This window comes from Sminthopsis crassicaudata, chromosome 3, assembly GCF_048593235.1.
Source record: "Sminthopsis crassicaudata isolate SCR6 chromosome 3, ASM4859323v1, whole genome shotgun sequence".
In the NCBI taxonomy this organism is placed as follows: domain Eukaryota; kingdom Metazoa; phylum Chordata; class Mammalia; order Dasyuromorphia; family Dasyuridae; genus Sminthopsis; species Sminthopsis crassicaudata.
In genome coordinates this window covers 278,808,333-278,925,585 of record NC_133619.1, presented here as the reverse complement: position 1 = coordinate 278,925,585, position 117,253 = coordinate 278,808,333, and the positions used below count along the sequence as shown (strand labels likewise).

Sequence of the window (117,253 nt, the reverse complement as noted above, 5' to 3'; positions counted from 1 at the left end):
TTCTTCCTAAAGAGAGAAAAAGGTGGTGAGAGTGAGGAGCCCACGGTAGCGGCAGCATCTGTGACAGCAGCAGCAGCAGCAGCGGCAGCAGCAGCAACAGCAGCAGCAGCAGGGATCTTTCCCTAGAGGAAAGGAGGCAGCTCTAGAAAACTGAACTGGCAGCAGGGAAAGGAAGCATCCTCACGAGTCACCGCCGCTCTGCTCTTCCACTACAATCTCCAGAGCATCAACGGCAGTCCTCTCGGTCACCACTGTGACCCAGTTTGCCAGCCTCTGCTTGCTCTTCTGTGATCCCCCTCCTCTTCTCCCCCTCCTCTCTCCTTCCTCTGCTGCATCCATCTAGTTTCTCGGAAGAGCAGGGGTGTGGGTGCTCGTGAGGTGCACCTTCTGTACCAGCCCCCCGGATCTGCTCATTCCGACCCTCAGCCCTCTCCGCGGTTATTTTTGGGAGTAGGGGTAGGATTGGAAGAGGTGAACGAGGAAGAGAGAGAGAGAGAGAGAGAGAAAGAGAGAGAGAGAGAGAGAGAGAGAGAGAGAGAGAGAGAGAGAGAGAGAGAGAGAGAGAGAGAGAGAGAGAGAGAGAGAGAGAGAGAGAGAGAGAATAAAGGGGAGGTGGGACATGGAGAGCAAACGCTGCTTCGCTAACCGCTTCGATGACTACCAGGGCAGCCTGCTAGCTGGCCAGTGCAAGGAGGCAGTAGCGCCCTTGGTCACAGCCACCATCGACCGCATCCTGAAGGAGCTGCCTCAGCTTGGGGGCAGTGGGGAGTTCAAGGGGGCGGCGGCCCGGGAGAGCTGCTGCCAAGGGGGTCTGTATAGCGGCGTGGCCGGGGTGGCCTACATGCTGTACCACGTCTCCCAGTGCCCTCTCTTCGCCCCGTCCCGGGAGAGGTATCTCCGTGTGGCCAAGAGGCTCATCGACGCCTGCACCCGCGCCGAGGAGTGGGGGGAGCCCGACGCGGACACTCGCGCTGCCTTCTTGCTGGGGGGGCGCCGGTGTCTACGCGGTGGCAGCTTTAGTTTACCACGCCCTGGGCCGGCCTGACTATGTGCAGCCCCTTGGCAAGTTCCGCGAGCTGTGCTCCATCTGCGCCCCCGTCTCCTTCCTGGAGTGCGGCTCGGACGAGCTGTTCGTGGGTCGCGCCGGCTACCTGTGCGCCGCCCTGGTGCTCAAGCAGAAACTCTCCCTGGAGGTAAGGATGCCTCTTCTCCCGGTGTGTCTCCCCAAACTTCCTCTGCTCCGGGCTCCTTCCCTATTTCTTTTTCCCCTCCCTCCTATTTGCCCCAGAAGCTTATCACAGCAGTGGGCTCTTCCACACTTCATCTCAATCTTTCCCGGTGTCTCCTCTCACAGTTTCTGTCCATTCAGCCCCTCTTTTATCACTTCTCCAATTAACTCCTCACCCCCACTCCACTCACGTCTAGGATTCTTTACCATGAGACTTTGTTAATATTTTATTCCTGTCTATAAGGTGTTTTTTTTTTTTTTTTTGTTGTTTGTTTGTTTGTTTGTTTGTTTGTTTTTTACTTAAAAAAATTAGTTTTAGGCACTTGTCCCAACTATATTTGGTGCCTGGAGGCTGTATGTTGGTTTTCCATTCCAAGTGAAAATGAATCAGAAGAGATTTTCATTAAACAAGTGAGAAAATTAAGATTCTAAGACATTGAAATGGTTTACCCAAGGTCATCTAGCTAGATAGTTAGCAAAGCTGGGGACCCAGGAGGCTATTTTTTTTTTTTTTAACTGAATCTGGTGCTCTTTCCACAGTAGCACCCTGTGGTGGGATTTTCCCATCAAATGTGAACGGGGTTTCCCTTCCTATGAAACTTCATTCAAAATACTACAGATCTACTTCTTTTTGAAATACTAAATAATTAACATTTTTATTTATTTATTTATTTATTTTGTACTGAGGTTGCCAGCTATTGTTTCTATGCAGTCATGTGAGAGTAAGTTGCTTCTTCCGACTCCTTGGAATGAAACCAAAGACAAGAATAACTGCCTTATCGTAGGTTTGGGATTTATTTAACATTTGGTTAGTTTCCAATTCATTTAATGCCTTCAAAAATACTACGTAAGGAATGGAATGTGGCTCTATTAAGGGAAGAATTTTTTTTTCTTTCTATAAAGAACATTCAGCAAACACTATTGAGAACCTACTATGTGTCAGATATCAGGATAGAAACTGGACCTGTGATTTCACTGAAGTAGAGATCTTCTTCTGGAGGAAACTCCTATCAGTTCAGGTCCTATCAATTCCAATTTGTCCTAGAGAACTGGAAAGTTACGTGACTTATTCGGGATCACAAAAATAGTATGTTTCAGAGAAGAAACTTGAATCCAGATCTTCCTGATTCCAAGATCAGTCCTCTTTCTACAAGGGTAAATTATCTCTTAGTTGATGATCATATAAAAGTAAAAACAAAACAAAATAAAACAAACAAACAAAAAAAAAACATTTAAACAGTCTATGCCCTCAAGATATTACACTCTATTGGACAAAAGACAATCATGATTCTATATGGAAATTATTGTGTTTCCTCCTAAAATTTGTGATTTAACCTTAGTTAACATCACAGTTTTTTTTTACAAGTCATGGGATTTTCATAAGTTACTTTTCAGTGCCTTTTTGAATTGGACTGAAATTAGCTGCTCCAATTTTTTTTTTCCTTCTCTCCCTTCTGGTTTCACTCCTGGAAAAATGTAATTATGAGTGGGGGAAAGTGAAAAAAAATCTTGGCTTCTATGGAGTGGAATGTACACTCAAAAGCATCATAGTAATAGTAATAGAATTGTCTGGGGGACATCCCATTTAAAATTTACAAGGGCCAGATACAGCTCTATTGAGCACATAACACTTGAATTTTAGTTGATTTTATTTGGGTGAATGAGGTGTTTGAAGATAAGGAAAAAGTATATATAGAGTCTATTTTAAAAGCTGTAACTGACTTATGCTAAATCCCACAGATTCACACTCTATATTTTCTTAATTTTCAGAAGGTGACAAATCAATTAAAGTGAGTTAGAAGGCTTATTCACTGTAAAAGAGAAAGGCTGTCATGTCTCTGTGATAAAGGCTTCTAATGTAGTAGTCATTAATAGAGAACTTTCTCAAGGGTTATTTTCATAATATTTAATTAGTAGAGCCACAAGTGTATTGATGTATTTTCACATCAGATTTTCCATAGCTTCCTTGATGCTCTAATGTTTTCAAGACATTTTCAAATTTCATTTTTAGTAGTATCCTTTTCACTTCCTCACCCAATTCCATTCTCAGGTTATAGTGGTTTGATTGTTCTTTTCCCCAATCCATTTTACCCACTCATTGTCATTGACCAAAGTATCTACTTCAGAAGTATATGGCAGAATGAGAGGAGCAGACTAAGTCATAGGCAGGAAATCCTGATCAGGACAGTTGTAGCCTCTGGGCCACAATTTGGAAAAGATCACTTATCTACACAGACATTTATTGACACATTATTTCTACTCTATTGCTAAACCATATCTATTATTTTATATTTCAGTTTTGGAAGTCCTTTTCCTTTGTCTTTAGTTTCTAGAAGAAAGAACAACTACCATAAGTAATAATAGTTATGCAATTAAATAATTCTGTCATTTCCAATATCAGCCACAGATGTTAGGTAGATGTTTGGGGGGTAGCTGGGTAGGGGTGAGTGGGATGACACAAAAAAGAAAGAAAGGTCACTCAAGAAAGAGAACAATTTCCTTAGAAATTGAGCTTTGTGGAGAAAGGAGGGAAACCAAAGTTAATTAACTATTACATAAGTCATTATTTACTATGGGAAATTTTGCATCAAGTCCTGTGAATTTTTCTTTCTATCAGAATTTCTCATATTTATCCTTTTATGTTTATTGCTAGAGTCACTACCCTGACCAAGGCTGTCTTATCTCCTGTCTAGATTATTGCAATTATCTTCTATTTGGCCTTTTCCTTTGACTATAGTTTCTACCAGCTTCAATCCACCTGCACACGATAATAAAGTAATTTTAAAATAATGTTCCTCTGCTCAAAAAATAAATTGGTTTCTCCTTCCACTCAATTTTTATTAAACAATGTTTTATATCTCTCACAGCTCTCAGTACTAAATTAAGTTCATATAAATAAGCACTCATCATATTTGATTTGTTGGTATTTATTGTTTTGATTTGTTAAAATAATTTTTCATCTTATTTATTTCTCAAGAAGACTCAGTTTATTTGCTTATCTGCAAATCTTGCTTCAGTGCCTCATCATAGCATTGGAGGTGACCCAGGTGACTTCAAGAACACTTTCTTGAAGTCAGTGCCAGCAGAGAGCAGGCTGTGCCAGGTTCTTTAGAGCTGGAAGTGCTTCAAGTCCAGTCCTGAAGTCAAACAATACTTGCTGTTTGGGGACGACCACTCTAGTTAAGTTTGGAGATCCTCTTCACTAGAAGGTTGGCTGATGATATTTTTCAGGTATAGTAACCCATGAAAAGATATTAAGAAATGGAGGGATTGCCATCAATCTATTGGAGAAAATTGTCATACCCACAAAGTGATTGAGCTGTTAAAGTGCGGAAAGGTCAGTAGTGTAGAGGAAAGTATATGGATTTGGAGCCAGAGATGAGATTGATAATTACTTCCTGTGTAAACTCAAGCCACTCACTTAGCTTTTTTGAACCTCAGTTTCTAATTTGTACAATTTAGGTATTTAACTAGCTCAGAGGCATCAAACATACAGGTGGTGGGTTCATGCATTTTTGTCTGTGGCCAAACAGATTAAAAATGCAAATGGAAAATGTTTAACAAAATAAGTAAAAATATACTAAGACACAAATAACTAAAGTCCATATGTGATCTGCAAAAATCCCTCTCTATGGCGAAAAGCTTCCTGTTTCTATGAGTTTGATACTACTGGACTCTATGATACCCAAGAGCTTTTCCTTAGCTCTAAATCTGTGAATATTAATATCTTTGTAATTCTGAGTACAAGTGGTTTTGCAGAATATTGTGAGTTTATGTTTAATTGATAAAAAAAATAAAAAGGAAAACCAGTTAAAATAAGTGTTTTATCTATTCATTCATATGTACTTCTCAAAACTTATTGCAACAAAAAACAACAAAAAAGCAAGCCACTGGTGCCTGAATTTTACAATTGGGATATTTGGACTGAAAGAGAATAAAATGTAGAAAAAGCTTTTCTAGTCGGATTTCACTATTATACTATACTCATAACTTGGGTACTTTGCATTAAGATACTGGATACTATTTGTAGCCAATGTACACACTAATTCAGCTAGCCAAATCAGATACACACATAGGTGAAATCATTAACCAAGTGGAATTTCTTTTTAGTAGTGGTTTCTACATCCCCTTCCCCCTTTTTTGGTGCTTCTTGCCCTTATCTCTGATATCTCTCATGATGAAGATAATCATTCCCTTTTGGTGAGTGATAATTACAAAATTTATTTCTTTAAGTCTTCAGTATTAAAATATTGTAAACTGGGATTCTGAGAAAGGGCCACTTCTCTGTTAGATGGGAGCCATCAACCTGGAAAATATAGGGAAATGAATGGAGCTTGAAAATATGTAAAATGAACCCAGCCAATCTTCTGATTGAGCTGAGAGGAATTAATTGTCATTGGGCAACTGGAACTTAATGAAAGGTCCAAGAGGTAGTTGTAGGGGTTTAAGACAGAACTGGAATAAGTCTGGAAAGTCCTAAAGGATTTATGTCTGGACTTAACCCAGACTCTGATTGCTTGATGGTGGAGCTCCTGAAAGCAGTGAAATGTAGGGATCTCTATTCCAAGATTCTTTGGTTTTCAGTAGCCAGAGAGCTATAATTAACATGGTAGGAAATACTACAAATATTTCATGCTATATGGATTTATACAGAAGCAAATTTTACTGATCCTACCAGTAGATATATTCCATGATTTTTATTAATTGTAGGGTTTTTGTGAAAAAAAAATATTTTTTTTCACAGTAGCTAGGAAAAAAGCTCTCTATTCCTCATTTACAAAAGACTTTTCTTTTATGAATTTCTTTTAGATAGTCATAATCCAAAAAAGTCATAATACCATACTATACAAATAAAAAATTAGTTAAGTTTCAGTTATTGGATATAGATCAATATAATTTTTTTAAAAGAGGTCAATTCAGGTCAACCCTTAAATTAATTATTTAAAAACTTAAGAGGAGGTTACTGTATTACACTACTTTAAAATCAAATAGAAAAAAAAACTCAACAATTTAATAGCTATGTTCCATAATATATTCAACTGAATTTTATCTTTATGATATAAAGGAATATTGGCTAAAACTCGAAATGCATCAAATGACTCACTTCTAAATAAAGGACATTTGGTAATATTCATTCTTTGTGATTTTTCCCCTCTTATCTTTTCTTAATGGGCCACATCAGCTATTTTAAAACAATCAGGCATAGTTTCTTCTTACCATTTCTTTCATTAAGATATGACTGATGTGGGGTAGCCAGGTGGCTCAGTGGATAGAGCACCAGCCCTGAAGTCAGGAGGATCCTAGTTCAAACCCTGGGCAAATCACTTAACCCTAATTGCCAAAAAACAAAAAAACAAAACAAACCAAAAACAACAACAAAAAAAATATTGCTGATGTGTGTTGGCTAAAACAAAACAAAACAAAAAACAAACAAACAAAAAAAAACCTTTCCTTTGTATTATAATTGTTACATGACATGAAATTTTTTATTACACAAGTTTTGTGGACCAATTGAAGAAATTTGAATTATATCTAGGTTCTGAAAGAAAAACTATTCACATATTGATCATATATATTTTTCACCGTAAATAGCTTTATATCCTAATGACCTGTCAGTATCCTCATTTAAGTTGTTCTGCAGTACTGTGAGTATTAAGTGAACTTTTAAAGTGAAAATGACAGATCTTATTTATTTCTCATTAACTTGGCTAATTTAATTGATGCTACTTAATTTAACAAATTATGCTTACTGTACAGCTGGTTCCAAAGTAATAGCCGATCGATTTCTTCTATGTGGCAGAAATATATTTAAGTAATCTCCAATTTACTTCAATTTCATAAACTGGCATATAAACTTGTCAAAACAAGTATTACTCTCTGTCATTCAGTTTTTCAAAGTAGGCAAATTACAGCATTTATTAATTGGATTCAATTAATGTGTTGATACTTGCTTTATTTGTTCCATAAAGGACAATGCTATTCTCATACATTATTTATGCTCATCATAGCACCATTTATCATTCCCCAATTATTTCTCTTTCCCTATGGATTTAGTTACTAGGGAAACTCATGAAGCTTACAGAATATTTGACCTTGTTGTTTCTTGATAAGCATTATCTTGTAAGAATTGATTTCATCCATATGTAAGTTTAGATTTGTCATGCTAGACAAAGCTGTCTTTTATAAGATCTGAACTTATTTTATTGAATAGATTTAACTCTTTATGGCACAGTTGTATGGCTCTGGCATGTTGAAGTTTGACTTTGCCTTTGATTCCTCAAGGAATCATGTTTTCTCAGATTAGACTGGAAAGTTGTAGGTGCTATGAGAAGATGCCATGCAAATAGATAACAACAAAACAAGCAATAGCTGTAGCACTTTTTTTTTTCAGAGTAATAGTAGTGCTCCTTGAACAGAATGGATCCCACGTGCTCTAGTAGAGTGAAGTGCAGTGTCCATGGTAACCATGCCATCATCAACCTCAAGGCAAGCACTATGGAGAATCATTGAATTCCCACCCACAAAATGGCTTTGCTGGAAATGTTCTGAGCCTGTTTCCTATCAATACTTCTTAGCTAATAACCAGTATGGAGGTAAATGGATAATTTTAATATCCCAAGCAAAGATTTTGTCTATCCTAGTATTCCAAACATCAGTGTGCTTTTTGTTATTAAAATGCCTTCACCCTTTTTTTGTATGTGGCAAAAGAATTACATGCATATTACAAATGCCAAGCTCGTCAGTATAGTTGAGCATGATTCTGATTCTAAACATAAATAAGAACTGACAATTATGTAGCATTTTATGGTTACAAAGTACTGCCCACAAAGATGTGTGTATGTCATCAATTCCAAATATAAGTTCTGTGATGTGGAAAACTCAAGTATTATTGTCTTATACCAGTTTCTCAGGTGAGAAGGAAATGTAGATAAAGGAATTTGCAGTTAGATTAAAAAAATGGATATAGCACTGGGTTTGGAATCAGGAAGACTCATCTTCATGAGTTCAAATATGGCCTCAGACACAGTAATTGTGTGACTCTGGGCAAGTCACTTAATACTGTTTGTATTCCTCATCTGTAAAATGAACTGGAGAAGGAAATGGTAAACTAGTCCAGTATCTTTTCCAAGATAATCCAAACGGTGACACAGAACTATGTGTGACTGAAGAATATATGCCAAATACATATTTTCTAAAAGGAAGCTGAACTAGGTTTTGAACCCACTTTGCTGCTTTTCTGCTTTTTCTATTTTGCTTTTCTATTTGCCCCTTTCATCTGTCCTAGTATCATAGGCATTTCCACCTTACCTATCATCATCTTATTTCCTTGTCTAATCTTTTCAACGCCTGAACGTTAATTCCAAACTGAATACAAACTCTTTAAATCTGATTTATACGTTTAATCACCAAGCAAATAATATTAATAATCATAATGCCTGTTTGTGAAAACTGCTTTTGGTAAAAGAATAGACCTCTTCCACCACTCCTTTTTTTTCTTCTTTACTTTCTTTCCATCCACTCTCTAGTATTCATGGAATGGCATTCAGCCCTGTGTTTTTAATAGAAACAACAATAGTTAAGAGATTGGCATTCATCAGGGCTTAAGAAGCTGAGCTCTTCTTACCTTGCAGGTAGATAAACTGATCTGCCCAAGGAGGTTATGTGTCAGAGCAGAGGAAGAAACTAGACATCATCTCTGACTTAATCCGTTTGAATTACAGCTTTCACTCTCCATGGATCAGAATTGTTTTCCTTTTTAAAGCTGCAGGCACTCTGCAGAATTCACTTAGGTATCGACTCTCTTGTGATTTGGTTTTTGACCCCTTGAAAGTAATTCATCTGACTGATTTTACTATTAATTACAGTTGTATTAGAAAATTCCCATCTTGGGGGGGGGAAACAAAACAAAACAAACAAACAAAAAAAAAAAACAAAAAAACATTTTTTCTTTCCCATCATTCCATTGGTTCAGATGGACTGATTTGAAAGAGATAGTCAGTCTTCACTTAGAATCTCTGCATTTCAGTGAAATGAACATCACATTTGGGGCTATTAGAGGAGTTGGGTTTAAATTCAAGTCTTAGACTTACTGTCTATGTAACCTTGGTCAAATTAATTAAATCATTTGAGCCTTATTTCCCTTATAGCTAAAATGATGGGGTTGGACTAAATGATATCTGAAATCCTTTATATCTTTAAACCTATGATCCCCTGTACTGCAAAAAAGGTGTGGATTGTGTAGGCACAACAAAAATGCATTGATTTAGTTGCCACTGATTCAGAACTTGTGAAGATGAAAGTTTAATACTTGCTGATTTTTACTAAATAAGTTCAAAGTGATTTTCCTCTGTAGGAAGATATGCAGCATCTTGCTAATAATCAAAGGAAATATGCTCTAAATTTAATCGTTTGTTTAAGCCAAGGACTCAGAAAGGAGATTTCTTCAAAAGATTGTTAACTTCTGGGTCCATTAATTAATTTTTATAGGTTAAAAATGTTCCCGGATATTCTTAAGCAGGTATGTCTTATATGAAGTATAATTTTCTATTAATTTATTTTACTTATTAATAAGGTGATTAGTTAAAATTGGTCCATTTAGACATACACATTTAAGTGGCTATAGTATATATATATATATATATATATATATATATATATATATATATATATATATATATATACAAATTTAATGTATAATACACTTAAAAGAAATAAATTATCATGTTTAAAATACTCTATAATTCTGATTCCCATCCCCCAAATCAAAACTGTTTTATATCACTCCTATCTCCCTCTGTTATAGAATAACCCTGATAAGATAAAACTCTTTACATGAATTTTATTGTTGCCTATTTAGCTTTGTTTTATCCTACTGATATAGGCTTCATCCTTAAGTCTCCTAATCATCTGTAAATATGTAATTTCAAATCAGAAAGAGGACTGGGTAGGAGAAAGAATATAGATAGTTCAACATATAACTCACTCCCCTTACTGGAAAAATAAATCCAGATACGTGGCATACCAATTCAAGAACTTCATTTTTCCAAATGAAGGATAATGCATTATTACTAAATGCTATTGTAAGGAATTGTAAAAGAAAAACTAAGTTTCCAGAGATCTCTGCAGAAAAAAAATTGTCTTTATTATGTAAGGAATGGTTTTGCTATTCAAGCAAGGAATTACTTGAGTATTGAGTGATACATGGCTTTAAAAATCAGAAATTAAAAATATTCAAAGGAAATTATTGATTTTTGTCATAAATTATAGCAGAAGAGACTCTGTTGCTAAACTGACACTTTCCTTTCATACTCTTTCCCATATCTATCTCTATATCTATCTATCTATCTATCTATCTATCTATCTATCTATCTATCTATCTATTTACCTATCTATCTATCCATGACTTCTCCATGTAGGGCAGCTAGATGGTGCAAGTGGATAGAGCTCTGGTTTGGAGTCAGGAAGACTAAGTTCAAATATGGCTTAGATACTTATTAGCTATGTGACCAAGGGGAAGTCTTTTTGCCTCAGTTTCCTCATCTGTAAAATGGGAATAAAATTAATAACTATCTTCCAAGATTATTGTGAGAATCAAATGAAATATTTGCAAATCATTTGGTGCAGTGCTTGGCACATAGTAGACGCTGTATAAATGTTAGCTATTTTTATTATGGTCATTCTGTTTCCCCAGAAAATATTTCTATTAAATGCTCTGGGCTGGATCTGACTTGGGCTAGTTGCATGATAATTTGGGTTCAAGAATGGAATTAAATGAAATACTAATAGATCATTTCATTTTTTAAAAAGGAAATTTACTTAGTTACAGTAGGAGAAGGATCCTCAACAAGGCTAGGCATTAAAAATCCTATTGAGCTGATTCAGCTGACTGAAGCTCCCATCATGATCCACCAGCCAAGCATCTGAGCCTCTTTTGGGACCTTGTTCTGCTTTGGACTCATGAAATATGACATCAGCAGTCTGAGCCCTTAATCTTTACCCTGAGCCAATCAATTCTAGAGGAATACCTTAATACCTTTTAAGAAAAATAAGCCTAACCTCAATGGAGGAAGGGATTAAGATATTGCTCTTATAACATTCTAGTCACCCCTCTCCTATCCACACATTTAATTAAGTTTTGTATAGTGTTCTAAGAAAGCATTTATGCAACTCATGAATTATTAATTACATCAATAATATTATTTATGGAGTTTAGCTATAGAAAGGCAATGTGACTTAATGGGCTAGAGAGCAGCACTCAGAGTCCTGGGTCCTTTGACTCATATTGACCATGTGACATCTGGTAAATCATTTAGTGCCGATTTCTGTTATTACTTGCAGAACAATTGCAGAAATACATTGATATAGGGCATTTTCTCACTTTAAGTTCCTTACACTAATGAAATCACAAGTCCAGCCTTTCCTATTCCCTAGGATTTTGGAAAATAAATGTATTATCTACCAATGGTTCACCACCAAAATGTGAGGCATGGTATTTTTTTCCATTAAAGTGGCTACAAGATAAATGCAGCTGGGTCCCAATGGATGTAAACAGTGAATCTCCTAAAATGGTCACAGTATTTGAATTTGTGCTGCATATTTCCATTGGACTGGAACCAGTCACTATATTTTACATAATTATATTTTGAATAGTATAAATTAAAATATCTGAGGCCACTTTAGGGGATTCTTTAATTGGGATTAAATTGGGATCTGGCTGTATTTATATAAGTATAGTCATCCATTTTTTTTTTTTAGATAATGATATTTTGTTAGCTGTGATATTTGAACCAAAATGGGTCTTCCTTTGGTTTTAGATAAGTATCTAGGCAGGCCTCATAGAAATCTAGAGTAAGACATTCAGAATCTTATCATTTTAGTTTTCACTCCTAAAATTATGTTCTAGAAAGTAATAGCGGAGGTAAATATCTGCAAAATTTATCACTATGGAATCAAATTAATAACTACTTGGAAAATGTTTAATAAATAAAACTATTGTACAAGATAGATGATGTTAATTCATGGCTTTAAAGTCAATATGCATTCTGATTCCTTTCTGAGTTTGATACCTATACTCTACAAGATAGTATTTTTTACTTTAAAAATTTGCATGGATCAGTTTGTATCAATCTGCTACATCTCTGCATTTAAAAAAAAATCAATGTTATCTAATCATATTCATATGCCAGGCAAAATTCCAAGGTATTTAACCAATGAAATTCATGTTTTCTTGAAGTTTATGTTTTCAAATTTCCATGCAAATAAGCTCCTACCATATTTGAATGATCCAAGAACATAGATTTGGAATAGGAAGGGACCTTGGAGATCATTTATTCCAATTTCCTCCTTTTATAGAGAAGGAAACTGATGCCCAGAGAAGTTAAAAATCATTGTCAAAGGACATAGCTATTAAATGACAGCCACATGTGACTATAAAAGAGGATTCTGCCCAGTTATGAGTTAACAATAAAAATCCAAATACTTTGAAATATAGTTAGGTTAGCTTGTTTTCCATTCAATCAGCATTAATTGATACTTCCACACATTCATAATGTTTCAGTAGTTGATAGTTATAATGATGTCTGCAGACCTCTAGAATCCTCCCTTGTGAATATTCAATGAAAAATTAAATATTATTCATACTTAGTGCCAATTGCATGTATTTTAGTTCTCAGAAAGATAGCAATATGGTGTCTATTAACCAGAATAATTGAAAATCAGAAAAATGGCACCTTTCAAATATGTTAAAGAAGAAAACTTAGTATATAATTTATCTAAATCTGTCTTGTATAGGACTTGAAGTGTTGGAGCTCATGATGAATAGAGAAGCAAGGAGGAATGTCAAGTAAGAAAAGTTTATGAGAAGGTCAAGATTCTAAGCTTGACTTTGTCATATACTAGTGGATGACATAAAGCAAAACACCTAACTTTTCTGAGTCAAAGTTTCTTCTTTTGTAAAATGGAGATATGCTCTATCTATTTCATAGATTTGTTGTGAGAATCCATTGAAAGCACTATAAAGTATATAAATGCAAAGTATAAGGATTACTCTAGAGTGGTATAATTACCCACTTCTTTTATTCCTCTCTCTTTTCTCTTTCTCTATTCTGATTTAGTCGGGTTAGTGCTGAGGATTGGAGTTACTAACAATGGCCATTTCGGGTAGAAATTAGTCATTAATAAAAATGGCTGTCATTGTTGTTTGTCCTTTTTTCTCAAAGAGGACAGTGATATCAAGGAGGTGATACCATGACATGCAAGTCAATTGGATTTAAGAGAGGGAGGACTGTATAATGTCACTGTTATTTGGTCACTTATAAGACAACTCACTGCAGAAAATTTGCACGATATGGTTGCATTTTTATTATCATCTAAATTCTCAACTCAGATGGGCTCTGGATTCTAGTGCAATCAATACCTTGTATAGTTTTAGGTTGGGTCTGATGTGGGTTTGAGGGACCTCTTCCAGGCTTGAGTTTCTTTTGGAAAATATAGAGCACCTCTGTGTAGGTATCTAGAATAAGTTCTAGATACCTTCAGAAAGTTGTATGATAATCTGAACAGAATCTTCCCTAACATCTTTTGTCTTCCTACCCCATTGAGTATGCCACAATGATTTGACATATGAAGGCATAGAGGTCCAAAAATAAGATATAAATGAAATAGTTCATAATTATACATTTAAATGAGTATAAAAAATTCACTGGAGAAACTTGCCTGAAATACAATTTCTCACAACCTCTTCTTAAAATCCTGGACTTTCTTCCAGATCCAAGTCAAGTTTATAACTCTAAAAGAGTTCCCCTTAGCTGTTAGTGCCTCCCCTTCTAAGGTTACTATGCATTATATTCTATGTTTCTTGTATATATATTTATGTATGCATATATATGCATCTATCTATGTACATGTATATAAGTACATACATGTACGTCTGCATATCTCTTCATTAGAATATAAGTTCTTTGAGAGCAGGGACTGTTTTTGCTTTTTGTTTGTTTACCCAAGGCTTAGAACAGTGCCTAATACATAGTAAGTGTTTAAAAAATGCTTGTTGATTGATGGATTCATGATGACTAGGATGATGGGTTGAAAGATTTCTATTCTATACATACATCATTTCCAGTGTTGCACCTACTATTTTGCTTTAAGGCTTTTCCTTTCTTCCCTTTTCTTTATCCAGCATATAATCCTCTTCTTATTGTACCCTTCCCTGCATAGATCATGTTCACTTTTTTTGGATACATTTCTGGATGCTGTCTCCCTCAAATGTTCCTGGCACTAACTATGGCTCTTTGAAATACTTATACACAATAACCTATTGATTATGGAAATAAATGAGCAAGTTGCAATGTTCATAATTTCATGAAACAAAAAAGAAATTCTCACATTATTCAGGGTTGATGTTAATCATTTGCAAAAGGATAACCCACAATTTAACCATCAGGCTCTTCAGAGCAGATTGACTTCTCTTATAAAAACTCAGCATTCAGGGATCTGCCAGTAGACTCTCTTAGAATTAAGTGCCTTGATTGACAGGAAGATGGGTTAGCTATGAATCTGACCATATATCCATTTACAGCACAGAGATGATTGAAGGCAATTCCTTTCATAGTATAAAGTGGGAAATTTGCCTAATTCTTGACATACTAAAATAATTCAATTGAATGTTTCATATGAAACTTTTGAAATCTTCTGATTGTTAAGTTGAAAGATAGCTTTTAGAAAGTGTCATTTTGGACATGCACAATGTCTAATTTACACATAAAAGATTATTTGCTTAAAATTTCTAAGGTTTTTAATCACCACTCAGCATTGAAATTCTCTTTTCCTGTCTTTCCATTTTCATCTTCTGCTTTTAACCCTCTTTCTGTTAAGGCCTTACATTTAGACATCAGTTACTAGGAGTGATTTTGATGATTATGAAAGCTTTTTTCTCCAAGATTTGTTCTCTGTATTTATTCTTCTAAACACAAGGTCCAGGAACCAAAAACCTAAATACATAAATTCTAATTTGTGGAACATTCAAAAGGACCAGTAATCTTATCAATATAGATATTCCCTCCATTTGTTAAATATTTACTAAGTACTTATAATATACTATTTATTCCTATTCATTGTCAGGAATGAGTCAGGAGACCTGGGTGTGAATTCTGGTACCTACACTTGTCAGTTGTATGACCATGTGCATATTATACATTACATCCCTGAGTCTCACTTTTCTCACAGATAACCATACTTATCCTATTTAATTTACAGGGCTGATTGTGAAGAAAGCATCTTGTAATTCTTTAGATGTTGTAAAGGTCTGAGTTAATAACATCAGATGAAATAATGAATGTGAAAGCACATTGCAGATTATTTAACACTATGCTTATGGGTGTGATGCTTTAGTTACTCTATAGGAGATATATTTGCTTCATTGTTAAATGGGTCAACTGTTAATGTGACTCTGGAACAGCTTGAAGGAAAACCTGTCTCTGAACTGTAATAGATTCAATACAATTTCCAGACAGTAAAATTTATGATTGCCTTTTTATGTGCAGGTGTGGGACTATTGCAGTTCAATTATTCAATAGAATGAATTAAAATTCAATTTCATAAACATTTGCTAAGCACCTATAATGTCCAAGGTGATAAGACACAAAGATAAAAAACAAACAAACAAACAAACAATAAAAACAAAAGCAAGAAAAGATATAGTCTGACCTCTTAACTGGCATGTTGTACTTTGGGATAATGTGTCATGAACAAAAATAAATGTGTTACAAGATACAGTGTGATAGGTCTGAATGTGCTTAGGAAAATTTGAGGAAGTACAGAATTCTTCTAATAAAGGGGACAGATTCAGAAAAGGTTTCAGAGAGGAAGAAGTTTGGATAGAGATTGTGAAAGACCTTCAATGCTAACCTAAGGACTTTGCATTCTATAAAAAAGAGCAGTGGTCCCTAAATTCTTCAAAAATGAGAACTCCCTTTTTAAGGTATATACAATTCCATGAACACTTCCAGGACAGTATTTATACTATTACCATCAGTTGGCTGAGTGTACAATGTGACATAATCTTACTCTGAATAGCCACAGTTAGACACATTGTTAACTCGACTCTAACATAAGGATGTCATTTTGGTCCTCTTTGAAAACAAAAGACAGCTTCCAACCAACCAACTCTGAATCCAATAATGCTTTTAAAACACTTTGTGGTACAGGAGAAAAAGCACTGGTTCTGAAGCCAAAGGACCTGGATTCAAATTCCCCCTTCTAATGCTTACTTCCTGTGGTGGAAAAACACTTAACCTTCATGAACCTCAGGTTCCTCATCTGAATACCAAAGGAGTTGGAATGGATGGTTTCTGACTCCTCTTCTATTTCTAGACTGATGACCTAATTACCCTCACATATCTATGTATTTGAAAAATATCAATACATACATTAGTCACTTTTAAGAGGTCTGTTTGCTGACTTGTCATATAGAATCCAACTGCATGTTTTGTTGAAGCAAAAATCAAAATAACCATAATCATTCCCCTTTCCCTTGCAAGCCTAACACGTGGGAAGCCCACAAACTTAGAAGTGGCATCCCAGCAGAGAGTTTTGAACAGCGGAGTGACATTGTCAGACTTGCAGATTAGGAAGATGACTTTAGTAACTGTGTGGAGGCTGGTTTATCAGGATGCTATGGAAGTAGCTAAAATAAGAAGTGATGGGACTCTATACTAGGGTGATGGGGTGTGAATGGAAAGATAAAACAGATGGGGGAATTGAAAGAATGAAAAAGTTACATACTGAAAAAGTTGTAAAGCTTTTTGGTAGCTATTACTGACTGTACTGTTAAATGTAGGGTTTTGATAAGAAGTAATAATGAATTATCACTGCAAAGAGAATATGTCAACATTGTGAATGAGGATAGAGCTTGGGTCCTTTGATGATGAAGATTCAACTTTGAATTGGTCTGTTGTCTTCTTAAAAGATATTTTTCCAGTGGGTTGTGCTTTTGTTTGCTGGATTTTCAGTTTATCTAGTTGTCCTTAATCTCTTGCATCCTGTTGAATTTGGAGTTTGCATACTTTGTCACATAGCCCATGACAATTTTCAGCTTCCCTCAGGTGCTAAATCTTTCTTTTGAAGTTAAAGGGTTGTTTTTGTTTGTTTGTTTATTTTGTTTTGTTTTGTTTTGGTGTAGAGGCAAAGATGTTTTGGAGGGGAAGAGCTTTCTTTTCCTTTTAACTGCGGTTTATAATCCAATTTCAGTTGTTCAGCATGTCTATGCAAAATTTTGAGGGCAGTTGTCCCATCTAATCAATCAAATGCTGAACTTTCTGGATCTCAGATAATTCTTATGTCTTTTACCTGTGGAAAAAGTGTTATTGGATTAAGGGCTAAAATGAGTTCTGAGTTTGTTTATTTTTAGTTTTGGACTTGCAAGGTGACTTTTAAAATGTCTCAGTCTTTTCAATAAAATTCAAATATTTGTATTTAGTAGATCAATATGAAACTTTGAAAGGGGATAGTAAGTATGACAAGATGTACTTTTTTATACGAATAAAATAATTTATTTCTATCTGATATCTCTTTTTCTGTTTTCAAAAGAAAGCATAAAATAACTTGATTCTCCAATTTTTGAAGAACTTAGAAATATAAGACTGTATATAATACAGCAACTATAAACTAGAATTTAGGGGGGGATTTTTGTTTTTTTATACATCAGGTATTTTGTTGAAGTGTGTATATATGATTTTATATGCTTTTCAAAAATGAAGCAGTTTCTTTAGCCATAAGGCAAAAGTATGGTATTCAACAAGCAATTATGATGAACACCAAAAAAATGAAATAACTCCTCTCTTCAGGGAGTTTATGACAACCACCATAAGAAGTGACTAACACTTGATTTGTAATGAAATTCTATGTGCTTGAATCTTTTGAAGAGAACATTACTAACTTAACTTATTCTCAATCTGTTGTGAACTCTTGCTCTTTCCCTCCTTTTTTCTTTTTTTTCTTTAGATTCAGGTCATTTATAAATCATTGTTAATGGGACCTTTGTTTCTTTGGCCCTAGTATTCTTGAAGATCATGTTGATGGAAGGCAGGCTGTGGCAGTTTTTTGTTTTTTTTTTTGCCAAACTGGACATAGTTTCAAGAATCCAGGGCTATCCCAATGCCATGCTGAGACACTTTTCATGATGAGTCATATTTCTATAGGACTTTACTGAAGTAATATTTATACATATAAAGGCCACATAGATAGTAAGATTGTAATTTGGATTTGAACTCAGGTGCTCCTGACTCCTGAATCGGTACACTATCCATATGCCACCTAGCTGTTCTTGTGTATAATTTTAATATCAATAATTATACTTTCTAAATTTCTTGTGGAAGTTACCCTCTTTGAGCCTCCGTATCTATTCTTTACAGACCAACCCAGCTACATTTGGAAAAACTCATTGCCAGAATATAGATAACTTTTTGGGGATATGAAGGAGGGTGACCATTAATCAATGGTAACTATTTACCAAGGTAAATAGGGAGGACGCATTCTATGATGTCATGAGTTCTTATACCAGTCAATTAATACATTTTTGAAGTATTAATTTGAATATATACATATCACATAATTACATATTTGTGTTTTCATGTATATAAATAGAAAGCCTGCAGGTGATTTGTAATAATGAATTAATAGGCAAAGCCAATTCATCAATAGATAGCATATGTTATTCTATAATGGAAAGTGATTTAAGTGATGAAGTTGCACATGTTAAGATAGGAATTGCAGTCTTTTGAGAGGAGGAAGTTAAAAGGAATTCATTCATTCAGTGATAGAATTGATTTGCCTGGTGACAATGGGATATCATTTTCCTCTAGGAGTTTTCAAAATTGAAATGCCAGCATGGGCATTCAATGTGTTGGATAATGAGACTTTTGGACACTACTTAAATCAAGCCAAATTATTACATAACCGTAAAGACCCACAGTGAAGTGGATATGTGAAGACCTGAGTTCTGGTCCTTCTAGACAACTAACTGTGTGATCTTGGGCAAGTGGCTTCCCTTGATTGGGTCTCAGTATCCTTATCTGAAAAATAAAGGAGCTGGAAAAATTGATTTCTAAGGTCCTCTCCAACTTTAATAAGGTGTTATTCTATAACTTATATGGAAAGTAATATATCTGCTCTGGATAATAAAAACAGCAATTGCTCATGTCTCTATGATACTTTATAATTTACAAAGTAATTTCATATGCATAATCTCATTATTTTCATGGTCCTATAATTCCATGTTAGGTGTTTTTTCCTTATAACATTTTTTCTGGATGGTGCAAAAATTCTCTAGGAAAATAAGTTGCAAATTCATTGACTAGTTACATTGGAAAGATTTCATTTCCCAGCAGAAAGAATATTTGTGTAGTTAGTTTTACTTTCCTTTTCACAATCTCTTTGTTCTTCAACTTCACCATCTTGGTCATATGTGATATAGGCATAAAATTAATTTTTTAATTAATATTTTTTCAGCTAGCAAAAATCTTCTCCTCTACTACTCAAAGAACCTCCCACCTTTAAGAACAATGACAAAATCCCCCAATCCTGTTACAAATATGTATAATCAAATGAAACAGATGTTTGTATTGATCATTCTCATTCTGTAAGCTGAGTGTTTCATCTCTCTATCTGGAGGTATATAACATATGCTATCTTTAGTCATCTGGAATCCCAGTTATTGATCATACTAATCAGAATTGCTATTTCTTTCAAAATTATCTTTATCATGTTGATGTCATTATATAATTTTTCTCCTGATTCTGTTCATTCCATTTTGGATAAGTTTATATAAGTCTCCTCAGTTTTCTCTGAAACCAATCCTTTCAACATTTCTTATAACAACAGAAATTACATCATATTTATATATTATAATTTGTATAGACATTTCCTAATTTATGGATACTTCTTTAGATCCCCCCCCCTTTTTTTTAACACTTCAAGGAGAGCCATAAATATTTTTGTACATCTCTAGTTACAGTTTGTTTTGCTTAGGCCTAATCTTTCTCTTAATTTGTCCCTTGAATTCTTTTTTCCTATTTCCATGTTGAGTGAATATATTTCTATGATTCTGTGTGTATGTGTGTGTGTGTGTGTGTGTGTGTGTGTGTGTGTGTGTGTGTGTGTGTGCATTCTTCTATTCTCTGACCACTAGTTCAGATAAGAATGAGGTTCAAATGTTAGCTGCTCCCACTGACATTTTCCTTGTTTGTATCAATGTCTACTTTAGAATCATGATTCTGTGAGATCATTTTTCCTATCTTTCCTTTTTCTCCTTTACCTCATTGTATTCCTCTTCCCAATTATTTCCATTCTTCTTAAAAATGATATTTTTAAAAATACTCATCTTTTACTCTTTTTCACAGAAAAATTCTATTATCTACTGAAAGAAAATACCCCTACCTATATCCCCCTTGAAAAAAATTTCCCATAGAAAATTTCTGTAGTATTTGGACAATACTTTACACAGAATAGGTGCCTTTATTGAATGAATTAATTTATTGAATGAATGGATGAGAACTGGTGACAGCAAGCTAGTAGTGGATTTCACTTCAATGAATGATATACTCCTTTCTTCACTTGAAGATGTGGATCTAATTATAGATTTCATAGTGATAAAGTACATGACAATATTTTTACTGTCCTATATGAGCAAGAGTAGCATGACCATAGAAAGAGCATTGACTTTGGAATAGAAGATGGAAGTTCAAATCTAGCCTCAGTCATTTACTACCTTTGTGATATTGAACAAATTTTTAACTCCTCCTTCTTATTTGAAGAAAAGTAGATGGACTAAAATCTCTTCTATTTTTAAACCTGTGATCCTATGATATTGCTACCTTTGAAGTTTAATTGATATAAATATGACAGCCTAACCAGCAAATACTTTATGGAAAAGTCTTTCATTTTAGCTGTTGAAGACCATTAAAGAAACACTTTGGGGCTTCCAAGGGAAAAAATAACCAGGACTGAGTTAAGTTGACTGACTAAGCAAAACCTCTTCCAACTCCACTGAGATATGAAATTAGCTCTTGCTTCCCTGAACTGCAAGTATTACTAAAAGATAACATTAAGACCCTACTTTCCTCTGCACTTTTTGTGAGCTAATGGCTGAGTTGGCATAAAAGGGCAGTGGAAATACGCTGACCTATTTTTTTAGGACAAAAAGAACCTTTTAGTGATGTTTCATGCAGGAGTAAAGTCAAGAAAATAAATGAAGAACCCGTTTCCCCAAATGTCAAGGTTGACATCTCCAGATTTTAAATTAACTTTCAACTTTACTGTCCAAGCTTTATACCCAGATGGCTAAGTTATTCTCCAGGGCATGAAATATCTTATCAGATCCAGAAAATGAGACTATACCATTGACAAAATGCCAGAGTCTCTGTTGGGAAGCTTGCCGACATTTCACCCGGACCATTGAGTTCTTCTTCAGCTGTTCTGACATCTGCACCTGTCCTGCTGTTCTTCAACTCTGCCAAACTGCTCTCCTTCACTGAAGCATGTGAGAAGCTGTCCTTTGTGGGACTGGAGAATAGGATCCTTTTAAGACGTGAAAAGCTGCACTCCTGATGAGACAGAAGCAACTCCAGTGTGATAACTATAGAACACTCCAGCACAAAGTAGCTAGTCCTTCTGATGTGTCCTGCCTGAATTGGCAGCATGCCTTACTATGCCTTTTAAGAGGTACTTAGTCCTGCCTTTATACTAAAAGAGGTATTGGGATAGACTGTTTCACTTTTATCTTTGGGGCTAGTGCTAGGTGATGTTTTGAGAACTCATTTAGAGATGATTGCCCTTTGGATGTCATGTTGGAGGTGTTGGATAGGGGAAAGGGTATCTGTTTGAGTGTGTGCATGTTCTATATGAGTTATGGTGGCAAGATGGAAGATTATGTTGTGAAGGAGACTTCTATTATTTATAGGTCCCTCCCTTTCCCCTGCACATCCACCGGAGATTAGATTGGAGAGAGAGAAACTAGAAGAAAAGAGACTATGAGGGGGCTAGTGCAACAGTAAGAGGTGAGAAGGGCTTATATTAGAAGGGAGAAGGAATGAATGGAGAGAAAGGATTGTATGACAGAGAAGTTGTGAAAGTAAAAGGAAGACTTTACATTAACTTCTATTTCACATATATTTACTGAGATTATTCTCAAGAGCTGTCGCAGATGAAATATCCACAATTATGACAGTGAAGTAGTATATTCAGAGTATAGACTGAGGTCTTTTTGTTATGGCCACTGAAGGAATTTGTTTTGTTTGATAATATATGTAGTTGTAATAAGGCTTTGTTTTTATTGCTTTCTTAATGGGAGGAGGAGAGATGGAGGAAGAGAACCTGTGTTTTTGTAAACAAAGTAACATATAAGTTGTTGTGGGTCTCCCACAAGGACCTTCAAAACTATAATTTTTCTTTCCTTAAAGTGGGGGAATATTTGCTATTTACCCTTTATATAATGAAGAAAGTTACATATTAAAAGAATCATGGAGGGGGAAGAGGAGAAAAAAGGATAAAAAGATTTTATTATATATTTAAAAGCAATAACAAGTTGTACATAATAAATTTAAAGTTTCATGTACTATCCCCCCCATGCTATTATTGTTTTGAAAATGCTTGTTTTGCTTCTTAATTATTTATTAATGCTTCTTTTACTTCAGGATAAAATAAATAAGACTTAAAACATAGGATGAGATTGTCTCAGTGTTCTGGAATATTCCTGAGCCTTACCCTCAACATGAGGTCTTTAGAAAGGAGTGATGGTAGTCAAACTTTTAATCTGTTATGTTGCTGCTTTTCACATCTTTTCTGTGACAAGAGAGAAATGATCACAAATCAAAACCTGGGTTTTCCTACTGCATAACAATCCTACATTTGTTGTTGTTTTTTATTCATTCTCAAAGAAGACTAATGACAAAATGAGAGTGGTGTCTTTAATAACACTCCAACCTTTTTAAAATACTATTTTATCTTTCCAAATTCATGTAAAGATAGTTTTCAATATTCATTTTTGTAAGATTTTGTGTTCTAAATTTTTCTCCCTCCCTACTTTACATCCCCCCCAAAAAACCAGCAAGCAGTCTGATATAGATTTAAAATGTGAAATCCTTTTTAACATATTTCCATATTTGTTATGTTGTGCAGGAAAAATCAGACCAAAATAGGGGTGGGGGAGGGGAATTATGAGAAAGATAGAAATAAACAAAGGTGAAAATACTATGCTTCCATCCACAATCAGTCTCCATAGTTTTTTCTCTTGATGTGGATGGCACTTTCCACCCTAAGTCTATAGAATTGCCTTGAATTACCACATTGTTGAGAAGAGCCAAGTGCATCACAGTTGATCATCACATAATACTGTTAACTTTATTACTGTGTACAATGTTCTCCTGCTTTTGCTCACTTCACTCATATCAATTCATGTACATCTTTTCAGGCTTTTCTGAAATCAACCTCCTGATCATTTCTTTTTTTGTATAATAAAGAAACATTTTACCTAGCCCAAGAGTGTCAGAGTCTGAAATGTGGATTTTTTTCTGATCATTTCTTAAAGAACAATAATATGCCATTACATGTATATACCATAACTTATTCAGCCATTTCCCAACTAATGGGCATCCACTTACATTCTAAACTTTTTATGGAAAGTCTTATGGAAACTATGAATAGGTTAAAGGTGGTGTGTCATAATGGTTAGGAAGTCTTAGACTCCAGAAGAGCTGATTGAAGTCCCTCCTCTGACACACCATTTTACTCCGATACATCCTTTTCTTCCCATCCACTCAGCTACCATCCTAGTTTAAGCTCTCATGACCTTTACCTGGACTATTGCACTAGCCTTCTAGTTGATCTTGATACCCAAGATATATTTCTACTCAAATCCATCCTCTTCTCAGATGTCAAAATGATTTCCATGAAATGCAGGACTGACCATATTACCCCATGACTATATGGTACCATGGATAGGGTGCTGAGCCTGGAGTCAATAAAACCTCAGTTAAATATATTGGATTACTTGCTATCTAGGAGAGGGAGTGGGAGAGGGGGAAATTTTGAAACACAAGACTTGGCAAGGGTCAATGTTGAAAAATTACCCATGCATATGTTTTGAAAATTAAAAAAAAACTTTAATAAAAAGAAAGTTAAACTCTGGCCTCAGACTTTTATTAGCTATGATCCTATGTAAGTCACTTAACCTCTTTTTGTCTCCTTTAATTATCCTCATTTTACAGTTGGGGATAATAAAGGTATCCACCAATCAGAGTTATTGTGAAAATCAAATAAGATAATTTTTGTAAAGTGCCTGGCATATAGTAGGCACTATATAAATGCTCATTCCCTTTCCTTCCCTTCTCAAAAAAGTCCTGTGACTCCCTCTTATCTGTAGGATTTTATGTCATTTAAAGCATTTTACCATCTGGCTGCTTCATACCCTTTTAGAATTCTTACCATGACACATACATATACACATATGTGTATATAAGCATGTATATTTATATATTCATGTTTGTATTCTTATCAGAAATATATATTCTTCCATATACTTAATGATATATATATATATATATATATATATATATATATATTCATTTATTTATGATCCAGCTACACTGATATTTACTTTCTTCTTCTATGATATAAAATAGAGCTCTCCCACTTTTTTGTCTTTGCACTGACTGTCCCTTGTTCCTGGAACCCTTTCTGTCCTTATAGCTTCTCATTTAAGAGAGTTCAAATTCCACCTTCTGCTGAAAACATTTTCTGGTCTTCCCTAATAGCTTCCTTAGGAGACTAATATCCATCTATTCTTACTATACCTTGTTCTACACAATTATTTACCTGCTTTCTTCCCCTTTCAAATGTGAGCTCCATGTGGACAAGAGAGATGTTTTTGTCTTTGTAGCTCCAGTGCTTAGTACAGTTCCTAGTCCATAGTAAACACTTAACAAATGTTACTGATTACTGGCCTAACTTTCAGTATTTTTTTAGTAGGTGGTAGGAAAATATTGAATGCTTCAGACATGAAGTGACACAAATAAAAGAGGGCTTTATTAGATGAATTTTGTGGCAATGTGCAAGATACTTAGGATGAGGAATGATATTGGAGGCAGAGAAAACAATGTGTAGGCCACTGTTATAATCTAGATATGAAGAAATAAAGGTATGATCTAGCAGAGTTATATAACCATTATCTCAACTTGGGGATGGAGAAAATAGGCAGAGCTTTTAGACTCTTTTGTGCTGTCGAGTGGGACTTGTACAAGGAAGATAATTAGCCCTGGCACTTTACCAGTGAAGGGCAGGTCAATCTGAACATTTAGCTTATTGTTCAGACATGTCATGTCCAGACTTTTGTGATCCTATTTGGGATTTTTCTTTTTGGCAAAGATACTGGAATAGTTTGCCTTTCCCTTCTTTAGTGGATTCATTTTAAGCAATTAGAGGTTAAGGGACTTAGTCAGTATCACAAAGCTAAGAAGTGTCTAAGGCTGGATTGGAACTCAGGTTTTCTTGATTCCAGGTCTTGCACTATATCCACTGAGCCCCTATCTGCTTCTTGAGCAGTTAACACAGATATCTTAATTGGAGGTAGGAGAGCAAAACCAAGTCAGCAAAGGAAAGTGGATGAACCATCTATACAGATGACCAGGCTCAGGGGCAATGCAAATGTCAGGACTTTACAAGCCTCGAGTGAACAGTTATTTTTCACAACTAAGTAAGAAAACTGAAGACTCTGGCAAGTTCACCCCACAGCTGTTGGAGACGCCTTTATACTGAAGCAGACACTCCAAATATTTATTAAGTACCTATTATGCACAAGGCATTTTCCTGGACATTTGATGTGCAAATGTAGTTGCACTTTAGGAGTTTACATTGTAGGTTTACCCCTACCCTGATAGTTTCTTGAAACACTCATTTTGCCATAAGATTTAGCAGGTAGGAATCAGGAGAGGGGATAGGAAACAGACCTTTCAGAGGAAAAATTAACAAGATTTGGCAATTGGTCAGACCTTAGGGGGACAGTCAAGGAAGACTACTAATTTGAGCTTCAATGATTAGAAGAATGGTGGTACCTTTAAAAGAAGAAAAGAAACCATGAAGGTTTTTTGTTATCCCTCTACTACATATTTTGACATTTAATGAGAAGGATATGCCATAATGGATAGAATGTTTGATTTGGAATCAGGAATACCTAAGTCTTGCCTCAGTAGTTTTGTTATTCTAGGCAAGTCTGTTAACTCTCCTGAGGATAATAAAAATATCTGCCTCATAGGTTTAAGGGAAGAATATGAAAATGTATAAAAATAAAGCCCTTTGCAATTTTAATACACTAAATGTGTGTGACACACACACACACAATAAGCTAAGTAGCTAGTTAAGTGGCACAGTGGGTAGAGTGCCAGACCTGAAGTCAAGAAGAATTATCTTCCTGAGTTCAAATCACTTAATCCCATTTGCCTCAGTTTCCTCATCTGTAAAATGAGCTAAAGAAGGAAGTGGCAAATGATTTCAGTATCTTTGCCAAGAAAACCCAGAATGAGGTCCCAAAGCATGAGGCACAACTGAGCTAGTTGACACAGAGCATAGAACACTGAACTCAAAGTCAGGAAAATCTGAGTTCAAGTCTTATCCCAGACACCCTCTAGTTGGAGACTCTGGGAAAGTCACTTACCTCTGTCCACCTCATTTTCCTCAAACAGATAATAATAGCACCTTCACTAACAGGGATATTGTGAGCATTAGATGAAATGGGATAACCTCTGAAGTGCTTTGTAAATCTCAAAGTGCTATAAACACACACATAGGAAGAGAGAGCAAGAATGGATAGGAACAAAAGAAAGAAGAGAAGAGAGGAGAGGAGAAAAAGAGAAGGAGAGTACAGTGGAAAGAGAGAGTACAGTAGGGGGAGAGAAAAGAAGAAAAAAAGAGAACAGAGAGACAGAGACAGACAGAGACAAAAAGACAGAGAGATAGAGATAGAGATAGAGAGAGACAGAGACAGACACATACACAGAGATTGCACTTAGCATTTTTTTATGTCTCAGAGTATTCACTAATTTTTTAATGGGTGTCTCTTTCAGGGTTCAGACCAGTTCTGAGGTTATAAAAGTTTAGAGATGAAATGAATCTTAGTTCCCAATACCATTTTTGCAGGTAAAGAAAACAGAAGTTCACTGAGATTCTATAATTAGTGAATCTTGACTCCTGGTCTAATGCTCAAAATGTCCACGCCAAAGTGTTTCTTTTTGCTTCTTATGGTCAACTAAGTATACACTATATCTTCCAGAAATATTTTTTGGCTTAACTGAATAAAAGAATTGTCTGATTCAACATAGTTTCATTATAGTCTTATTTTTAAACTATTATTATGTGATCAGGTTCTGAATCTTAAATGTTAATGCTTACTAATGTTAACAAAGAGATGTGCTTCCTCTCCCTCCCCCCCCCTTCTCTCTGTTTCTGAATCCAAAAGTGCATTTCTCCACTGAGTACTCAAATTTGCCATTTTGCTTATTGGCAGTTTCTGTATAGTTAAAACTTTATCTTTTAAATACTCTTTCCCTCCATAAGAGCAAAGATGAAACCAATTTCCAAACTCTTTCTGTCAGAATTTCAGCACATCAGGCAAGTCTGTCTCCTTCTTTTCAGGGTATCCATTTGTCACATTTCAAAGTTTTACTTCAAATGGATAGGATTTTGTGGGATGTCACAGTCTCTTGAAAGCAGCGAAGAGCAGCAGACATCTTTAGATGTGAATTCTCTTTCTTTCTCTTGTTGAAGATTATTTGCAGCTGACAAATGCTATATTGAATTTTCTTCTGCAGGTAGAAAAAGTGAAATCTGTTCAAAATGAAAATTGCAGAACATCATGGAACATAATTCTTTTAAGCATGTCTCATAAAAATTAAAATGTGTTTGGTATTATTGGTATAATATTCTGAAATATCCTTCTTCCCAATAGGAAAATATGATAGGGTGGTATCTCCATAGCAGTACAACTAAATGTCTGACATTTTGTCCAGGAACATTTTTTGTGAATGAAAATATTTTTGAATCTATGAATCTATTTTAATAGTGAATAAAAATAATGGCCTATCAGGATTCCTAGACTGACCAGAGAGATTAATACCTTTTATTAGACTTAACTGAATGTCAAATAATATTTACCAATCCCTTTTAAAAATTACTTAGGTTTGAAAGAAATATTCAAATGCAGTTTTTAGCTATCTTAAATCTTAACTTAGCTTTTAACCATTTTGGCATGACAGAGTTATTTCCTCCTTGAAAAAATTTTTATCCGTGATAGAAACCTTACTACCACAGAGCAAGGTATTATAATCCTGAGCTAGTGCTTTGAAGATCAGAGATTATATCCAACTATAATCTTCTAAGGATTGTGCTGGGATAGAGGAGGAAAAAAGCATAAATACACACATACATATTCATTTGTCAGCAGAAAAAAATGGAAAGGAGATAGATTTTGTGCTCAAGGAACAGAAATACATATCGGTGATTTCACTATGTGACAATGCAAAGTATCACCAGAAAAGGCTAAACAAACTACAATTCAACATGAATATTTCTGATAATTTCCTATCTGACTTATAATTGTTGGGAATCTGAAACTTGAAAAATGCGGAGACGATGTAGCCTATTAAAGCCATTGCTTTCAATTTCATTTCAAACATATTTTGGGATAAAAGGAGTACTAGTTTATTTGAATATTACTTGGAAATTGGGATTCCCACAGGGAAATCTATATAGTACCTTTCAACTAGAATTAGGTCATTGTATTTGCTTCACTCCCTCTTTAAACAGTTTTACCTGCTGTACTTAGCAAAAGAAAAAGACAGAGACATAATGAAAAATCAAACCTTAAAGAAGAAGCCAGGATGAGATAAATTGATCTAGACAATTGATCTTAAACAGGTGTTTCATTTAAATTCTGCCCTATCTCCCCTGACATATTTATTGCCAGATTAGACTTTTAATTTTCATTATTTTAAAAGAGATAATATGGATAAAGCATTCCCCAAACTTTAAAGAAATACATGAACACTAGCTATTATGTTATTACTATCACTCCAGGGCTTCCAAAATTCTCTGATTTTGTTACTGTGAGTGCACTCCCAATGAAACAGACCTTTGAAGTTCTGTTCTGCATCTTTGAACAAAATATCAAGTGCCTAATGCCCTACTTTCTGGTAATAATGTCTATTGAAGGTCTCTCCTGGTTTTCAGATGACTGACAAACCATTTTCTCTGTCCCTTCTCCAAGTTTTTCCAGGTGGCCAGTCAAGTCAACAAGCATTTGCTAAGTACCTACTATGTGCCAGGTACTGTTCTTAGCAATAGGCTTAAAAGAGACCAGAACAAATAAACAAAACCCAACTAGCCTTTGCCTGGAAAGTCACAGTCTAATGTGGGAGACAATTTACATATAATTCCATAGAAACAAGATATAGATGGAATAACATGGAAATAATCAATAGAGAAAAGGTACTAGCATTAAGAGGGTTGGAGAAAGACTTGCTGGGTGTGACTTCAAACAAAGGATCCAGGTTTCTTGAAGAAGATAGAATTTTACTGGGAACTTGGGAGAAGCTAGTAGTGTTACAGAGGTGGGAATGAGGAGAGAGACAATCTCAGATATGGGACCTATAAGACCTTGATCTCCTATGATATAAAATCTTTGAGAATATAGAATCATTTTTTTTGCCATGATAAAGAATCAGAATAGAAACTGAGTAGAGGAAATTGGAGTAGATGGTACAAATAACAGATTTCTTGATATTGATGTAACCTGTGACTCATGGACAAAGGCTTCTCCTTGGGGCTTGACTCAAATGGTCAGTTTATTTTTCTGTGTCTCTTTCCCTCTACCTGATTGAAAACTTCCATTGCTCATGTTTAGAGAATGCCAAATGGAAGAGAAGGCCTCCAAATTCAGTATAAACCACATAAGTATTAAGGTCATTGGGTCTGGCAGTGGATCAGTGGAATAGGTTAGGTTCACAAAATACCATAGTCAATGATTATGGTAATATAGTGTTTGATAAACCCAAAGACTCCAGCTTCAGGGATAAGAATTCACTATTTGACAAAAATGGAAAAATTAGAAATCAGTATGTCAGAAATTATACCTAACATTCTTTACCAAGATAAGGTTGAAATGAGTTTATGATTTAGAAAAAAAAAAGTGATACTATAAACAAATTAAGGAAAACATAGGATAGTCTACCTCTAAGATCTGTGGAGAAGGAAGGAATTTATGGCCAAAGAAGAACCAGAGAATATTATGAAATGCAAAGTGGATAATTTTGATTATGTTAAATTAAAAAATTTTTGAACAAACAAAACCAATGACATCAAGATTAGAAGGGAAGCAGAAAATTGGGGAGAGGGAATTTTACATCCAAGATGTAAATCAAGGCAATCTCAATAGACTTGTCATGGAAAGAGTCATCCACATCCAGAGAGAGAACTATGGAGACTTAATATGGATCACAGCATAGTATTTTCACCATTTGTTGTCGCTATTGTTTGTTTGCTTGGTCTTTTTCTTTCTCATTTTTCCCCGTTTGATCTGATTTTTCTTGTGCAGCATAATAAATGTGAAAATATGCTTAAAAGAATTGTACATAGTTTAACCCATGGTGGATTACTTGCTATATAGGGAAGGGGGGAATTGGGGAGGGAGGGAGAAAAGTTTAGAATACAAGGTTTTGTAAGGGTGAATATTGAAAACTATCTTTGTATGTATTTTGAAAAATAAAGAGCTATTATTATTTTTAGAAGGTTATTGGAACTGGGACAACCTTTATTTCATCCCCAAATCATAATAATAACTAGCATTTATATGGTGCTTTAAGGCTTTACAAATAATATTTCAACTAATCCTCATAACAACCACTGGTTGATCTGAAAAATAAGATCAAAAGGGGAAAAATGAGAAAGAAAAAGACCAAGCAAACAAACAACAGCAATAACAAATGGTGAAAATACTATGTTGTGATCCATATTAAGTCTCCATAGTTCTCTCTCTGGATGCTATTATCATCCTCATTTTACAGATGAGAGAACTGAGGCAGTGTAATATGCTCCAGGTTACACAGTTAGTAATCATATGAGATTTGATTTGGATTCAGGTCTTTTTTACTTCAATCCCTGTACTTTATCCATTGTACTAATAAGAGACAATATTTACATAGCACATTACAAATATTATCCTTATTTTATCCTCACAACAATCCTGGGAGATAGGTGCTATTATTATTCTCATTTTACAGAGGAAAAAACTAATGCAAACCAAGGTTAAGTGACTTGCCCAGGCAGGGTCACACAGCTGATAATGATCTGAGATTAAAAATGAACTCAGATCTTCTTGACTCCTTAACCACTATCCCATCCCATAGCATAATGTTATGTTATCTAGTTGCCTCTGCATAAGTAAATGCATAAAATACTACCAAAAAGTCCATGAAGAATATAAACACTGAGGTGGTTTTAAAAAATTTTCAGTAGTATTTTATTTTTCCAAATACATGTAAAAATAGTTTTCAATGTTCATTTTTAAATAATAGTTTTCAAAAGTCATGCAAAGATAGTTTCAACATCACCCTTGAAAAATTTTATTTCATTTTTGTAAGATTTTTGTATTCCAAATTTTTCTCTCTTCTTTTCTTACCTCTGTCCTTCCCAAGATGGCAATTAATTTGATATAGGTTAAATATGGAAAAGTACTGAGTTTTGGCAATTTCTGCAGCTTCATATCCCATTTCCCAAATTACAAAAGGAATTGTACTTGAGGTAAATGTTATGGTAACTCTCTGTCATGCTGGTAAGTTATTCTATTCAAAATTCAGTGTTTTTAATATATGGAATAAAATAAGCAATTCAATAACAGTATAATAAAATGATTGTCTATGAAATTGTAAATCTATTATGTACAACTTGCTATTCCTTTTAAATATATAATAATGTTATTACATAATTTTATCCCTTTTTTCCCTTCTCTCCCCTTTCCCCCTCCACCCTAGAGATGGCTACCATTAGACATAAATAGGTATATATAAATATATATATATGTGTGTGTGTGTATATGTGTGTATGTAAATTATTATAAATATCTATTCATCACATCACTTCTTTCTCTGGATGCAGATATCATCTTTCTTCATTTCTTATAGTTAAACAATTTGTGGTATAAGATTGTGATGGAATAGCACAATACTATGCTATAAGAAATGATGAACTCAGTGATATTTTTAAAAAAACATGAAAAGTTACTCTTTCTTACAGAATTTCTACACAGTATTCCTAACATTTACAGCACTATCCTATGGTTTAAATCCCTCTCTAAAAATAAATATGCTTTGAAGCTTCATCTGCATTGGATTTACATTGAGTAAACTCTGGCTTTGTTCTCCAAGTAGGATGAAATGCAGGAACCATACAAATGTCTTTTTCCTTCTTTATGTAAGTAAAAATATTTATTTTCAATAACTTTATAGCAAGGTTATCGGGGTCTAATATACTCAAAGGTCATTCTTCTCTAGGGGTGCATACAAATTGCAAGTCTACTTAATTTGTTTTTATATTTAATTTCATCATCCTGAGAATTCAAAAGTTATATCTGGATATTTTTTCAGTAATTTTTCAATCAATTAAGATTGGGATTTCATGTTATTTATTTTAAAAACTGGAAAAGCTTCCTTTCTCATTTGTTGCTCATATCTCTATATATTAAAACCTTTAAAATCTTAGAATTAATTGTAAACATGAAAGCCACTGAATATGCAATTTTTAAAAAATGAAATCAGTAGTAAAGATAAAGATAATTATTTACAATGATTTGGCTGTGAGAAAGATCACATCCAGAATCACTTCCAACCATAACTATAATTTTAGATTGGTTTTTCTTTACTTCTGAAAGCAAAATCCTTTATCATTGCTTAGATTGAAAATTCAGAATATATAAATCCTTAAGATACCTTTCGAAGCTGAAGCAAAGAAGGAATGTTCCTTTTTTTTCTTCTAAAAACATGGCATTACACTGCCTAGGAAATTGAAATTTTCTTTCCTCTCTAAGACTGGCCTTGGGGATGTGTCCTAGAGCTTCCCTCTCAGCCATATGCAAGTCCATTTACATCTGCTGTAAGTCACCATTGCAATCCCTGGTGAGGATGGGAAAGAGAAATATTTCTTCTTTTGCGGCACTTTGGAATATGGTACAAGGGGGAAGGTTAAAGAGCAGTCCTCAAAAAATGAGAACTGGGTCAGGTGCTTTTAGAGTCCAAAACAGGGAATGGCTGACTCTCAGTCACATTGACTGATCACAGTAACTTTCCAGTGTCCTTCAATTTCCTTCACAGGGTCCAGAGGATCATCAACTTTATTCTGATTTGATTAAATTCTTAAATTTGATAAGGTACTAGAAATGACCCTTTAATCTTATCAAGTTGAGTGGAGGAACTCCTCAGTTTGATCAGGGATTCTCTGATTCACTCCATTTATAGTAAAAGGCAATATTGGTTCCATGGGTGCCACATTTGTGCCTTCATAATATCAGAAAACTAGGTCCCCATCCTGTCATGGTGGCTGACTTCTTGGTGCAAGGTTTGTATACAAAAATAATTGAGAAGTAAATGAGAAGGCATCAGGAGTTGTAATCTGCATGACTGGAGAATATACCTATACTGACAAGATCATAGAGTGTAGCCCTTGTTTTAAATGTTTCTTATATAGATGTCATAGCCATTCTTACATTCGGTTTAAGAGGTAGAGAAACTTGGAGAGTAATAATTTAAATTGTAATCTCTATGGAGTTAGCTTGAGTGTGAGTTTACCTTTGGTCTATGAGGTTCTATAAATAGTTTGTGGAGGAGAAAAAGGAGGAATGAAGATTCTTTATAAAGAGAATTTTATGAGGAACAAGTCTAGAAAGAGACTATTTAGAATGATGACTAGAGAGAATGAAAAGATTGTTACTCTGTCATCACTGGCTAGAGATAAGCCAGGAAAGACAGAAAGAAAGAGAATGGAAGGATTGCCTTTTTCCCCTGACACTCTTATAATCTTTTTCTTGTGAAGAGATTGAAGATGATTCATGCAGATACTTATTTGGTTCTTAAATAAATTGGATAGGGTAGAATTTTGCTTTCAGAAGTGAAGAGAAACCAACCTGAAGTTATAATGATGATTAGAAATGACTCTGAATGTGATCTTTCTCACAGCCAAATCATTGTAGATAATTATCTATTTCTTTACTACTGATTTTACTTTTAATAAATTGCGCATTCAATGACTTTTATATGTATATTTAATTCTAGGATTTTAAAGGTTTTAATACAGAGAGATGTGAACAACAACTGGGAATGGAAGCTTTTCCAGTTTTTAAAACAAATAACATTTGATTAACTGGGCTGGGGAAACTAATCTTAATTGATTGAAATATGTTAAAATTGTATTAATTACTGAAGGAATATCCAAATATAACTTCTGAATATTCAGGATCTTGAAATTAAATATAAAAACAAATTAAGTGGCAGACTTGCAATTTGTATGCGTCCTTACAGAGGGATAACCTGTAAGTATAGTAGACCCCAAATGACCTTGCTATAAAGTTATTAAAGATTAAATATTTTAAAAACTCAGCATAGCAAGTTCATCTTTTCATTACTAAATATATCATCCTGAGTTTTCCTTCTTTTTTGTTTTAGTCTTTTTGTTGCTTAGTCATTTTAAAATCATGTCTGATTCTATGTAACCCCATTCAAGGTTTTCTTGGCAGACATACTGGAGTGCTTTGCCATTTCATTTTCCAGTTCATTTTATAGATAAGGAAATCGAGGCACATAAGGTGAAGTGATTTGCTCAAGGTCACACAGATAATAAGTGTCTGAAGTCAGATTTGAATTTAGGAAGATGAGTCTGCCTGACTCAAGGCACTGGTCCACTATGCCACTTTAGCCTTTTAGTTTTTGTTAAGTATCCATGGAAAGTCAAACACTTGCAAAGTATCCAAGAAATAGTTCCAATTCTAAGAATTTGCATGTTATCAAGTGTCAAATAAATTAAACGAAACCTTGGAAACAAGTGAGGTTTTCCAAGGAGAGAGACTGTGGTTGCAAGGAAGAAGAGTGCCAAGAATGTCAATTGATTCATAAAATGATGAAATTTTAGGTAAGATAAGTAATTTCTCATAAAACTACAACAGAAACAACAGGAGAGTCAGGGATATGGAAGCCCCTGTTAGAAGTGAGTTAGGCAGAATACTATCAAACCTTTCTCATAATAAAAGAAATATGAGCTAAATTTTGAGTCATCTTTTCCTGCTTAGTAAAATGTGGGAGTTAGGAAACAAGTTTATAGAAGTGCTTGTTGAAATTTTTCCTTTAAGTCCAATTCAGGTCTTACTTCCTCCATGAAACTATTCCTGATTCTTCTAGCTTAATGTCATCTATTCCTTTGAAAAATTTGCCTGGTTCTTTGTATAAATCTCTCATTTGTACTTATGTATTTACACATATAAATACATGGGTGGATCTATTTATGCAGCTTACATCTCAATACTTCCTCATTGTCTATGGTTCTCATAGATCTTCCACAAAGGATTTCCCTAATAATTCTGGAGTCCTTTATCTTGATCATTTTACATTTTTATGGGTACCAGTGTAGCACTCAGATCTCAATTGTTATTCATTACCATCATGACATAACTGGACCACTTCCTTTTCTGATCATACATAATTCTGATGACACCCTTAAACCACTTGAAAATATGTTGAAATATTTTCTTTGTTGAAATTATGTTATTATCTATTTATGCTCACCATGTATCTTTCCATTAACTTTTGCATTTCTCCAAAATTTTGATTCTGTAGAGATTGTGATACTTTATTATTCTCTACAGCATAAGAGAGAGAGAGAAAGAGAAAGAGAGAGAGAGAGAGAGAGAAAGAGAAGGAGGGAGAAAGAAGGGAGGGAAGGAGGGAGGGAAAGAGGAAGGAAAGGAGAGAGGGAAAGAGAGAAAAACAGCGAATAGAGTGAGAGAGAGAGACAGAGAGAGACACACACACACAGAGACAAAGAGTGTGAGAGAGAGTATGTGTGCGGTTTTAATTTAGGTTTAATTTAGGGGAAGCAGCTTGAAATTGTTTGAAACACTGTATAATTTTCTAGATGCCATCCATCACTTTTCCCCTTTATTTTTAATGTGTTGCCCAATTTATTGCCAATCTATAAATGCTCTTCACATTATATGAACTAATGGACTTATTCAATGGACTGGCCATCCAATTGCATGACATAATCTTGATGAAAGGTATGACCTGAGGTTTCCTAGAGCTGTCATTTTTGCTTCCAACTAATTGGATTAACTCTATGCTTGGATACTCAAGGAATGACAAAGTATGCAAAAAGAACTAATGACTCACTGGACATCAAAAAAAGTTATATTTCACCCAAGGACCTTGTTTCTTTATACCCTCTAAATGGTACCATGTAACTTTGAGGCTTCCCATGAGGAATAAGGAAGGAAAGGCAGCTGACCCTTTCCCCAAATCTGGCTATCGCACAGTGGTGAGCACATGTCAGTGTCACTTAGATGAATCTGGGACTGGATTTCAAAGCCTTAGTTGCTTCTTCTAGTTTATGTTTTTTTCCTAAATATAGGTGACTGAATAATGACCTCAAGTTGGATGCCCAGTCTTGCAGGTAACTTTGTGACTTGATGGGGCTTGGAGATTCTGGATCCAATGGGTAGAATTGATTAGAAGTAGGAAAAATTTCATCTAGAAGATGATCTCTTATCAAAAGAGGTGGCCAGTATAGACATAAACATTGAAGAGACAGTATCAAGCCAAGCTAAAACATAACTATCCAATACTCTTCAAAATGCTTTATATTCTGATGAAGTTTAAGTCTCAAATTTCTGGGAGAGTATAACCATAGTTAATAATTGAATCCTCTTTTAAGTCTTTCAGCCAATTAATACTTGTGAATATTTTGTGTAGCATTTCTTTTGTGTGTAGAAAATAAAAATCTTTCCATATCTAAATAATATTGTACACAGAGTACCTTTCTACTACCTACTGTGAAAAAAAAATAAGACAAAAAAGGACCAAAACTTAAGCTTCAAATAAATCCCTGAAGTGCTGGAGTGGTATATAATCAGCTGGAAAGTGAGAGAAAAGAGAACTTAACCTTGTTCACTTGAGTCAGACTCCTGTAGGACTGAAACCAGTTCAGGCTGTGTCTGGGGATCTAGAGCAGATGGAGCCTTTAGTGGAGAGGGAATAGACTGTGCTCCAATTTTCACAGGCGCAGAAGTCTTCAGAACCTGTCCATGTGTGCCCTAGAAAAGAAACAATCTTCGTTTCTCTTGTCTTGAAGGAAGGCAGAAATCTAGTGAAGAAAAATGAAAAGTGTTGATGGAGACATGAGAGGGAGTGATAGATTAAAGTGGACTAACAAGATTCAGGTGAGTTAACTAACAAGTTTCAGTTAAGATTGTGGAAGGAGTCAAGTGTTGAGGAAATAAGGCTGATACCATAACTCTGGCAATGAACCTTGAGCAATTTTACTTCCATTGTTCGTTCCTGATAGTCATCAGCTACTTTGAGCCTTTACTGAGGGGCAGGAGGAAGACACTTATCAAGGGAGAGTTGTACCCTTAAGAATAACATGTGATTTAGCAAAAGTAGTGTTTTTTTTTTGTTTGTTTTGTTTTGTTTTGTTTTGTTTTGTTTTGTTTTGTTTTTTGCCTCAAAGGCTATCAAACTTGCATATCCTTTTATCCAGCAGTGTCTTTAATGTATCCCAAAGAAATCTTAAAGGAGGGAAAGAACCCCACATGACAAGGATGACAAGGAACTGGAAATTCAATGGATGCCCATGAGTTGAAAAATAATTGAATAAATTATGATATATGAATGTAATAAAAATATTATTGTTCTATAAGAAATAAAGAACAGGCTGATTTCAGGAAAGTGTGTGAAGTCTTATATGAACTGATACTAAATGAAGTGAGTAGAACCAAGAAAACTGTGCACAGTAACAAAATTGTGTGATAAACAACACTGACTTGGGATGGAAAGTGCCATCCAAATCCAGAGAGATAAATATGGAGACTGAATGTGGATCCTAGTATAGTATTTTCACCAAACACTTTTGTTGTTTGTTTATTTTTCCCCCCTTATTCTCATGTTTTTCCTCTTTTGATTAGATTTTTTTGTGCAGCATGACAAATATGGAAATATGTTTAGAAAAATTGCACATTTAATTTATATCCCATTGTTTGCTGTCTTGGGGAGGGGAGAGAGGAAAAGAGGGAGAAAAATTTGGAATACAAAGTTTTGCAAGAGTGAATGTTGAAAACTATTTTTGCATGTATTTGGAAAAATTTAAAAAAACTATTTTAAAAAAGAACAGCATATTTGCAACAAGTTTACAACAGTAACCACTAAATCCTAGCAAACCTTCAGATTTTTTTTATTGCTTTCAAGTCCTCAGCTGTTTATCTTCTCTGGATAGTTGTTCATCATACCATGTGCACCACATACATGGCAGAGGTTCTGCAAAACTTATCAATGGAAAGTATAAGGTCATTTTTCTCTAGCCAAACTAATATCTTCATTGGTCTTTATTTTATTCCAGGATCAAAACACTCAGACACTACGCTTCAATTTGTTTTCAATCTTCTGATTATGTCTTGACAAGTCTAGAATTGGTTATAATGAATGCTTTTACTTCATAGATAGATAGTAGGTTTAGACAACAGAACCAGGATGTCTGCAGCTCTGTTGAAACCAGAAACTTCTGTTCATTAAAAAGGTCCTAAAGCTACTTTTTAAATCGAATGTCTATCATAAAGCTCTTTGGACATAATGGTTGCTTGTGCACCATTGGCCATGGGAGCATTCAATCCGCATACTCAATCTTATTGGAGCAAGTCTTCTATAGGCAGCTAGATAGTGCAATGAATAGAGTGCTGCACATGAAATCAGGGAGACTTGCATTCAGATCCAGTCTCAGATACTTGCTAACTGTGAGACCTTGCTAAAGTCACTTAACCTCAGTTTCCCTCAGTTTCCTCAGCTGTAAAACAGGGATAATATCAACACTTGCCTTGCAAAGTTGTGATGTTCAAGTGAGATATTTGCAAAGCAATTAAAACAGTGACTGGAATATATGTAGTAGGTACTATTCCCTCCTTCCCCCTTTCATTTTTACTTCTATAGCTGTTTTTTTTTCTGATTTCATCTTCTGAAATGTCATTTTTTTGCTTCTTTTTGTAGCAACCCTAAGATGTCAGTGTCAGGATCCAAGTATGGTATTGTGGTTCCAGTCACTGATGATGAAAATAGATCATTATAGAAGTGATAACAAATCTATGACATTTTAATGTACAATTATCATCTTATTAGTTTCAGTTTCAAAAGTCCTTGAGATATTGTGTCTTAGGTCATTTGCTAAGTTTGCCTATAGTCTCTTTTCACTTCCATGCTTTTTGCTGTTTTATGGGTGATGCTACTTGCATTTTTTTTTTTTTTTGCAATCCTCTTATGTAATATTTTACAAATGACCTTGTGTGCTAAACCAGTGTTGCCCTTGACTGCAATGTCTATTTATTTGGTTAAGGAGATTGTATTTTCTGGTTAAGGTGGTTTCTAGGTGACTTCCTTGTCATAATGGTCTCTTTACACAGATTAAATTTTTTATAGGAAATGGTAATAATCAAGGTAAATGATATTGCCTTTTTTCCATTTCTGATTTTTAGTAGTGACAGTTTGAATAGGTCAGATTGAAGCTATTGCAATTATATGTGGCATCTTCCTGTCATTTTTATATTAGTTTATCTAATTTGATGTTGATTTTGGCCTTTGCTCTGCAATAACTAATCTCTAACATGATTGATTTTATAAACAAATAAGTCTATTGATACAAATCAGCATCCAATAATTATTTGTTTATAATATATGGTTAATTTCAGTTTTTAATGGTGTTAATTACTTGCTGAATATATAATTTATATAGTTATTCATATCCATATCATGATGAGCATAGTGGATAGAGTAGAGTCTGGAATCAGGAAGACATTTTCCTGAATTCAGATCACTGTGTGATTAGATACTTGCTAGGTCTGTGACCATGGACAAGTTATTTCACCCTGTTTGCCTCATTTTCCTTATGCGTAAAATGAGTTGGAGAAGGAAATTCAACCCACTCCAGTATCTTTGCCAAGAAAACCCCAAATGGGGTCGCAAAGAGTTAGAAATGACTGAAAAAATGATTGAACAACAGCAATAGATATCATGAGCTCCTTTAGAGTGGATATTTCCTGAGGGCAAGAACAAGATCCTGGCCTCCTCAGCATTTAGCACATTGCATTACACAGAGTGGGTGTGAGATAAATATTTATTAAATTGAACTAAAGAAATTTAATCAGCAGGCACAGATAGTCTTATCTAGGGAGCTTGAGAAATGATATAAAGGAACAAGATATTATAGCAGATGCAGGAAATGAGATACAAGATTGATTAACATTTTTCATCACTTGACATCCCCAAGTAATTCATTCATTCTTAGGTATTACATCTACCTAACTCTTCCAGGTGACCACTTATAGTATCAAAATTTTATTTTATTTCAATTATTTGTAATGAAAGTCTTTCCAAAATGTATAACAGTTAATTTGCTTCCTAAATTGAGCGCAGTGAACAAAATTTAACCTTTTCAGGGCTATCAATATTCTCAGGTTACCTACCCCAGAGCCTAAGGATTGATCCCAAGAGCACCCTCTCTTAGACTCGTCTTCATCTAGAGTTACTATAGAAAAATTTTCAATTGTCATTGATAAATATAACTGTTTCATGTTTCGGTTTCGGGTCCCAGCTCCTGTATGAGCATCAAGGTACCCCACAGAAATGCAGATGATGCAGGACTCCCAGGAACTCATAGACTAATACCAAAATGCATAAAGCACCTAAATAGCCCATTCATGTAAATATATCTAGAGATGTGACCAGAAACACTTTCATTCACACTCATATATAAATATATACACACATCTTCTTTTTCCATTTAATCTCATTTACGTTTACAGACTTAAAACCATCCTCAGAAATTGTCAATTATGATTTATAAAATTTTGTAGTTTCGTCTAAGCTTTGTTTGCCATTGAACTAAATAAATTTTGTTCCATGTAACTTGTCATGTGAAGTGATTTTGAATAACCTGCTTTATAAATCCTGTATGAGAATGACTGAAGTACTGGAAATGAGACAGTATGGTTTATTCTTCTACTATATTAGTCACTCAGTGGTTCTTACAACCATTTTCTTTTAAGCCTGAATTCATAAATTATTATTTTATTCACCATTTAGGTTCCAAATAGTGACACTAACCTCGTTTGCATCCAGTAACAATGGCAGAGATCTTTTGCTGCTTGGAATGAGCTCTTATTTCATCAGCATGGGTATTCCCTGTCCTGGTGCAGAGGCTGGGATCAATCATATTCTTCATCCTAAATCTCACCACAATTATCTAGGCTGGTTCTTGACAGCAGAAATGTGCCATATTCAAAGCACTTCTAGCTTGGTACAACTTGCCAAAGTTAGCTCCTTTGGCATCTCCTTTGAAAACTCAGCTTCATCTCCATGCCAAGATGGTAATTTTATAGAGGGTTACCATAACTACTGTGTAGTTCTCTTGTGTGGTTGTGTATATTTTTCTTATTCTTGATGATAATGTACTGGCTGAGCTGAGCAGTGACTGGGGCAAAAGAATTGCCTGCTGACTTTTGCATTTAAAGGCTGGAATTTAATCCCCGTGACCTGAGGGGATCTCTGACAAGTTTCAGTGTCATCCATTATGTTCACTCATCTTTCTTTTCATAACCTAAGCAAATCATTCCACCTTTGCTGTTGGCAAAGCACAAATAGGAAATAGCTCAGCAACTTTTTGTTTGGGGTTTTGAGTGTATTTGTTAAGCATTGGGTTTGCTTTTCTAAAAAAGTAACCCAAACCTAACCCTTAGCTGATGTAAGTATTTTGTCTAATAACTTTGAATTATGAAATCAGTAGATTCAAAGAGCTAGAAGCCTTGGAAAATTACTATATCAAATGCTCAGAATTTACTCAGAATTTATTTTCTTCTTTTGTAGTGAGGGCATGATTCAGTTGCTGGCACAGTATATTGCATATAGCAAATATTCAATAAATGATAAATGAATATTGTGTGATATTGTGTAGGTGCTACTAGGCATTAGACTTAATAATAATAGAGGATCATAGATTTAGAACTGGAGGAAAAATGGAAGGCACTCTTGTTCAGTCCCCTCATTTTACATATAAAGAATAGGAAGACCCAGAGAAGTTATGATATATGTAAAGCTATTTACAAACCTCAAAGGCTATATAAACTTTATTTGATCATTTCAGTTGTGTCTAAATCTGTGACTTCATTTGGGATTTTTTTGGAAAAGGTCATGGAGTGGTTTGCTTTTCCCTCTCCAGTTTATTTTACAAATGAGGAAACTATGGCAAACAGATTTGTTATGCCACAGTCTCCTTGAGCCGTTCTACCTCAGTTTCCCTGCACTAGTTTCCCTTATTGTCCTGACTGAGTTTCCCTGAATTGTTCTACCTCAGTTTCCTTAACTGTCCTGCCTCAGTCCCCTTAAGTCATAAACCCTGCCCTGGTTCATTAAGCCTGAGGACCATTTGCTCTAAGGTTATAAATTGTCAATGGGAGAAGAGGAGCAGATCAGACTTCCTGACTCCTAGCTCCTTCTGCCCCCAAGAATATATGACACTGCCCCTCTAAAATATTCCAAAAGATAAGACTATCTCGGATACTTCACTGACATCTTTGCTTCTGTTATTCAAACATCCTGACTCTGGCTTTTAGTAAAAATTTACAGCTTCCCCCCCCATCCTGAAAAGGCTTCTAATTTTCCTGCTTTTTTCCTTTCCTTTGTCTGAAGAGCTATAAAAGTGTTTATCATTCCCCCATTCATTACTGGATACTTTGAGACGAGAGTCCTGTCCAGTCAATTAAACTTTCCAATTAATAAAATATTTAAAAAACTCTCTAATCTCTATCTTGCCTCAGTTTCTCCGGCATTACAATTAAAGTGACTTGTCCAGGATCACACAGCTAGTAAGTGCCTAAGAACAGATTTTTAACTCCAGTTTTTCTGGTTCTTGAACCTAGAATTCTATCTATTATTGAGTCACTTAGCTGCTATGTAAATGTTAGCTGTTATTATTATTATTATTAATTGTCCAAGATCATAAAGTAAATGTATCATTGGAATTCACACTAGTTCATATCTTCCTGACTTCAAAATCAGAACTTTGCCCACTTTATATCACACTGCCTGATTCTCTAGTTCAAGCTCCCTATTTGAAAGATGAAGGAAGAGAGGCCCAAAAAGGTGAACTAGTTTAAGGTTACACAAGTCATAAGGAGCCAAGTCAGGATGTTTGATATGATGCACTACTCTCACTGTTGTCTGGCCTTATAGTCTTGAAACATAAAACTTTCTGTGCATTAGCTGCAAGGTTTATCTTTGATCTTGAATATAAGTAAATCTCATGTATTATGATACAAAAGGAGAGAGGAAGAATGGAGGAAGAGAAAGGCAAGAGATAAGAAGAAAAGGAAGGGAGGGAAAGAGGGAAGAAGGGAAGAAGGAAGAGAGCCAAAGACAAAGAGGCAAACAGAGACAGAGACAGAGCCACAAATACATCTACAGAAAAGGCATCTTTTTGAAAATGTTAGGATGGTTGTAAACATTTTCAAAAATCCTTAGTGAAATGCATACAAATAAGCATCACTATGAAATTCAGTATATAAGTCACATCAAAACTCAATTTTGTGCCCAGTAAAATCAATCAAATTAATATTTTTCTTAAAAAAGCATAACTTTTTTCAGAATGACAAATTTTGGAAGTAGAAGAGTCTTTCTCCTTGCTTTATTCTTCTTCTTTCCTGTCTTCTTCCTGGTTGAGGAGACCAAGAAAGAAAAGGAAAACACACACACACACTTAAGTAAGGCTCTAATACCAAGCAGATATTTTAGGGAAAACCATAGTAGTGAAAAATAATATTTTTAACTGAAATTAATTTTATCAGAGGAAAGATTAATCCCATTTAAAAATACTTATAAAAAAGGTAAAAAATACCAATATCTATTGAAACACACAGAAATATTTAGAACAATAATTTGTTAACTTTTCTGGGATCCCCTACTAGGTATTAAAATTTTTCTATTCCTTTAGAGGGAGAAAAAAAGGAATTGTCTTGTTTCCAAGTTTTCTTTTTATTTCCATTCCAAGTTCTTCACACTCAATTGAGCATTTTTTGAACTATTACTGTTAGTTAAATAGTTAAACTTTATTTTAAATAAACAGAAGCAAAATCTCTCTCCAAGTACTTTTTGCCAGTGGCTTGAGTCTGTCATTTGACATTTCTTCATCTGGCTTTACAAAGCTGAGAAAAGGGAACACTGCCAAAGTCTTCTATGGGAAAGAAGTAGAGTTTACCCTGACACCTACTCCTACCCTCCTTGTTTTCTAAAGAGTCTGTCAAAGATATTCAAATGCTATTTACTACTAAATGCATAGTAACCTACCTTGGCCTTGTCCTGATGTTATAATTACAGGTCAAATTCTTTCCTTATTCTTTTATTTGGTAAGGACTTGCAGCTACTCAGTGTTCTAGGAGTAGACTAAGGATATCTTACCATAGAGAGAATGCTAATCCAAAAAGGTACACCCATTTAGGAGATTTAATAGGACTCATATGAGCATAAACAATAATATTATTTTAGGGTGTAGGATATGTTGTATTAATATTCTTGTAGGTGCTACCAATTGTAATAATAGAGGATCATATGTATTGAACTGGAAGGAAATATTTAAGGTCATTTTATTCAACCCCTTCATTTTGCAGGTAATATAAGTCCCAGAGAAATTAACTGACATGTAAAGCTATATGCAAACCTCAAAATGCTATGTAAATGCTTTTTGATCCTTTCAGTTGTGTCCAACTCTGTGACTCCATTTGGAATTTTCTTGGCAAATATACTGGCATGGCTTGACTTTTCTTTCTCCAGTTCATTTTACATATGAGGAAACTAAGGCAAACAAGGTAAAGTGACTTGCCCAAGGTCACACAGCTTGTAAGTTTCTGTCTCTTCTCTGTCTCTGACTCTCTCTCTCATCTTCCCTTCCTTCATAGGGTATTAAGCCTGTTTTCAAAGTTCCCACCTTTTAAAGTTAGTTATAGTTTTTATGGCTTGTTCTTACTAAGGAAAGATGAATAAATATTATTTAGCAAAAACAACTTTAAGAATATATAGTAATGGAGCTTAGTAAATACTTAATTAATTGAGTAACCCCCCCCCAAAAAAAAGGAATGAGTACTTTTCAGAATGAATAGCCATGAGGATGGCAATGGAATAGCTTGTAGTTCAGGAGGTTTGCTATGATTATCCACCTTCCACTTCTAACCTATCACTTTGTGCAATTACCTACTTTGCCCTTGCTGTTCCTCAAGCTCTGTATCTTTAAGCTGGGATACTTCCTCCATTTCCAATAACCTTATTTCAGTTGCAAGACAAGAAAAATTGTAGCAGCAGAGCTTAGGTCTCAGGGTGGTTTGGCACTGAATGTGTGAAAATGCACAGAACATATCACCTTTACTGATCTATTTTAAAGAGTGAACCATAAGGAATAAATCATGAAAAAAACTTTGCAGAAAACATTAGGTTTCAAGTATTTCCTCTATTCATGCTAGTAGAATATATATATATATATATATATATATATATATATATATATATATATATATATGTCTTATAAACTCCTAATTTGAACTGCAAAATAAACATATTAAGGAATTGGAATTAGAAATAGTAAATTCCTAGAGAGGAAAATATTAATTTACATATTATTGGTATCAAATCATTTCCTTTCAGAATATTTCCCAATTGGAGTATTCTACTGAAAATCTTTTACTTAGGAATGTAACTTGAATCTTCCTAAATTTAAGGGTCCATGTAATGGTGAGTTTAAAACCAAGTAAGGGTAAGATGGATAGAGATGTTATGTAAGGTGCTATAGATTTATAGTATATCATGCTAACTGTTATCTGTACACACATACTATAGATACATAGACACTTATGTATTTTATATATATATGTGTGTGTGTATATATATATATATATACACACACACACACATACACACACACAACAGTTAGCATTTATATAGTATTTTAAAATTTGCAATGTGCTTTACAAACATTTTCTCATTCTATCATCACAACAACTCTGGGAGAGAGAGATACTATTCTTATCACCCTTTTATAGATGAAGCACAGAGAGATTGTCCTGGATGACACAGCTAGTAAATGTCTGAAACCAGATTTGAACTTGTCTTCCTCACTCCAAATCCACCAGCTACCTAGCTGCTTACAATGTAGATAGATAGATGAATAGACAGATAAACAGACAGATGATAGACAAATGATAGACAGATAGAAATGCTAGATGATAAAGTTAGATGATAAGTAAGTAATAGGAATTAGATTAGGTGATAGAAAAAATAAAGATAAAGAGATGGATATGATAGGTGATACATATACATATATTCTTATAAATCTCATAATAAGATTAACAAAAGAGTTATTTGATTTTTGTAGTTATTTTGAAAGAAAAGAAACAACTTTGCACACAATGGAATATTATGATAACTGAAAGAGATGGCAAAGCTGTTCAATTCTTTTGTTTTTCCTCCTGGTTTTTCCCTCATTATTTTATTAACCTCTTCTTTGAATTTGAGAATTTCTATTTTGTGTTCAATTGGATATTTTTATTTGTTACTTTTCAATATCTGTTTTTATTTATTTAATCAAAGTATTTAGAGATATAATATTTCTTCTTTTGTTTTCCATATATTCCAAAAGTTTTGGTATATTGCCTTAAGGGAGAAATACATTTGGAGGTCTAGAAGAATAGGTCAAAAGTGTAGATGATCCAAAGGCAAGGAATATATAGTCCCAAGTCAAGAAAGAATTCAGATAATTTGGAATTCAAAAAGGTTTGAGATTACAAAGTTTATATAGTTTGTTATACTTAGAATGATGAGTTAATTGGCCTTTAATTATTTATTCTCCGGTGCGTATACTGTGCCTGTCCTCTTGGCTACATTGAACACACTGGCTAGGGAAGACTACCACTTACTGCTAAAATTTTTGGCAGGAGACATCACTATATCTGACCTAAGTAGGATACTCCTTTGCAACACAGAATTAAATCCCTGCACGCTTTCTTTGTATTCAGTGCAATACTGTTTATCTTGAGGAGACAATTGATGACTTTTGAATTTTTTAGTCCAGAGAAGTGACATCTTTGACAGTTTAAGATGATAGAATGTGTAAGAAACTCCACCTTTCTCATTGATCAGTAATGCTGTGGCATAATCTTTAGTTCTTTATCACTTTATCTTCTAGGAAGCATAAGACACAAAACGAATAACTCATTTTATGTGAATTCTGTCAAAGAACTCCCATATAGCTTTCTACCATCTTAGGAGTTAAAAATGATATATCTTTCCATTTGAAATATATATATATATATATATATATATACATATATATATATATACATATCTATCTGTGTTTATATCTATCTATCTATCTATCTATATCTATATTTATCTATCTATCTATCTACCTATCTATCTATCTATATCCTGTCATTAACTTTAGAATTCATTGTCTGTGTAAAGCATGGAATCCAATAGTCCTTGAAAGCTCAGTGTCCCTTAATATAACAAAAGAGTGACTGGATGAGAGTCTCTTCTCTTTGAAAACAACTGATAGAAAACCGAAATTGATAGAGAATCAGTTATGAAAAGGGCAGAACAAGGGACCATCAGGACATCTAGTTTCAAATTCCATCTCCTATTTCGTAGCTAAGTGACCTTGAAGGATCTATTTAACCTTTCTGTGCCTTAGTTTACTCATTATAAGGAGCTAACTAAATCTTTAAAGTTATTCCCAGTTCTATCATTCTAGGTTATAAGAACATATATATGATTATATTTTAGGGTGGACCAAAGTTTTATTTTCTAATTTTCATAAGCATTCTTATGCTGCAGAGTCTACCTTCAAACATTTTAAATTAAAATAGTATTATTGCTATTCTTAAGGTTGTAATTTCCCTTAACCAGTCAGCAAATGTTTAGTGTTAGCTGCATTCATGCCATGCTCTGCTGACATTTTTCACTTTTACTTTCTCTCCTGTTCATTATAAAACAGTTTTCCTTATACTAGGGGAGGGAAGGGCAGGGAAATAATCTTTATCAGGAAAAAGAGAATCTGCCTTGGTAAAAAAGATAGAAAGTTGACCTCTCAATTAAGGAGAACTTTATTCAAGTCTCACCTCTTACATTCTCATCCTGTGACTCAGAGCAAGAAAACTCATCCTTCAGTGTTCCCAGGTGACTCTAAAACATTAAGTTGCAGAATTCTGGTTGCTTTGCTTGTATAAAGGGCAACTCCTCACTAGGAACAGCCTATTCCTATGAAATCAAAGTGGTTAGCTAGATGATTCAGATGAGTAGAGTGTAGGGATCATCTTAGTAAAAATCTGGCCTCAGACACTAGTTGTTTGACCTTGAACAAGTCACTTAACCATGTTTTCCTCATCTGTAAAATGAGCTGGAGCAGGAAATGGCAAATCTTTGACAAGAAAACTGTAATTGGGGTAATGGAAAATTGAATTTAATTGAATAGCAACAAGGCTATGAAATTACAAATCTATCCACTCTTTCCTTTTCCTATCCCCACCTTACCCCCCAAAGTGATGCTTTATAATGATGGAATATGACTGGATCAGTAAATGAAAAGAATTGGGTTTGAATCAGGCAGAGACAAATAAATACCCTGTTTTTGTTTTTCGTTTTTTAATTCTGTGTTTGGATAAAATCAATCACAATCCTTCACTGAACAATGAGTTAATCAGTCAATTTGACATTTATTGAGTGCTTACTATCTATAACACATTGAAAGTATTTTTCACAATATATATATTAAAGAGAGAAGAATGTAGAGTCTTTCAAGACTCTACACACTAAAGGGACAGATAATTGGTCTCCATTGCTTTTCTTGTATGTACAGATATGCTGTATAAATTATTATATACTTTAGACATTTTACATGAAACAAACGAGGAAATAGAAATGTTGCTGTTTTTTGGAGCTCTGGAATTTGTAGCGGTCATAGGGAAGAGAACAGAATTGGGAACAACATAGGGTTTAGAATGGTGGGATTGCCCAGTGATTTATCAGAACATAACAGTGTTGGAAAGAACCTTAGTGATCAGCTGTACCAGTCCAGACCTAAATTAGGAATTATACCTGTAATATTATGGACAGTAACCATCGAGTTTCTTCTTATAAGTAATTCAGCTATTTCTGAGGTAGCCTATTCCATTTTTGACAGTGCCAGTTGTTAGAACAATTCAATCCAATAATGATTTTCAAGTGCCTATAAGGCTTATGAAAATTTATATCTTTATATTGGGGATATAATGACCAAAAAAGTAGGGGAAAAACTGCCCTGAAGGGCTTACATCAATCAATCAATCAATCAACATTTATTAAATACCTATATGTGCCAGGCACGTTGCTAAGAGTTGAGGTTACAAAAAGAAGCAAAAGACAGTTTTTGCCCTAAAAGATATTACAATCTAACGAGGGAGACAACATGCAAACAAACATGTACAAGCAAGCTATATTCGGAATTAATAAGAAATGATTAATGAAAGGAAGGCACTAGAATAAAAAAAGTTAAAAAAATGAATTTTTAATTGGGACTTAAAGGAAACCAGGAAGGTCAATAAGTACAAGAGGTATATGGGAACAGGGTGGACAGTGGGTAAAAATGCCCAGATCTAAGAGATGGAGTGTCTTGTTCATGTATCTGTTAGGAGGCCAGTCTTACTTCATGGAAGATTTCATGGCAAGGGAGATAGGTGTAAAACGACTGGAAAGGTAAAATGCCAAATACTATGTTTTTGATTATAAATAGGAGACCACTGGAATTGTTTGAGTAGAGAGGAGAGTGACAGGGTCTGATTTGTGATATAGAAAATCCTTTCACTGGCTGAACTGAATAAAGTAACATATACACAAATAAGGAAATATAAATCGTATTTTTTAAAAAGCAAGAAGTTGTTAAGGAAGAATAGAAAGTACCAGCAATTAGGAAACTTGGAAAAGACCCCTTTGATATGACAGTTGACCTAAACCTTGAAGGAAGCTAGATCTTTCAAAGGGTGGAGGTGGGAAAAGGAGAACATTCTAGACAGGAGTTTCAATCTGTGAAAAGATATTGGGATAAGACAAGGATTGTCTTGAATGGAGATTTTCAAGGAAGCCAGTTTAGCTGTACCTTAAAGTAAAAAGAAGATATGACATATTGGCATAATATTAACATGTTAGTAATGTCATCTTATTTTGTATATATATATATAATATACATATGTATAATTAACACATATATATGTACATATATACACATGTATATGTATAGTTAATATGCATATATATATATATATAGTTAATATCTTAATAGTGAGAGGCTTTTTTTGTTCAGTTGTTTCATTCATGTCTGATTTTTTTTTTACCCCATTTGAGATTTTTTTTTGGCAAAGATACTGGAGTGGTTTGCTATTTCTTTTTCCAATATATTTTACAAATGAAGAAAATGAGGCAATATTAACTACGTTGTGCTAATTTAGATCTTTGGTACTCTCTTGAAACTTGATAATCTGAACTCCTTTTAAAAAAAATCTTAGGTAATTTTCATATTAGGACAATTAGTTTTCAAGTTCCTTGATATAAATATCTCAACAAGTTAAATATCTCCAAATTAGTATTTCTAGAACTGTTTGACTTTCATGGTTGTGTGTGTGTGTGTGTGTGTGTGTGTGTGTGTGTGTGCACTTAAGAATTGAAAGGGACAGGGTTTCCCTTCTTAACATCCCTGACAGTTGGTCAGGGAGGACTCAGAAGGTGGCCCAATTTCTGGGTAGCTACATTTGTTAGAAAGTACTTGGTTACATTGAAACAGCTTGTGTCTTTCTATAATTTTATCAAAACAACTCCTGTGCACTCACATTAGTTTTTATTAATGCTTCTTTCTAAGAATTGAGATCCCACACTAGCTGTGTGACCCTGGCAAGTCTTTAAGCCTCTTCCTGCCTTAACTAGTTGATTTTCTCAATTATAAACTTAGGATAATCATAGCATCTACATCATGGGAGGTTGCTGTGGGGATCGAATGAGATCATATTTGTAAAGTACTAGCATAATAGGAGCTGGCACAAAGTAGGTACTTAATAAATACTTGTTTTCTTCTTTCCTTCTTCCCTACTACAATAATTTTTAGTTGAATTTTCTGCACTTTTGAGGCCTTCTTTAAAGTCTATGGTCATGCAAATTGTTTCTTGAAACTCTTTGAAGTCTTGTTTTATAAAATCCAAGAAACATATCTGGCTCTGTCTAACGTTCTTCAATTTTTATATACTCAAAGGTATTTATTTCTCCTCAAAGTTTCTCTTACTGCCATAAGCTAATTTCCATAATCATTAGTAGTTTTCTTCCTAGTTTTCCTTCCTTTTTTTGAGAAGTGAGACTGTCAGTTTAATAAATCAAGAATTGATTACATTTTCTTTTAACAACTTTTTAATGAGAAGTTATCAAGAAAGTTTCAGTTGTACCATTTGTTCTTCCCCAAGATGAAAGGAATGAATGAAATACTTCTAATGTGTTTTCTGTGGAGGATAAAATATACCAAAATTTCTACATTTGTTTCAAGACTATTGAAGCACTTTTGTTACTTGTGGCTTAAAAAAAACAACAAGAAAACAAAACAAAACAAAACAAAAACAACAACAACAACAAAAAAACAAAACAAAACTCAATCACACCAAGAATAGGAGCCACTTTGCCTGTAGCACCCAAGAAATTGCTTTGTCGGGATAACTTTTAACTGTCTCAAAGACTCCCTCTGCTGTTCTGAGCAAAAATCTTTTTTTACCCCTTAATTTTTTTAAGACTTCACTTTGAGCTTCACTGACATTTTAAAACTAAATCACAAGACCTTGATTGCTCAGATATAAGACCTTAAATCCATCTATCACAAAAGAGGCCCTTATAGAACCATGGATAATAATTTAAGTGCTAGAAAGGACCTAGGAGACCATTTAGTTTAATCTTCTTACTCTGTAGATGAGGGATTTATTGTTCAACCATTTCAGTCATGTTCAATTCTTTTGATCCCACTTGGGATTTTCTTGGCTGTGGTTTGCCATTTTCTTCTCCAGCTTATTTTACAAGTGAGGAAACTAAGGTACACAGAGTGGCATTTCTTACCCAGGATCATATAATCAGTAAGTCTCCAAGATAAAATTTGAAGTCAGTTCTATCTACTGTTCCACCTCATTATTCCACAGATGAAGAAACTGGATTATTATTCTTTGCTTGTTGTTGTGCTGGATTTTTTAAAAAATTAAACCATTCATGACAAATCATTTGAATTACTGACTTTTCATAGATGTCAAGACACAGAATATGAGATATGTGATCATTTAAATTCACATGCTACAGTCCAGAAGTGTAACTCAAACAAACGAAAAAAGAAATCATAAATGAAAAACAACTTGCTGTAGTATAATGGCAAATTCACTCATCTTGGAGACAGTAAGAGCTGAATTCAAATCCTACCATGGAAGATTATTTTCTAAGTGATATTGGAGAAGTTATACCTCTTGCAGAAATAGTTTTTGATCTTTATACCTGCATTACTTGGAAAACTTTTTTTTTTTTTGTGAAGATCAAATAAAATAATGAGCTTCAAAAAAACCTTAAACATACACACATGTATGTATCCATATGTGTATATGGATGTACATACATATTTGTGTATACACACATACACACACACACATATATATATATATATATATATATATGAAGTTAAAAATAATTGTAGATGGAGGATGTGCTAATGTCATTGAAAAATATTTGTTAAGTGTTTACTATATTCTAGGTCCTATGCTAAAGGTTGGAATTATGAATACAAATAAAAAAGGGGGTGAAGAGTATGTGAATGGAAACTGAAAAGGTGAGAGACAGGGAGGAAGAAGGAAACATGGTGGAGAAAATTCAAGGAGTGCTGTCTCATAGGAAATGGAAGAGATGGCTGGCCTGGACACCCAGTTAATAGAGATTCTGGGAGCAACCCAATCACAAGATGAGGACTTAAGGTGTCCAAGGAATTCTGGGGTTGAAGGATGAAGAGGTTTCTGAGGCATGATGGAGCCTGATAGGAAATGATCTGACCTTGAGTATGATGGGCAATGATCTGACCTTGAGTATGCCCCCATTCCCTTTTTTGGGCTTAATTGCCTTATTTGTACAATGATACGGGCTGATTATTAATGGGAATTCCAACTGGGAAGATAGTGGCTTATGAGCTACGATAGTAGAATTCACCCCACACTGTTACCTCTAGTTATTATGAAAATAGTAGCCATCACCTAGGACTCTAACTTGCAACTAGGAGTGCAATTTGGAGGGGAAAGTAGCACTTGAAGGGGTGTTAGATAGGGTGCTTATGAAACACTTATTATATACAAGGCACTTGGTTTAAAAATATAAACAAGGTGAAAACAGACCATATATTAAAAGATGCTGGGAGACTGAGGGTGGGGATGAGGGTCAAGGTACCTTTGCAAATGTATAGTGAAGAGACAGCTGGAAAGCAATGAGAAGGCTTTAGCCCAATAAAATAAGTCAAGAGTTCCTATATCAGAGCCAGGTGAACAGGTATTCCACTTTTCCACTGAGTTAAAATTAAAAGGACAGTGGGGAGAGCCACAATGAAGAAAAGTTAACATTTTTCATATATACATATGTAATGTCTATATAAAAACATATTTTATAATCTTTATGAATTATATGGAGAAAAAAAACCAACAAAAAGAGGCTTCCCCAAATCATTGATTATTATGGATTTGCTGCAACTGAAATTTTCTATGGGTAAGCAGTTATTTTTTTTTTTTTTTCATTTCTTATAAATGTACTTGGTTACTTCAATACTAACTTTTTTTCCAGTCATAAAACATCTGGCAGTGTTACGTGAAATGTCTATTTAGAGATACTTGCTTCTGGATCATCGGTACTAAAAGTGAAATTGCCATATGTTCTATTGCACATGACAAGCCATGGAGAGAGATTCAAATTTTTCTGATTAACAAGTCAGGTTTCCACCAAAGCAGCACTTCCTGTGATTTTCCATCACACTCCACTCAGTCTCTTCCTTCTCTAACTCCTTTTTCAAAGGATATTTGCTCACTCTTGTTAACATATTATCTCTTTTGCTTTTTCTGCTTGCTCAGATAGTTTTGCCTTTAGAGTTGAAAGATCTTTGGAATTTGTAGTCAGAGGACATACATTTGAATTTAGCCTGTGTTACCTTAGAAACTTACTAAGCTTATTGGGACCTCAGTTTCCTTATCTGTAAAAAAGGACTTTATAATAGTATCATATAATAATTTTGCTGATATTATTTAAGGAATATTACTATTACTTTAAATAGGTTTTATAATAATCATTACCAAACTTTTAAAGTATGAAATCTCTTTATTATCAATTCATTTCATGAACTTTTATGATAATAGTTATTCTCAAATATCTGTGATGGAGAAAATACATCAGAACAAAAAGCTTCTATTAATTCAGAGACATTTTAAGATGAATTTGAAGTTTTGTTTTTTGGCTAAATCTTCCATTGTCAGGGATTAAAGCTGAAGCTGACCCAAAGTGATTCTTAGTAGAGAGGCACAAGGTGGACACGACATGCTAAAACATCTCATAAACAAGGAATTTAAGCAGGCAAAAGTGGTAAAAAGGATAAATATATGACTAGGGAGAAATGGCATGGTGATGTGAGGAAGCCAAGGGAAAGGATAAATGACGGTTTCCCCTTATGTTCACTGGTTGAGTTGATGTTGAGAGAATTCAAGAAAGGTCTTCAGTCACTGGTTAGATATCCTAAGATGATTGTAAAAGAATATGGAGAAGCATTGCATAAGAGGGGAAGGTATGGATGGCTTTTGGGATGAGTTAATGGAAGGAATTCATATTCCGATAAGATCATAAATCTGTTAAGAGTATGAAAATTTTTAAATTAATTTTAACAGCATCAACATATGTTTGAAAAATAATGACATATACATAAGATATTTATGTGATCTATAGAATATATGCTTATTTAGTTCTAATACTGAGTCATTCTTTATATTTTATTGGAATTACATAGACATCAAAATGACAGTATTGTGTATGTGTATTCAAAGACTTCTTTGGGTTTGTGGTTTAAAATATAGAACCCTTGGACCTGATGATCTCTAAGGTCTAGCTATGGATATGTTGAATTTCAGATTTTTATCTGCTGAATAAGACAACTTTAGCAAGTACCCCAATGGATGCAACACTTCTAATACTCAATTTTAACATTTTTGTTGCTTTTGTTTTCATTTCTCATTTTTCTTATTTGATTCACTTGGTTAGACTATGGGGAGTAAGATCACCTGCCTGTTTTATACCATAAATTAAAAATTAAATAAAAGTTATATACATATACATATATACATATATGTATATATCCATATATAATAATCATATATATATATATATATATATATATATATTAATGGGCCAGGTTGGGGGATTGATAGGAGGAAAGAATTATTATTTATTATAGGAGCATAAGAGAAAATTCATTTTTCTTTAGTATTGATAATTGTGACTAGCAATTTTAGATTTACAAAGCTGTTTGCCAATTTTAATGTTATTTTATTCTCACAATGATCCTGGGAAAATAGGTGTTATTATTATCTCCATTCTGCAGATGAGAAAACTGAAGTACAGCAGAGGGAATGGTTAAGTAACTTGTCCAGGGTCACACAACTAATAAGTATCTGAAGCAGGATTCAAACTCTAGGCCCAGCACTCTATCTATCCACTGTGCTACCTAACAGCCTCATAGTTTTAAGTTTTGCAAAGCATTTCTGATTCATAACAGTCCTATGAGGAAATCAATGCAAGAGTTATCAAATCAGTTTTACAGATAAGATAACTATGGCTCAAATAAGGTAACAGTGTTTTGTTCAAGGTCAAATAACTAATATTCTTCTGTGGCTAGTGGTGCAAATACAGATTTTTTTGCTTTCAAGTACACTGGTTTTTTCACTATATTACACTGCAACTATATAGGGTTTTTCAAAAGTTTTAGCGTCATTTTAAGCTATTAAAGCTTTTTTACTATGTAAGTTTTTATTATTTATCATTTAAACTTTAATAGCTTAAAATGGCACTAAGACTTTTGGGACACAATACATAATATAATTCATATAAACTTTCCTCTGTGCTGAAGTATAGAATTGTGGAGACTTAGAATGTAGAGATCATTGAGCCCAAACTCCTTCACAGTACAGATTAGACAACAAGCCTTAAGGAGAATCATGATGTATTAAAGCATATCCTCTGTATATCCTTGGAACAAAACTAATTGATATCAAGAATTCCTAGCTCCTTGAAGGCTAGAGTTAAAGTTGAACTAAAAATAAAAAATAAAAAGAAAAGAATTATCATAATAAAATATAACATTGCATAAGTAAATATTTGTTGAATTGTTTTTCAGTTGTGTCTAACTCTTCATGTGACACCTTTTCAGGTTTTCTTAACAAAAATATTGGAGCAGTTTGCCATTTCCTCCTCCTACTGAAATGAATTAAAAGCCTGAGATATTTAGTTTCTAGGTATTAATAATCAATTTATTAATTATGGCTAGCAAATAATCAATAAATTGAGGTTGGTGGCCCTTTTGAAATCAAAGTTGAATCATTGAGATCACCCAGTGCTTAAATACCCTTGGAAGAGAGAATATCCCTAACAAGTGGAAATCAATTCTGTTTAAGATTAATGAGAGAATGAATATTATAATGAGAGATTCTAATTCTAATTCCACTGAGGGGCTGGGACATATGCCTCTAATCTGTCACTCTTGGACAAAGAGATTCATCTCAACCGAAACCACAACTACTTTTTAGATAAAAGAAATGAAGGGATCCATCTCCACCCAGTCTTATCTGAGAATCTGGAATTCACTTAGATTATATTCTCTTTACTCTTTAATTAGAAATAAACTCTCCTAGTTGGGAGATTGAAGAGAAAGTGTCAACCTTTCCTTTATAAGGACTGAGTATTGAATGTGGAAGTAGAAAAGGAAAAAATCCTGGATCTCCATCCTTTCCTATTAACAATTCTTAATAATAATTTATCTCAAAGCCCATTTTACAGATGAGGAAACTGAAACAAACAGGACTAAGTGAGTTGCTCAGAATCACGTAGTAAGTGCCAGATTTGAGGTCAGGAAAACTCATTTTCCCAGCTTCAAACGCTAAAATTTATCCACTGCCCAACCCATCACCTAAATGCCCCCAAAATAAATATACATGCTATATGAAGAAATATTTCCATAAGATCACCTCCAATTCTTGACATCATCCCCTCAAAGTTTTGTTACTAGAACGTAGGTAATAAATGAAATGTATAAATATAAAAATAAGCATCAGTAATTTTCATTCATCACAGCCTAATTTGCATATGGTAAATTAGCCAAGGAATTCATATTTCTATATATATCATGTAGGTGGTAGACACATACATAAGTCACTCTTTTTATTTTAGTATTCCTCTCCCTTTCCTTGGAACAGAAAGACTAATAATGGCTCTGTCCTCTGAAAAGTCCTTTATGACTGGGACAAAGAAAGCAATTTCAATCACTTTAGTTTGATTTCATTTTTACCTCCCAGTGAGCAGTTTGACTTTTTTTTCACCTACCTCCTTCAACTTGTTCCTAGTTCAGAACATGAGAATTGATGGAAACAGAATATTAGTGACTTTAATAAATGTAAATGTGTTTGTTCTATTCCTGAAAACATGGCATATTTATTTAAGCATTTTAATATAATTTGGTTACCTTTTGAATCTGCACCCAGAGAAAGAAACGATAAATAGAGAATGGTTTTGCACACATACATATGTATCTATATTTATCTATCTATCTATATTTGTGTCTAATGGTAGCCATCTCTAGGATGGGGTGGAAAAAAAAGAGGAAATAAAATAACATCATAGTTATTACATATTTAAAAGAAATAGCAAATTATACATAATAGAATTGCAGTTTTCATGCGCAATCATCTTTTTTTCTTCTATTTTACTGCTATGGAAATGATTGTTTTATTTATTAAGTCCAGAACAAAATAATTTTTTAAGTTTAAATTTAAATTAAAAAAATGTAAGTCTCTGGCAGAGAGGTTATAGAATATAGTGGTTAAAGACTTGGACCAATTCTCCCTATTTCCGATTCTTTCATTGCCTTTGAAATGTTGCTCAGAGCAGTGCTAAAAATCACAGATGGTATAGGAGGAAGATGAATGGATAGTGGCTAAATGTGGGATGATGAGCAGAGAATGAAAAATTCCTTGAAGGCAGAAATCCAAAGGGTGCCATCTATCAACTGCTCTGAAACACCAGTCACATCAGGAGTGGCCAACATAAATTTTCTAAGGAAGCTCAGATTCTCAAAGAACAAATAATATGTGTTTGAGGGGAAAATCTAAAGGGACAGTTTTCTTGATAGGACCATTTGATGGACTGACACATTTTAATGGAGGGATGATATAAATCTGTCACAGTGAACAACTTATTTGTCTAGACATTCATTTATCTACAAAGATTATTTGTGAATATATTTCTTCATGCTACAGCATTATTATGGAAGCATCTTTTAAGTGAACATCATACATGTCCCACACATACATGCATAGATATGTTCATGTGGATTGGTACACATAAATACATGTTTACAGGAGAGGTGATATATTTCCTTGGAGTAAGAAAGTCTGAGACCAAGTCTTGTCTCCAACTCATACTGGCTTTGTGATCTTGAATAAATCAATTAACCTTTCACCATCCAAGGTAACTCAGCTCTCTTAAATTATATATAAGTCACTGATCTGTAAATATTATACACCAATGAAACCACAGGTCTGGACAAAAATAAAATCCCTAACATGCATGTATTTCTATTTATTTGCTGTCTTTATCTGGCGGCTAAAATTGAAAGATGAAACTCCTGACATCAGTAGAGTAAGTGGCTAACTTTTATTTTTAAATAATAATGAAGGGTTGGAATAGGTTCAACCAAATGTTTAACATATATTGGACTACTTGCCATTTAGGAGAAGTGATGGGGGAGAGAGGGAACACAAGTTTTTGTAAGGGTTAATGTCAAAGAATTATCCATGCCTATGTTTAGAAAAATAAAAAGCCTTAATTAAAAAAAAAAAAAAAAAGAAAGAAAGAAAAGAAAACAAGTGTTGAAACTTACCTATGACATCAAATTTTATTGTTTAGTCTTTTGTCAGTCATGTCTGACTCTTTGTGACCCATTTGGGATTTTTCTTAGCAACGAATACTAGAGTAGTTTTCCATTTGCTTTTCTAAATCATTTTATAGATGTGGAAACTGAGGCAAAAAGGATGAAGTGCCTTGCTTAGGGTGACTCAGCTAGTAAGTGTCTGAGGTCCGATTTAAACTCAGGTTTCTGTCTCTAAGCCTTCCCTCTATCCACTGCTCCACCTAGCTGACCCTTCCACTGGTAAAGAGCTCAAAACTCAGGTGAAACTGGTATTATTTAATGGACTTGGATTTGGTCAGCAAACTCTCTAAAGGCAGCATTAGCATAGTAGTTATGCTGCAAGTGTGGGCAACAGAGTTGTAAAAACAAACCACACAATGTAAGAAACATTGATTCTCTATAAAAATGATTCTATTAAATTTAAAAATAATAAAATATGAATCAACAGGGCCTATTATATGGAACAAAAGATCAAAAAGCAAAGGAAATACAAACCTAATTTCTAAGGTGATCCCTTTGACCAGTAAGTTTTCTAAGCCTTCTTGCAAGTGTTCATCTAGTTAATAATATAGGATAATTTTCTTTAGGATGATGCAAGGATAAAATTTTTCCAACTTTGGCAAATAAATATTAAGAATTTCAAAGCAGCAACCTTGGAATTCCATTTATGATATTGTTTTCATTTTGGAAAAATGTCCCCATGATTACATCGTCATGGTTCACATACTATATTGATTGGAGTTTAATTTGTAATGATCTGATACAGTTTCACTATAATGGGATATTGTGGCATCACTGTAAAATAGTATCCCAAAAGGCTTAGTAGGGTTTACTATAACATTTCATTTTAATGAGAAAATTTAAATATATTAATGTTAATCATATTTATATCAATTAAAATAAAAATATAATAATAATATTTTGTTTATTTAAAAATATTTCTGTTACACATAAAAATTTACGTGTTTAACATTCTTTTTGGCAGGGAGGAGAAATTTTGAGTTCCAAAATTTCTACCTCTTATCCCTCTCCCATGTATAGATTATATTTATGAAATTATGCAAAACTTGTTTCTATCTTAATTATATTGCTAAGAAAAAACACACAAAAGTCAAGAAAAATAAAGAAAGTTAAAAAATATGATTCAATCCGCATTTAGAGTTCATCTGATTTTTCATCATGGATCTCTTTGGAATTGTCGTGGATCATTGTCTTGATTAGAATTATAGCATATTATTTTAAGTTATAATTATAACAAAATGGTTTTGAGGCTTTTGGGACAGTATATATATGATCTTTGTTTCTCAAAGAGCTCTTAACTTAGTGGAGATTATAAAACAAATGAATGAAGGAAAGACAATATCATGAAATCTGCTATGTATTTATATAATGAGAAGAAGTGAGGAGTAGAGAGTAGAGAGTTAGCCAGCATCAGTAAGAACTGGGTTTAAGTCCCTCCAGTGACAGATAACTTCTTTGTCATCCCAGAAATCTAAGTTGCTGGTCTTCATTGATAAAAGGAATTTCTTTATACAAAAAGGAAAAAAATAAAACAAAAACATTTAGGTGACCAATTGGGACAGGCAAAAATAAACCTTAAACCTAGTGGATCCAAAAAAAAAAAAAAAAAAAAAAAAAGTCAGCTTTTGAAGTAAGACTTGGGTTCAAGTTCTGTCTCTAAGACAAAATATTTGGGGACCATGAATAGGTCACTTAGTCTTACAATACCCTTAGGTAACTTGCTAAAACAGAATAAGTCTCATTTTATCCTGAGTATTTCTTTTTTTTGTTTGCATATAGTCTCCCTCATTAGATTATAAGTTTCTTGAGATCAGGGATCTCTTCGTTCCTTGTATCCCTAGCACTTAGCAAAGTGTCTGGCATACAATAAGTGCTTAATAAATGCTTCTTGACTTGATTTAACTTAAAATACCCTAATTCTTACATTTTTCTAGATGATGAAACTAAGGCTCAGGGAAATTAATGATTCACTTATGGTCATATAAGTCGTAGGCATCATAGGAAAATCTTTTGTGTTATCAATTTTCATTCAAAAGATCGATTTCTACACTGAATTCTCTAGATTAATGAAATCAGGTATAACACACAGATACAGACAAAAACACACATACACAGACATACACATGTATACATTTAGAGCTGTAAACTACCTTCACTGAAAGGAAAGGCTATCAGAGAGCACTAGATTTAGAGTCAGGAAGACCTAATTTTGAATCCAACCTATGACATTTATTAGTTGGATGACCAACTAAAATAATAATAATAATAATAATAAATATAGAAATAAATAAAATAGGATAATATATAATTTATAACATATAATATGTAGTATATAAATAATAATAATAATAATAAAATGTAACAGAAGTCAGGTTTTAGGAGTCCTTTTGGCTCTTACAAAACCATCTAGAAAGTGCTTGAAAGTTGACCACTAACTCCTTTCTGGAAGACACTGAGGGCATACAGTGGGTACCAAAGATGGCTGTAAATATTTAATTTTACTAGTCAGTTTGCAGCAATGGGTTATGATCTGTTTTTCTTCATTAGTTCCTCATCTTTTCCTGGGTTGCATTTTTTTTAACATCAGAATGAAAAAGCACCTGCTTTGAAATGATTTCCCTATCTAAAATTTCAAACCAGATTTCCCTCTTCAATCACTTTAATGATTTGTGGGTAATTAAAAACTCCCCAGACTACCCCAAACTCCTCTCTTACTTAACATTCTAAGCATAATAATCAGAAAATATCAAGTAAATGCAGATAGAAGAGACTTCATAGAGCCAGGTGTGCTCCATTTGAAGAGTAATTAAAAATATGTAAAACAAAACCATTTTGGCTAAGGATTCCCAGCCAGTCATACTTTGGAACACATTTCTCTTGATGTACATTGAAAGAGTTCCCTGCTGGCAGTACTTCTGGGTTTTCTGGCAATGTAAACATTTATATACAAGACATCTTCCTTGCTCTATGAAGTCACTCTTTAGGCCAGGGATTCTTAATCTTCTTGGTGTCATAGTCCCCACCGGTAGTGTGATGAAAACTATGTGCCTCTTCTCAGAATTATATTTTTAAATAATTGAAAGAAATAATTGGATATTTTAAATAATTGAAAGAAATTGAAAGAACTAAATTTCAGTTAGAGCTTAGCGAAAATAAAGATATAAGGCTTCGAAATCAGCCTATGAACTCTTGGGAGACTAAGAATCCCTTTTCTTCTGTAGTTGACGCTTTGATTTCTGTAGCCTTATCTTACACAATTTTCTAAACAATATTTTTTCCACTTCATCTAAATTGGTCAATTCGGTTCAATTCAACAATCATTAAATGGAATAAGTTCCATGGTACTGACGTCTATTTTCATGGGTTAAATAGGGAGATAAATTTAGATAAGACATAGTTCTTTGTCCACATGTTCAAGGCAGTGTCCTAAGTGCTGGAAAAAATAAAGTGTAGCAAAATCAAGCTTTCTGCTCCATGAAGTTCAGTGGAGGTGAAAGATATGACAGAAAAATAAATAGTTATAACAAAATACATTAGCCTAGTGTCCCAGGCAACTCTATGACTATAAGTAGCTAAGTGGACTCTGGCCTGTATTTTCTGTAGAGGAAGAATTCTCACTGAGAATTGCCTATACCAGTAAGAGCAGAGATCCAGTAAAATAAACACATATAACATATAACATAATAAAAAAAATAAACACATACTTACATACTTATATGAGAGGCAATTGTTAAATTTTCAGTGAACTTTGACATCTCAGAAATTGACAAATGCAATGATTTTTTTGTTTTTTTGATTATCTAGACTTAAGAAAGAGAGAATTCTAATATATATATTAAACATAAAGTGTATTGAAAGTATTCTCTCCACTCTTCAGCCAGTTATTAAACATTTACTATCGGATCCTATAGATATACACAATATATATGTGTGTACATAACTACATGTATAGACACACAAGTATACGTGTATATACACATAAGTGTTGTATATGTATACATGTATATATATACATATATATATTTGAAAAATGTATGTGCATGAGTATATTTGTGTATATCTTTATCTATTTATATCTATCTATAATCTATCAAAATAATCCTTCTCAGGAAGCAAGAACCAGATTGTTGAGAAATTTAATAGCCATATATTTCTTAGTCACTGTTTGGTGACAGTAGTCATGCAAATACAAAATGAGAAATCCAGAAATTCTCTTTCACACTTCTCTAAGGCAATCATCTCCAAAGTGGGGAGTGGGGTTCCCCACTGGACTGTGGTCTGACACAACGGATGTGTGATCACCAAAACAAGCAGTCTCCCCAGTGCAAAGTACTAAACTTCCTCCTTCAGAGGTGGCTGCTGGGCCTCCAGGAATCCCAAGCACTTTCAGAAGCAGCTGTGATTCCATCCCCGTCCCAGGTCCCCCACATCTCCTTGCTGTCAAAGGACATTTGGAGGAAAAGCTCTATCCTAAATCAGGCTCTCTTCACCTTTTATCTTCAATATTGTAATGACTTCCTGATTGGTCTCCCAGCCTTGTCTTCCCCTTCTCCAATCCATTCTTCTCTCAGCTGACAAAATGATTTTCTAAAACACTTCTGGCCATGTCACTCCTCTTTTCCATAATTGTCATTAGCTTCTTATTGACTTTAGGATCAAATATTATTTCATCTTTATTTTATCCTTTTAAAAGTATCTACTATGTGTAAGTTTTAAAGTGCCCATAATTATTAGTACAATAGTTTGTAATACTAATTCTAGTTGTGCCCAACTCTTCATGACCCCATTTAGGACTTTCTTGGTAAAGACACTGGAATGGTTTGCCATTCCTTCTGCAACTCATTTTACAGATGAGGAAACTGAGTCAAACAGGGATTAAATCACAGCTAGTATTTGAGATTGGATTTGATCTTCCTGACTCTAGGTTCAGTAATCTGTCTCCTGTACCACCCAGCTATGGGTACTATGTACTATGTATTATGGTACATGATTACAATTTATAAAGATGTATAAAAATTTATAAAGAAGTAAATACACTCATAGCTGGGTTTCTGCACACACACACACACACACACACACACACACACACACATACACACACATACACTTAACTGACAAGGTTATACTGGCAAGGGCTTAACAACTGGGTTTCCAAAAAAAATAAAAAAGATAGCACACATGACATACTTTTAAGTTTAATTTGCATTATTAACCCTTTCTCCATCACTTTAAGCTTAGAGATAAATAAAAAACTGATTTTTAGTATTTTTGCTGATTTGAGGTGCAAATGCTCATACTGAAGACTATTATGGGTCAGGGGTATTGGATCAAAAAGGTTAGAGACCACTGGTCTAAGGCAGCTTGGCCACCCCACACTTGTTTAAATACAGAACTGAACCTCTTGAGCATTGCATATATGCTCACTATATTGATACCTCAAATGCTTCATACTTAGTGTGTGTCTGCTCTCCATCTGTAGTTGGATAAGCCATTTAGACAGCAGATACTTTACAACTCTACAATCCTGAAATGAGGAATAAAAAAACTGAATGGCACTATTAGGAATGGTGGAGTGAAAGGATTTCCAGAAAGATGGAAGACCTGGACTCTAGCTCTGGAACAAACCATATGATCAGGAGAAAATCAATTTTACCTTTCTTGTGTTAGGGCCTCTCATAGCCAGAACCTCGGTTTCCCTGTGCAAGCACTGGGCTTTCAGGCACTCTTGGAGACTAGAGGAAGCCCAGAAATGAGCTAATTCAGGTAAATGATATGATACTCAATCTGATTAATAATCCCTTGCCCTCACTGCTTGTGGGAAGGGAAACTCAGCAGACTTCTTACACTTGAGGCATGCACATCTCCTGGGATAATAACCTAACTTTGATTGACTGATTTTCTCCATTTTAACCATAAACACTGATATACACAGCACGGGGGTTCCAATCTACCATCACTCTTATACCCAGATGGCATTCCTCCCATTCATACATTTCCTCTTCCCCTCCTATTCACACAACTGAATCATTCTAAATGCAACATCATAGTCCTTTCTTTCCGTGTACATCCTGAAACTAGCTAGCTTTCACTTCCAAATGATTCTTTCAAACGCTAGCACTGGGAATACATCCCATTTCTTTCTTTCTTTCTTTTTTTTAGACAAAGCTCTAGGGACTAATTGTTAGCTCTGAGCAGCTGTGTTCCCTCACCCCCTTAACTCCCCTGCACAGCTGTTCCCTCTCTTATGGAATTCTCAAACTTGGGCTTTCTGGGTCTCCGTTTTTCTCATATTTAAAAGGAAGGGAATAGACACAAAAGACCTCGTCAACTCCACATTTTTATAATTCAGTCGCTGTTTGGACTTTAACCAAACCAAAGAACCTTTAAACTTGCTTTGTCCCTTGTTTAGTGTCCAACACTTATTGCAAGGAAAATTCTTCAGATTTTATCCTGATTAAGGAGGCAAAACTCAAGACAAAGAGAATTAAAATAATTTTTTTTATAAGGATGGCAAGGTAACAAGCAAGACCTTCCTTATCTGGGATTTTCTTGGCAAAGATACTGGAGTGATTTGTCATTCCTTCTCCAACTCATTTTACAGATGAGAAAACTGAGTCAAACAGTTTTGTTTGATATGATAGCTAGTATATGAGGTTGGATTTGAATTCAGATCTTCCTAATGCCAAGCCCAGCAATCTATTGCACGACCCAACTACCCCCATAGAACATGTATATAATTTATTAAGAAGTAAATATACTCATACTGTGAATACACACACATACACACACATTTAACTGACAAGGTTATACTGAAGATCAGCAATGACTTCCAGGTAAGGTTAGAGTTTATTGGGAACTTTAAAGACAATTTGGGAAAGACCCACTTCAGCAGAAGAGGCCGGGCCCTTGTAGCTCTGTTTTTCCTCAAGGTTGCAATAATGGGTCAATGTACAGGAAGGGGTACTTATGTCACAGTGTGTAACATGCAGCAGGTAATACAAAAAGCTGCAGACTTGGTGTATAGGCTCCTGCAACACGGATAAGCAGAACAGAGAACAATGAGATACTGAGTCAGCATAACTTTTAATATACTCTGGTATCTTTTGCCTTCAGATTCTGTAGTGAAACTCAGTCTTCAGAAGGCAGTTGTAACTTATGCAAAGGAGCATATTAATGATGTATAAATGGGAATGCAGGGTGATGTTAGTAACTGGCCCTCTCTTTCCCCCTCTTTTTGCAATGACTTAAATGAATGAAGAAGTCTTCATTGCAATCCCCATCTATTTTTTTTTTTACCTAGAGGGACCCTTCCTAATGACTACTAACTATCTGTTATATGCTATTGGATAGCAAAGCTGATAGAACAATGATCCTGGGTCAAGAGCCTGCTGTTCAAATTTAGCTTTAGACAGTTATTATCTATGAGAGTCTGAGAGGTCACTTCATACTTCTTTGTCTTACTTTGCTCATCTGTAAAATGGAGATAATAATAGACCTTCCCTGCGTTGTCAAGATCAAATAAAATAATAATTGTATACCACTCGGCACATAGTAAACACTATAAATGTAGCTATTATAATTTCTCAAGCCAAAGATATAATTATAATTCCTTAATCTTTTTTCCTCCAAGGGTAGGTTTTAAAAATGAGTGAATGTATGCATGGGGAAGAGGGGGAGGAGTGTTAATTGTAGGAGAGAATCCATAGTTTATTTACATGCCTTTAATATATCTGAAGAGAAGAAAAACAAAAAAATTCTTTTTATCTTCCCCTCTCGAAACTACCTATAATGGGCCCTGTTTTTCTTTTTCTTTGCTGATCAATAACCGCTGGGAAGGTCCCTACTGTTCACTGAGATAAGGAATTGCAAACTTAACAAGTCTCTATCCTGTGAAACAAGCTTCAGTTTTTCTTTGTTTCTTAACTATGTTTTTGAGAGATAAGAGGAAACCACCCAGACTGGATGTATGACCTGAGGAGGTTTTACAACTGTACTTTCTCAACCAATTCTCTGTTCTAAATTTTGTATTAGAAAAGAAAAATAATCAACACCCATTAAACACTCTTTTTTTTTTTTTTTTGGATTAAAAAACCAAATAAATAAAACATCAAGTAAACAAAATAAAAATTATAACAATAAATGGGGAACAAATAAGTTACCTCCTAATTAAGCTATTAAATTGAGATAGGGAGAATTTGAATTATCAGCTTATCAAAATGTCAGTTTAGCTAAACACACACACACACACACACACACACACAAAACAACAACAACAACAACAACAACAACAACAACAACAAGCAAAGCTTCATTTTAATCTCTGTTTATATTGTTCTACCTCATTTTGTGGGATTCCTGGACAAAGTGAACCCAAGATCCAAAATAGATGGAAAGGATATTTTTAAAAATTTAAAAAATTAAAAAAGAACTAAGGATTTTCTCAGGTAAATGATTGGTGATAATACATTACAAATCTTACTGAGTTTGTGACTGAAAGAATAGACTAAAAGTATTAAGGCCCAATTAAGGCCCAGATGTAACTTTATTATGTTTATGTGTGTATACACACACACACATATTTAGAAAAGTACTGGCTACATATAATACACACACACACACACACACACACACACACACACACACACACAGCCAGAATGGTACTGGCTATAAAAACTCAATTATAGAATTGAGTAAAATTATACTTAACATCACAAAATATCAGCCTGTGATGGTGAAAAATTCTTATCTTTGAAAGTGGGGGGGTTGGGTTAAATGATTTCATGTAATACTTTTAATACTCATATGACTCTTGTGTGAAAAGAACTTTCTGAACCAATGTTCTTAATCTTGGCAGCCTGCTGGAGCTTATAGACCTCTTCTCAGAATAATATTTTAAATGAATAAATAAAATATTAAGGTGTATAAAGAAAACCAATTATATTGAAATAGTTATAGAAATATTTTCTGAAATTAGTAGATCCCTTGAGGACCCCAGGTTAAGCACTCTGTTCTAAATTGTAATGTGAGACTCTGGGAAAGTCACTGATAATAATATTAATTGATGTAATAGTAAAAAAGGATGAGAAAATAAATGATGAGATTTTGAGTAATTGGCGCAGTTGGCAGAGAGGGACCAGATTGATGGAATTGCTCCCTGGGACAGGCAGGGAAGGGCCCTGTGGGGATCAGTTTAGCCTTATAGTTCCACTCTCTGTGGAGGTCTTGGGCACTTCAACCTTGCTATACCGGGCCAGAAATCCTACTTAGTCAAACTTCTGAAGTTAAATTTCTCCTATAAATCTGTCCATGGTTCACCCCATCTTTACTGAATCCCTTTTGGGTTAGTCCACCATGGTACTCTGCCGCCTGGTGTCTTTTCCCTTCTGCCTCCCTCATGCCACATAGTGAAGAGAGGGGAGGGGAGGGGAAGAGAGGAGAGGAAAAAAGAGAAGAGGAGAGGAGAGGAGAGGAAAAGAGAATAAGGAAGGAAGGAAGGAAGGAAGGAAGGAAGGAAGGAAGGAAGGAAGGAAGGAAGGAAGGAAGGAAGGAAGGAAGGAAGGAAGGAAGGAAGGAAGGAAGGAAGGGAGGGAGGGAGGGAGGAAGGGAAGGAGGGAGGGAGGGAGGGAAGGAAGGAAGGAAGGAAGGAAGGAAGGAAGGAAGGAAGGAAGGAAGGAAGGAAGGAAGGAAGGAGGGAGGGAGGGAGGGAAGGAAGGAAAGAAGGAAGGAAAGAAGGAAGGAAGGAAGGAAGGAAGGAAGGAAGGAAGGAAGGAAGGAAGGAGGGAGGGAGGGAGGGAAGGAAGGAAAGAAGGAAGGAAAGAAGGAAGGAAGGAAGGAAGGAAGGAAGGAAGGAAGGAAGGAAGGAAGGAAGAAAAGAAGGAAGGAAGAAAGGAAAGAAGGAAGGAAGGAGGGAAGGAAGGAAGGAAGGAGGGAAGGAAGGAAGGAAGGAAGGAAGGAGGGAGGGAAGGAAGGAAGGAATTAAGGAAAGAAGGAAAGAAGGAAGGAAGGAAGGAGGGAAGGAGGGAAGGAAAGAAGGAAAGAAGGAAGGAAGGAAGGAAGAGAAGGAAGGAAGAAAGGAAAGAAGGAAGAGAAGGAAGGAAGGAAAGAAGCGAAGGAAGGAAGGGAGGGAGAGAAGGAAAGGAAGGAAGGGAGGGAGAGAAGGAAAGGAAGGAAGGGAGGGAGGGAAGGAAGGAAGAAAGGGAGGGAGGGAAGGAAGGAAGGGAGGGAGGGAGAGAAGGAAGGAAGGAAGGGAGGGAGGGAGAGAAGGAAGGAAGGAAGAAAGGGAGGGAGGGAAGGAAGGAAGGAAGAAAGGGAGGGAGGGAAGGAAGGAAGGAAGAAAGGGAGGGAGGGAAGGAAGGAAGGGAGGGAGGGAGGGAAGGAAGGAAGGGAGGGAGGGAGAGAAGGAAGGAAGGGAGGAAGGGAAGGGAAGGAAGGAAGGGAGGGAGGGAAGGGAAGGAAGGAAGGAAGGGAGGGAGGGAAGGAAGGAAGGGAGGGAGGGAAGGGAAGGAAGGAAGGAAGGAAGGAAAGGGAAGGAAGGAAGGAAGGGAGGGAGAGAAGGAAGGAAGGAAGGGAGGGAGGGAAAGAAGGAAGGAAGGGAGGGTGGGAGGAAGGAAGGAAGGGAGGGAGGGAGGGAAAGAAGGAAGGAAGGGAGGGAGGGAGGGAAAGAAGGAAGGAAGGGAGGGAGAGAAGGAAGGAAAGAAGGGAGGGAGGGAGGGAAAGAAGGAAGGAAGGGAGGGAGGGAAGGAAGGAAGGGAGGGAGAGAAGGAAGGAAGGGAGGGAGAGAGGGAGGGAGGGAAGGGAGGGAGGGAGGGAGGGAAGGAATTTTTGAATTTTGATCTGCCTAGTCCATGAGCTCTTTCTCTGGAGGTGGATAGTATGTTTCACCACAAGCCTTTTGGGATTGTTATAAGAAAGAAAAATAGAGTTAGGCTATATCTATGGGTTTATTCCTCCTTAGAAGGCAGCAGGAGTTATCAAGACAAAGATCACAAAGTGGAGAGATTGTATCCTGGCTCAGTCGGATTACCCAGACAAAAGTCACAGATCAGGGCTGGAGGTAACCACACAGTGGTCCTATCAGGTTATCTCTGGGCTGGGTTGTTTTTCAGAAGGCCTACTGTGGCCATGTCAGGTTTGGCCACTTCACAGGGGATGAACATGAGCCAGTATGACTTGTGTGGAGTAATAGGAGGCATTCCAGGTTTGGCATGCAAATATTCTAGGAATTTCTGATATATCCAGTTTCAAGGATGGTCAGTTTGTCTCCTGCTTCTGATTCCCAGATTGGGTAGTTGGGAAGTTTGAACATGTATATTTTTTTCCCTCAGAGTTCAGTCTAAGAAAGACAAAACAGGTAATTATCCATTGCTTCATTCTTCCAAAGTAAGTCAACATGCATATATGGGAGCACAGTTAGAACTGAGCTCAAGAGAGCATAGGCAGCAGGGGTTATAGACACAAAATACAAAATAAAAACAAAAACCAGAGAGGGGTCTGATCAGGTTACCTCTGGATTGAGTTGTTTTTCAGAACTGGATACTGATATGAATCAGTCAGTGTTGGTTATCTACCATAGCAGGAAGTTCTGGTTTCAGTATCCCAATCCCGAAAGGAACTTCCCATGTGTAAATACTACAAAAAACTTCTGATATTTCCTGATAAGGGAGCTTGAGCAAATCAAGGTGATTATTAAAGTCATTTTTTATGAACAAATCAAGATGGTTAGTAAAAATCATTAATTGCCTCAGATTCATAACCATTACGTAAATAAGAGTTCCTAAGTCTTTCAGAGTATATTATTCTCAAAATATTTTTGTTGTTCAGTTGTTTGGCAGTTATATTTGACTCTTCATGACCTCATTTGGGCAAAGAAACTGGAATGGTTGCCATTTCCTTCTCCAGCTCATTTTACAGATGAGGAAACTGAGGCAACCAGGGTTAAGTGACTTGATAAGGATCACGCAGCTAAGAAATATCTGAGGCCAGATTTGAACTCAGAAAGAACTCAGATCTGACTCTATCCACTGTGCCTTTTACCTATTATCCTTCTCACAATATTATTTTTGTATAAATTATATACAATTTATATAAATATATATTATTTTGTATAAAGTGTCCTTTTGTTTCTTCTCACTTCTCTCTTCATCATGTCTAAAACATGTACCCATTTGATGCTTATCTTTTACATAATAATGTTGGTCTACACCTAGTTCTGCCAGACTGTTTTCCAGTTTTCCCTACGTTTTTTTTTTTTTTAAATTGTGTTCAAAAGTGAATTTTTGCTCCAAGAGCAATATCTTTGAATTTATAAAAACATTAGATTTCTGTGTTAATTTTCTTCTATATATGGTATACCCAATCCATATCATTGATCAGTCAATTTCTTATCCAGTACCAAGCTATTTGGACATTTTGAATTTTGTAGTCTAGTTTGAGGTCAGGTAATGCTAGGTTCTCTTTCTTCCCATTTTTTTTTCATTGATTCCCTTAATATTTTTGAACTTTTTTTCCCTCCAATTTAAAATATATATATATATATATATATATATATATATATATATATATTTCTTGTCCTATTAAATAGTCTTTTGATAGTTTGATTAGTATAACATTGAATAAATAAATTAATCAAGGCAGACATTATTTTATTATGTTGGCTTACAAAATATCATTTTTATATTTGTTTGCTCTACCTATGAATATTTCTCCAATTATTAAAAACTGTCTTTATTTATATAAAGAGCATTTTGCAATTATGTTCCTCTGTATGTCTGAGCAAGTAAATACCCACTAATTTTATACTGTCTGTAGTTAAAGTGAAATTTCCTTTTCTATTTTGAAAAATCACTTTGAATGAATTGGAAACCTAAAATAGAGAAAATTGATGTTGAGAATCAAGAAAAATGCATGAGATTGAACTATGGTTTTGACTGAGGGGATGCAGGGAAACATTGGGGTCTTTTAGGAATTTTGAGGTAAGACAGTTTGATTTTAGTATCACTCTAGAGGTGCCTAAGAAAAGAAGGGTTGAAAAAGTATACCTTTCCATAATAAGTAATCACAGAGATTAAACATCATTATGATCTTGTAGTACTTTTTAAAATCGAATATGATTTCTTTAGCTTTATGTAATATACGGTATATATGCAGGATTTTTATATGCAGAATTTTTTATTGCATCTTTCCTCCCTCAAACTCCCTAAAGGTAAAGAATGCTTCCCCTTCCTTTCCGGGCTTTGCATAGTTATATTTGTTTATTCAATCAATATTTATTGCTATTAAAGATTATTAAATCTGGGTCAGGCAAATCAGAGTAGTGCATTAATAAATTGTTGTGATCTTACTGCAAAATGAAATAATGACTAGAGTGCCAAATATAATATAAACGAATTAGAAGTCTTGATCTCAGAAGATAGAACAAAACTAAATGGACTTCACCTTGATCCAGGAATATGTTCATCCAGAACAAGACTGAAGTATTTTTTCAAATGGCGTTGTACATTTCTTATGGCTGGAAGATTATACTGATTAATGTATTAGGTGGGAAGCAGGGTAGGAAGAAAATCATGCTGCAGATAATCTCATTTTGACCTTTATGAGACATCAGTTTGATGCGTGGAAATTTATTTTAATAGTTGTCTATTCAACTTTGTTTTTAATGGTGAAATCATTCTGTTATGGCTAAATGCTTCTACAGAGCATGTCAGGCAGGGGTGGTTTTCAAGAATAGTGCTTCTCTAAGCACAATTTAAATGTCTTCTAGTTGAAGCATAATATCTGGGCCGGACCTGTACTCTGCATGAAGAGCAATAGACTAGTTAAGTATGAGAATAAAGATGCTTATTATTGACTTGTCTGAACCAGGCCTCTAGCTGGGGGACAATGATTAATGATGAAACAGATGAAAAGGGTCAGCTAGGGCCTGTAACAGAAAAGGTAGGTGGGCTTTTTTTGTGATAGTGGACTCTGAGCAGAGAAGATATGAGTTGACTATAATAGAAAACAACATTATAAAGAAATTAATAACAAGGTGAGAATTGTACAGAAGTTGTTACCATATATACAAAGGATGCAAGGGTTATGGGAACTGACTGTAATCAATATGACAAAATAGAGAGAGAGAGGGAGAAAGGATGAAAGAGAGGGAGGGAAGGAAAGAAGGAAGGAAGAAAAAGAAAGAAAGGAAGGAGAAAGTAAGTAAAGGAGGAAGAGGGACAGAAAGAAAGGGAAGGAAGAAAAAAGTCTTAATAGCAAGATTTCCTCTTTTTTATGTTTTTTTTAATGTTTTTGTTTTTTGTTTGTTTGTTTTTTACTTAGGTATTGACCCCAGCACAGATCAAATCAATCTGCCAGGCTATCCTAGAATCCGGGAAGCAATATGCAACAAAAAAGAGAAAACCATTTCCTTTAATGTATTCTTATTATGGAACTGAATACTTAGGTAAGTGGAAAACATAAAGAAAACCCTGGAGGATGAAGGTCTTTTGTGATTAAATATAACCCTGACAGCACACAGGAAGGTTTTAAATAGTAATCATAAACCTCGCATAAGGAAATTCTAGAGATGGTAAATCATTAAGGCAAATATTTCATTTGCCATCAGGCAGCGGCAAAGGTTGAAACACAGCAATTAGAAAGGTTCCTCTGATGTAGACGCAGATTTTTTCTAAATTGAGTTAGAAAGACTTTCAAAAACCCTTGAAAAATTAATTCTATCTCTTCTATTTAGGAAAGCGTGACTGAAGCTGCTTTCCCTTAAGAAACAGCTTTAAAATGGATAGAACCAAACTAAGACTGATGAGTTAATAATGATTAAAGAGAGACACTCCACATCAAATGAGAAGTGATTACTTGTCTTAGCTATGAGTACTGCAAGAAGGAGCCTACAGAACCCAAGAGAGGTTTCTCAGTGACCCAAGCTACCGCTTGAAGGAGCAGTGGATTTGGAGTCAGAGGACCCGATTAGATCATGGTGCTGTCACTCATTATTTTTGTGATGTTGAGCAAACCAACTTAACTTTTCAGGACCTTGTTTTATGTTTCTGTAAAATGAGAACTGCCCTGTAGATATAGATTTAATTGACCATGATTGGATATGCTCCATTGTATCTACTACATGGGTATCTACTACATGGACAGCTAGGTGGTGCCGTAGTGCACACACAGAGTGCTGGGGCTACAGCCAGAAAGATTCATCTTCCAAACTTCAAATCTGACCTGAGACACTTACTAGTTCTGTGTCCCTGGACCAGTCATTTAACCCTTGATTTCTCGCCTTCCTTATCTGTAAAATGAGCTAGAGAAGCAAAAGGCCAATTATTACAGTATCTTTGCAAGTAAACTCTAAATGGGGTCACAAAGAATTGGATATAATTGAAATGATTGAACATCAACCGAACAATATGGATTCATATATGTAGAACAAACCAAGCAGGAATCTAATATATCAAAATTTTAAAATTTGATTTTATACAACATATGCATTTTTATATACTGATTTAAAATATAATATGATGATTTAAAAATAATGTAATGATTTTTTAAAATGTCCACTTTAAATCCTGTGTACTTATTTCTCATTTATTGCTCCAAATAACAATACTAACACTAGCCTTATTCTATATAGGAAGTAAATGGGAATTCTTAAATCTTTTTTCTGACTATTTTTTTTTCTTTTAGTAGCAAGATAGATTAACATTTTCTTATAAAATAGACTTTAAAAAATAGACCTTTAATCATACTACAACTTCCAGGGAAGTATAAGAACAGAACTTAAAATATAACATGATGATTTAAAAATAATGTAATGATTTTAAAAAATGTTCACTTTAAATCCTGTGTACTTATTTCCCATTTATTGCCCCAAATAACAATACTAATAGTAGCCTTATTCTATCTAGGAAGTAAATGAGAATTCTTAAATCTTTTTTTCTGACTAATTTTTTTTTCTTTTAGTAGCAAGATAGATTAACATTTTGTTATAAAACAGACTTTACAAACTAAGCCTTTAATCATACTACAACTTCCAGGGAAGTATAAGAACTTTCAAGTTCTTGACCTTAATTTTAAAGATGATAATTTTTAATCCTGAGCCCAGAAAGCTTCTTACAACTTTTTTTGAAAGCTTAGATCTTGGAAGTAAGATGCTTATTTGAATTTCCTTTTTGCAGTTCTGAGGTTATTGACATGTTAAAAAAAAAAAAAAGAAGCAATTTTTGCCCTCAAATCCTTTGATAGGCATGACTAGAAATTAGATGGAGATGAGAAAGCTAAAAAGCTTTCTAAGACAACAAAGCACCAGTCAGAAAAAAAAAAAAAAGTATAATTCTCTTCTAGAAAATAAATATGTTAGCTAGAGCAAAGTAAAAAGTGTCTGAGTGGAAGAAAGAAAGCATCAAATATGAAAAGATGTCTAAAAAGCAAGTTCAGAGATTTATATATTGCTAATATGCCCTCCTCCCCATGAATATCACGCTAATTTGAATTTGAAAAGAAGATGGAGGGTGTATAGTTTAACTTTAATGACTTTTTTTCCTCTGAGAGTACAAATGAATAGTTATTACTAAGGAAACTTTCATTTGTTTTGTTTGTTTGTTTTTGTTTTTGTTTTTGTTTTTTGTTTTTTGTTGTTTTTCTGAGGCTGGGGTTAAGTGACTTGCCCAGGGTCACACAGCTAGGAAGTGTTAAGTGTCTGAGACCAGATTTGAACTGGGGTCCTCCTGAATTCAGGGCTGGTGCTCTATCCACTGCGCCACCTAGCTGCCCCCCTAAGGAAACTTTCAATACTTGAAGAAAGCACTTTAGATCAGATGCTCACAGATAAGTCTAGTGTGGGCTTTCACACCTGTAATCCCTAATATTGTAGGTCATGGAGGCTGGCTCATTGCTTGAGTTCAGGAATTCTGAAGTCTAATAGAACTAAAACCAACTAGGTCTCCCCAGGAAAGCTAGTCCCTCAGAAGGGAAGGGACACCAGGCTTCTCAATTAACTCATCAGAAAAATAGAGTGGGAGCCAGTCAGTACTGGAAACAGACCTATTAGTAGCCATTGCACTTCTATCCTGGGGAATACGTGAAAACCCAATCTCAAGAAGAAAATAATCATTATGTAAACTTGTGTGTTAATAGAAAATCATCCTAATCTATACATTAAAGCAAATTCCCTAGAGACTATATTTTCTTGGTCTAATTGTAATTATTTAGAAGTAATAAAATAAAATTCTATTACTGCCTTCTCACTAATCTTGATTGGTCTCCCAGTTTCTGTACCACAGTGAAGCTTTACTCCATTTTGCTTTTGTTTATAGGTGCAGCTCATGGTCTGTCTTCCATTCTTCAGATGCTGCTCTCTTACCATGAGCACCTCCAACCTGCTGATCGGGAGTTGGTTTGGCAGAGTGTTGACTTCCTCATGGAACAGGAACAAAATTGCAACTGGCCCCCCGAGCTAGGAGAAATGATTGAGAGGGAAAACGAGCTGGTCCACTGGTGTCATGGAGCTCCAGGTTACACATTTTGATTTAGCTGAAAATGTCCTTGATATAGCAGGAAGGAGAGAGAGAGATCACCTCTAGTGGCTTCTGGAAAGTGAAATCATGTCATTCTGATGAAAATTCACACATTTTTAGAGTCAGCAAACCATAAGACTTGAAGGAATCTGTAGAAAGAATAAAATTCAGTTTGACAGATTGTCTAAAAGAATTTCTGGGCCCTGAAAAATTCTTTAAGATGTGTTAAATTTGCACTGGTCTGTCCTCATTTAAGTTCCCAAGAAGATACTATCAAAGTGATCAATTATTCCTCACAAATCAAAATTTGGGCATTATACATGGATTTTATTTTTAGATACTCTCTCTGCAGTCCTCCCTGTCATAGATAATTGAGAATTGGTTACACTATTCAGATCAAGAAAAATTATTGCAATATAGGAATAAATGGAGTTTTCTTTATAATGTATCAGTATCATCTATTTAAAATTATCAGCAAACATTATATGTAATGGGATAAACTAGAACCATTCCAAATAAAATCAGGGGTGAAACAACTATCACCATTACTATTCAATATTGTATTAGAACTATTATCTTTGGCAATAAGAGAAGAAAAAGAGATTAGAATTAGAGTAGCTAATGAGGAAACTAAATTATCATTCTTTGCAGTTGATATGATGGTATGCTTAGAGAATTCTAGAGAGTCAACTAAAAAATACTAGAAACAATTCACAACTTTAGAATGTTGCAAGATGCAAAATAAATTCACACAAATCACCTGCATTTATATGTATTGCCAACAAAATCCAGTAGCAAGAGATATAAAGAAAAATTTCATTTAAGAAAAATTATTGCAGATTGGAACAGTGAGCAATTGATACTGCAGCTAGGTGATACAGTGGATAGAGTGCTGGGCCTGGAATCAGGAAGACTGAAGTTCAAATAGAGTCTTAGACAAGTTGTATTCAAGTCACTTAAAAAAAATCCTTTTTTGCCTTGGTTTCTCTATCTGTAAAATGAAGATGATAATAATACTATCTCTCAGGGTTGTTGGGAGGATCAAATCAGATATTTGTAAAATGCCTGGCCTATAATAAGGGCTATATGAATGTTAGCTATTATGATTACAAGCTATTATTAATTTCTCATTTGATCATTCTCACCTCTCCTTAGGAATAATATTACCTTTTAGAGAGACAACCTCACTATCGGGATTGAAATACTCCTTCCCATTAGAACTCAAAGAAAAGGGAAATAAAAAGTTTTTTTATGAGTTATTTCTAGTTATTCAAGGTATGATTTGTCTTTCCTCTTGTGGATTATCAGAGATGTTTTTTAAAATCCCTCAAACCAGTCAGTTTTGCTAGTTTATTAGTTTCAATGGGGGAAATTTTTTGAACAGGGAAGATATTTAAGTATGTGCTAATATGAGTTTTGGGAATTATGCATGGTTTAATTTTTAAGGGCTCTTGAGTTTTTCATAAGTATAGGCACTTGAGAATAGCTTACATTATTTAGTTTTGTCTTGGCTTGCCTGATTTCAGTAGGTTTCTTACTTATTGCCTTTTTAAATCCACTCTGCAATCTTAATAGTTAAGCTTTCTGCCTATAGGCAATGCTGCACCTAACCATTCCATATCTATTATTTATTTACATTCCTCCAAGGAAAGGGACTTTGAAACAGCCTTATTCGCCTGCTCTAATGTTATGATATTGCTTCAGTTAAATCCTATCTTCTATAATTTCTTGATTTATCTTTATTGATGAGGAACAGTTGACCATTTTGGATGGTGCTCTGAGAAAAGTCTAACTCAGGCCAGTGCCTTGGTAGTTTGAAGTTCGGTGTTGGGATAAAAGAAAATATATTTGTTGGTCACTTAATAGTTAATAAAAAGAGATTTGCTTAGGCAGAGCAGAAGGATAATCAACAAAGATGAGCTTGGACTTCACCTAGAATTAATTCAGCTGAACAAAGTTACTTTCTCCTCAGTTATCCATTGTGATCCACCAAGCAAGCATCAGAACACTTTTAAATATCCTACAGGAAATTTTGTACTCAGGTAACCAGATAATGATGCCATTAGCCTGTACCTTTAGTCCACTAAACAATCAACAATGGTCTCAATATTTTGAAAAAAAATTATGTTTTTAATTTGTGCGACAAAACAAGCATTTCCATAATATCAATAAAAAAGATGATTACAAATGAAACTGCAAATCTGCTATGTACAATTGGCTATTCCTTTCAAATATACAACATTATCATGTAAATTTCTTTTTTTCCTTCCCTTCCCTCTCCCCTAAAGATAGCCATCATTAGATCCCAATAGGTTTATATAAAGATAAGATAAATGTATATATACATATATGTAAAATTATTATACATCATACTTTTAAAAGAACAATTAACTCACACAGAGAAGGCTTGGGATATTAGATATTATCTTACTGTAGATGGTATTTTGTTTGGTAATTAAAGACTGGATATGTGCCATTGTGTATAGAATATGAATTCCTATTTCCTTCACTTCTAATAGTCCTTGGATTCTATGCATAGAATCAGAGAATTTAAGTTTTCATTTTGCCAATTAGGTTTAACCAAAGTTAATGAATCAGTAAAGTTAAATGAGTTGAAAAAGTTAACACAACTAATTAATGGTGAAAATAGAATTAGAACCTGGGTCTCTTGTGAATCCATTTGTATATCTTCACATTATGATACTTTAAGCATTTTCATCACCACTCTTCAATTTTTGTCCATATCTCAGTACTTCTGTGGACATTCTGTTATCCCATTGGTGTGGGCACTTCCAACACTAGTGCAGATAGGAATCCATCCATGACTTCTCATTCTGTACTGTTCTTGCTCATTTGCTCCCATATTACTCTGGAGAGGTCTATCCAACACAATGGATTAAAAAAAAATATTCACATATCAGTAAAATAACAAAACTAAGTATTGGAGCAGCTAGGTGGTGCAGTGGATGGAGAACCAGCCCTGAATTCAGGAGGACCCGAGTTCAAATCTGGTCTCAGACACTTAACACTTCCTAGCTGTGTGACCCTGGGCAAGTCACTTAACCCCAATTGTCTCAAGGAAAACAACAACAACAAAACTTGAACTATTCATTTGTTATCCCTTGTTCTCATTATCTTTTTTTTTAAATTATTCATACTTGTCCTTGATAATATCTTAAACTTAGTTCTGTGCATTCATCTTATTTGATGAAGCTCTGAACTAAACAAATTTTAATGGATCTATAATTGTATTGATATAGGTGCTCCCTCCAGTGGTACTGTTTAAAACTCTTCTCTGTCTTCTCATTCTTTGTAATTCTTGCCCTTATTTTTCCATAAACTCTTCTTAGTGTGTTTATGCAATGTGCTAACAGCTTTACTGTATGTTTTAGACATTCCATAGGCAACAGTACATCACAGGATCCTTTTATTACCCCTTGTTCTTACTACATGAAAAATCCCATTTTTTCCCAATAAGATGCTTCCAGGATTATCTCCTTTGTGCATTTCTTGTACATGCCCATTATTGCTAATATGCTAAGCACTTATTCTGTCTACCAAACATCTCTCCATTGCCTTTTGTCAACCCTCATTTTGGAGATTTTGATGCCCGAGGATGTGTAGCTATATAATATCACTCACGGGAAGAAATATTTGGATAAAAAAGAGATTGTTTTTAAGGTCAATCTCCCAAATGCAACTCGGATTCCACTGCCTTGATAGGACCATCAAGGCTTATGTTCCTCTTTGAGACCCAAAAGTCACTACTCCACCATGCTGTTGTATCAAAGTAGGACCTTTGTGGAGGAAACTAATCCTAAATGACCTGAAAATTAGTTTCCTTAGTTGACCAGCGTCACACAATTAACATAGCTGTTCCTTTAGGGAAACATCTTTCCATTATAACATTGGTTCCATCCCTGTAACTCCACTTTAATAATATTATTATTATCTAGTCTAGAGTTGCCAAAGCTAATAAAGCTGCAGATTACATTAATGTTTAAATTAAATTTATAGAATTTTAAAATGTTGTTCTGATTAGATCTGGAATATTCTCAGGATGAAGGGGCAATTGAGAAATTAGGAAAACCTCAAAAAAGGATTGAACCCATTTTAATATCCAAATTAATCATATAAAAATTTAAAAAATAACATAATTTCATAAATAGTATTCTGTAGAGGAAATACGAACATGAAAAATTCTCATTAAAAAATGTTTCAAGGGGCAGCTGGGTGGTGCAGTAGATAAAGCACCAGCTCTGACATCAGAAAGACCCTAGTTCAAATCTGGTCTCCAACACTTAATACTTCCTAGCTGTGTGACCCTGGGCAAATCACTGAATCCCCAATTGCCTTAGGAAACAAACAAACAAACACATTTCAATAAAGTCATGGAATTCGGAAAGGAATCTAGAGATCATTTTATAATATAAAATCTTGAAATCTCTGGGTTAGAAAAGACCTCTAAGGTCATTTTATGCTTATCTAATCTGTATTAAGAGTCCATCCTTCCCTTTCGGCTTCAAAGTCTGCAGGGACATCCCTCTTTCTCCCGGGGCAGTGCATTCCATTTTTCAGAGCTCCTACTGTTAGGAAGCCCTTCCTTAAATCAGCCTCTTGGCAATTTTTGCCTTTTGCTCCTAATTCTTCTCTCTGGGGTGGAGAAGAATAACACCACTTCTGCGAGAATACAAATGTCACATCCCCTGTAAGTCTTCTCTTCTCCAGAAATGACCTAGTTCTCTCACTATTCTATTTGCTCTCTTCTGGACTGCCTTGTGACTAACCTTTCTAAAAATGTGCCACCCAAAAATCAATAGCCCAGACGTGATCTAATCAAAGAAGAATAAAAGTGAACTTTAACCTCCCCTTTTTATGTTTCTTTTCGTGAGTCATTCAATCAATAAACATTTATTAAACATTTACTATGTGCCAGGCACTGTGTTACATACTAGGGATGCAAAAAGAGGCAACGTTAATGCAACTTAATATTAAGATAGTTTTATATAATTATAATTGATACTCATAACCATAACTCTTGGTGATAGCTAAAGTGAAGGAAAAATTATGTTCCATGTGATCTTAGTGTAGTTTATTCTAGTACCTTGAAAATTGTTAATAGTATATATATCAAAGCTCTCAGTTAAACCAGAATATATAATTAAAGTGAATAACTCAGTTCTCAACTATTCTGAATAGAGGATCATAAATTTCAATTAAAGAGTCCAGTAAATTGTGCTCTAGTCCTGACTCTGCATGCTGAAGAAACAAGTAAATCCTTTATTTGAATCTATAAAATTAGGTAATAAGGTTTGTTTTCCTTTGGATGAACTTTTGACATGCAGAATTATGATGGAGTGAAAGTGTGAAAAAATGTAGGAGTTAAGATGGCCCAAGTTTTTTGGTCTATATTCATTACGTGGGGGATATTTCTAGATTTGCCACAGTAATAACTTGGATTTCCCACATATCCCTTCAGCAGATCAACAGTAATCTCTACTACCCAGATTCTAGCCGTATAATCCTTTCATTTTATAGATGCAGAAACTGGGACCCAAAAAGTCCACCCAAAGGGAAATCTATAATACCACTTACTTTAATACCCGACCCTCTGACTCCATTTTCAGAGTTCACATTACATCAGGCTTCACAAACCACCAGATTTTGCAAAGCACAGCCTGGGAAACATAGACATTTCTTTTTCTCTCTCTACATTCTTACTGTTCAGGTCTTTAATAAAATCAAAATACATATTACACTTTAGAACCACTGAATCTATTTATCCACTGAACTATAAAATCAGACCTTTTCAGAAAAAAAAAAGAGAAACTAAAATGTTCGATGTATCATTATTTATGCTTGGTCTGTTGTTATTAATGATGACAGAAGGGTCTGAGAGAAGTTCCTACTAACAGCCAAGGAACCATCCATTTCTATCAGAAATTGGTAGCGTATACCTTCAATTGATGAAACTAATATAGGCTAAAGTAGATAGTGCCAAAATAGGAGGTCATTGCTTGCATTTGTTTTTGGAATCCATTTTGGAAATGGTTTTTAAAGCAGAATTTTTTTCTAGTTGTGTTTTGTTTAGATGGTATTAAAGTTTGTTCAGCTCCTCTGAGCTAACAGGAAATAAAGGTGATGATCCAGATCAGAATCATATTGAATTGGCAGCAAGCTTGTGGTGAAAATAATAATCTCAGCAAGCCTCAGATCAAACATTTTCCTCCACTAATCCTGATCTGTTTCTGTAATTATTTCATCCTGACCTCCTTTCAACCCCCTCTATATCTGACAGTGATAATAGTGTTTCTTAAGTGAGAGTGAATTTATTTCACTAACCACTGTGATGCCTTATTTGAAAACTACTTATTTGTCATGTTTTTTAAAAATCACATTGATTTCCAAACATACCTTCTCTCCAATCAAACCCTCACAAAAATAGTTCAGAAAAACCGACCAACACAATGATCATTATCAGTCAGTCATCCTTCAGCTTTTTCCTAAAAACAGAGAGAGGTATGTTTCATCTCATCTTCTTTGGGACCAAGACTGATCATTACAATTAATTTTAATTGTTTTCTTTTCATGTTGCCTTCATTTACATTTTTATAAGTATTATGTGTGTGATTTTCCTGATTTTGCTTGCTTCACTCTATACCAGTTGATATCATTACAAGTTTCTCCAAATTCCCCTTATTTGTCATTTCTTACATCCATTGCCTTAAAATAACAGCTGGTATGGAATAGTTGTAGCACTCGTTGCCTTCCTAAGCCTTTCTCCACAGGTACCCCCAACCAACCCTTCCAATCAAATACAATAAATCACGTGCCCTTGAGTATCTTATAACATAAAGGGGGAGACAATACACAAAGGGAGACAAGAAAGTGCAGGAGGGAATAGAACATCAAGCATGAAGGGTCAAGAAAGACCCCTTCTTTCTGTCCATACTCCTTTCTGCCTTTTTCCCTTTTTTAGCTGAAAAGTTTTATCTTCCCATTATTATTTTACCCTCTTAGAGCCTTCACACCTGGCCTTTTTCTAAGCCACAGTGGGGAGGAAGTGCTCAGTGAAAAAAAAAATCAGTGTACAAATACACAGGACAACAGGTGGTGGTAACTAGGACTAAATTTAACCAACTCTGGGAGTTCCTGGCCCACTGACTAATCTTACTCCTATGCACATTGGAAGGGTTTTGTAGTCCAAAGATCTGCAAGGCAAGTTAAATAAGAACACTTCCTCCTTCTGTGTCCTGGCTACTGTTCCTGTCTTGCCACAGCATTCTGTCCTGTGCATATTACTAGACATGCTGATAAGAGATTTAAAATGGTCTTTTCTCCTTCTAGGACACTACAATCCATGTATTTCATTTCTAGGATGTGATGCCAAAAGATAAAGTGACAACAAAACCAGACTTACTTCTCTTATTGTTCGAGAGGATCTAAGATTGGAGCTTTCCTAGTTGTCAACATTAAATTTGTTAAGTTTGTCAAATTTGGAAAATATCCCTACAATATCTTCTCATTCTCCATTAACAAAAACTGATCTTATTCAATTTATTTTGGGGGAATATGGTGAAGCTACATTTTTGAATTTTGAAAATAGTGAAAGCATAGCTACTTTATTAAATCCTATTACTGCATTCATTATTGTATAAAAAAGAATTTTGCATTCATATTTTGTATCCAACAATCAATATTTCATCATTAAGTAATAATACTAAAATCAATATGTTAAATTAGTGTCATTCTCAACCCTTGTTCCAATCTTCTGATGATTAAGGGCAATCCATAGGGGTAGAGGAAGGAATCCAAAAGGGTATATTATTCAGAAAAGAATAAATAAGAAGTAATCTATAGGATGAAAGTAGAACCTAGATACATTTTTAAATTTTCCTTATTTTTCTTGAAGGTTATTTTTATCTATGTTTTCCTTGACATCATGACTATTATGGAAATGTTTTGTAAGTCCACACACATATAACCTGTATAAAATTGCTTGCCTTCTCCCTGGGGAGGAGGAGAGGGGAGGAGGATGGAGAGAAGAAGGAGAGAAATTGGAATTTAAAGTTTTGAAAACAAATATTAAAAATTGTTTTTACATGTAACTGGAAAAAATAAAATACAAAATAATTTTTAAAAAGATAGTAGATACTAGAAATGATTCTAAAGGCTGAGAAATTAACCTAGTTTTAAGGGCAGCATACCTCAAAAAGGAGGAATCAATATTGGCAAGATGAACTCATAAACTTTCTTCTTCAAAACAGTTTATGACAGGGACATGATAACTCTGTCTTTCCTCACTCCCTTGGGATTATAGCCTGATGTGTGAACTGTGGCACCAAAGTGGGAACAAAGATGAAGTTCTAAAAAAGTTATTAAATTCTGCATACCCTTTGACCTCTATTTATCTCTATTAGGCCTATATCTCAAAAAATCAAAGAATGAAGAAAAATATCTAAATATACAAAAGTATTTTGTACAGCTGTTTTTGTCAAAAGAGTGACCACAAACTAGGGAATGGCTGAACAAATTATGAAGTATAAATGCAACAGAATATTATTGTAGCATAAGAAATTGTGCACAGTTTCAGAGAAACCTGTGAAGACCCATATGAAGACAGAGTAAAGTGAGCAAAAGAAGCAGAAGAATAATTCATACTGTAAGAACAAATAACTCTGAAAGATAAAAAACTATGGTCAATGCAATAACCATCCACAATTTCAGAGGCCTATGTTGAAATGTGATATCTATCTTTTGAAAGAACATGATGCACTGAGAAAGAATTTTTTTTGAAAATAGTCAATGTAGGAATTTGTTTTTGTGACTAAGCATATTTTATTTTTTCTTTTGGGGAATTCAGAATAAGAAAAGTAAATTTTTATTAACTTAAAAGAGAAATTTACAAAAATAAAACTTTCAGAAATAATGGGTCCTTGATATTATCATGACTCCTTTGGCAATCTGAATAGTGTTTTTAAATGCATAAAGCAAAATACATAAAATCACAAAGGAAATAAAATATATGGAAGTAAGTTATAAAAATATTTTTGGGAAAAAAAACAAGTTCATGGATCCCAAGTTAAGAACCTCTGAGTCACCCTTTTGTATAGAATTATAAAATGAGCATGTACTTCATAATGGGTTAATTTTCCTTCCATAGTGTGTACATTCACAAAGAAAAATCTGTAAAACTATATGTTAATCTAGTGTTATAATCTATTAGTATATAATCTAGATTACATATTAAAAAGCAATTTAGGTTTAGGTGTATTAAACTATTTCTAATTGCCTATAGGATGATTTCACTTGCCTAGATTACAAATTACCTCAATTCACCATGACTAAAATGAAAGTGTGGATCAGGAGAAAATATTGATAAAATCTGAAGTGACTTGAATTTACACCATTTCTAACACTTTCTACCTGTGTGACTGTGCACAAATCATTTGACTTTACTGAACCTCAGTTTCTTCACTTGTAATGTACTAGTTGAGTCCCAGAATTGAAGCAGAAGTGCTTTATAGACACTAAAGCACTATGGAAATGTTAGCTTTTGCTGCTAGTGCTGAACTCAACTAGCTTTTCAACTGGCTTTTCTGCTTCTATCTGGGTATCTTCATTTTTCTAATCACCAAGGCTTGAAGATTCAGTCATCCTTGATGATTTTTCTCATTTATAGAAAACTTGCCACCTATCTGGGAAAAGATGAATTCAAGTCTTGCCTGGGACACATAATAGGGATGTGATCTTGGTCATAACCTCTCAGTATTAAATGAAACTCTTTAACATTTTAAGTTGTAAGATAAGTTGCCATCCTTCACTGTATGTATAGGAAGTTCCTTACCAGGCACTCCCTACAGCAATGAAATCATAGGTCTAGTTTCTATCCCAATCCCTCTCCCATCACCAATTATTATTATTATTATTACTGTTTATCCTAAAAATTATCAATAATAATAGCTCATTTATTTTTAAAATTTACTTTATTTTCAGTACACAGAACAAAACATGCATATCCATAATAGTAAAATAAAAAAGATAATTGCATGTGAAACTACAAATCTATTATTTACAACTTGCTATTTCTTCTAACTATACAACAAAGGAATCATGTAAATTTCTTTTTTTTTTTCACTCTTTTCTTCCCTTCCTTTACACCTCCACTTTAGAGATGGCTATCATTAGACACAAATAGGTATAAACATATGTGTATGTGCATGTGTGTGTGTGTAATTATTCTATACATACTTCTTTTTGTCAATTCTTCCTCTGGAGTCAGATAATTTCTTTCTTCAAATGTCTTTTAATCTTAATTTGTATGCTTATAATAGTCAAAATGATTTAGTTGCTCAAAGTCATTTTAAAACACTATTGCTGTTACTGTATTCAATATTCTCCTGGTTCTGCTCACTTCATTTTTCATCATTTTGTACAAATCTTTCAATGTCCTTCTAATATCATTGAGTTCATCGATTCTTTTTTTCTACATTTAAAAAAATTTTCCCCCAATTACACATAAATATAGTTTTCAACATCCATTTTTTAAAATAAGATTTTGAGTTTCCAATTTTTTTCCTTCCTGTAGATGGCAAGCTAACTGGTATAGGTTACTCATGTACAATCTTATTTTACATATTTCCATATTAGTCATATTATGAAAGAAGAAGAGAAAAACCACAAAAGAAAACAAATAAAAGCAAAGTGAAAATGGTCTGCTTTGATCTGTAGTCAGACTCCATAATTCTTTCTCTGCTTATGGATAGCACTTTCCATCACAAGTGCCTTGAAATTGTCTTGGATCATTATATTTAAGCCATTGCTTGTAACAAAGATTAGAATAAAAGAAAAAAAAAAGCAGCTTAATGACATGAACCCATTAATCCTGGCTAGCCAATATACTTATCCCATTCTTATGAGTCTTCCCTCCCCTCCCCTCCCATTTACAGGATAAGAGAAGCATTTTTCATTTCTTCTCCAAGACCAAGCTTTTGGGTTACTATGATGACCACAGTTCAATAGTAATTCTTTGTACTTTCCATTTGCACTTTTGCAGTGATCATTTTTGGTTTTTCCTCATTCTGCTTATTTTACCCAACAACAGGTGGTATACGCCTCCCTTTTCCTCTCTGAATTTTTCTTCACATGTGTGTTAATTTTAATTTTAATTTTATATATTTATTTATTTGATATTTTCCCCAGTTACATTTAAAACAAAAATTTTTTTTTTGGATTTGTTTTTAAAATTTTTGAGTTCTAGGTTTTCTCCCTTATCCCCATTCACAATTCTTGTAGTAAAATAAGTACATTTCAAATAAGCTAATTTATTAAGATAATGCTTGGCAAGTACTTTATCTTTTTCCCCACAGCTACCCTGCAAAGCAGGTATTATTATCATTTCCATTTTATAACTGAGGAAATCAAAGCTGGGGTTAAGTGACTTACCCAAGATAGCTAGTATCTTAGGTAGAATGTAAACTTGGACCTTTCTGATTCCCAGTCAAGTACTGTCCACTGTATCCTACAGCTACCTGAATTCATTCTCCTTATTCATACTTAAATTCTACTTCTTCCTAATGTAATTCTTTTACTGTAGTCATGCATCCCCCACTTCTATTCATATCCTCATTCTAAGCTTAACATATGAAATTGGCTTGTTTCAGAAATAGCTTCCTCCCACCCTTTCTGCCTGGAAATACCATCCATACTTCAAAAGCCACCTCAAGTCCTTATTTTACCATGAAACTTTTTCTAGCCACACCAGGCCACAATGATCTTCTTCTCCCGGCTCCTGGACATTTTAGGATATATTCCTCTTTTTGGCTACCTTATCATTTATTACACTGGTACTTATTGTTTCATATATGAGTCTTGTCTCTCCAACCCAGGGAATAGCATTAGCTCTCAGAACACTTGTTTGGAATTTCAAATGTCATATATAGATATAGATAGATATATAGATATATAGATAGAGAGATAGATATAGATGTAGATATAGATATAGATAGATATGTAGATATAGATATATAGATGTAGATATAGACATAGCTATAGATATATAGATATAGATACAGATAGATATATAGATATAGATATAGATAGATATATAGATATAGATAGATATAGAGAGATATTTAATATTGCAAATCTAGACAGATAGCAGGTTTGAAATAGTTATTCAATGGATGAATAAGCTATAGTTCATGTTTCACATCTAACATAGAAACCTCCCCAATTTTACTAGTGTATTTCCCTCTATCAAATATCAATGAATGATTTTTCCCTTTTGTTTTGGGAGTACATTTTATTCTAAAAACTTTAAAGAGTAATGGTACATTTTTAAAAAAGAATTAGTGGATAGTTGTTTGTAGTTTATATATTTATGTTAAGATCATGGGCTTTTAGAATTGTAAAGATTTTTAGAGATCACCAAATTTAACCTAAGGAGAGATATGGTTAATGTGGAAATGCATTTTACAAGACATCATATGCATAATGGGTATTGCATTTCTTTCTTTCTTGATAGGGTGGAGAGGCAGTGAAGGGAGAGGGCAGAATTTTAAACTGAAATTTTTTTTTAATAGCACAGGATGTGGAGTCAGATCCCAGTCCAGCAACTTCCTCACCAAGTGTCCAAAGCCCTCTCTCTGGGTTTCATTTGCTTTATCATTAAAATGAGGTGTCTAAACTGTATGGTTCTAAAACCCCAGCTGGTTTTAAATCCTGTCGTTTTTAGTTTAGAAGCTAGAGAATTGCTTTGGTTATGAGTCCCTTCATGTGAATGCTGGGCTATTTGTTATCTTGGCTTATTTCTAGTAGTACTTTTGCACTTGCTGTTTTGTTGGTTGAATGTATTTATGCTGAAATAAAATCTTCTTCTGAATCAATGTAGGAAAAACATAGGAAGAGGGAGAGCAGAAGCAGTTTCAAAACTTCGCAGTTCAGACTTATGAAAGGGATATAATCATGTTGATTTTTAATGGTTCTCCTGATTTTAATTTAACCAATATTGTATAATAGCGGTATTTAAATCTTGTGCATTTTGATATTCTGTGAGAGAAAGTTAAGCTGAGCAAACATTGAGTCACTGCCAATACTCAGATTTGCTGCAAATTATTTACCTGTGTCCATAGGAAATATCAGCCCACTTTTAAATTAAGGGCATTATCTCAATCTACTGTTTCCAGTCCTACTTTCCCCAAAGGGTACTGGTACAATCATAACAAATTTGAAATAAATCCCATAGAAGAGAAGATAGATCTCACATTCAAGTGAAAAGCATGCCGTTTTGTTTGGGTGATTGATACCAACTCGGATGTCTCTTATATTTTTACAGGAATTGCCTACCTATTTGCCAAGGCATACCTGGTTTCCAAGAAACCTCAGTATCTGGACACTTGTATCCGGTGTGGGGAGCTCACGTGGAGAAAGGGTCTGTTGAAGAAAGGACCTGGGATCTGCCATGGTGTCGCTGGCAGTGCCTATGTATTCCTCCTGTTATATAGGCTAACTGGGAACTCAAAATATATCTACCGAGCGCAAAGGTCAGCAGTGTTTCAAATTTTTTTTTTTAATCTTTTTCCAATCATGTTTGTTCCATTGTAGAACTACAAGGCTATAGCTTTCCTGCTTTAAGAAATGGAAAGAAAATTAGTGATGCTGGGTGCCCACATCATCTCAGATCTCTAAGTGCTCTAAGTGCATGATTGGTCTATTTGCATCATTCATCTACTCTACACCTGAATGAGGAAAGGTGATAATCATCCTGTCTGATCTGACACTGAAGGGTAGAAGTGACTTGTAGAATAAAAGGTTCAAAACTATCTGGCATTATATTTTTTTCTTTTGAATGGATTTGGGGTAAAGATTAATCATTTTTTTCTATCAAAATTTCAGGAATATACTCTCAAACTTATCATTATAAATGTCTAAAGGTTTATGAATTTGTCAAAAACTTTTCAGCCCATTCATGTTTTTCATTTCTGTTATCGATCCTAGAAAAACATCCAAATGTTTATTACCCTTGCTGTAATGTTCAAGACTTGCTTTAGTCCACTTAGTGAGTAGTAGAATTGAGAATGCAGAATGGGGAATTTGGAAAGCAACCAAAATTTTAGTATCTGAGCCCCAAATTCTACCTACTGAATCATACCACCCCTCTTTTAATGCAGAATCTAGATCCTTCTGTCCTACAAGCTAAAAAAGGTCCCTTCTTTATCTACAAGAATCATACAAATAATATGGCTTTGTCTCATTTATATTTCCCCTTTATTCTCTACCATTGATCATGATCACCAGGTAATATTACATTATTACATCTAATAATTAGATCTATTATTACATCATACATTAGGTATGACTTCCAATAATACATTGTTAACTATTTACAACTTATTTGACAATCATTGAGAATTTTTGTGGCTGAAAAATTTATTACTCTACAGCAAGCCTGGCCTTTATGAACTTAGCTTTCTGGTCCTCAGATATACAACTATATAGCCTATTTCCAAGCCCTCTTTTGAAGTCGTAAACTTGCAATGTGCTTGGAAAGCCCAAAGATACTTATGAACTAGTAAGAAATATTAGAGTAAGCCTTGGAGAAAGTTTAAAGATATCACACTAATAAATGCACTTAGGAAGAATGAAATGCTCTCTTATACATGTAATTTTGCATTTCTGTTAGTCATGGGTACTGATTTTGTAACTGAAGTTGAGCAGTCAGAGCTTTGTCCCAGAATATTGAACTTGAAGTATGTCACATTACAACACTTAAGTCCTCCAGAAATGGCAGAAATTAAAAGCTAGTTAGCAAAAATAATTAGTTAAAATAGGAAGCTACTGGGCAGACAGGAAGGTGTAAGATCCTCCTCCACCTTATTTCCTCACAGTATTCTTGCCTCAGGAGTGATATTTGCCCCAGATATAAAAATTTCTAGTTGTGGCTCTGATAGACGCTTGGTGGTAGCATTTATTAACCCTGAAGTATGATATACAATATCACGTGGCAAAAAAATTGGGGCTTTATCTCAGCAAAATTAAACACCCACCTTGAATATGTTTGTGATTTTAGTTCTTGAAGTTACTTTGAAGGTCATCAATCAACAGTTTTCATAATATTTCAGTTAGATCTATTCCCACTGAGATTTGTAAGGAAGATGTCTTTGAGATAATGGAATTTCTCCTGGATCATGACACAATAGTATACATCATTGAAAAGTAAATTACTATACCCTCCTGAGAAAAATGAAGTGCGTAAAGGTAGTGTTGGATGGAGAGGATGTTGCTCCCTAATAGTTTTAATCTTTATTTGTAAATAGCAATTGCTTTTTATTCTGGCCAGAAATTCTGAGATTGATCATTTTGTGATGGCAAATTAGGTCATCCTTTGTTTCACTTCTACCTAGTCTTTATTCACTGAATGGTCATTACCTCAGACAAACTGAGACCTAGAAAAGGGCTTAGCTTTAGAAGGTTGAGGTCTTCCACTGCATCCTAAGTCATTGCCAATTGTCTTGACTTATGTCTTGCCACTGGGCTTTCTCTGGAGGAGAGAGTGTGGCTATTGACTTTCTGAAGCTTTGCCTCAGTTAAATCCAATTGATTTAAGACATCAGTCCTCTTTGGGAATGAAAGATGAACAATAGGAGACATAAAAACTAAACACAGTAACTCAAACTGCATACCACTCTGGGACCATTTGGTAAATAGTCCTAGACTTCCATAGGCCCCAAGAGAAGCAGTGTAAGGTACTATAAACTTCAATAAAGATATTCATTAAAATGATCCTGAATCATCCTGAAACTGTGCTCAGTAGCAGCTTTAAGTCAGAGAAGTATATAGGATATATAGTTTCATTTCAGATAATTTTAAAAATGCCAAGAAAAACACTTCTTGGTGAACAATGGGTATGCCCCTCAGTTACTGAGGACAATGTATTAAATTCAGAAATAATGGCCCTTAAATCATACCTAAAGATCCCGGCAGGCTACGTATTGATCGAAAAATCACATTATTGAGTTGATTTTCAGTCTTGTCCAATTCTGTATAACCGCATTTGGGATTTTCTTGGCAAAGACACTGATTTTCCTTTTCCTTCTCCAGCTTATTTTTATAAATGAGGAAACTGAGACAAACAGGCTAAGTAAATCTCTGAGACCAGATTTGAACTCGGATCTTCCAGATTCCAGGCCTGGAACTCTAAACACTGCATCACTTAGCTGCCTTAGAAAATCACATATACATATGCATATACATACATATATATATATATATATATATATATATATATATATATATATATATATAATATATGCCTATATACATAACAGATACACACACACATATATATATTTGTAATTTAATAAGTAATACATAATTTATAATAATAAAATATATATATAATATGTATATATTATAATAATGTAATATAATGATATATTAATATATAACATATAATAATAATAAATATATTTGTGAATACATACATATATGTATACATGAATAGTAGATTAATACATTAAAATTAGATAGGAACTACATTTTAATGTAGTTTAGATCACACTCAGGAGTGTTGTGATCCAGAAAATTAAGCTTTTTAATATTATGTCTCCCTCCTCAAAGAATCAGATAACCAAAGCTTTACTGCATTAGGCATCCCTGCATTTGATGGGAAAGTTTCATTTAGACTGAAAGATTAGCTCCATCTCATACTCATTTAACACTTAATATCCATGAAGACACTGTCAAAAAAGCTTCCCATCACAGCAGTCAGATTTTGTCCTTTGGGTCCACGGTAACAGCTGTCCTGTGGTTACTATTTCATGTTGGTCAATCAAATGCTGTCTGTCCATGGTACAATAGTAGACAACACACAGAAATGAATTAAAGTGACAGGTTGCTTTCTTATCTAAAGGTCACATAGACAGAAAGAGACAAAAAAAAATACCTTAAACAATAACTGGAGTGTGGAGAAGGAATGTACCATTATAAGGAAGATGGAAAAGAAATAAAAATAGGGAGAGGGATTTCTGTTTTTTTGCTTTAAAAACTTATATAATTGTGCTGTTGAATTCTTATAATTAGAAGAAGCAGTTAGATAAAGATGAATATTATTTGAGGATGACATTAAGAAATCAAAGAGAAGCAGACTTTGCAATGGGCAATATTTTTCTATCTATAAATGTTCTTTTAGATAGAAGCTGAAAGTTCAAAGGTGAGTGGTCTATGGACTCTTTCTCTGTGGTTTTGATGACATGGTTCCAAGAATAACTCAGTTTTTTCTGAAGGTTTTCCTAATGTGCCTTCAAGGTCCCCATTATCCCCCCCTCCCCAATAATAGCAGAAGGCCTTCCCTACTACTGAGCTCTAGAAGTCTTTCCCAGATGCTAATGAAGAACCACGGGAAAATCTCTCTCTCTCTTTTTTTTTTTTTTTAACTAATCTTATCAGTTCTTCCTCTACACAAATGCCTTATAATTGTTGTTTGTTCATTTCCTCCTGTGCTAAATCTTCTGGGTTTTGGAAACTTAACTTTTAAAAAGTTTTTTTTTACCATGTACACAATAAATTAAACATAAATACACCCACACATACACACACCCAAAATAAAATGGCACTTTACGTAATTACAATGAACACACTTGACCTCAAAAAACTGTAAAAATGTACCCTTCTTCCTTTCACTGCTCAGGTGGTATGGATGTGGAATGTTGCATATATTTTCAAATAATCAAGTATTGGCTCTTTTGCTTGCTATATTTCTTCTTACTAATCTTTGTTACAAGGGATGTTTTAACAGGTAGGGCATAGGCAAGGGATATATTTAAAAACAGATATGATAAATAAAAAAAATGTTGATAAAAGTCATTACAATTTTTAAAAGAGGAAAAGAGCAGATCATCAAAAATGTTTTGTAATACTTCTTCCTTCCCACATCACAATCATTTCTTGGGAAAAAATCCAAAATGAAAAAAGTAAAACTTCTTCCAATTTGAGACTAAGCTTCCTTCTAACCAACGAAGAAAATACAGAACAGACAATGACTGAATCAAATCATGTTTATAATCCTCTATCTTAGTAAATGAGAAGGGGATTTTTTCATTATTTGCTTTCTGGATAAGAAGCATAATGTATAGCTTTTTAAAAAATTGAGTAGTACTAAAAACATGTTTTATTGATAACTTTTTGGTTTTACATTAAATACTGTTCTCAATCTTTTTTCTCCTCCCAGAGTCATCCCTTCTTTATAATAAGAAAAAAGGAAGATCAAAAAAAGAACAACTCAACTTTCAGCAGAACTAAAAAAAAATAATAATAACAACAAAAAAACAATTCAAACCCATGAACCCCTATGTTTTTGCAAAATTTTCATTATCTTCTAAAGAAGTTTGTTTACATATCAAAAGAGATGTCCCCCTTTTGATTATCATTTAAATTTGTTAGGTTTAGTAGTACTTGAGTTAAATTTAAAGTTGAACTTAAATTCGTTTTTTGGACAACCAGCTATCATTAAGTTCGATTAGGCTTTTTTAAGGAATCAGCAAAAAGTATCTTCTCATATCTTTTTTTTTGGGGGGGGGTCAAGTTGGATCATTGTAATTTTGCAGCATTCAAATTTTTTTTGTTATTTTTCTCATTTACATCATTATAATCATTGTGTATATTGTTTTCCTAGTTCTACTCACTTTACTCAATATCAGTTCACTTAAGTTTTTCCATGTGTTCATCAAATTCATTGTTTCTTACAATTCAACATTTCATCTTATTCACATATTTTTTATTCTTACAAAAATTCCTCCCTCACATTACAATTATTCAAGATTCAAAATCCTTCCACTTTGGATCTCATGCCATAATAATTATGGCACCTTTCCTTTTTCTTTTTCTGTTCTTTAACTGAGAAAATAACTTAGAAATCAGTAAAAATGATGATTCATTTAAAATCTGACTCATTCAATTTAGAATTCATATCTTGATTTTTCTCAGAGGTTCCCTGAATTCTCCTAAAGAAGCTATATGATAACCATATTACTTACCATCTAAGGGAGGAAGTGGGGGAAAAGGAGGAAAATTTGGAATGAGAGTTTTTGCAAGGATCAATGATGAAAAATTATCCACGCATATGTTTTGAAAATAAAAAGTTTTAAGTAAAAAAAAAAGTTATATGATAGTAGGTTAAAGTGTTGATTAACTTGGAAGGATACTCATGTAGTGGTTAGAATGAAGGATATATTTCTAATCTGCTAGTGAATTATGTGTGTTTTGGACATTGTCCCCATTCATTTAATTTTGTGTTTGTAAAGACTTGCTTCAATCTGCCCATTGAGCAGTAGAATTGGAAATGCAGCAAAATAGCCCAAACTTCAGCATCCTTGCCCCAAATTCTTTTCTGGAATAAAGCTCTAAATTCTTTTATCTTACAAGCTAAAAAAGTCTTTTCTTTACCATGGGACACCATACAAGTAATATGGATTTGAAATCGACTTCCTGACTTCAGGTCAGGGCTTCATTCATATGTTTATGAGAGTAAATTTCTATGTGTGTAAATATTTATATATATATGTTTATATTATATTTATATTTATACATATTATATATTTACACACATGTATATGTATATGGAATATATGTATCTGAATGTATATACACACTCATGAATATGGATCCATATCCATATATATATATATATACATATAGATATGCATTCACACATATGAGTGTGTGTATATGGATATGTCCTTGTGTGTTTTTGCACACACAGTAGGTATTGTGGAGCACTTAGAGCTTGGTCAAGCATCTATGTCACTGAGGTCATCCCCTGCTTTTTGGGTCATTGCCAATCATTCTGACTTTTGCCTTACCAGCGGACTTCAATGACTCAGGAGCAGAGAATGTGCAATTCTGCCTCACTTAAATCCAGTGTGGGGCGAGTCAGGACATCATACCATGATGTCACTGGTTCTCAGAAACAAAAGACAAACGACATTCTTCTGCTCTTGCTCTTTGCTGATCTCCTACCAGACCTGCCTTCTGCTCGTCTTGCACAGTGTCCCATCTCTGTCTGATAGGAAGTCTTGGCTAAATGTTGCTTCATGCTAGTCTTTTCTGGCCACTGCTTGGTATTATTTTTTTGTCCTTTACATTATATTATATTTGTTATAGTATATTTATTGATTATATTACTATACTATATTTATATTATATTACAGAGACTTGCTCTATTTCCAATTTCTTTCTTCAGCTAAATTGCCCAGCAGAGAGTCCACCTTTTCCTTATGGACTCTGCCATTGTTCTATTAGTGTCAAACCCAGAGGATTTTCTGCCATCCCTCCCTGAGAGACAGCAGAAATACATCACAATTTGTCATCAAACTAGAAAAAAGTCCTCAAAGGTTTCTCCCCATAAGGATCTGTTTATTTCTCTGAGCCTTGGCCAGAATGAACATATTCTTTCCAAGAGGAAGTCCCTTGTTTCAACTAACATGCCCTGTGAAATAAAGACCCAGGCTCACTCTAGGTAACCAGAGACTATAGATTTAAAGTCTTGTTGATTAGTTGTTTTTCAGTCTTGTCCAGTTCTTCATGATCCCCTTTGAAGTTTTCTTGGCAAAGATACTGAAGTGATTCGCCATTTCCTCCTCCAGCTCATTTTACAGATGAGTAAACTGAGGCAAACAAGGGTAACAGATTTGTGGAGGATCACACAGTTAGTGTCTGAGGCCAGTTTTGAACAGGAAGACTCATTTTCCTGACTCCAGCCATCACTCTATCCACTTCACCACCTAGCTGCTTTATTGAAATCTTTTTACTGGTCACCAACAGGAGACCATGTCTGAAATTCTTTTTAATTGCTTATTTAACTTCTCAATTGCTAACTGTTCCCAGTCACCATTATTTAATTACTACTTTTATCAAGGAAAAAAAAAGGGAGGAAGAGCAGATTTTAGGGCTGACCAGTGATTTCTTACTCCAAACTCTTTTGCTTTCCTATGCAAATGTGTGGAAGGGAAAAAATCTACAGTAATAGACTAATCTACAGTAATAGACTTTATCTGCCCCTGGTCTTGCTGCATTCTGGCCCTTCACATGAATATTCGGTCAGCACTGAGCTGTAAGCAGAAGAAAAAGAGTCAAGGAAAGGGGAGAAATTAAGAGATGGAGAATAATTCATAGTGCAAAGCACTTATAAAAATGGAAGAAGAGAGCATCAGGTTCTCAGATAGGGGGATTAGCCTTGCAAATGAGGCAGTTCCCCTAAGATATTATGGACTGAAGAGATGAAGATAAGAAATTCTGTACCGTCATGCAGCATTATTTGATACATAACATATATCCTAATGGACTCAATGGTATAAACAATAGTCTAAGCTGACATGATTTTGTTCTGCTTCTATTTCATATGAGCCTTTTTCCTGTGCTTTTGGTCCTTCTTCAGGAAAATAGAAATACTGCTTGGCATGTTTTATTATATTTGTGCTTCTCAATATTGTCACAGATATTAAAGAAAATTATCTATGATCTTTTTTCTTTTATCCTTCTTCGATTAAAATTCTTCCATTAGAAACAAAGAATGCATATGAAACTCAAAATGGCTAAACCATTTACATATTGCAGCACATGCAAAATAAAAACAAATGATCCAAAATAGATTCAAACAGAATCCCTTTCTATCTTCTGAAATTACTGGAAAGGTCTTGCCTATTTACTTTAAGTAGTTTTCATGAAAGCCCAAATGTTAACAAGATAAAATAGCTAATGAATCTTTTATATAACTCCTTATGAAGTTGTTAAACAACATGACATTTGAGCAAATGCTGTTTAAATGGGAAAAAGTTCCCATAAGCTTTTTAGCATCCAATATATCAATTACCTTTTTTCTTTTGTTCTTTATAAAGAACAAAGTGGTCCAGGCAATGAACAAAGAAAAAGCAACAACAAAATTTCCAAATTAATTCATTATGATTGTGTCTCCATCGTGAAATATTTTCATACTGATCATTTTTTTTCTCTTAAAAAAAATCAAAATATGTCTTGTCTGGTTTTGGTGTTGGGATTTGATGCCACAAAGGGCAGTTAGGTGACAGAGTGGATAGAGTACCTGGCCTGGAGTCAGGAAGACCTGAGTTCAAATATAGCCTCAGATAATTACGTGGTGAGTCATCCTGAGCAAGCAATGTAACCCTGTTTACCTCAGTTTCCTCATCTGTAAAATAAGCTAGAGAAGGAAATGGCAAACCATTCCAGCATCTTTGCCAAGAAAATTCCAAATGCAGTCATAAAGAATCAGACATTTTGAACTGACTCAACAGCAAAATTTGATACCATAAATAAGTTTCAACACTTGTCTTATTTTAAGAGCACATATCCCTATTGTTGAAGAATAGATCCTAAAGTAACCTGGAACCTTTTCTCGTAACAGATTCCCTACCAATTACAATGAAAGTGTCCCCAGAGGAAGGTGACAAATTTCTTTTTAAAGAAACATTTATAATATTAACTTACTGCTATTGGGGTGAACAAACTATGGCTACTTCTTTTCTGCTTGAATTGAGGGCGAAAGAGTTATCATGGAATATCAAGTTGCCTTGCTTTGTAAACAATGAAATTACTTAGATTTGCTTGGATAAAAATGATAGTTTGGTACAAAACATAGCAGCAGTTATTTAATTATTTTGTTAGATTTCAAGACATAGGACCTACATTCATACCCCAGTTCTGACAATGGTCATCTACTTTGTTTCTATTTCTTTGATAACCAAAGAAAACGCTGCTGTAAATATTTTGGTGTATATAGTAGGACTTATCTTTTTATTAATGATCTCCTTAGGATATATGGCTGGCAATGGATTCTTTTGGTCAAAAGGCATAATAAAATTATCATCATCAATAATAACAATTTGCAAATATCTTCACACACAGGCAAAATCTTGATTCTTTTAAGACTTGTATCCCCTACTTACAAACATTTGTTATTTTTATTGAGCAGATATTTTTGCTTAGAGTCTGTATTTACACCATTGTTTTGGACACTTTGAAGAAATGATTGCACAATAAACTTTAAATCCAGAAATATTAAGTTCCCTCCAACCTCATAGTACCTTGTTCCTTTCCCTATTATAATATTATATATTAATAATATCCCATATATGTTATTTATTAATGTTATTATATTATTATGATAGCTAGCATTTATGCAGCACTTTAAAATTTGTAAAGTGCTTTACAAATATCTCATTTGACATTCACAATAACCCCAAGAGATAAATGTTATTATTATCCCCATGTTACAGATGAGGAACCTGAGACTAGGAGAGATTAGATGATGTGCCCAGGATTGTACAATTTATAAGTTGCCTGAAGCTAAATTTGAATTTAGCTCTTACAGATTCCAGATCTACCATTCTGCCTATTAAATCACCTGGCTATCTTTTATTTTCCCAAATCTAATTCCATTTTTTCTAAGTGGAAGCAAAGATAATAGCCAAACCCTTATTTCACAAGAAAAACAGCTTTTCCCTCATCTCTGTGGAAAGGAAATAATTAAACTTGAATTCACTAGATGTTAACACAGCCCAAGTACATGAAACAAATAACCCAAAGGCTTCTAATGTGGAAATTCTCATTAGCAAATTATTGATGTTTTTTATTTTCTTTCTCTCTCAGGTTTGCAGAGTTCTTGTTTACGGAAGAGTTCAAAGCTGGTTCCCGGGTCCTGGAGAGCATCTATAGTCTGTATGAAGGTTTCTCCGGAACCGTGTGCTTTCTGATTGATCTGCTCCAGCCTGGTGAGGCTGAATTCCCTCTCTTCAGCGTTTTTGTTTAGAAGATGACAATCACCAGTGAGACCGTGCAAAAGCATCTGGGATTTTCCTTTAGCATACAAGGAAGGCAATTTATACATAAGCCAGACTTAGCGGTATCACTACCACTAGCCTTAATGTTGCTGGGGTATGGGATGGGGGCAGCGGTGGGAGGGAGACAGACATGTTGGGGGTTCTAGTCATGGCAAATGATGCTAGACTGGAGAGGGAAACTGCATCTTTTTTAAAAAAATTACATTTCTTATAAGCTTAGAAGTTTCTCTGTTTTAAGGAACAAACGAGATCATAAATAAGGAAAAAGGGGAGAAACATGAATTACCTTCCAGTTGGTAGCACAGAAAAACAAGTGAATATGGAATATGAAAATATAAAAAATATGGAGGTCCTAGAGAGCTAAACAGTTGTGGGAGCTCCCCACCCTTAAATCCAAGAACAAAGACAATCAAAGACTTCTAGGGATGACAGTTTTGAAAAAGGGTAAAGCTTTCTGATGGATGAAAAAACAATATCTTGTTGTTTTAAGTCTTGTGTTCTATACTTATGGAAATGTTATTTTTACAGAATAGATATGTCTGCCCAAAGCCTGCATTTATACCATTTCCTTGGGCACTTTGAAAAAATGATTTCACAATTAATTCTAAACCCAGAGATGTTAAGTTCCCTTCAACCTCATAGTGTATGATCCCTTTCCCTTTCACTAAAACAAGTAGAAATGCACATAAACTGTTTTAGCTTAGCAAATGTAGCAAGTGTCTTTATCAAGTACTTTTCTCTGTTTTGATGTGTTAAGGGTATTGTCTAGTAATTGAATTTTAATTCAACAAACATTTGTGAAGCTTCTACTCTGTGCAAGGCACCATAGAAGAAGGTGTTAGTATGCAAATAAAAAAGAAAAACCTCAGTCCCTGTTCTCAGGAGTTTACAGTCTGGTAAAGGGGATGGAAATTGTACACGGTAATATAATACAAATTAAACTATCAGAAAGTGCATTGAAGAGGTCTAGCAAGATGAAGTGAAAGATTAAAGGAGACAGGGGTTATTTCTTGCTCAGAAAAGCAGGAACAAGGTGGACCTTGAAGGATTTTGAGAGCAATGAGGCATAAGAATATTTTTAATAATTATTTTAAGTGTGTAATAATATCTTTTAGGATATTAGTTGAATTTTAAAACTATTCATCAAATCCCCATTTCAGTACTGGAGTAATCAATTGCAGGATCATGTTTTTATTAGCTTCTGGTAGGATATAATGACTCAGTGTCTTCAGAGACCAAAAAAGACTTCACATGGTGAACCTAGATAAAACACTGCTCTCAGTAAAATTAATAGTTTAGACTGTTTCACTTCTCTCCCTAGGCATCTATTCAATAAATGAATTGCTCCAAAACTTTAAAGACAAGCTGTCAGGGAAGTTTAAACCCTGCTGTGAATACATAGAAATCTTAAAACAGTTCTAGTACAGACTTAGTTGCAAAACAGTATAGGCCACTACAGGATTTTTAATGCACCCATGTACTTTATTATTTAATCTTTTTTAATCAATAAAAATCTGTTTTCTTTCTTTCCCACCTTCCTCTGCTATTAGCGAGGAAAATAAATAAAAACTCATATCAAATATTCAGTCAAGCAAAAAAAAAATTCCTATATTGGCTATGTTCAATAAATGTCTCATTTTATATCCCGAGTCCATCACCTCTTTGTTGGGGGAGTGGTTAATGTGCTTTATTGTGGGTCCACAGAAATTATGATTGGTGGTTGCATTGATCAGAAATCAAATTCTTCAGAGTTGTTTGTATAGAATTGTTGCCATTTTATAAATTGTTTTTCTTTTTCTCTTTATCTGTACACTTTTGTGATGATCAATTTTCTACAGTAGGGTGGTGAGAAAACTGAAAACACACCTATATTTTTAGAATTCAATACAATAGACATTTATAATGGAGAATCTACAAAATATAAAATTCAGTGCTATTGCAAATGATAAGACACTGCAATTGTGCAAAAGGAACTGATAAGATACAGCATATGAAAGAAAGTTGTTTATACAACCACTTGCTCCAGGTAATAGGTTAGCTTGAATTTGGGACCTTAGATTTAATACTGGAAGAGAGGCCATGTAGTTCCTATTCCTTATTTTACAGATGACAAAACTGAAGCTCAGGTTAATTGACTTGCCTGAAGCCAAACAGGTAGTAAGCCTGAGAGATGGGATCAAATCTATATGATCTGGCTTTAAACATTTTCAATGTACCATGTTCTTTCCCTAAGAAATAAATGACTTCTGTCTTTCCATCAAAGTCATAATAGCTAAATAGCTGAGCAAAGCCAATTAATATAGTGACTATTCCCAGTTGGATATTTAGCTTTCTACACATGGGGCTCCTTACCTCTTGACAGAGAAATATATTTAATTATCTGGTCTCTTAAGTCAAAATGGATCATTACATTTCTTCAGAATTGTTTTTTTTTAACTGCTCTTTTCTATGTTACTGTATTCTCTTAACAACTATTTTAATTTTCAATAGAAAAAACAGTATTTCTAGGCAAACCTTATATTTAATAACTTGTTTTCCGTTGCATTTTAGTTATTTATTTCTCATTACTCATTAGTTATTATTCATTATAAACAACACTAAATTTTAATGTAATTCTTTTTTCTATAATTGAATATTCATATTTATAAACACAGACCTATACATATTACCTCAAACAGTAGTTTCAATTACTGGGTATTAGGAAATTCTTGGACACAACTTAAAACCTGTTATGCAGAAATCTGCAAAACATTCAAATAACACTCAATTAAAGCATACTTTTCCTATAACTACTTTTAAACTTTTAAAAATTTTTCATGAAAACTTCACGTTACCAGCTTGGAATTCTCCATTATTTCATTCTTTATCTGGGTGAGTACCCTTCTTCAAGATAAGGAACTTTATTTTGTTTTTGCAAGAACATAGTGGGGGAGGTTAATTCTAGGGAACTATGATACGTTAAACTTGTAAAATATTTCAATTTGATCAATCTTGTTTTAATAACCAAAGATTTGTCTTTTGTGTAACAGTATGTCTTCTGGAATTAGAGAATGTTGTCTTTAGAAGCTTTTAAATGCTTTTTCACAACTAGAGGTACAAGTCTAATATTATTCAATATTAGTCAAGAAAGATTTTAAAATCTGATTTCTGAGGAATCATAGCAAAGGAATGAAATAATACCTTATATTCCATTTAGATCAGGGTAGTTAGACAGCCCATCCTACTACTATATTTGTTTTCCCCAAATAAAGTTGTAAATCATCTCAAACTCCCTCCCCCCTTCAGTTTTGCTATTCACTGATCACTGTTTAGTACTGGGAAACCTTGATTTCTTCCTTTCTAATGTGGACAGTATGGTTTTGATTTTGGAAGTGGTTCAGTTGTTTAGTTATATCTATTAGGGCATTTTCTCAATCAAGTAAATGAGAGTAAGGTAATACTATCCCTTCCTGATGTTCCCTATAATGCAGTGTAATTATTAGCTTAATGGCATTTCTTAGTGTTGCTTGAATTTGAGCTTTTTCTTTGACTCATCTCTTAATGAGCTCCCATGCTTCAATCAATTCATTCCTTGTCATTTTGGTTTCTTTAGACAGTAAATCACAATGGCTTTGAATATACTTGATAGTAGACAAGTAAAATATGTTTATTTGTGATTGAAACTAAGAGGATTTTACAAATATATATATATTTCCAATTAATTCCAATTTTTACTGTGTCTATTAGATACAGAAAAAGAGCCATGTTCATTTAAGCTCCAAATATGCTTTTCCATGAAATGCCAGTCTTCTTAGTGTATGCAATATTCCAAACATGACACTGCTCTTGGGATTTAAAAAAAAAAGTCCAAAAATATGATAAGATCTCCCTTCCCCACACTGTGCATGCTCATAATAAGCTTTTAAACTTTGGTTCCTCACTCCTGACTTGTTTCCATAGAGTTTCTGTTTGTGCATAGCATACACACAATTTTCTTATTCTCATAAAAGATATTTGCTTAGGCAGAAATCATTCCTGCATAGATGGAGATCTGTTAAAATGCAAATATTTGTTTCCCTGGGAGCAAAGTATTCAGTCTGCACCAGAACCTACTAGAAGGCTGCACACCCATTCTGCAGAATCATTCAATTCCATTCAGTTTAATAAGCGTGTATTAAACCACATAGAACAATACTATCCCTTTTCCTAACTGTGCCAGCGAAAGGGATCCCTGAAACAGGCATTCATTGAGTTTGGCTGCTGAGGTGAATTCAGGCCAGAGAGTTGTCTGACAGGTAATCAAAGCCCAAATTTGACATGTCTCTGGAGACCTGGATTAGTTACCAATTGTGTGTCTGTATCACCCTTAAATAATTAGTTTGCTATTCAGATCTCTTCTCCTTGGTTACTTGATCCAAATGAATTAGTAAGTTTTAAATGGATAAAGAAGATAAAAACAGAGAAAGGAAATAGAACCATGAAAAACATCATGGCTCACAGTCAAGAGAAACCCACTTTGTATTTCAGAAGTTTGAGGAAGTCTCTGTCAAGTATTTACTTATTTATTTATATTTAATGATTTATTCTCCTCCTATTTGCAAAGAATTTGAGCTATCAGAGCAAGAATGAATCAGGACAACTTAAACAAAACAATTAACAGAATCCAAAACCATTCATAAAAAAATAGAGAAGAAGATGCTTTAGACAATTGGAAAATGTTAGTTTCTCCAGTGAAATGGTGAAATTAAATTCGATTTTTATCATTGTTTGGGCAAATAGGGAAAGTTCTCATTCTCTGATCAAAAAAATCCAGGGGCTAGATGGTGCAGTGGATAGAGCACCAGCTCTGGAATCATCAGGAGGACCTGAGTTCAATTTTGACCTCAGATACTTAATACTTATTAGCCATGTGACCCTGGGCAAGTCACTTAATCCTGTTTGCCTTGCCCCCCCCAAAAAAAAACAGTACCTTTTCAATTATCAAAAACAGGATTAGAATCGACAGCAAACATATATATATGTATATATTTGCATATATGTATACACACACATATATATACATATGTATATATATATACACATATGTATCTGTTTCTTGATCTATTTAATGTCAGCAATAATTTCAATTCATCTTCTTGTTTCTCTAATGAATACATTTGGAGTTGAGCAATTATTTTCCAATAGAATATGAACACCTTGAGGATAAGGAATGTTTTCATTTTTTTGGTCATTCTATTCTTGGTATCTTGCCATATTTTTCCATTTGTATGGATTCAAGTTCAAATGTGGCTTTAGCTCCTGCTAAAACAAAAATCCATACAAATGAGAAAATAAAAGTTGTCTACTCGTTTCTTTAATAAAGAAAACTTGGCTTCTTACTTTAACATATAGTTCTAATTTTTTTTATTACTAAATTAAATGTCTCAGTGCCCATATCATATTTCAATCTATCTCCTTAAAGGATAATAAAAAATAATGAGAACTTCATTTATGAGGCACTTTCATATATATTAGCAAATTTGGTCATAACAACCTGGGAGGAAAATGGGGCAGATATTTCCACCCATATTTTATAGTCCAAAGTCACATAATAACTGATTCTGATGTTCTTGTATTTGTTAGTCTCTTTTGTGGGATATTTTTTGCAGAAATCTGACTATCATTCCAGTGAAGTGAGGGTAGATCTACTGCAGTAAGGTTTTCTCAAGTTAAAAAAAAAAGAAGATGCCAGAAGGGAACAAAATGGGACTGAAACTAGTCACTTGAAGTGCTTCCCATTATGTAGTTTCAATTTAGACTTCTCAACTATATGTGAAGTACTTCTGAGATTTTTGAGCATACTGCTACCTTTCTCTTCCTTTATTAACAAGGAAAGTCTTTCACCTCACATAATTTTTCTAGATCACTAGAGGACATTTGATTCCTTTCCCTTTAAAATGGGAGGGTCTTGTGATTTTAAAGACATCACTGTAAATTATGTCATAGCCCCAGAACATTTTAGAACACACGTTTTCATTATATGTTGTACCTAAATGTTTGAATTCAGCTCTTTATTCATTTTCCTCCTTCCCTCCACTTTTTTTCTCCCCCTCCTTACAATTTCCCACAAATACTGTGCCAGTTTTCACAGTAATAGTTTTACCTGATTTCTGGGAAAGGTATCCTGGAATTGGATTGCTAAAAGAAAGACATTGGATTCTTCCTTTGTACCCCTCAATTTCCCCAGAGGTCAAAGCATCATTTTTTGTCACTATCAATCAAACTAGAAACTCTTCGTACACCTTAAATTTGTCTCAGCTCTGACAATCCCCAGTTTTATAAACATGATTGAATCATCTGAATATTTATAATAGATCTACAGACTTAGGCCTTTATTAATTTCCAAAATAACCTCATTTTTCTGTGTTTCCTTTGCAATTTCAATATTCTAAAGAGAGAGAGAGTGGTGGTGGGAGGAAGAAGACAACTTCTTATGGACATTAAATATGAAACATCTTAATGTGTATTGATGTAAACATAAGGCATATAGAAATCTAGTAGAAAATGCAGCTTTGGTTGTTGATGTTTTACTATATGTTGTCTGTAATGTTAATTTATGGTGTTTACCTTTGTGCATTGTTATTATGTATAACATATGAAGTAGAAAATGCAATAGAATTAGTCTGAAGGAACTATATGCTACTTATGCCTGTTGGCAATCATCAGCAAATTATTTTTGTTATAATTTGATTTTAACAGGAACTATAATTTCAATTCAGATTTCTTTAGTTTTTTTAATCTCCATTTGTTAATGATAAATGCATTTGATTATATGAATAGTAACTCTTCAGAGTAGGGTTTTTTAAAATGATCAGATCCATCTCTTGTTTTTTAACCTTTCCCTTTTAGAGATACCCTCTGAAGGTAGCAACAGTTGTAAGCAACTCTGTGCTTTTCTTCAATTAAATTTCATTTTTATTCAGACCTTCACAGAAGTAAAATTATAGTGACCAAAGGAAAAATTAGTTCTAGGATCAATCTGACAGAGGCCTCTATCATGATATTTTTTTCAAAAAAAGACAACACTTTCCATCTTTGAATATCTAATGGCCTTATGCTCAGAAAGATGGATGGGGCAGATCCCCATTACCTATTTGCAAATTGAAATAGGATAGTAAAAGAGGCATTATATAATATCATCAGTGTGAAGAATGAGTAAGTTAGTGCTATATTCTTTTGAATTATTATAGCAAACTTACCCCGACAAAAACCCAGAAAATGAATATTTTATAATTGAATTATACCAAAAGCCATATGCCAGAAATACTCAGGGCTTGTATGGCAATGCTACATCTTAACCTATGATAGGAATGGAAAATTTCCAAAACATTAGCACAGAATTTGCTTCATTCACAAATATTTTTACAGAACTAATTATAGACACAGGGTATCAAACAATCTATGAATATGTCATATGTAGTAGTAGTAGTAGGCTAAGGCAGGTAATTAATTGTGACCACAAAATCGTGACTATAAAAGAATAATTTGTAGTTAGCTTTACTCACATATCTATTCATATCTAAGATTTACTATTAATGTGATTGTTCACATGATTAATAACAATAAGAATAATATTCATGATAAAATTACATCCCTTGTAATATATTTGCATTGGGACACAAGTCAAAATTAACAATATTTAAGAAAAATATATATACCTATAATTATATATGTATACTTAAATAAACAGATATATACATATATAACTGTAGAAATAATCAATGAATAGTCAAATAAGAATTAGCTCTTATTTTAAAATCCTACTAATGTACATTAGAATGCTAAATCTAACACTAGTTCTGTATTATATAATTCAAATTTTCAATTACTTTTTTGCAAGGTAATTGGCATATGCTTTTTTCTACTAATGCCTTTTTGTAGAAGCAAAAGGCCTTGGGCTATCTTGGAAACAACTCAACAAATTATTTCTGAGTACTTACAGGTACATTCAAAAATAGATATATAGCAATTGCGTCTAAACCTAACAAACACTTTGCCAGATCCTTTACTATATTCCACAATGTCCTAAATTGCTGAATTAAATGCATTTTATAACACAGCAGTAGTTTCAAGTATACTGAAAAGTTACATATTGACACATCAATTTTTTTAAACATAAGGATCATAGAGGTCTGTTGTCCAGAATCTAATATAAAACAATTTCTTTAGTATTTCTGTCCTGTCAGAGAAATGCAATTAATTGCATATTAAATTAAATAGCTGCATCTGCCAGAGGGGAAAATGAACATATATGGTACCTAGCAGATACATGTTCAAGGACAAAACAACATATACAGGTATAAATTATAGACCTGAGTCTAAGGACATTTCTGAAAGAAGGAATTTAAAAATACTGTAATCACATCCTAATACTGATCACATCCTAAATTCTTGTATTGATTATTCACAGAATAAGAAAGTGAGAGTTACAGCCTAATATTATTTCCCTTCTAACTGTAATGTTTGCTTCCAGCCATAGTAGAATATAGTTCTTTAGAACCAAGGTTAATTCTGCTTTTGCAGAAAATGCACCTTATTGTTTCACAAACTACTATTATAATGTTATAAAACACTGTGATATTTCCTATGTGTTTTCTATACTAGTTTTGTACTGTATATAATAATCCAATAGAAACTGGAGTTTATAGTATTTAAAGCAGTGTTATAATGTTGGCTTACTAGTGAAACACACCCATGTACAAATAGCCACCTTGTTAATATAAAACCTGTGATTATTCTTTGCCTTAAAATAAAGTCTAACCTTAAATATGGAAACTGTGTTAATAAATTGTAGGCTCATCCTTTTATCATTTGCCTTTTTTTTTACTGTATTTATTTAGATAAAATTTAAATGCAAAATGAGAAAAAAGAAAATAGGAAAAAAAACAAATAAAAACATTGTCGTGTGTTCCCAGCAGGAAATTGGCAAAAATTCAAAATATGTAACAATAAACTTCCATTTCAAGAAAGCATATATAATAGAAGACATTGTATTCTTAACTATCCATCTTTTCTTTGTTTCCGAATAGATTTTCTTTTGTTCTTTGCAGTGCTTTGTTCTTTTTTCCCTTCTCCTTCCTCCTATCTTCCCCAAGAAGGCTGCAGTTAAGCAGATATATTTTAGATATATGTATATATGTATGTATGTATATATATGTATACACACAGATATTATGTATATATGTACACAAATACCTGCACATATATCCAGACAGACAGACACACACATATATATATGTATGTATATATATACATACATATATATACACTTACATACAAACTCACATATGCACAGTTATATATATGTATATATATATATATACACACACATTACATACACTTACATCTAAAATAATTTTAATATGGATGATTTAATGTAATTTCTCTCTTGATTAAATCTTTTTTTAAGTTTTACTTTGTCCAAGATCAATAATTACCACCCTATTTTTTCTAATAAAAAATCTTTTCTTGATCCTTGTTATTTTGTTTGGGTGTATCTCTTATTTTCTATCCTTGCTAGCTTTTCTACTTTACTTTTACCTGTTAACTTGTCTTGTTATTACTTACCCTCCCCATTGGATTTCCTCCCTATTTTCTCCCACCTTTCTCTCCTTTATCCCGTTCCTATTACACCGTACATCTTATCCCATTCTCATTGATTTACACATCCTTTTATAACACACTTTATTCTATTCCTTCCTCTTTATTTTTTTATAGATTTTTGGAGTGTGCTATACTATTTTTAGTGTGTGTGTGTGTGTGTGTGTATTTATAGATTTTGGCATGTGCTATACCATTCTTGATATAGATAGATATGTGTGCATACACATATAGTCTGTCTTATCCCTACTTCTATTCACCTAATATTTATTAATAATCTACTATATAAGGTACCATGGCCTTGTGCCCAGTTTCTTAAATTGTAGTTTGTGACCCCATATGGGGGTCCCATAACTGAATGTGAGGGTCGTAAATTATAATTTATTATCAACAAATGCTTTATTTTTATTTTTTATATACCTGGGTCACATAAAAATTTCTTGGGCAAAAAAGGGATTGCAAATGGAAAAAAGTAGACAATGCTAACCTGAACTGGTAGAGGAAGTTTCCCTCACTTAAGAGTTCCCTATCACAGGACAAGTCCCTATTCCATGGCAAAAATATTAATAAAACAGAGTTTGCTTTCAAAGAGCTTACATGCTCCTGGAGGGACCCTACATGTACACAGGTAAGTAAATAGAAAGTATATAAAAAACAACACAAGTAACTTTGAGAGGAAAAGAATGTGAACATCTTGAGGGGATCGGAAAAAAAAGCTTCTCTAAGGGAGAGCATCTGAACCATGTCCTGAAGAAAACTAGGATTTCCAAGATTCAGAGGTGAAGAGGTAAGTATATCTCAGAGGGCACAGAGATGGGAAAGAGAATGTTGGGATACAGGGGATAGGTAGGGGAAAAGAGAGTGCATAAAGGTGAGTAATATGAAATGAGACTGGAAAAGTAGATGGTAAGGCCTTATTTTAGAAGTCCTTATATGCTTTTTTATTTTATTTTATTGGGGGAAACACTAGGAAGCCTTTGAAGAGCTTTAGCAATATCAATTTGGCAGTTCCAAGTATAATGTAGATTCAGCATACCTTGTCTACTTGACATATAGTTTGGTGATTGGCTGACCTAAATAAAAACATATTAGTAAACCAGAAAACAGCAGGACCTTATACTTTAGCTCTTCACTCTACTGAACTTCAAAACTTTATAGACCTATTGGGTTATGCAACATATGACCTAAGAAGAATACATTTAATTACCTCCCTTGTTCCCCTTTTATTGGTCCTAATCACACTTATCTTATGTTTTAGATTATTTTTAAAAATTATCAGAATTCCTGAAGAATTTATCTTCAGCTCATTTTATAATCAAGAAATAAGAATTCTTTTTTTTAAAAAAAAGATCAAATATGTAATGATTATACAAAGGCTGGCACAAAGGAATAATTATCAGGATGGTATGCTCTAGTGAGAACAGCATTTTCTTATGACCCTTTAAATGTTACTACCCTTTGTACCACATTATTGGTTGTTGTGGATGATATGGTTAGCAGCTAACAACTGCTTCTTTTGAGGTTGCTCTGCATTAGCTGATAGTCATATCATTCAAAGCAATATTTTAAGATAATCGTCTGTGTTTGAAAGGGGAGATGGAATGATTATGATGTAAAGGAAATTAAGACGCTTGATATGAAAACATATTAATCTTGTGGTTGGTTGCTTGGTACCTAACATTCTAGCCATGCTTAAAATATTGTAGTCAGACTATGCCATTAAATCAGAGGCTCCAGGATGAGAGACAATTCCATTGCATTTGCCAGAAAGCACTTATTAAGGGATAACTGAAGCAAACAGATTAAATGACTTACCCAGAGTCATATAGCTAATAGGTTTCTGAGGCAAGATTAAACTTGGGTCTTTCTAACAGCAAGTCCCCGTTGTCTACTATGCAATTTGGCTTCCATTTATACAAACAAAAATAAGCTCCACTTAGTAACATACATACATACACACAAATTATATACATGTAAAATGTATATGTCTGATTCAATGCTTCTGGTATGTCACTTGCTAGAAGATGAGAAGTATGATTATCAGTCTTTCAAAGTTCTAATTGGTCACTGTGTTTTTTAAATAATAATAATTTTTTATTTTCAGAATATATGCAAAGAGTTTTCAACATTCACCTTTGGAACACTTTGTGTTCCAAATTTTTTCTTCTTTTCTGCCTCCCACCCTCCCCAGAGAGCAAGTAATCCAATATATGTTAACAATATATGTTAAACATATACAATTCTTTTATATATATTTCATAATTATCAAGCTGCATAAGAAAAATCAGATCACAAAGAGAGTAAAATGAGAAAAAAAAAAACCCAAAAGCAAGCAAACAACAAAAAAAGGTGAAGATACTATGTTGTAATCCACATTCAGTCTCCATAGCTCTCTTTCTGGATACAGATGGCTCTCTCCATCACAAATTTATTGGAACTGGCTTGAATCACCTTGCTGTTAAAAAAAGAGCTATGTCCATCACAGTTGACATCACATAATTTTGTTGTTGCCATGTACAATGTTTTCTTGTTCTACTCACTTAGCATCAGTGCATACAAGGCTCTCCAGGCCTTTCTGAAATCATTCTACTGATGGTTTCTTATAGAACAATAATATTTCTGTACCATAACTTATTCAGCCATTCTCCAACTAATTGGCATACATTCAGTTTCCAGTTCCTTCCTACTACAAAAAAAGTTGTTACAAATCTTTTCCTTTTTTTTTTTTTTTTTTTTTGGTCATTGTGTTTTATCATAGTTCTTAAACTTCCAAATTGCTTCCATTTATTATGTAAGATTCATTGTATAAATTATTCCCTATGTTCTGTTCTCTTGATTTTATGTCATTTTATCCAAATCTTCCTAAATTCTTTGAATTGTTCCCTGTTGTCATTTCTTTTGGTATAATATTCCATTACATTTGTAAGTCATAATTGTTCAGCTGTTCCCCAAATAATGGGCAATCACTTTGCTTCAATTTCTTTGGTATAACAAAAAGTGATGCTGTTATTGTTTTTTTGAACTTTGATCCTTTTCTTCTCTTTTATTTCTTTGAGACATATATGTTAGTGGTATCAATGAATAAAGATATATTCAATTTAGTGACTTTTTAGGTATAATTTCAAATTGGCTTTCTGAACAGTTGTGCAATTTCACAACTGTACCAACAGTACACTAATGTATTTATACTTACACGAATATATTATTGATGGAAATAGAAATTGATTCAGCCATTCTGGAAAGCCATTTGAAATAATCCTAAGAAAGTGACTGAAATGTCCATAGCTTTTGATCTTAATACAACATATTAGGTATCTATCTCAAGTAGAGCAAGTTGTGGACACCAAAATATAGCAGCATTTTATGTAGTACAGGATTACTAAATAAATTGTAGTAAATGAATGAAATTAAATATTACTGTTTTGGTAAGAAATGATGACTATAAAGACTACAAAGAAACAGAAAAACTTATGTGAACTGATATAGAACTAAGCAAAATCAGGAAAATTAGCAACTTCAACAATATAAATGGAAAGAACAATGACAAGATGGAAACCGAATGCTTTGTCATTAAAAAGAGCAAACATGACTTTGATGAAGACATGGAAGATTATATCTCCCTCCTTTGCAGAGGTGGGACCTTATGCAAGTGGCTCACTGTATATAATGCCCAAATTGGTGGATATATTGGTTAGTTTTGCTGATATATTTTTCTCTCCTTTTTCCTTTTTGTTATAAGGGGTGGTTCCCTGGTTTGAGAAAAGGGAAAGGACATATTGAGAAATAAAGCTGATATAAAGACAAAGTATCCATAAAATCTATTTTTAAAAGAATTCAGTAGACAAAAGGGGAAAGAAAATATTGAAAGTGAATTAATCAGATACCAATGTGGGAAAACTTAGAAGGCTGATTCTCAAGATGGAATGGAAGTTTATATATCCAATTAATATATGGAGAATAATTTCAGCCTGGGAAGGTAAATTATTGCTTAATTGTGGGCAACTTTGTCAGACAGAGGAGTTTGAATATTATTTCATGGACAATATGAAAGCACTGAAGATTTTTTAGTGAAAGAAGATCTTTGCCAAAGAAGGATGACTATGGCAGATCAATTAATGATGAATTGGATAGGAGAGAGTGAAGAAGAAAGACAAAAAACTGGCTGAAAGACAGATCTGCATGCACATCTTCTGTATCCTATTTCTTCTCATACAAGTTTGATTTTTGTCACAACTCTGTAAATTTCAACAAAGTGACTGAAGAATTAATTTTCTTCCTTCCTTCCCTTCTTCTCTTTCTTCCTTCCTTTCTTCTTTGCTTCCTTCCTTTCTTCTTTTCTTCCTTCTTCCTTCCCTCCCTCCATTCCTATAAATAGATAAATCTATCTGTAGATAGTTTTATCTATCTACTTATTGGCATCTATATCCATCTATCCATCAGCTATCCAACTATCTATCTATCTATCTATCTATCTATCTATCTATCTATCTATCTATCTATCTATCTATCTATCCACACACACAATCTGATAACAGAAAGCCAAGTTGGTTTGAAATCCCACCCCTCCTGGTATAACCAGCAGGGCTTGGTGCTTCTTGACCCCAGGCTCAGGGTTTTCCTCATCTCCAAGTAGTGAAGCAGAGAAATGCTCTTCATGATATTCACTGTCCAGTGAATGTATTGCTGTGTACTCGATGAAAGGCACAGCTCCAGCTCCTTGGTTTGAAGGCTCTTTGAGCCAATGCTTGATACTAGGTGGCTATTGCAGTAAATGAGTTTTCACTGGGCCTTTTTTTCTCTCTCATAAATATTTTGAGCTTGTTCTTTGTCAGTGACTGCTTGGCTCTGGAATGACCTCATGGTGTCCATAATGAGAATCCTGTCTTGGTTCCACATGAGGAAGGTCCAGCAACCATTAGTCTTTAAGACCAAACCCAGTCTCCTCACATGCAACCCTGCCATTGGGGGTGGCCTTCCAACTGAATGGAGAGATAAGCTGGATAAAGAAAGCCTCCTGCTAAGGGCAGATACATTGTCCATCTCATTCTATTGTCTCAATTGTCTTCTCTTTGCTTGTCAGGGTGCCCAGGGCAATGGAGATGGACACTACAATATAGATCTTGGATTTCATGGGATAAGCAACATTATGAGCTTTGCATCACAGTGCGGGCTGTCACTGGATGGGGAGCATCATAGGGCATATAGTCTGGGAGCACACTGAACCAAAGCCTCTTTGGTAAAATATAGGAATCCCCTTGGAGAGTTGACATTGTGCAAAGGAGCAAAAGAATTAATGGGATTTATCAATATCCAAGGAGTGCTATTGAAGGGCTCTCCAACAAGTTGCCAGCAACCAGTAGGGTGAGGGACTACAAAGAAATGCCCCTGATAGCCACAAATGTCTTCAAAATACCAGAAGCAGGTCATGCGGCCCCAAGCACCACCATCAGTTTCAACCCCATTCCCTTTTCTTCCTTCTTCCTTGATGTTACTGGGACCTTGTGGAATCACTCTGAGCTGGCGAAGGCCTCACAGACAAGCAGTTTTTGGTCTATGTACTAGTAGGTAGCGATGGGTCCATGTAACATCTCCTAAGCATCTTCACTTCTCATTTCCTTGTTGGTCTCATGCTGGTTGGTAGGTTGCACAAAGGAGTGGCCTACTGGCACCCTACTGACTGCCCAAAGGAAAGTCTTTACTTTAGCAATACCGGGTACTGCCTGGGACCTGCTACGCTTCCCCGGCCCCCCTCTCTCTCATTTACACCAGGGATAAGCTCTGCTATGTATGGGACGGTCTTTTCCTCCAGCCCCTTCTTGGCCAGGCTTGGACAGAGCTGGAATCTCCCTACAACATCTATTCATCCTCCACCATGGGGATGATCTCAGGTCTCTGACCCTCAGTCTTTAGACCTCCCTGATTATCCCCATTAACTTTTTATAAGATTTTGAATTTCAGATTTTTGTAGAGCAAGTAATCCGATGTAGATCACAAATGTGGAATCGACACGCCTTTTTTTTTTTTTTCTTTAGGTACATGTTATTTTTTCCCCAAGTATATGTAATGATAATTTTCAACATTTAAGATTTTGAATTTCGATTTTTTTCTCCCTCTCTCTCTTTCATCCCCTCTCCTCAAGACGATGGGCAATCTGATATAGATTACATACAGGTGCAATGAAGACATGATTTATATCAAAAAACCAAAACCAAAACACCCATACCAAACAAAACAAACAAAAAAACCCGAAGGGTCCCCTAGTTCCAGACTTTCTTTACGTAGTTTCCTTTCTGTTCCATCACTTTGGGATGAAGGCTCGGCCTCAAACCTAAGGCTGGCACGTCGCAGCCACTACATAAACTTGCGACACGGAACGCTGCAGCCCGTGGGCGGGGGAGTGTGGGGAAAGGGTCAGCCCGCTTTTT

At 34.3% G+C, this 117,253-nt stretch overlaps 1 protein-coding gene across 1 annotated transcript; it reads left to right on the top strand.

Moving 5' to 3' along the window:
• Positions 1-551: 551 nt before the first annotated feature.
• LANCL3 (LanC like family member 3) lies at positions 552-110,003 on the top strand. The gene is given in 6 exon segments (XM_074300848.1): positions 552-985; positions 987-1,193; positions 74,168-74,291; positions 77,158-77,355; positions 90,695-90,902; positions 101,020-110,003. Coding segments are annotated over 6 exon segments (1,263 nt in total). The 5' UTR covers positions 552-619; the 3' UTR covers positions 101,180-110,003.
• Positions 110,004-117,253: the final 7,250 nt, after the last annotated feature.